Here is a 130,168-nt window from a genome sequence, read left to right as displayed (position 1 = left end):
ACACCACCTCAGACTGTGAGGATTAAGTGCTAAGATAACAATGAGGAAGCTCAGGAAGACAGGATCACTAAGTGCCGGGTCTGGACTCCTTAGCGTGGGCTAGCCCCCCCCCTTAGTATCACTAACTGCCGGGTTAGACTCATTAGGGTGGGCTAGCCTCCCCCACCCCCAGCATCACTAACTGTCGGGTCTGGACTTGTTAGGGTGGGCTAGCCCCCCCCCCCAACTAACTGTCGGGTCTGGACTTGTTAGGGTGGTCTAGGCCCCCTGGGCATCACTAACTGCTGTGTCTAGACTCGTTAGGGTGGGCTACCCCCCCCCCTATTCCCCCTTTAGCCCAGATGCTCTGACTCTGAGAACAGTGAAGACCAAGTAAGTGATCGTGGCAAGAGGGATGGGCATTGGGTCCTTGAGCTCTGTGTCTCTAGATGCCTCTCCTTCCAACCTCAGTGCCTCACCATGGAGTTTGGTTGCCAAGAAATGGAGGGGAGGATGGGTGTGAGGACCAGGAGGATGTCTTTGGTTAAGCCTAGGCTTTGCTTGCCTGGTCTCTTCAGGTTATTATTGGTCCGGGTGACAGCTGGGAATGGTAAGAGCATGCAGGAGTAGGGAGTGGAGTGGATTTGGGGCCATTCTAAGCTCCCAAGATCTTCCATGCCATCTGGTGGGGGCCAAGGAGGGCCATCATGCCAGGAATATCTGTCCACTCCCTCCCCACTCATGCCCTGGGCAAAACGGGGAGCAGCTCAAAAGAAACGTGATAGTGGGTCTCTGGACAGGGTTTCTCTCCTTCCCGTATGTCTGGGAAACATGTGTTGCCCAAATAGCTGGGTGAATTAAGAGAAGTCTGTCTTCTGTCTGAGCCAGCATCTGGCCTCGGGGGAGCAGGCTTTCCTCCCAGCCAGGAGCTGAAGGAGCAGGAAGACTGCCTCTTAGTGGCAAACACACCGGGTAGAAGCGGGGCTCTCAGGCGCCTTCAGACTCCTTCCACACTTAACGATGCCACACAAGCCGTTTAGAGACTGTGATGTCTAAAACATGGTGCCACCGTTCCCATTCCTCATCTCTGCTGGCAGTCGGTGCAGCTCTTTCCCCAGAGTCTTTTCTGGGTCCGCAAACTCAATGACAAGCCTTAGAGTCAACGCTCATGCATGCGGAGCCTTACAGTACAGGAAAATGACTCGAGTCTGTAACCTCACAGGGGTAAGGAGGGAGGAAAGCAGAGATGGTTTGCTCAGTCAGGCCCTTGAGATAGCCCTGGAAAACTATGCACCCCTCTAGTTTAGGGGTGAGGACGGTGCACCAGATGAGGAAGGTGGGCTCCTAGCTGGCTGTGGGACCCTGAGCAGTCTGGGTCCACTCTAGCAGGGAAACTACAGATTTGCAGCATCTGACTCAATTCTCCTGGGGGACCCTTGGGAGGGATAGATGGAGGAGAGAGCTAGCCAGCACCCTCCCTGACTATAGCTTCTTCAGGGCCACAGAGGCACTGAGTTCTGAGTTAAATAAGAATTCTGTTGCTATTTCCTGTCATTTTCAGGTCCCTCAGGACTGGAAAGAGAAGATTGTCAAACGGATAAAGTCCTGTAGCCTACTGGGGACAAATGTAAGGTCCTGTAGCCACTAAAAACGTTTAATTAAAAACTGAAATTAAAATAAGGTTTCACTCCAAGATGGCTTTACTGGTGGCTGCTACTGAGTCTTTTTGTCACAGTCCTCAGAGCAGGGAAAGAGAGTACCTCTTCCTCAGAGAAGGGAAAGAGGTAACCTCCTGGATCATTTTATGAGGCTATCAAAGCCTTAAAACTCACATTAGCTTATTATGGCCAGGAACAGTGGCTGGGGCAGAGGGGATCCCAGAGTGTAAGAAGTGTGCAATTCTCACTTTACCGAGTAATTTTCTTGTGCAAAAGAAAATGTTCATCTAATCTTGCAAGTGTACCTAAATGCCTGTATTAGATCATGACCAAGATAGAATAAGACTTTAAGAGGGTGAATTATTGATAAGAATTTAGTCGAGTAAAACAAGAAATCTTTAAATAAATGTTTGGCAAAATTCTTGTCCATGTACATGGGAATCCTTAGCAAAGCGGGAACAGAAGGAAACTTCCTTGGTCTGATAAAACCCATATTAAGCTAAACTCAGTGGTGTACATCTAGGGTCTCCACATTGGGGAAGTAGAATCATCAATCAGAGGATCACCAGTTCAAGGTCATCCAACCTGGGCTACATGAGACTCTCTCAAAAGTAAGAACAAACCAACAAATTCCACAAGGAATAGTGTGTTTAATGTTGAAACACTGAAAACATTCTTTTTTAGACCAGGAACAAGACAACAACACCTGTGTTGCTGCTAATATTCAGCACGTCCTGGAGAGTTTGCTATAATCAGTAGGCAGGAAAATGAACAAAATGCATGGCATAGGCTTTGGAATGCAAGAAAGAAAACACACTAGTGCAGCAGATATAGTTGTCTACGTAGAACACTAGGCAGAATCCCAGGATAATTAGCGAAATTAACAAAAGAAAGCTGGTGTGGTGGTGTCTGAGGTGGAGAGAGGGAGCGATGGTGTAAATTAGAGAGCTGGAAAAGTTGCTCGATACAATGTTAATATATGAAAGTCAACAAAATTACCACACCGTGGCTTCTGCAGTAGTTAAAGAGAAAGATGAACTTTTTTGTTGTTTTGTTTTGTTTTGTTTTTGAGACAGGGTTTCACTGTGCAGCCCTGGCTGTCCTAGAACTCCCTTTTTATACCAGGCTAGCCTAGTACTTAGAGTTCCACCCGCTTCTTCCACCCGCTTCTGCCTCCCAAATGCTGGGATTAAAGGCGTGCATCACCACAGCTGTCCTGAAAGTTGAGCTTTGTAAAAAGGTGAAAGGTAAAAGGATGAAATTTACAGTTAAGAATCAAAACTTAAACCTAGGAATAATGTGCGAGATGTTTAAGAGGAATATCAGAAAATTTCATTAAATATGTTTTGAAATGACAGCTAACCACAGGAACACATCATGGCTGTAGCTAGGGAGGTACAATGTCAGAAGGATATTCATTCCCTCATATATGCCTATGGGTTAATGCAGTTCTAATCAAGCGCGCAAAGACTTTCTAGTGGAATTTAGTAAGATGATTCTAATATCTATTTGGAGAAACAAGTGCTAAGGACAGCTGAGGCATTCCTAAAACTAAGCCCCATGGAAGAATTCCTGTTGTGGGCATTTCACAGATGAGTGAGTTCCTGGGGCAGAGAAGACTCTAGACTGGGAGAACAAAAAGATTCCCCCCACCTGTAGGATTGCTGCCCAGTACAGAACAGTAGGAAAGGGACTGATTAGGCTGGGAAAATAGAATAGGATTCTATCTCACAGTATCTACAAATGTCAATTTCAGAACGATTAAGCCTTAAAAGGGAAAAAAAACCCTTTTAAAATACAGAAATAATCTCTTAGACTTTATGAGGTGAGATTCCCCTTTGTATTCTGTGAATATGTTTTATTCCCATTTGTTAATAAAGAATCTGGGCCTATGGCAGCGTGGAATAGGGTAAGGTGGGAATTTCAAGCAGAGATAGAGGAGAAAAAGAAGGTGGAGTCAGGGAGATGCCATGTAGCTGCCGAAGGAGACAGATGCTCTGAAACCTTACAGGTAAATCATGAGCCTCATGGTAAAATATAAAATAATAGGAATGGGTTAATTTAGGATGTAAGAGTTAGTTAATAAGTCCAAGCTAATAGGCCAAGCAATGTTTTAATTAATATAGTTTCATTGTGATTATTTTGGGTCTGGGTGGCCAGGAAATGAACAAGCGGTCTCTGTCAACAACTTTAAAGAAAGATTTATTTATATTTTCTTTTTCTTTTTTTCAGCTGTTTTGGTCTTTGTGTCTTGCCCTGGTCTCTATATAGATCCATGATTTTCCCATCTCTGCCTCCCAAGGATTGACATCACAGGTGTGAGCCAACTTAAGATACAGAAAATCCAAGTCATAAAGGATAAGAATGATGAACACAGCTGCATTAAAAAGACTCCTAGGGAAGTGTGATGCTCACCTTGAATCCAGGGCTCAGAAGCCTCAAGGAGGAAGGTTATGAGTTCAAATTAGCTTGGACTATAAAATGAGGAGAGAGGGGTAGGGGTGGAAGGAAGGGAGAGAGAGAGCAAACCATAACTGTAAAGGAATTTAAGTTCAGAATATGTAAAGTGCTTCTGTGCTTCTATAAGATGTGATAGGTCACCCGATAAAATGATGGCAGGAGACACCAGGGACAAGAGGACAAACCCATACAGCTTGAGGCCCAGGAAACACACTGAAGCTAATCAGAAACCAGGAGGCACGGCTTGAGGCAGAATGAGATACTAGCTTTACATGCTTGTCGTGATGGCCACTCTAAGGTGTCGGTGATGGTGTGTGGTTTTGTGACAGTTAATGCACACACATATTTTGACCACTCGTATGTATGTATGATATAGTTTATCATGGAAAAAATAAAACCGGCAAAGAGTTTCAGCTCTGGGTAGGCTAGGACCCCCTTGAAAGTGGGGAGGGCATGGCAGGAGAGTCAGTTGCTCCTTTACCTGGGGATCTAGTGTGTGTGTGTCAGATGGGATGCATATCAACAGAGAGAAGGCTACAGGGGCTCTTTAGGACATGAGAGGGACAGCATGGTTAGAGAAAGTGCTAGGTGTTCACTGGGTAAGTTAGCAAGGTGAAAATAGCTCCACACTCTTTTCTTAAAAAAAAAAAAAAAAAAAAAAGCTCACACCTTTAATCCCAGCACTCTGGGGGCAGAGGCAGGTGAACCTCCATGAGAACAAGGCCAGCCTGATTACAGAGTGAGTTCCAGGACAGTCAGGGCTACGCGGAGAAACCTTCTCTTGAAAAACAAACGAACAGGAGATTATTTCCTTTCATGTGTGTGGGTATGTGCATATTTCACCTTGTATGTCTGTGTAGCACTCGTGTGCCTGGTGCCCACAGAGACTTCCTGGAACTGGAGTTACAGACAGTTCTGAGCCACCATGTGGGTGCTGGGAATGGAATCCAGGTCCTATCCTCTGGCATCTTTCAGGCCCTTAACCAGATATTCTTTTCAAACTCCACACTCCAAGTCCAGCACCAACAATTCAAGCCTAGGTACAGAGGCCACCCTGGGTTGTATTATCTACTTTATATATTAAAATGGATGTCGTGGTAACAGGCAGTCTGGCGGGTACAGAGAAGAAGACTCGTTTGAGAGTGACAGTTGCTAAACTTCAGAAAGAGAGGAAGGATGATGTCCTTAGGCCACGGGAGCAGGAAGTCACCCAGGGGAGATAAGAGGATGCCTTGTATGTAGAGAGCTAAATAATTAACAAGTAAGGCCGGACTTGGCCTGACCCATATCATCCCCATGAGCCTGCAGCTCTACACAGTGTCAGAGATGATGTTGTCCCCTCCGTAGGGACTGGCCTCCCCCGTTGGAGGCAACATCCCCCAAGCTGGCTAGTCTCCCACCAACTGCAAATACAGTTAGGCAGGACTCATTTCTACAACCCCTACCCCCATCCCCAGCTAGCTGCTTGCACCTGGTAAATGATCAAGAAATACTTATAATTTTCAGCTTTATTAATTTTAGATGCGCAGGCCAACTGTGTTATAGAGGAAAGAGCTGTGGTTTAAAGACCGGAGAGGGACGGGGAAATGGGTAGGTATGGGACAGGTCCTGACTCCCTCATTGTCTTAACTTGGATATGGCCCTGGAACCTGTGCCTGCGTGAGAGGTCCTGTAGGAATGACAGTGAGAACTTAAAGCACACGGTAACATAAGGATATGCTGGCATAGATGCATGGGTAGTAGATACGGTGTAGACACCCAGCACACATAGCCTGGGCCTGTCCATCACACAGGGTGGAGGAGGTGATTGCATTGTGTAGACTTTCGCCCAGGAAGGAAATGTCCACGGTGGTTTGAGCACAAACCTGGGCTGTGGGTCTTATCTAGACCAGCATCTAAACTCCAGCTCTGCCACGCATTGACCCTGTGACCAGAGCATACTTTATAGGGACACATGAGTATTAAAGGAATTGGGTTTTCTATGTGACTCATCCCCAGTCAGACAAGAAATGACAATTCCTAGCGGCTGGATGTTAACATTAAAAGGATAAATGATGCTTAATTGATAAACTTTGGAGGGCCGTGCCCTGCCGCGCGATGGTATTTCAGTAGGGGAATTCTCTAGGGTGCAGAATGGATTTTTGTACCTGAAGATAAAAATGGGAGGAAATCAGCTGGGAGTTTAGCTCAGCGGTGCTCAGTGGAGTGTTTGTCTAGCACGCACAAAGCACAGTGTTCCACCTCTCACTCTACATAAATCGGGCGTGGCGGTTCACACCTGGAACCCCAGCGTTTGGGAGGTAGCGATGGGGATCCGAAATTCAAGGTTTTCTTTCACTTCTAAATTCAAGGCCATCCTGAAATTCATGAACATTAAGTATTATTGGAATTTACATAATTAAATTAAAAATGAAATAAATGATGAAATATTTAAAAACAGAAAATAAATAATCTGCTTGTTACTGAGCCTCTGTGCTTTGAGGAGCTGGAAATCTGGGGGCAGAGGTCACTGTCCCCTGAGCACCGCAGCTGGAGATGTGAATGAGGTAGCCCAGGCTGCCGGGTGGCAGGAAGCATCCCTGATGTGCCAAGGCCCCTGGGAAGGTCCTGCCGGAGACGACCCAAGGCTGGCTCTGGGTGGGAGGCGAGGCTATCAAGGAAAGGAGATGTACAGGGTGGAGGGAGCCAGAACAAGACCTTGCCCTGTGGTGCAATCTCAAGTGGCAAAGGGGGGGGGGGGGGGTGATGAGCCACACTGCACAGGGCCCCGCATGCCTGGGCACTGACTGAGCTGGCTGGACTGAGGTAAGGACACAAAGCAGTGGCCCAAGAGCCGTGATCACTGTTATTACCCACAAGACCACTGATAGGGTAAGAATTGGGATGGTGGCAGGCCTAAGATCGGAAGAAACAGGCACTGTTCAGGGAGACTTGTGCACGAGGCTGTGGTCGCAGCCACTGACCTGGGTTTTGGATAAGGCATTGTGCTAGAAGGACCAGGGTCAGGACCAGGAAAATGGGAAGAGAGAACCAAGGCAGAGGCTCTGACTTATGAACTCAGTCAACAAAGCAGCCAGGGAAGAGGGGCCACCTGAATGATCCAGCATCTGAGGATAATATAGGCAAATCTTTGGAGATTTTATAGGAAGCTCCAATGTGACCTCTGCTGAGGGACCTTTCTGACCACACTGCCCAGTAGCCTCACCCACACCCACTTCCAGTCTCCAGCCACACAGACTTTCCCTTGTAGCCCTCGCTATCACCTGAAAGGGTCCCATTTGTTTCCTGTCTGCTGAATATTGATATTGGCCCTGGAAAGCCCAGCCCTGGACACGTTGCACCCCCAGCCCACCTCTACCCCACACTGCCCCACCCCGCTGTGTCCACTCAGCTCCAGGACTGAGATGTTACAGACGCTTGCTTTGTGCTGAGGAGCGCACGGAGCCGCGGAGGACACGGAGCCAGGGGCCCAGAGCCCGCAGTGGAGGTGGAGTGTCAGCATGAACACAAATGGCTTTCGGTGTGCTGAGTGCTCCAGGTTCAGAAAGAGCCATTCAGGAAAGGGGGTGCACCTGGGTAAGCTGGGGGGGCACCTGGAGGCGCCACACTGTGATCTGGATGCCTGCGGTTAACACTGGCAGCTGGGTACTAGGGAATGGAACTCGTGTGGCGAGAGAGGTTAGACTGGGAAGAGAGGCCAGGGCCTGACAAGCGGTCTCAAAGCTGTTGCTGCTGCTGCTACTAGGGAGCTAGGGACTTTATTCCTTGGGTTGAGAAAGCTGTTTCTAAGCAAGGGGGGTGATTGGATTAGATCCCTGATTTATAAAGATCAAACTGGTTGGGTGTGGAGGATGGACTAGAGACGGGAGAGTCAGGGAGCAGAGAGACCAGGGAAAAGCCATGTCTGAGCAAGAGGGGACCTGGCTGACTCAAACTGGCACCAGATACCCCCTCCCAGTCCCCCAGCACCGTGTCCTCCACGGCTCCGTGCGCTCCTCAGCACAAAGCAAGCGTCTGTAACATCTCAGTCCTGGAGCTGAGTGGACACAGCGGGGTGGGGCAGTGTGGGGTAGAGGTGGGCTGGAGGTGCAACGTGTCCAGGGCTGGGCTTTCCAGGGCCAATATCAAGGCAGTTTGGGGCAGCAGAGCACTGCAGAAGGCTGAAAGGCAGGTAGGGTGCAGGAATGGGCAAGGTCCTCTTAAGGCTTTGTGGTTGTGCTCAAACAAACAAGAGCCCAGTCACCAGCCTCTCTCCAGACCTAACTCATTCCTGACAGCCCATCTGAGTCACTTCCCCAACCAGGCTTCCAGTAAGTGCATGACAGGGTGGACCTTTAGGGAATGTGAAGATTTTTCTTTAAATGCAACAATCAAAGTACCTCCCAAAGCTGCAAGAGATGTGTATTATTCATTTGCTATTTTATTTCTGATTGTTTATTTGAGACGGTGTCTCACTCTGATGCCCAAAATCCTCCTGCCTCAGCCCCACGAGTGCTGAGACTGTAGGCACGTGACACCCCATTTAGCTAGACCACACTTTAATAGGTGGTCCCCAGGGCACGTGCTTGTCTTGGCCCAATTTAGGCCTTTGTTCTGGACTCAGAACTAGCTAGAATCAGCCTTCTACTGAGATGCCTGTAAAATGCAGATAATGGTCATTCTGTGTCATTGGGAGTGGTGGTTGAGGTGAGGCCTGTGAGAGGCCCCATAGGCTTCATTTCCGAGTGAACGCTTAGTGCCAAGACAGTCCTTATGGAAAACGCTGGAGCCCTGGCAGGTGCGTGGGTGACTCAGTCCACCGAAGACTGGTGGCTTTGCTAGTGGCAGCAGACAGAGCAGTAGACTGGGAAAAACTCTTCTCTGCTGCCATCGCGTGTCCACTGGGGAAATAACTGTCTAGCGGAGGTTAAGCATCTTCCCCCAAAGGCTCCTGAACCAAGGACCAGCGGACATGCAGGGCCTGCCCATGTCCTGCATGCTGTCACCTGTACCTGTATGCTGGCAGATGCTTGCTGGCAGGTGGACTCAGTGAGGTGAGACTTTCACGGAGCCTGGCACATCCTAAATGTACCTTCTGGCTCTGACTTTTGCCTGCTGTATGCCACCCCTGTCCTCTTGTTCCCCTAGGGAAGTTTCTGAGTCAACAGGGTGCTTTAGCCTCTGAGTTACAATCAGGGGTGAAAACTAAAAATTTATTTTGCAGGTAAAGGGGAAACCAGAAGAGACAAAGGAAGCCAAGAAGTGGAGCAGAGGGCTGGAGAGATGGCTCAGAGGTAAAGAGCACTGGCTGTTCTTCCAGAGGTCCTGATTCAATTCCCAGCAACCACATGGTGGCTCACAGCCATCTGCCCTCTTCTGGCCAGCAATCATACAGACAGACAGAACACTGTATACATAATAAATAAATAAATCTTAAAAAAAAAAGAAGTGGAGTAGAGGCCCAGTCATTGAACGAACAGAGAAGCCTGCAGCCCCTTGGGAACACAGAGGCAGGCTGTTGGGGGATCCCAGGCCTGGCCTCAGGCTGGGGTGGACAGGGTTCCAGAGACTCAGCTCCAAGTACAACACCTGCAAGAGTCACTAAACACCAGGTCTGGGGGACAGCTCTGCTTGAACAGCTGTCCCCATGCACAGCTATAGTAAGTGGGTTGTCTCCAGAGTTGGGGTAGAACCCATCAGCTCTGCCCTGGCAGAAGGTATCTAGCCCTGGGCTGGGTCCCTGCTCTGGTTCAGGAGGCTGGTGTGGCCCAGGAGCTTCCTGTTCAGGGCTTCTTGGAGGCATGTGTGGAAGACCAAGAAAGACAATGAAGATACCACCAATACCAGCCCAACAGATTCCACACACAAACACAGGGTAGCAGCCACAGGTGGCAGAAGCCCTGCTCCCCATACACCACATCCAGACCACAGCCATGACTGCTGGGCACTGCCTGGAAGACCACCTGAGCTACAAAGTAGTAGGGAGCCGGTGACTACATACCAGCTGTGACACCTAGCCATAAACTGGTGACGGGGGTCCCGCACAACAGGGTGAGGGGTGGCTTTCTTCTTGGTGAGAGCAAACAGCTGTCCTCAGGCTGAGATCTTGGAGGGAGTCCCTGTTTCTACACCCTGGCAGGTATTGCCAACATGAAACAGGAAGGGGGTGCAGAAGCACAGTTTCAACAGTTTCCTTAGCTCCTGGGGTGCGTGCAGTTTGAGAAATCACAATATTGGGGCACAGCTGTTTCCTCAGAAAGACATATGAGAGGGGAGGGTGTGTAACCCTCTCCCTGAGTTAACCTCTCTTCCCCCGACTCACTCAGCTCCTGCTGCAGGGTCCGGATGAGAGGGTACTGGCCCTGTTTGCAGAAGGAACCAGTGAAATCATCCAAGTCCAAGGCCCAGACCATGGCCCCTCCCAGCCCCTTCTGTTTCAGATAGCTGACCTGGGGAGGATGAGCATATGTGGGCCTTTAAAGTATTTCCTACTGGTTGTTATAGGTTCAGTCACCACAGGGAATCAGCTCTCAGTTTCCAGAAATTTCTGAAGCTAGCTTTGTCTTCATATCTTCATTTCTTTGCCACCCTCAGGATTCCTGAGGGAATCTACTGTGGCTGTGTGTTTCCTCAGAGATATTCAGAGCACCACGAGGTTTGTCCGTGGAGTGTCTGGGAGCTGACGGAGGGTGGTCTAGACCCCTTACCGGCCTCACTCTCCTTCATGGGTCCCACCCTGTTCTCAGGGTCCATTTCTTCCTTCTCCACCCTGTCTGCCTATAGTTTCCTCCCTGTATGAGTACATTCTGGGCTTTAGGACTTGCCTCAAGCACGCTTCCTCCCACACCTTCCCCCCATCTCCTTGAACAGCTTCTACTCTTTCTAATTCCCACAGGACACTTTATCAGCTTTTCTGAAAACTCCAAATCTGGCCAACAGACTGGATAAAATCCCATGTCCCACCACACGTATATCTGCCTCCCATGTGCCTACAGAATTTAGCATTTTGGTAAAATACAAATCTTATCAAGAGGATTACTCATGCAGAGAAATCTCTCTCTCTCTCTCTCAAACTCTCTCTCTCTCTCTCTCTCTCTCTCTCACACACACACACACACACACTATGAATGAGTGTGCATGCATGTTTCTCTGTACTAGGGATTGAACCCTGTACACGCCAGGCAAACACCCTAACGCTGATCCACATCCCCACCTTTATGGTGCCTCTTCTTCATCAACAGATGATAAGTGTTTAAATGTGGTCACATGAAGAGGGTGAAATGCTGGGGCACTTACAAGAACACCCATCCATGAAGAGAGTCTGGGGCTAGTGTTATTGACAGGCCTTAGATCTGTGGGGGCCACCCCCTCCCAGTAGGGCTGGGCCTCACCTTAGCTCCGAAGCTTTCCCTGTCATCAAATCCCACCCATTGACTGTCTTGGAAGATGTAGGGCACCTTCTGTTCCTTAATTCTGTGTTCTCCCTTCCAGGAGCAGACCTGTAGAACAGAGCTGTGTTAGGGAGGAAGAAGAACACTGATAGGTACTGATAAACAGGCTTGCCTCCATGTTAGGCTTAAAACCCATTTTAAAAGACAAATGGGGCTCATTCCTGTTTATGATTAAACTCTCTTTCTCAAGGATTGGGTTATGCCCCACCTGTAATCTTAACTACAAATGGTTCTGTATTGCCTATTCCAGGAAATGACAATCATGACTTTGTTTCAAAAAGGTTGTTATGATTACCTGTTGTTATGACCACCTTGCTATGGCTACCCTGTTATGACCACCTTGCAATCACATCTTGTTTCAGGAGGTCTTTATGACCAACCTGATATGCTTAAGTTCTGTTCTTGTAACCCCACCTATTTGCCTGACAAATTCCCAATATGGAAACAGCTATAAAAACCTTATCTTCGCCAGGTCTCTTGAACCCTGCCTTAGGGGGAGGCAGCCTATGTACACAAATAAAAAAAAAACTTTAATTAATTTGGTCATGATTATTTGGGCCAGTGGTCTTTCTTCTTGAATCTTTGGGATTAACACTACCTGTTCCCTCATGCCAAGAGGAGATCGGAGGTTGAAAACTACCCATCTGGGGAAGCCTAGAGAACACGAGAAGTTCTGTGCAGTAGCCTAGAACTGTGGATTTTGCCTTCAGTTACCTGAGCTCCAGGATAGAAACAAGATGACCAGGGTAGAAAGGGGTTCCCTTGGCCAGAATTCTCCATGCTTCTCTCCTTTTCTCAGCAACTGCAGGAGAAGCCCTCTCACCTTCCAGGAGCCCCTGGCCCTCCACCATACTCAGGATAGTAAAGGCCTTCTTACCTCAAAGTAAGCCAGTATCCCTCCGTCCCTAGAATAGGGGCCTGGAGTACCAGGCCCCATGGCTGGGGCCCCAACTCTGTTGTCTGATGAAGAGGCCAGGGTGAAGGAGCCTCCATAGGTGGGCATCCCAAGGATCAGTTTTCTGGCAGGTGTCCCCTTCTGCAGCCAGAGCTGCACAGCAGCATCCAGATAGAAAAGGAGGGCCTGATCAATCTGTCTTTACCTTAGTTCTGATTGCCCGAGAATGGGGTTCTAGCAGATGCTCGTATATGCATTAAGTCCTTGAATTCAAATGGCTATTTGTATTAGTTTTATTCTAAACACTTTACCTGGCATACAATGGACTATCGGTGACTATTTGTCTGGTCGACAGTTGCTGGTTCCAAAGCTCTGAATCTGGCTATTGGACCTTGCAGCTTCTCTCCCAGGATTCAGGAGTCTAAGGTGGGACTGAAAGAAGATGGGCAGGAGTGGGATGCTCATGGAGAGCCTTGGCTCCAGCAGAGGAGGTCCTTCCTCCCCCGTCTCTCTAGAAACTTGACTTGTAGGTATAGACCGGGCTTATGGAAAGTATCCAGACTTCTCAGGAGAAAGAGTCGGGCAGGAAAAGACAACTGTAGCCTAAGACCAGCCTGGCCTTTTCTGAGGCTGGGCAGTTCCTCTCTGAGTGACAGTCTCTCCTTGGCATCACCAACCTTGGACTAGGGATGAGCATGTGAAACACGTGGGAGTCATATTGGCTGGAGAGCCAAGTTCCAAGGAGGCTTCGCCATTGGTCCTGTGTGTCTGATGTCATTAAAGTGACTTTCTCTGTTATCTAAGATGCTGCCGAGAAGTGAGGCTTCACCCCCAAGAGTGCAGGATAGAATAAAGTGGCAAAGACATCTGGTTCCTTGGTGTCTCGCTTGGCTTTCCTGGTTTTCTTTTTCATTAGGGGGTTGGGGTTCAAATGAGGCCACTGAGCAGGTCCTGCCAGACAGAGGACCCCGTCTTGCCCACTGACTCCTTACCACACTGAACCCCAACGCTGCCTCGCTCTCTTCTTGCCTTTTGTAGAGGGGGCCGTTGTGTCCTGTGGTCTTTTCCCAGGAGCCATGGAAGTCATAAGCCATAAGGTTGATGAAATCCAGGCTCCCGCAGGAGGAGTAGGAAGAGGTGGGAACATGGGTGGGAGATGACGACCGGGGCCTCTCTTCCTGCTTCCCTTAGTGTGGTGGGGAGGTTCCCTTCTGGCTCTGTTCATGACATTCTCCACCACCACCTTTAGACCAGTCTCCTTAGCACTGTGGGGCTGCCCATTGTCTTTGGTGGCCTCCCCCTGCTTACTGTCTCTTCAGCACCCTCAAGTGCCTACTGTTCTGTGCTGGTTTGATTTTGCCACTTTGGAAGCAATTTAGTTCAGTGCTTCCCAAGTTTTATGATTATACAAGTCCCTTGAGAATCCCACTAAAATGTAGGCTCTTACTCAGCAGGCTGCATTTCTCACAAACTTTCTAATGCCCCCCCCACACACACATGCGCACGCACGCGCGCGCGCGCACACACACACACACACTCCACGTAGCTGGCCTGGCACTCACTGTGCAGAGCAGGATGGTTTCAGATTCACTGAGACTCTCCTATCTCTACCTCCTGAGTGCTGGAGGTAGAGCACACACACACACACACACACACGCATGCACACCAGCTCTCAGGTGTCATATGGGCTATAGCTCCACACACCACACTGTGGAGCTAACATGTGACCTCCCATATTCTTGGAGATGCTTAAGGGCTTTGCTCTCCCTCCCTGCTCCAAAGGTGTTCTTTCTTTAACTGTGAGCTCCCAAGGAAGAAAGGAACAAACACCCCAACCGCACCCCCCCCCCACACACACCTGCAAAAAAGATCTGGAATAACCGAACAGCAGATACAGAAAATGTACTTCCCAGACACCTGGGAGCATCTGAAGGCCACATCCTTTTGTTGTTGTTGTTTGTTTGTTTGTTTTTCAAGACAAGGTCTTTCTGTGTAGCTCTGGCTATCCTGGAACTGGCTCTGTAGACCAGACTGGCCTCGAACACCCAGAGATCTGCCTGCCTCTGCCTCTCGAGTGCTGGGATTAAAGCTGTGCACCACCACCGCCTGACTGAAAGTCACATTTTGAAGGCAGAGATTGGCTCCATTTCCGAGGAGCTCAAGCACCCTGGACCTCTCCAGCCTTGGAGGTCATGGGGTCTGCGTAGACTGCCTGAGACTCACAGAGCAGTCTTGTCCACCTCATAGCCAGCATCCACATGGTCTTGTCCAGTGGGCACTGCTGCAGTCAGAAGGAGTCGTTCCTTCCCTGAGCTCTGGGCTTCCTCCTGGAAAGCTGTGGCCAAGTCCTGCGGGAAGAATGCGGAGTGAAGGCAGAGGCAGGAGCAGCAGGACCCTCCACCCTGTCACACCCCCACCCTCACCCATGGGTGTTCATACTCTGGAGTCTGAAGCTGCTGGCCCTGGGGACACAGCAGCACTCAAGTACTGTAGGGCCACCCCCACCCCCGTCACTTGGCAGACTAGGTGACTCTAGTCACACCCAGCCATCCTTGCAGCAAGGCTGTGAATCTATCTTTGTCTACTGTGGGGCTCCTGCTTCCTGGGTACTCCCAGTCAAGGTCAAGTCCATCAAAACCTTATGGCTGAGGTGACAAAGGTCTGCCTGTTGCTGGCCGTGGCCACCATATCTGTGAACCTGTGAAGTGATGAAAGGGTGTGGCCTGGCTGGGGCTAGACCAGAGACTACTGTCTTGCTCACAGGCAAGTAGGAATGTACTCAGGATCCCAATCTTGTATTTACACCAGGAGGGCTGTATGCTGGCTGCCAGGGCTACTGGGGTGTTTGATGACAGGTTAGGGCCTGGTTACAGAAAGGAACAATGAAAGTGCTCTCTAACCCCCAAAGTCAGTGTCACCGGGGCTGCCCCAATCCCCTTGCAGTTCCTTGGACTGTATCACTGTCATTCAGAACTACCCCCACCCCCTACTCTCCATGAGACTGGAAGAAAAGGCACAGACTTCTAAGGAGCCATAAGGGGGACAAGCAGAGAGACCAGGAAGAAGCTGGGAAACTGGGGACCCCTTGGTTGGCTCCCTGGCAGGTTAAGTGGAGGGCATGTGCTGGCGCTAACCTTTGGGCTGCCCAGAGATCTTCTGAATTTCTACACTGGCCCCAGGGGACATCTTTCCCTCTCTTCCCTGCTTGGTAGAACCCCCCCAGAAGTCTTGGAATTTTTAAGGATTTTAACTTTTTTCCTTCAAACTGATTCTATTTTTATTAACTTCTAACATAATTAAATTAATGCTGTTAATTCTTAGGTCCATGTCTCTGGGAATACTGAGCTAACAACCTTAACGATGTTAATAAAAAATGTGTTATTTTGGGAAGTTGAGTCATAACATCCATCGAATTCTCAAAAGGTCTCTTAGCACCAAAATATTTTTTAACTATATAAAGTTTTGGGAACAATATAGTCTAGATCTTTAGGATATTTTTAGCTCCATTATTTTCATAAATAAAAAAAAAACCCATTACAGATGTGGACAATAATTTGGCAGGCAAGCTCCATCTCACTGACAAGATATCTTATTCAAGCACTCAGAAAATAGGCTGTGCGCTGTCTGGAGTCCCTGGTCCCCTCTTCAGCCACTTCATGGAGGAGGAAACTGAGGCTGGAGTGGTCAGAGCTCTCTGCTGCTTTAGATTCTGGCCTTCTGATAAGACTGGGTCTCTGCAACCTGAAGCCAAGCCTGCACCACTGCCATCCTAACCTGATAAGGGCCTAGAACCAGAGTGAAAAAAATCCCACGGTCCAGGACCCCACCCCTTGTCATGCTTTGGCCTGCCCGACCTTCCCTGAGGAGGGCTTGTCAGCCAGTGTGCCACATTCCCTTCCAAAGGTTCTGCTACCCTGTCGTCCAAGTCCACTCCCTTCTGGGTACCAAAGTCCCAGCCCTCGACAGCTAACAGAGTTTTCAGCTTGGGTTCCTGAAAAGACAAGAGATGTGCGAGGCTGCATCTCACCAGCGTGTAGGATGGGCAAGAGCTGAGGTGAGAGGAACAGTAGGGACAGGTCTGAGCATGCGCTGACTCCCGTGTACACAGCTGCGTTGAGTGCGTTTGGAGATGTAGCTTGGGACAGCAAAGACATGTGTGTGACAAAGAGGACCCTGTGTCTAACTGGGACAGCATTACACAGGAGCACATTCCCAAGGAACTCCGGAAGTAAGTGACCAGGGTCCCCAGAGGGGCTTTGTAAGGTAGCTCAGGATGGATACATTTTAGAGCATGCCCAAGAGGAGGGAAATTGCTCAGAGTAGAAAACAGTTCTGCAATTCTGATCTTGTTTAGATTTAAACCAGAAGGGGCCTTTACAATTTTCTTATCTACCCCTATCTCTTCTATATAAGCACAGGTAAGCAGAGAGAGAGACTGGGGGTGGGGTGGGACGGGGGTGCAGGTCGATGCAAGGATGGAGAGTTTCTGGATGGAAGAGGGGTAATCTGTCCACCCTTCACCCCTCCTCCCATTCGCCTCACATCTTCTTTAGGCTGTTTCAGCTCCTGGTAGAGAAGTTTGTTGTTCCACTCTACAGAGCTGAGCTGGTGACTGTCCATGCCAGCAAAGGCATAGATGAGATGGGTACACAGGCTGGGGTCTATGTCCCTGGGTAGGAATCGCGCTCCCCTCCACCCTCCACCCCCCCACTCCGTCCCGCCCCCAGTCGGTGTGTAGAAGCAGACCAGTTTTGCAGCAGAGCCTCATGGGTAAAGGGGTGGGGATTAAAGTCAGAGAGGCCCTGGGAACTGGCGGTCTCCGCCCCAGGTGGATAAAGCCCGTGAGTTCTTAGTTACCCAGCTGAGGGTTGAGAGCTGGACAGAAATACAGCTTGCTTTTGTTTGGGCACCTCCCAGTTAGGAAAGCGTTTGTATAGGTTAGTCATGGGCCCACAGGCCACCCGTCACTGGCAGGACCCTCATTACCAAGCTCACTCCACCCAGTGCAAACCGAGGTTCACGAGCCTGGGAGACTTCTCAGCCAGCATGACTCCTGAGAGGTTCAGAGTCCAGGTCCCTCGGGCCAAGGCCTGAATGACAGGCTTCCGTATCTGCTCCAGGGCCTGAAACACTCGGCAGCCCTAGGCGGCCCCATCACAAGGCCCAAAGGGAGTTAACATGACACGTTCTTTTGCCAAAGGAAGAGAGTGGAACCTTCAGAACACAGCTGGGAATACTTCACAATGCCAATTAAGATGCAAATATGTGAACGGCAGAGAGAGGCCATTCCAGTCACGGGCCCTGGCTCATGTTTCTTTAATCTTCCATTAGAGCACTTTGCATTTATTTGTTATTCCTTGTAGAGAGCCTACATTTGTCAATGTTGTTGCGAAGGTTCGGGTAAAGCGCCTATATTATGCGGGAAAGGTAGCTTCTGTCCTGCGTCCTTATAACTTGTGAGAGGCTGCAGGGGAGGCCCTGTGCCCAGTGGGCTAACGCTGATGGTCCCTTGAAAAGCAGCCCTGAGTGAGGACCAGGGCATCAAAAAGCAAGATTTGTGGTCTCCATCCCCATCAGTCAAAACAAACTCTGGGTCCATGTCCTGTTTGGTCTTACTCCATCTGGACTCTGGGGTCTCCTCCTGATCAACTCCGGGACACACAAGGTAATATTTCATGCCAGGGACTTGGTGGAGTGGTGAGCTTGGTGTCGAGGCCCTGGGACTTCCTTTCGTTACAACAGAATCTCTTTACAACCTCCTGACTGTACCCCCTCTGTGTGTCCAGTGTCAGGGAGAAGGTGGAGGAGGGGACAGGGTATAAGGTGACCGTGAGTGAAAACTCAGTTCATGGATACCCAACCCTGAGCATGTGGTCAGCTCTGAAAGAGGAATGCTTGGATAGTCGGTGGTTCTGATGGAAATAAACCAGGAATGGATCTTGTTAGAAGGAGTGAGTGTATAAGGATTGGGGAGCTCCTCATAGCTAAAGGAAGAGGAGACCCAGGCAGGAAAGACACCCCAGAGCACGAAGGAAAGAATCAGGAAGTCACGTGGAGTCATGTGTCACCACTGCCCATCAGATGCTCCAAGTGCATTTTACACAACAGCGTCAATATGGCGCTGAGGTAAAGCAGGCCCTCTTGCATGCCAGCCTACTGCTTATATAATCAGCGTCCTCCTCTTGAAGAGGGGTCATCCGCCCACACAGTGTCTCGTAGGACAGCTTGACGGCTGTGAGTTCACAGCTGAGTGCTGATGCAGGCTGAGTTCTGTTCAGGGTGCTTGCAGACATTAATTCCTGGTCCACAAGTCTTCTCCCTGTGCTGTGCTGATGTGGCCTATGAGCGGCCAGGGCTTCCATTAGCTCTTGGAGAAATCTCCCACCTCACTACCTCCCCATACACGTTACCTCTCTGGGCTCCTGCCTGACCCCTCCTGTGCAACCAAGAGAGGAGATGAGCACACAGTTCTAAACCTAGCATGCCTGGTATCTTCAGAAGAAGAGCCTGAGAGGCCAGCATCCCTGAACCACTGATGCCCAGCAAGCAGGTGGGATGGAAAGGGACCTGAGAGTCTGAGTTGTTGAGATGCCTGGGAGATCTGAGATCTTTTTGTTTGACGTGGGAGCCCCCTTCTGACTCTCTTCAGTTCCACACCCACCGGCACACGCAAGCACAAACGTCCTCACTGACATGAGATACAGTGTGGGTCCACAGGGCTGAACTTGGCTTCCCGTAGCCCTGGGCTCAGAGTCTGTGGGAGAAAAAGAGCTATAGAAACTGCAATACACACTAAAAAGTGTGCAGATGCTCCCAGAGCAGATACAGGAGCAAGGGATCTTGGGAGACACAGAGAGGAGGACACAGCTGGTCCTATGGCCTGGAAGGGGTCAGCTAGTGGGTGAGAAGGCAAAAATCTTCTTGGAAGAAGGAATGGTGGTAGATGCCCTTCAATGGAAGAATGGATGAAGAAAGTGTGGTATACATATTAGAGTATCACTCAGCGGTAAAAAACAATGACATCTTGAATTTTGCATGCAAATGGATGGAATTAGAAAACACTATCCTGAGTGAGATAACCCAGATCCAAAAAGATGAACATGGGATGTACTCACTCATAATTGGTTTCTAGCCATAATAAAGGACATTGAGCCTATAATTTGTGATCCTAGAGAAGCTAAATAAGAAGGTGAACCCAAAGAAAAACATATAGTTATCCTCCTGGATATTGGAAGTAGACAAGATTGCTGGGCAAAAATTGGGAACTTGGGGGTGGGGTGGGATGGGGGTAAGGGAAATGGGGAGAGAAAAGTGAGAAGGGGAGGAGGGGGAGAGCTTGGGGGAATGGGATGGTTGGGATAAAGGAAGGGTGGATATGGGAGCAAGGAAGTACATATCTTAATTAAGGGAGCCATCTTAGGGGTGGCAAGAGACTTGACTATAGAGGGGCTCCCAGGTGTCCAGGGAGATGTCCCCAGCTAGTTCCTTGGGCAGCTGAGGAGAGGGACCCTGAAATGGCCCTATCCTATAGCCATACTGATGAATATCTTGCATATCACCATAGAACCTTCATCTGGTGATGGATGGAGATAGAGACAGAGACCCACATTGGAGCACTGGACTGAGATCCCAAGGTTCAAATGAGGAGCAGAAGGAGGGAGAACATGAGCAAGGAAGTCAGGACCGCGAGGGGGCACCCACCCAATGAGACGGTGGGGCTGATCTATTGGGAGCTCACCAAGGCCAGCTGGACTGGGACTGAAAAAGCATGGGATAAAACTGGACTCTCTGAACATGACGGACAATGAGGGCTGATGAGAAGCCAAGGACAATGGCACTGGGTTTTGATTCTAATGCATGTACTGGCTTTGTGGGAGCCTAGCCTGTTTGGATGCTCACCTTCCTAGACCTGGATGGAGTGGGGAGGACCTTGGACTTCCCACAGGGCAGGGAACCCTGACTGCAATTCGGACTGGAGAGGGAGGGGGAGAGGAGTGGGGGGAGGGGTAGAGGAGTGGGGGGAGGCAGGGAGGAGGCAGAAATTTTTTCAATAAAAAATATATATATAAAGAATGGTGGGGCTTTTAGGGAATTGCAGAGGGCTGAGCTTGGAAGTTAGTTCTCTTGGTCCAGCAAGAGCTCTTGGGATATGTGTGTCCATCAGTGATTTTGTGTGCACATGTGCTGGAATGGAGGAATATAACAGAAACAGAGTGTTGGTGTGTCTGTTTGTGTACATATGTAGATGCATGTGTGAATGTATGTGTGTGTATGTGCACATGTGTGTGTAGTGGCTGGGATGGGGGAGTAGAGCAGAAACAGGGATGGACTGAGGGAGCAAGTACTGGCCTAAAAAGAGGTGTCATTTACCCCACTGGACCATCAATGGAGTCATCACACCTGATAAGCCAAGAAAAGAAGCCAAGGTCAGGATACCATTCTCATGGTCACAGGCCCAGGCCTCATGTGCAGGTGGCCTGTAAAATCAGAATCATACAAACCAAGCTTCCTCCTTCCAGAGGAGACTCACGTACAAGTAAACTGTTCACCTCTTCACCTAGACTTGACAGTCCGGGCCTGCTTCAGTCCAGGCCTGAATCTGGAAGCTGATGGAAGTTTTCACGGCTATGAGGATGCTCTAGAGTCCCAACAGAGAACGGGGTGGACTTGGGAAGATTATGGGAAAACAGCAAGCAAGTGAGGAAAAGCTCCTCTGTGGAATGGGAGGAGCCCCCACCCCAGGGCTAGGAAGAGCCCAGCTGAAAGGCTGGGAAGGAGACCCCATCTCCCGATGGGCTTGGCACCTGGTCCCTCTGGACCCAATGACTTATGAACCTGCCACTTGCCACAAGAGGCTAAGAATGTTCCAGCAGCCTTGGAGACCTAGTAGAATCCTTCAAAGAATTTGTTTTCACCTTTCTGGTGACCTTGTATTTTCTTTTTAATAAAAAAGAAAAATCTGCATGAAGTTTGCAGGAAAAGATTGGGAGACCGTGGTGATTAAGAGCGCTTGCTGCTCTTGCAGAGGCCTTGGGTTCAACTCCCAGTGCTCACACTGGGGACCTCATGACAGCTGTGATTCCATTCAAGGGATCTGGTGTCCTCTTCTGGCCACTGTGGGCACTGGGATGCATGTGGTGCACATAAACTCACACAGGCATGTATACATATACAAAAAATAAATTATAAATACACATGATATAAATATATAAAATAATATTTTATTTTATAAGAACACCCACGTTATTGGCCCTCAGGATGTTTTCTCAGAGAACAACCAATACAAGGTTAGGAAAGGTGACCCTTGGGTGCTGCTTCTTGAACCTGAATACTCAGGAGGGAAGAGACATCCAGCGCAGGGGCTCACCAGGTGCATTTCCAGGAAAGGGCTTGTGGAAGAACTTCCCCTTACAACACAAACACTCTTGGGCTGGAAAGGGTAGTCAGGCTAGGAGGCATGGACAAGTGGAATGAACCCAACATCTCCTGCGCCCTTTTGCTTCCATGCACAGTAAGTATGAGGGAGGGACAGGCCATGCACACCCTCACACACCATGGCTCTTATTCACTCTCCCTGTCCAAGACTACACACCTGCCCAGGCCATGACTGCACCATGATGCTGGCTCTGGCAGATGCCAGTCCTGTGCACACCCGCTCCACAGATCTCGCTCTGCTCTTAGCTAACTGGCCTGCTGTGCACAGCCCACCTGAGGGAGGAGGGATGAGGACTGTGGGTCGCAAATGGAGAACTGGGATGTCCAGTGGCCTGGCTTGAAAAAAAACATGACACATTGATCTTTCAAAATTCTTGCTTTTCTGGAACGATCAAAGGATGAAAAGTGGACATTTGCTATGGCCAAATCAGAAGGCAGAGAGAAGAAGGTGGAAGGGAGTGCAGCCTTCCTGTTGGCCAAGCGTGAACCTGCTCTTTGTGTGGGCTGGTGGACACCGTGTGCAGCGCCAAGCCTGCTGCCACCCAGGAGAAGACAAGGGACTCACCGGCCAGGGCAGCTGTGTCCCCCAGTCTTCCACAGCCTTCCCTGAACTTCAGTTCCTCCAGCTGTGAGTTAACTGGCTCACAAAGAAGCTATTTTTACGGTGTTATTTTTACTCTTTCCATGATACTAACTTGTTTCACCCATGATTGAGGAAATATCCACGGTGATAAACAGCGATTAAGAAACCAGCAGTAGTCAAGACCTGTGCAGTGCCAACTCCCTACAGTTTCTGTAACGAGCTGGGACCCTTAAAGCAGGAACTTCGTCTGCCCTGGCTCTGGAGGAAGCAGTCTGAAATGAGTGTGTGGCGGGGCTGTGACCGCTCTGGAGGCTCTAGAGGACTTCTCTTTCATCTTCTAGATCTGACAACTTGAGTCATCCAATGACCTGTGGCAGCATGCTCCTGCTCTGCCTGCCTGCGTCGTGCATGCCCTTTCCCTGCGTCCTCGTGTGTTTTTCCTTGCTGTCCATTGACTCAGGGGTGTAGTGTCTTTGCAGTGGGGCCTCACCGTCAAGGTCCAGAGGGAAACCAAGAGCATTGGCAGTAGCCTGGAATGTTTGGAGGTCTATGGGACCTCACTGCCCAACGTTGCTAAAAGAGATGACCAACTCCTGGCACTGGGCTTTTTATTTGTTTGCTGGTGGTGTCTAGTAAGGGCTTTGCTACCCTGTTACAGGGTGGCTCCATTTAAATTTCATATGGGAGCTTCTACAGTAATAATGGCTGTACTTTGGCAGTAATAAAGTCATTTTCGTATGGCGTCTTCAAGAGATATTCAGTGTTAGTTCTCTTTGCTCTCCCATTTCCTCCCCCAGTTAACCCTTCCCTCTCCACTAACCTCCTTTAAGGCTTTCTGCCACCGTGTTCTAGCTCTCTTTCCTTGAAACTCCCGCCATAGCCTTTTACTAATTTCCTGACCTCTATGGGGAGTCCAAATGAAACATACATATATGAGGATTTACTCACGGATGAGAGAAGACATGTACTGCCTGTCTCTCTGGGTCTGGGTCACCTCCCTCAGAATGGCTGCTTTTAGCTTCACCCATTTACCTGAGAATTTTACAATTTCATTTTTCTTAATACCTGAGTAATATTCCGTTGCATAAATGTATCACATTTTCATGATCCATTCATCAGTAATGGAAATCTAGGGTGTTTCCATTTCTTGGCTACTGTGAGTTAGCTGCAGTGAACTTGGATGAGCAGGTCTGTCTGTAAGAGGATATACAGTCCTTGGTGTATGTGCCCAACAGTGGTTTGGTGAATCATGTGCCAAATCGATTTCTAGCTTTTTGAATACTGTTTCCCATAGTGGCTGCACCAGTCTGTACTCCCACCAGCAGGGAATAGTGCTCCCTTTTCCCCATATCCATGAATTTGTCAACTTTTGTTTTGTTATTTTTTTTATAATCTTAGCCATTTTGACTGGAGTAAGAATTAATCTCAAAGAAGTTTTAATTTGCATATCCCTGATTGCAAAGGCTGTTGAGAATTTTAAAAAGCATTTCAGAGCCATTTGTAGTTCAACCTCTGAGAATTCATTTTTTTTTTTTTGAGACAGCCCTAGCTGTCTTGGAACTCACTATATAAACAAGGTTGTCCTCAAACTCTCAGAGATCCGCCCACCTCTGCCTTCCTAGTGCTGGGATTAAAGACAGGCACCACCATACTCGGCTTCTACTTAGGTTTATGCCTCATCTTCAATTGGGTTGTTTTCTTGATGTGTAGTTTTTTGAGTTCTTTGTGTTGTCTAGATAAAACCCTTGTATATATAGTTGGTAAAGATTTTTTTCATATTTTGTAGGCTGCCTCTTCACTCAAATGCTGGTGTCCTTTGCTGTACAAAAGGTTTTTATTTTCTAATGTCCCATTTATTAATTGTTGGCCATAATGGCTACACTACCAGGATCCTGTTTAAAAAGCACTTTCCTGTGTCAATGAGATGGTGAGGTATGTTTCTTGGCGGCAGCAAAACGATGGATTCTGTTTTCTAATCAAATCTGTTAGTGTCTTGTTGTGGAGGAATTGAGACCGTTGTTGAAAGATGTATATTAATTCCTGCAATTTTGTTTGCTTTCGTGTTTTCTCAGACATCTCAATCTGAAGAGAGAGGTTACAGGGAACAAATTAACAAGACCAAGACAAGTAATCAAAAGATACCCGAGCCCCTCATCTCTCACCCAGCCCCAACATCCCGCTTTCATACAAGTCCCTTCTCCCATCCAGACCTCTGTCTTCTTCTGTAACCCACTTAGTTTAACGAGGGCCATCTGTCTGACCACTGGAGCCTGGCAGGCTCAACCTGTGGATCTGCAGCTGAAAACGATGATAGCTCTTTGAAATGATTATGTAATAGGTGTAATGAAAACTCAGGAGTCAGAAATGGAGATAAAGACCTGGTAAATGCAAGGACAGAGGATAGTCATTTGGCTGACTCTCTCTCCACGTTTTTTTCTGATCCACCAGCCCTGGAATACTTTTTCCTCTCTCCCTGTCCTCTCTGGCAGACCTCCTAAGTCCTCCAAGAACTCTATGGCTAGTCCTGGTCAACCAATCGCTGACTTGGTGCTTTGATTTAAGGTGGTTTATTGGCACAGGAGGTTGGCTGCATGAACAATTCTCCCACAACATTTCTGTTTTTTTTTTTGTCTAAAAAGGAAAGGTTTTAACTCTAACCATGTGAAATTATATATACTAAGAATAATTATCAAGTAAGAAATATATCCACAATGTCTAGTTCATTAATATTTGCCAAATTCGGAGAAAATATTCTATTATCTATCTTAATCTTGGTGAGTCCAAAGTTTTGTACCTAATTTACTTTCTATCATAACTAAGGAAAATTGTAACTCTAACTATCTAATCTTTAACCCCATCAGAGATCCAAGAAGCATATAACATTACCTGAGTAAACAGGAAGTGCAGAGCCAACAACTTCCAAAACTAAGAAAGGACAGAGACATCCGGCTGCCTGGACAGTCACCCCAAGGTTCCTCTGCAATGTCGGGTGTAGGTGGGCTTTTCTGTCACCAGTTCACTCCCAAAATCATCACACATAGACTTATTATTAATTATAAATGCTTGGCTGATAACATAGGCCTGTTACTAACCAGCTCTTTCAACTTAAATTAGCCCATACTTTTAACCTACATTTTACCTTTTTTTTTCAGCACGGCATGTTCATCTCCTACTTCCTTGGCATCTGGCCGGGGAATCTGCCCTCCTCTGTGCCCTCTTTCTGTCCACAAGCTAATCTTTACCTGCCTAGCTCTTGGCCATTTAACCCCTTTCCAAACCAATCCAAGTGTCAAATCTTCACAGTGTACCAAGGGATTATCCCACAGCAGTTGGGGCATCCATCTTCAGCCTACAGGCCTAGAATACCTGACAGACTTTACTGTGAAGCAGGAATTTTGAGGGACTGACCTACTTTGTCTTGACAAAGTTTGGTAGTTGCCTTATTTTGTGTCCAGCTTGTCCATTTTGGACAGCATACTGTCAGCAGTTGAGGCAAGGACAGTTTCTTTGCCCAATGACTAACTTTGCCATAAATGAAGCAAACTCCTCATGGAGGTTCTTCAGTGCCCATCATCGTCTCTGAAGTAGATTGGTGCTGCCAGGAGTAGATGTGTCTCACTGCCATGAAAAGTCTTAGGTTATTAAAACATCTTAAGTGCCATATTCTGTAGGTATCTGAAGTGTTTGAAGATCCCCTATCTAAAATATATCTCTGTTTAATCTTGAAAACAAACCTAACATGGTCACAGATTTGATTATTAGAGATGACTAACTACTAACCTGTATTTCTGAATTATACATTACATTTTAAATGAGCTGCTTAGGTACAATACCTTAAATAAGAATAGAAACATATATACAGTATGACAAAAATAACCTTAAATTTGTATCCATATACAAAAATATTTTATTTTTTTTTTTTTTTTTTTTTTATCGGTAACAGTCTTTTATTTTTTTTTTTTTATTTTAATTTATTTATTTATTAAGAATTTCTGCCTCGTCCCCACAACCGCTTCCCGTTTCCCTCCCCCTCCCCCGATCAAGTCCCCCCCCCCCTCATCTGCTCGAAGAGCAATCAGGGTTCCCTGACCTGTGGGAAGCCCAAGGACTGTCCACCTCTATCCAGGTCTCCTAAGGTGAGCATTCAAACTGCCTAGGCTCCCACAAAGCCAGTACGTGCAGTAGGATCAAAAACCCACTGCAATTGTTCTTGAGTTCTCAGTATTCCTCATTGTCCGCTATATTCAGCTAGTCTGGATTTATCCCATGCTTTTTCAGACCTAGGCCAGCTGGCCTTGGTGAGATCCCAATAGAACATCCCCATTGTCTTAGTGTGTGGGTGCACCCCTCGTGGTCCTGAGTTCCTTGCTCGTGCTCCGTCTCCTTCTGCTCCTGATTTGGACCTTGAGATTTCTGTCCGGTGCTCCCGTGTGGGTCTCTGTCTCTGTCTCCTTTCATCGCCTGATGAAGGTTAATATTCCTGAGGATGCCTATGTGTTTGTCTTTGGATTCACCTTATTTAGCTTCTCTAGGAACATGAATTATAGGCTCAATGTCCTTTATTTATGGCTAGAAACCAAATATGAGTGAGTACATCCCATGTTCCTCTTTTTGGGTCTGGCTTACCTCACTCAGGATAGTGTTTTCTATTTCCATCCATTTGTATGCAAAATTCAAGAAGTCCTTGTTTTTTACTGCTGAGTAATACTCTAATATGTATATATTCCATACTTTCTTCATCCATTCTTCCGTTGAAGGGCATCTAGGTTGTTTCCAGGTTCTGGCTATTACAAACAATGCTGCCATGAACATAGTTGAGCATATACTTTTGTTGTATGATAGGGCCTCTCTTGGGTATATTCCCAAGAGTGGTATTGCTGGATCCAGGGGTAGGTTGATCCCGAATTTCCTGAGAAACCGAAACACTGCTTTCCAGAGTGGTTGCACAAGTTTGCATTCCCACCAGCAATGGGTGAGTGTACCCCTTTCTCCACAACCTCTCCAGCAAAGGCTATCATTGGTGTTTTTGATTTTAGCCATTCTGACAGGTGTAAGGTGGTATCTTAAAGTTGTCTTGATTTGCATTTCCCTGATCGCTAAGGAAGTTGAGCATGACCTTAAGTGTCTTTTGGCCATTTGAAGTTCTTCTGTTGAGAATTCTCTGTTCAGATCAGTGCCCCATTTTATAATTGGGTTGATTAGCCTTTTACGGTCTAGTTTCTTGAGTTCTTTATATATTTTGGAGATCAAACCTTTGTCAGTTGCAGGGTTGGTGAAGATCTTCTCCCAGTCAGTGGGTTGTCTTTTTGTCTTAGTGACAGTGTCCTTTGCTTTACAGAAGCTTCTCAGCCTCAGGAAGTCCCATTTATTCAATGATGCCCTTAGTGTCTGTGCTGCTGGTGTTATACATAGGAAGTGGTCTCCTGTGCCCATGTGCTGTAGAGTACTTCCCACTTTCTCTTCTATCAGGTTCAGTGTGTTCGGACTGATATTGAGGTCTTTAATCCATTTGGATTTGAGTTTTGTGCATGGTGATAGATATGGATCTATTTTCATTCTTCTACAGATTGACATCCAGTTTTGCCAGCACCATTTGTTGAAGATGCTCTCTTTTTTCCATTGTATACTTTTAGCTCCTTTATCGAAGATCAGGTGTTCATAGGTTTGTGGGTTAATGTCAGGGTCTTCTATTCGATTCCATTGGTCGACTTCTCTGTTTTTATGCCAATACCAAGCTGTTTTCAATACTGTAGCTCTGTAATAGAGTTTGAAGTCAGGGATGGTAATGCCTCCAGACAATCCTTTATTGTATAAGATTGTTTTGGCTATCCTGGGTTTTTTGTTTTTCCATATAAAGTTGATTATTGTCTTCTCCAGATCTGTGAAGAATTTTGATGGGATTTTGATGGGGATTGCATTGAATCTATAGATTGCTTTTGGTAGAATTGCCATTTTTACTATGTTGGTCCTCCCAATCCAAGAGCAAGGGAGGTCTTTCCATTTTCTGGTGTCTTCTTCAATTTCTTTCTTCAAAGACTTATAGTTCTTGTCAAGTAGATCTTTCACTTCCTTGGTCAGGGTTACCCCAAGGTATTTTATGCTATTTGTGGCTATCGTGAAAGGTGATGCTTCTCTGATTTCCCTCTCTGCTTCCTTATCCTTGGTGTATAGGAAGGCAACTGATTTTTTGGAGTTGATCTTGTATCCTGCCACGTTACTAAAGCTGTTTATCAGCTGTAGGAGTTCTTTGGTAGAATTTTTGGGGTCGCTTATGTACACTATCATATCATCTGCAAATAACGAAAGCTTAACTTCTTCCTTTCCAATACGAATCCCCTTGATTTCCTTATGTTGTCTTATTGCTATTGCTAGAATTTCAAGCACTATATTGAAGAGGTATGGCGAGAGTGGACATCCTTGTCGTGTTCCTGATTTTAGTGGGATGGCTTTGAGTTTTTCTCCGTTCAATTTAATGTTAGCTGTTGGCTTGCTGTAAATAGCTTTTATTATATTTAGGTAGGACCCTTGTATCCCTATTCTCTCCAAGACCTTTATCATAAAGGGGTGTTGAATTTTGTCGAATGCTTTTTCCGCATCTAGTGAAATGATCATATGGTTTTTTTCTTTCAGTTTATTTATATGGTGGATTACATTGATAGATTTGCGTATGTTGAACCAGCCCTGCATCTCTGGGATGAAGCCTACTTGATCATAATGGATAATTTTTCTTATGTGTTCTTGGATTCGGTTTGCCATTATTTTATTGAAGATTTTTGCGTCGATGTTCATGAGTGAGATCGGTCTGTAATTCTCTTTCTTGGTTGGGTCTTTTTGTGGTTTTGGTATCAGGGTAACTGTAGCTTCATAAAAGGAATTTGGCAATGACTCTTCTGATTCTATATTGTGAAATACCTTAAGGAGTATAGGTATTAATTCTTCTTGGAAGTTCTGGTAGAATTCTGCATTGAAACCATCTGGTCCTGGGCTTTTTTTCGAAGGGAGATTTTTGATAACCATTTCTAATTCTTCGCGAGAAACCGGTCTATTTAGATCATTCACCTGGTCTTGATTTAGCTTTGGTATATGATACTTATTTAAAAAAATGTCCATTTCTTTTGTATTTTCCAGTTTTGTGGCATACAGGCTTTTGTAGTAAGATCTAATGATTCTCTGAATTTCCTCTGTGTCTGTGGTTATGTCCCCCTTTTCATTTCTGATCTTATTTATTTGCGTGTTCTCTCTCTGTCGTTTAATTAGTTTGGATAGGGGTTTGTCGATCTTGTTGATTTTCTCCAAGAACCAGCTTTTTGTTTCATTGATTCTTTGGACTGTTTTCTGTGTTTCTATTTTGTTGATTTCAGCCCTCAGTTTTATTATTTCCAGTCTTCTACTTCTCCTGGGCGCGTCTGCTTCTTTTTTTTCTAGAGCTTTCAGGTGTGTTTTTAAGTCCCCAATGTATGCATTCTCCGTTTTCTTTAAGTGGGCACTTAGTGCTATGAACTTTCCTCTTAGCACTGCTTTCATTGTGTCCCATAGGTTTGAGTATGTTGTCCCTTTATTTTCATTAAATTCAAGGAAGACTTTAATTTCTTTCTTGATTTCTTCCTTGACCCAGGCGTGGTTCAGTAGTTGACTGTTCAGTTTCCATGAGTTTGTCGGTTTTTTGGGGGCAGCGTGGTTGTTGCCTTCTAACTTTAATCCGTGATGATCTGATAAGACACAGGTGGACACTGAGATTTTTTTGTATCTGTGGAGGTTTCCTTTGTTTCCGAGTATGTGGTCAATTTTTGAGAAGGTTCCATGAGCTGCAGAGAAGAAGGTATATTCTTTCCTATTTGGGTGGAATGTTCTATAGATGTCTGTTAAGTCCATTTGCTTCATTACCTCCAATAATTCTCTTAATTCTCTATTAGGTTTCTGTCTGATTGACCTGTCCCTTGGAGAGAGAGGTGTGTTGAAGTCTCCTACTACTAGTGTGTGTGGTTTGATGTCTGCCTTGAGTTCTAGTAATATTTCTTTTACATAAGTAGGTGCTTTTATATTGGGGGCGTATATATTCAGGATTGAGACGTCCTCCTGATGAATTGTTCCTGTTATGAGTATAAAGTGACCGTCTCGGTCTCTTCTGATTGATTTTAGTTTGAAGTCAGTTTTGTTAGAAATTAGTATGGCCACACCTGCTTTTTTCTTAGGACCATTTGCTTGAAACACCTTTTCCCAACCCTTTACTCTGAGTAGGTGCCTGTCTTTGTGGTTGAGATGTGTTTCTTGCAAACAGCAGAATGTTGGATCCTGTTTTCGTATCCAATCTTTTAGCCTGTGCCTTTTTATAGGTGAATTGAGCCCATTAATATTAAGTGATATTAATGACCAGTGGTTGTTTACTCCGGTTATTCTTATTGCTTTTGGTAGTAGAGATTGTGTGTCTCCTTTCTTTGAGATGTGCTCGTGAAGGGCCATTAGATGCCTGGGTTATTGTAGGCAGTGTTGGCAGTGGTGGATTCCTTGGGTTGCGATTTTCCTTCTATTACTTTCTGTAGGGCTGGATTTGTGGCTACGTATTGTTTAAATTTGTTCTTATCCTGGAATGTCTTGTTTTCTCCGTTGATAGTGAACGATAGCTTGGCTGGGTATAGTAGTTTGGGTTTGCATCCATGGTCTCTTAGCTTCTGCAGAACCTCTATCCAGGACCTTCTGGCTTTCATAGTTTCCATCGAGAAGTCAGGTGTAAGTCTGATCGGTTTACCTTTATAAGTTACTTGCCCTTTTTCTTTTGCAGCTCTTAATATTCTTTCTTTAACCTGTATATTTTGTGTTTTGATTATTATATGGCGAGGAGATGTTTTTCTTTGATCCAGTCTGTTTGGTGTTCTGTATGCTTCTTGAATATTTAAATGAATATCTTTCTTTAAGTTGGGAAAGTTTTCTTCCATAATTTTGTTGAAAATATTTTCTGAGCCTTTGAGCTGTGACTCTTCTCCTTCTTCTATTCCTATTATTCTTAGGTTTGGTTTTTTTATTGTGTCCCATAGTTCCTGAATGTTTTGTGTTGAGAATTTGTTGGCTTTGCTGTTTTCTTTGATCTGTTCGTTTATTTTCTCTATGGTGTCCTCAGCATCTGAGAGTCTTTCTTCTAGCTCTTGGATTCTATTGATTATGCTTGTTTCTGTAGACTCAGCTCGTTGGCCTAGATTTTCCATATCCAGCTGGTCCTCAGTTTGTATTTTCTTCTTTGCCTTCATTTCAGTTTTCAATTCTTGAACTGTTTCCATTACCTGTTTGATGGTTTTTTCTTGGTTTCCCAGGGTATCATGTACGTATTTACTCATTTCTTCAAACTTTTTGTTGTACTTCTCATCCATTTCTATAAGGGCATTTTTTACATGTTGTTTAAGGGACTCTATTATCTTCATAAAGTCGATTTTTTCCACTTCTTCTGTGTTAGGTTGTTCAAATACTTCTGTTGTAAGATCATTGGGTTCAGATGTTTTCATGTTGTTTTTCGGATTATTGGGTGAGTTCTTGCCTTGGCGCCTGCCCATCTCCTCCTATTGATCCTATCCAATGGATCCTTTAGAAACCGGATCAGGTTTCCCTCTTTGATTCAATTGTAGTAGGGCGATCTGCTCTCCTTATTGCAGCCTGTCCCAGCTGCTTGGGTCTGGCCACCGCTCAGCCGCGTCTGGCGCTGCCGCCGTGCTGCCGCCGCCGCTGCGCCGCGTCTGGCGCCGCCGCCGCTGCGCCTCCGTGCGTCTGGCGCCGCCGCCGCTGCGCCTCCGTGCGTCTGGCGCCGCCGCCGCTGCGCCTCCGTGCGTCTGGCGCCGCCGCCGCTGCGCCTCCGTGCGTCTGGCGCCGCCGCCGCTGCGCCTCCGTGCGTCTGGCGCCGCCGCCGCTGCGCCTCCGTGCGTCTGGCGCCGCCGCCGCTGCGCCTCCGTGCGTCTGGCGCCGCCGCCGCTGCGCCTCCGTGCGTCTGGCGCCGCCGCCGCTGCGCCTCCGTGCGTCTGGCGCCGCCGCCGCTGCGCCTCCGTGCGTCTGGCGCCGCCGCCGCTGCGCCTCCGTGCGTCTGGCGCCTCCGCCGCTGCCCAAAAATATTTTAAATAGGAGTAGAAGCATATATAGAGTATGTTAAAAAATAACCTTAAATTTGTATTAATATACAAAAAATATAAAATATTGAGGCTAGTGATTGTTCAAAAGTATACTCAATGATCCACCCTTTTATCCCATCATTTCTGTGCTATATTCCCCCCTTTCCCCTTCAGAAAGAGATCCCTGAATCTAATCTCCATTGTTCATCTTTTTTCCTGACCATGACCAATAGCAACTTGTAACCAAGTCCTTTAAATGATGACAAACATCCAATGAATGACCCAAAACCATTCACCCCACCTCTTGGGAATGTGGGCCTTGTGTTCTCAAAATGACTTCCTGTTGTCAGGGACTCTGAGAATATGGAGATAATGGTCAAGTCCTGGGAAAGTTAGCTGTATCTTTTGTTGTCCAGTCTCTGTATAATGGGAAAGTATAGGGCTTATCTGAATTCTTGACTAGTAGTAGTCTGTGAGGCTGGACCATCTCAGCTAGCAACTTTGAAGTTGTTTTAGATGCAGAATTTTGAGAAAACTGAAACAGGCATTCTGGGAGGCTGGAACACCTGGGCTACTTGTCTTTGTTGGTGTTTACTCCTTTTGTTCTGAAAACACATAAACTTTTAAAGGTAACATATTCATCTGCATTAACACATGCGTGGAATGTGTGGTGTGCACAAGTCAGCTAAAGATGATTTTTGGTTTTATGTTTGAGCAGATAAAAAGCATCCATCAGTTTTATGTGTCCGTTTGGACTGTATAACCAAACTGCTATGTAAATCTCCATCCATGCCATGTGACAGGTACATGTGGCATGTACTATTAGTCATGAGAACTCTGTAGCCAACAAGATTTGTCATATCCCATCCAGTCTCAGGACTATTCCCACAGTAGAGGGATCAGCATATATGTCACCTGTGTGTAGTCTTCCCTAGTTTCTTTTTTCATGTCGGTAGTCAAGATTTTCAGGAGGTCTCCCCCAATCAAATCTGATCTCTATTCACTTTGAAGGAACCCATAGCTTTTTGTCTCTTGTGGAAACAAAAGCATAACCTCTCCCCACACAACATGTTTTCTGACTTTCACTTTGAAGTTAAGACATTCTTAAACTACAGAGGTTGGTTTAATTTGGCAGTTTCTATAATGCAATGTCTCAGCAGCTATTGCTTTTTGTACATTAGCGTTTAAAAAATTCAAATTGAACGAAACACCATACAAGATCGAGACACCCTGTGTATTTCCCATCTTTATGTAACTTGTTTTTAAATACTACTTTACTCTTTCTTTAGAAACTTTATTATTTTAAATTATTTTTTTCTATGACTGTCTATGCCCATTTTCTTTTAGTTCTTCAGTATCTAAGCACGTTTTTAAATTTACTGCACATTTTTAGAGGTTTTCTGTATCTGGACCTGGGGCTACTAAGCACTTGCAGTGTTCTCTTACTGCATTAGACAAATCTTAAACTACCATGTAGACCTTCGAACGGCTCAGCTTAGCATATGGTGCTGGCTCATGGCGCTGGCTGGCGGCTGGCTCCAGCCTGCAGGCAATGGCTGGTAGCCTTGTATCTGTACACTGAAGTCTACCCAAGATACTGCAGTCACCCGGAATCCTTGCCAGGAAGCCGTATTGGATTCCATGTTCAGGACCTTTTTAAAAACATTTTCAGGCCGTATGTGCATATACATGGCCTGACATTGGGCGCCAAGTGAAATGGTTACTTAAATTGTTTCAGTATAATAAAAACTCAGGAGTCAGAAATTGAGATAAAGACCTGATAAATCCAAGGAAAGTGGAGAGTCGTTTGACTGACCCTCTCTCCATATTTTCCCAACTCACCAACCCTGGAAATCCTCTCTCCTTCCTCTCTCTCCATGTCCTCTCTCACAGGCCTCCTAAATCCTCTAAGGACTCTAAGGCTAATCCTGATCAGTCAATCCCTGGTTCCGCCCTTTAATTTAAAAGTGGCTTTATCGGCACAGGGATTTGCTGCACAAATAATTCTCCTACAACAGCTCTTCCCTGAGAATTCACTGGCAGCCATTAATTCAGCAGTTGTGGGAGCCTCTCCCCTTCCTTGTCTGACTGGTGACAAGCCCAGTTTACTTTCTTTATTCTTTTCTTTTCTCCTTTTTTCTTTTTCTTTTGGTTCTGTTCGTGACAGGGTTTCTCCATAGCTTTGGTGTCTGTCCTGGAACTAGCTTCTTGTAGACCAGGCTGGCCTCGAACTCACAGAGATCCGCCTGCCTCTGCCTCCTGAGTGCTGGAATTAAAGGCCTGCGCCACCACCATCAGCAATAAGCCCAGTTTTCTGCAGGCCCAGTGGAGGCATCTGCAGCTGCTGTGATAACCATGATGCAAGGCTGTGTCCTGACCAGAAGGCAGCATCCCATGTCCTTCTCCCCATTTTCCAGCAACCGTCCCCCACCCCAGGCAACCCTTTTGTAATGTCCCCTGAGCCCAGTATCCCATGGCCTTCTCCCCATCTTCCAGCAACCCTCCTCCACCCCAGACAACGCTTTTGTATTGTCCCCTGAGCCCAGTATCCCATGGCCTTCTCCCCATCTTCCAGCAACCCTCACCCACCCCTTTTGTAATGTCCCCTGAGCCTTAGAGGAGTCGGAATGAATGCTCTGGTGAGGGATGGGCATCCAATCCTCATTTACTCTTGGCGTCTGGAGCAGCCATGAGTCTCTGTATTGACTGATGTTCACTAGCAAGGAAAGCTTCCCTGAGGAAGTCTGGAATTAACTTTTTCACTTTGTTTTGTTTATTTCAAGACAGGATTTCTCTGTGTAGCCCTGACTGTCCTGGAACTCTATTTACAGGTGGCCTTGAACTCAGCAATCCACCTGCCTCTGCCTTCTGAGTGCTGGGATTAAAGGTGTGTTCCACCACCATTTGATGATGAGATTAGTTTTATCAATGGGCATAAAGATAAATATTTAGAAAGCAATTTGGAGCTGTATCAACTCAGCTACACAATGACACTAAGTTGTCCCCTGGGGTCCACGACTTTCTCAATCATGGGTTTTTAACTGGATTTATAGATTAGTAGTTCAGATCCAAACAAAGATGGCTTAGGGAGTTCACAATTTAGCTCACTACAAGACCTTGATATGTGCAGATTACCAGTGCTGTGTGAAATGTCTGGTATTTGCACAGACTCCAGGATCCCCAGGGATGCTAAAACAGCTACAGGATTTAGTGTTTGGTTTAATATGAGGAGTCTGATGGCCAAGAGGTGAGGTTTGGGTGTAAAGGCCATGGCCACCTGTACTGGCCAGTTTTTATGTCAACAGGACACAAGACAGAGTCATTTCAGAAGACTCCTTTGGAAAAATGTCTCCATCAGACTGGCCTGTGGGAAAGCCTGATCTACATTTTCTTGGTTGATGATTGATGTGGGAGGGCCCAGCCCACTGTGTGCCATATCTAATCAGGATGCTATAGGGAAAGCAGGTTGAGCAAGCCACAAAGGAGCAAGCCAGTAAGCAACACCCCTCTATGGTCTCTGCATCAGCTTCTGCCGCCAGGTTCCTGGCCTGTTTGAGTTTCTGTCCTGACTTCCTTTGGGGATGGGTTGTGATGTGGAAGAGTGAGCTGAGATAAACCCTTTCCTCCTCCAGTTGCTTTTGGTCACGCGTTTCATCCCAGCAATAGAAACACTAACTAAGCCCCTCTAGTGAGGCGGAGCCCCTGAGCTCTGTTTCCTTTGCTCGTCAAGAGAACTCTTCAGAGGAGTGCCGTGAAGTCATGGCATGGGAGCTGGTACTCTTGTTGTTTTGGTTTTTGGAGACAGGGTCTCGCTTTGTAGCCAAGGCTAGCTAGCCTGGAACTCACTATCCTCCTGTCCCAGTCTCTTGAGGCCTAGGCTTGCAAGAGTATACTATATGGTGGCTACTTCTGCCTGCTCTCTGAGGTCACCAGAGATCTGTCACCTCTGAGATAAGCTCTCTCTAAGGTCCCTCATAAGTTGACCTTGGTACCCATGTGGTGCTCTGTGTCCCCTCTTTCCTGCAGAGAACCAGCCTTTGTTTCCGTGTTTCTGCCCCCACTTGGGATCCTGGGGCTGACAGAAGTGCCTGGAATCTGCTGCTGGGGGTGGGAGGGGTGGCCTCACCTCCATGGCAGACTGTCTGGCAGCTTCATGTCCCCAAGAGTACCTGGTGATGGTGTCCGGCTGCGGAGCTGTTTGAGTGTCCCAGTGTGCCAGGGATTCTGCACGCACCACAGCCACCATTAGCATCCCAGGGTTGGTGCAGCTGCTCTTCTCTGTTTTAATTGCTGTTGTTTTCTTCTCCTTCCTGTCCTACATCACTGCTTCATGGGAAAGTATGTAAAACCTAGTGTAGACAGCAAACAGGCTCCTCTAAGTGGCTCCGTGAGAATCTGCTGCAGTTCAGGGGCTCAAATCATGTCTCCTCAATATTAAGATAGTGTCTCCTTCTTGGGACTCCTAAGGCACCTGCTAGCAACCCACTAGAGAAGGCCTGGTCTCCACACAAGTGCCTCAAAAAATGCAAACATATCCCCTGATTCCTCACACTGGCCACTCAAAGTGGCTCATATCTGTAATCCCAGCACTCTGAAGACTGGGGCAGGAAGTTCACACAAGGTTAAGGCCAGCCTCAGCTACATAATGAGTTCAAGGTTAGCTTGGACTACACGTGGTGAGACCCTATCTTAGATAAAACAAGCAACAAACCCACATGGAACTTTATTTACATTAAAACAAGGAATAAAACCAGGTCAAAGGATATCACCAGTACTGCTCAGAACTTGAATTTTGGTTGTTACACAAGTAATACATATGCATGTTTACACACACACACACACACACACACACACACACTGCACACACACACCAGGAAGAAGCCCATCTTCCCAGCAGGGACAGAAACTTCGTGAACAATTCTGCATTGCACTGACTGAAAGTAGGCAGCCTGTGGTACTTCTGGGGGAACTCTGGGTAGAAGAGCACCGGTTAGGAGGCAGGAGAGTGATACAGCTACTCAGCAGACTGTACAGTTGTATCTCTGTGTGTGTGTCTAGGCATGACTCTAGAATGATCGATCTGATGGTCAGACATGATTCTGCCAGACATCAAGGAGGATGTCCATCAGTCCCTGGTGAAGGCTGAGTGCAGGAGGCAGGAGGCAGGACCACAGCAGGTAAAGCGGTGGAGGAAGGCTCCCTGGGGATAAACCAGACCACCACCTAAGTGAAAGGGTCTTGGTCCCCAAACCAGGTCACCTGCAGAAGAGAGATCCCTGGCCCCTCTGACATACCCTTCACAGCTCCAGCTCCCATGCCTTTGTCTCCCTGTTCCTTTTGAGGGAAGCCCTCCTTAGCCCTTAAATCTCACAGAGAACCCCCACCTTGTTCCTTGGCAGTCAGTTACCTCATACAACCTTCCCCAGTTCCTACTTAACTCCTTTGGTTTAGAACAGCAAAGAAAGCTCCAGTGTTTAGACAGGCAGAACCGGGCATCCCAATGGACTCCCCAGGAAATGACTTTGGGGGCTTTAAACCCTCTGGGTCTCACATTCCCCTCCCAGGAGCTCTTCCCCAAACAAATGCAAACACATCTAGTGTGGAACAAAAGGAACCTTCAAGACCAGTCTCTGGTCCCCAGTGCGGAGCCGCCCTCTCCATCCCAGCTGAAGCAGCTGGCCAGTCGCAATCTCTTACTGTTTCTGCTGTGTAAAATGGAGGCAATCCTGTCTTCTTGGTCATGCTGTAGGCCAGATGGACCGGGTGTGGAAAGGCTTTGATGTTGACAAGGTCCCAGCCAGGTTTCTTGGAGAGGCTGCTGCTGTGACAGCTGGTGCCACACTGTCCCCCAGCTTCTCATCTCTGGGGTTGGGTTGGCCATCCCCAGGCCTGGGCTTGTTCTTGTACTCTGTATGCAGTCCTGAGAAGCAGCACGAGGGGAGCTCTCAATGCATAGCCATTGAGTTTGCTTCCCCACAGCAGTAAAAGACATCACCAGACACCCAGTCCCCAGTCACCTACAAATGTCCTCTCTTCTCTACCCTCACTGGCCAGGTGTTGCCAGCTGTCTTCCCTCTGTCTGTCTCCTCCATCTCCACACTGGGGTCAGTGAGCACTTTGCACATCAGCAGAACTCTTAGCCATGCTCCCTTCTTCCTTTCTGCCCTCTGAGCAGCTGGGTGTTCTCTGGGAGATTTTAATCAGACCCTGCCTGGTCAGCTTCTTGTCTAGTTCCCTTGGTGGTATCCTATGAGACTTAGAATGAGACCAACTCATTGACCTCATCTCTGGAAAGTTCTGAACATGCTCTTCAAGGAGGCCTTCACATCTGCCCTTGCCACCGCCTGAGTGTGATGCCTTCTCTGCCATCTCCACACATTTGTCCCCGTTCAGACTTTCCTCGGCCACCCACTCATTCATTCATGCATGCATTCATTCACTGTTTCCTACCACCAGAATGTAAGTTTTCTCTTATTCACTCAATCTCTAGTGCATAGAGTATTTCTCAATGGGTGTTTAATTCATATTTGTTGAATGAATGAATGAACAAATGTGGTCCACTGAGATACAGTGATATAACAAGAATGTGTGTTTGCACCCTGCCCCCAGTTCCCAGCACAGAGCTCCTTACACTTTGATGTTCTCTGAGACACAAGCTAAGGTGCAGTTTTGGTTCTGATATTTGGCCTTTGTCCTTGATACCTGACACAGAGTTCCTAGTCACAGGAATGTTGCTTGCTTTAATTGAACATTCCTTAGTAGGCTCGTGTATGCGGACTGGTCACCAGAAAAACAAAAAACAAAACAAAACAACAACAACAACAAAAACCAAACAAACCATAACTGGAAGCTTGGAAGCTTGCAATATTCAAGTACATTCTTCATTTCTGCACAGGAAATTCTAATTTCCATTAAGAAGATGCAATGAGGGATGGCTCAGCAGGTTAGGTGCTTGCTGCCAAGCCTGGTGACCTGATCTCAATCTCTGAAACTCACATGGTGGAAGGAGAGAGAGCCAAGTCCTGCAGATTGTCCTCAGACCTCCACAGGAGCATCGTGGCATGCATGCCCTCCCCCCACCCAAGTATAATAAGTAAGCAGAAATTGTTATAGGGGAAAAGGCGTTCCCACTGGGCATGCGGACTGAACAGGTCTCCTCTACCTGCCCTGAGTCCCTAAGGTATATAATGCCATATAAATCTACCAGGACAGAGCAAATATAGGATGGGGCGTGAGAGATCTCAGCAAGTGCTTGGAAGACGGAAGTGGAAAGAACAGGTGTGTGTGGCTTAGCAGATCTAAAAAGGCTGGGTCCTCAGGTTACAAGGAGAGGTCACAGGCAGCGTGAAAACTGATGCCAAAGCACCTGGAAAATACAGGAGTCAGCAGAACTGGGAAGTAGGTGAAAGGTCATGTGAGTAACCTGTCAGACCCCAAGATCTTCTCTATCCACATTAAATATGAGCACAGAGTAGTTCTGAAGACTTGAGAGCACCTGGCCTAGTACAGGGTGGAGGCTAGAGGGTCCCGTGACAGATGCTGGACCAAAAGGTAGAGTTGGGGACAAAGAAACTAAACAAACATCTGCACACCAGCCCATATGTTCAGACCCAACATGCTGCCCCGACTGTGCCCCCAGAAACCTGGGGAGAAGGTTGAAAACATTTATTTCAGCCCAAGAGAAGAGTTACCAAACGGCAGGCTACTGACATTCAAATGACATTTGTGAAACCCTAATGGAATAACCCTCTCCCGCCACCCCAGTGGGGGACCTCACTCAAGCCTCCAGATTCCAGTGCCTTTGGTTGTCTATGGAAGAAAAGTCGGATCACCAGATGTGTGAGCAAAGAGCCCCAGAGAGAGAACAGACACACAGGGAGAAACACTTGGAGAAGCTGGAGTGACAGCTATGTGAGATTCTGACCTTCTAATCTAAGGTGGTTATGCTCTGCAGGGGTGTGTGTGTGTGTGTGTGTGTGTGTGTGTGTGCTGGGTGTGTGTAGTGTCCCTGCAAGCATCAGTGAAATGATCTGCAAAGAAGCAAGAGGGAAAACTCAGTTCAGCTGGACTTAGCCAGGCTGGATCAAACTTTTGGAGATTGATGCCAGGTCATTTGTTATAAGCTTATTTAAACACAGTACTATTTGGGAGAAGTTTCCTGGTGTAATAGAATCCCTGGTACATAACGAGGAATGATTGCATTGAAACTCAACTCAAAGTACATGTCATTTCTTCCAAGAAGATGGGTTCTAGAGATAGGCTACATGTATTAGTTTAAGAGGCTAGGGAAAGATCTGGCATGGCCTCGGGCATACAGATAACACAGAGGTCATTTAAGCCACTAGCCTAGCATTCCTGTTTCCTCTGGTCCTCTGTGGGCACAAGGGCCTTTGTGCCCCCAACACTGCTCATCAACAAGCATGTGTTGCTTCATGATTTAAATTACTTTATACTGTCAGGTGTGGCGGTGCATGCTCTTAATCCCAGCCTCCCGCACTCAGAAGCATGGACAGGAAGATCTATCTCTGTGAGTTCAAGGTCAGTCTGGTCTACACAGTAAGTTCTAGGCCATCCAGGGCTACAGAGTAAGACCCTGTCTCAAAACAAACTAACAAAAAATACCAAAACTGAAAATACCTTCATTCTAATCAGTTGACCTAAAAATTGGGTCAAGCAAGATAAATTTTAGAAATCTGCTACATAATTATGTAATTATAGTTAGTTATTGTGTATTGTACATCTGCTAAGAAGATCTATCTCATATTAAGTGTTTTATTGCAAAAATAAAAACAATATTGCACCTATTTGTCAAATGTCTTCTAGTGCGGCAGTTTGAACGAGAACGGCCCCTATAGGCCCCTATAGGCTGATGTGTTTGAATATTTGACTCCCATTTGGGGGCACTCTCTGCCTTCTGCTTTCGGTTTGAGATGTGAGTTCTTCATCTCACCTTATGGACTCTAATCCCTAGAATAATAAGCCTAATTAAGTGCTTTCTTTCATAAGTTGCCTTGGTCATGGTGTTTTATTATAGCAATAAAAGAGTAACTAAAACGAATGAAGAGTTTGGTACCAGGGAGTGTAATATTGCTGTGGCAGACCCAACAGTGCTATTTTTTTAATATGGAAGACTTAGGACTAAAAACAAAAAAGTAGTTGAACACTGTAAGCATTGCTTCAGGGGCCATCCTAGTAGGATCCCGGAAGACGGCATTGCTGAGAGCAGTGTGTACTACTGGCCCAGTTCAAGAGGTTTCATAGAGGACAGTATTAGCAACTGGGCTAGCAGATGTTTTGTGATATTTTGGCAAAGAATGTGGCTATCTTCTAAAGTTTATTTAAAAGTAATGGGCTGATTTCTTTGGCAGAGGATATTTCAAGACAGCCTAATGCTACGTGGTCCTTAGAATTGAGGGCATGTTCCTCAGAAATGTACCTCCCAGTCCCATTCCATTGACATGGCTCTCAAATTGAGATGCCTGGGTGGAACGGGGGCCTATAACTGAACCCAAGCTGTCAATCCTAAAGAAAGTAGTTGCAGAACAGCTAAAGATGGGACACATAGAGCTGACTACAAGTAAACCTAATGCTCCATATTTGTTATTTCCAAGAGAACAGGACACTACCACCTCCTGCAGGATCTATGTCCAAAAAGTTAATGGCTCACTCACGAGGCTAGAGATCTACTACAGAAGGTGGTGGCCATTCTAGCTACCTCCAGCCTGCAACGCCACGATCCTCAGAAGCCCTTGTTGGCAATGATCCTCTGGACGCCCAGTGGTTTTTTGGGAGCATTATGGCTATCTGGGTCCCTATTATGGATACATCAAGCACATTTTGATCTGTGCAAAGTCACCTAAGTTTGATTAATCCTTTCCACTTGGCCTTATAATAGATACCTGCTCCTCCTTTGTTTGTGCTCTTGCCCTTTCTGGATAGAAAGCCATCAATGCTATCAAGGCCCTTAAGTCAATCATGGTAGTTATGTGGGTACTTTGGGCACTAATGACTGACGATGTCCCTGCCTATGCCTCTCAACAATTCAATGACTTTCTGGGGTCCTGGAAGATTTCCCATACCATTGGCATCCCCTACAATCCAGAGGGACAAACCATTGTGGAGAGGACAAACAGGGCTCTTAAGGAACTTTTGGCCAGGACTATCTCTCCAGAGGCTGGGAGAGATCCTCATCTGGCCTTAACAAAGGTCCTTTTCCATGTGAACTTTCTCAGTTTTGATGACAAGGGGCTCAGCCCAGCCTGCAAGCACTGGGTGTCTCTACTAAGGTGCATACCCCTGCTCCTGGTAAAATGGAGAGATCTTACTCACTCCAATGGCAGCTGCCAACTCCCCTGCTAACTTGTGGGTTAAGGGTATGTTTGTGGTTTTCCTCAGACTGCCATGATACCGATATGGGTCCTGGTAAGAGATGCACACCCAGCCATGGATCAGTTTGCTTCCACCAAGGAGGGAATAATTCAGAATGGGTGTAATGCATAGACTTCCCTTTCTTGCTCTCATTGCCCCCTCCAAACAAATTAATTTATTATTAGAGGGAGAAATTGACATTTTAAATACCTTGATGAGCCTCAATTGTGACCCTTGCTTTTCCTCATTTTGTATGATGCCTTTTGACATGAGGACTGTTAGTTCAGCATGCCAGGAGCTGGCTAAATATATTAAGGGCCCATGGTCAACTAAGTTTCTATTTTATTCATTATAGCTAACAAAATTTTCTTTTCAATTATATCAGATAAGGGCAGAGGTTATGGCCTTTGACTCTTCATTTTTTGAAAAAGTTATGCATAATATAAAAAGACAATTTGATCCCTCCTGGATGCCCACATGTGCCTTAATTGGCAGGGTGGTGTTGTTAATTCTTATTTTTTTAACATCTCTTGTAGCATATTCAACAGTAGTAGGCAGCGACTGGGCAGCTCTTTAGGTGTTACTGGCCCTCAGCATCCCTTTAGCAGTCCTTCGCAGGAGGTTATGCATGCCTGGATATCTGAAGTTCACAAGGCTACCACCCAGTCTCCCCACCCTGGCAACTCTCCAGGAATGAACGCTCTTCAAGGGACAGTAATCAATGATGGGTTAGAGCTTGTTCAGCTGGCCAACGTAAGATAGGCACAGTCCAGTCACTGAGCCATCCCGAGGTGGGGTCAACAAGAACTATGGCTCTCACTGAGCACTTACGTAATAAATAAAAAGGGCCTGGCGGTGGTGCCTTTAATCCTAGAACTTGGGAGGCAGAGACAGGAGGATCCATGTGAACTCAGGGGGACAGCCATGCCTGGCACAGCATCCACGTGATTCTGGCTGTAGGATCATGAAGGTTACAAGGGTAAATGGTTGTAGAATCTTCCTCTGAGGGTAAGAAATACCACTGAGGCTAGGCAACTTGTGACAGGGCAAGCACTACATGAAGGCCCTGGAAGGATGAGAGGCCAAGAGGCCATTGTGTGAAGTTGTAAAGTCTGCATTGTGTTGGAGACCCCCAAGATGTTAGAGGTACCAGAGTCATGAGACCTGTACACGTTGAGTGAGACCAGCACACAAGAGAGATAAATCTTTCAGGCAACAAACCTGGAAGGGTAGAACCATCAAAGCTTTTGACATGGGACATGGAGTTAGGGATTTGGCATTTGCTGAGCTGGATTTCAGTCTTGCTTTGGTCCAGTATTTCCTCCCCAAGCCCTGACTCCTCCCTTTTGTGATGGGAATGCATATTCTGTGCCACTGTGTTTAGTTTGCTTTTAATTTTGTAGTGGGTTGTAGTTAAGAGATTGCCTGAGTTCAGACAAGACTTTAAGACTTTGGACTTTGAAATGGTGTTGGGACTGGAAGACTAGGGGACCTTTGAAGCTGGACTAACTGCATTTTGCATTATGATATGACCATGAACCTATGGGGGTCAGGGAGTGGAATGTGACAGTCTGGATGACTATAGTCCCCAGAGGCTGATATATGTAAATACTTGGTCTCCACTTGGCAGAACTGTTTGAGAAGGGTTAGGAGCTGTGGTCTTATTGGAAGAATGCTACTGAGAGCAGGAGTTGAGGGTTCAAAAGACTGGGGGCATCCCTGGTATAGCCTCTGCATGGGGTTTGAGATGTGAGCTCTCAGCTATTCCTGCCACCAAGCCTTCGCTATACCTTCATAGCCATCCTGAACCAGAAACCCTATTAAACGCTTCCTTCTCTAAGTTGCTTTGGTCAGTGTTTTACCATAGCAACAGAAAAGTAACTAGTGCACAGGTACTTGCCTGCATTTGCTTCTTGAGTGCTAGGATCACAACTGTGCAGTACCATGCCTGGATCGGTTCTGCAATTTTTAAAATTGTTTTTATTGAGCTATATAATTTTCTCCCATCCTCTTTCTTCCTCTCCCCTCCTCTTCTACCCTTTCCCGTGGTCCCCATGCTCCCAATTTACTAAGAAGATCTTGTCCTTTTGTATTTCCCATGTAGATTAGATCCATGTCTCTTTCTCTTAGGGTCCTCAGTGTTGTCTAGGTTCTCTGGGATTGTGAATTGCAGGCTGATTTTTCTTTGCTTTATGTCTAAAATCCACTTATGTGTGAGTACATATTATATTTGTCTTTCTGAGTCTGCCACCTCACTCAATATGATGTTTTCTAGATCCATCAATTTGCCTGCTATTGGCATAAAAACAGACAGGAGGACCAATGGAACTGAATCAAAGATCTACAAGCACCTGATTTTTGACAAAGAAGCTAAAAATATAAAATGGAAAAAAAGCATATTGGTGCTGGCATAACTGGATATCAACATGTAGAAGAATGAAAATAGATCCATATCTATCGCCATGCACAAAACTCAAGTCCAAATGGATTAAAAAACTCAACATAAAACCAACCACACTGAACCTCATAAAAGAGAAAGTGGGAAGTACACTTGAATGCATTGGCACAGGAGACCACTTCCTAAATAGAACCCCAGCAGCACAGACACTGAGAGCAATAATTAATAAATGGGACCTCCTGAAACTGAGAAGCTTCTGTAAAGCAAAAGACATGGTCAACCAGACAAAATGGCAGCCTACAGAATGGGAAAAGATGATTACCAATTCTGCAGTTTTTCATAAACTGACAGAAATACTTGAATGGTCTAGTGACAAACTGCTGGAGGTTGAGTGTAGACTCCCTTGACAGTCAAAACTGCTGGGATGGACACATTTCCCTGATAAGTCCCAACAACTCTCACACTGAAAGCTGGAAAAAGGTTCATCCCACTGTCTGCTTGCTATACACAGGAGTGGAGATGTGTTGGGGTGGAGGTGGGTGGGAGAGGGGGAGGTGGTAATTGTTTTAACATCTGTGAAGACCACCATCAGTACAAATGTGTGTCCTGAGAGGGAAATTGCTTTAGGAGCCTTATGTGTCTTGGGAAGCAACTGACCGACTCCACCTTCTTATCCCATGAAAGAAAATGCAAAAACTAAGAGGTTCTGTAGGTAGTCACAGCTCAGAGACTCAGGCCCATGGAAAACCGAGGTTTCTCTTCCCCATAAACTTACTAGTCAAAAATGGCTCTCCCTTGTAACAGTGAGTTCCAACTATAAGAATTAGGCCTAGTTAAGATAGAGTCCATGCCAGGTGAGGCTGCTTGGTGCCAGCAGGTGGTAGGCGAGGCAGGAAGATCAGGAGATCACACTTAGCTGTATGAAACCCGATCTCAAAACAAAACTAAAGAAAGAATCACAGGAAACTGAAAGACAGTTATGGATGCAGGAAATATTAGATGGTGCCCAGATCCTTGTCAAGTTAATACAAAATCTCACGGTAAAAATTGTTTTCAGTTTCTTTTATTCAAAGGCAGAATATCTGGCTCTCAACGACAATGAGTTACAAGGCAAACAAAAAGATAAGAAAAACAACACAGTTTAGAAGGGCAGCCATGGATTGTAGTTTAGAAGTTATATTCTTTCATAATTCTTTGAAATTATAATATGAATACAACTAATTGGTGCTTGTATAATTTTCCTAGTACTTTCTAGGTCACACTTTAACTTCACTTAACCTTCCTCCAAACCTATGTATTAAATTTTCCTCTACATTTTATATCTTAAAATGGCTTTTGTTGCATCTAGACAATATTAATTTAGACTTACCTATAATTTAAAATTTTTTTCTTTTATTATTTTTATGTATATGAGTGCTTTGCCTGTATGTACCACTTGTGTGAGGTGCCCTCAGAGGCCAGAAGAGAGCGTGGGATCCCCTGGGACTGGATACCATATGGGTGCTGGGACCTGAACCCAGGTCCCCTGGGAGAGCAACCAGTGCTCTTAACTGCTGAGCCATCTCTCCAGCCTCTGGTTTATTAGTTTTAATTTTGGTTGCTTTCAAATCTTTCTCTCTAGCTTTTCATCTAGAATTCCTTCTGTCTGATGACTATCTGTTAATACTTTCTTTAGTGTAAGTAGGCTGGTAAAATCATTTCACTTTCTTTTTGCATGAAAATGTTCCACTCCATGTTCTTCTTAAAGCGGCTTTCTGCTGGGAACAGAATTACTTTCTCTTGGAACACTAATTACATCAGCTCGCTGTTACAGTGCTTGTGCTCCTGACAAGGCGTTAACTGTCGGCCTATATCTTGTTCCGTTCAATGATTTCAAGATTCTATATTTTTTATATCAATTTTACTCTGCTATACATATCGGAGCGTTTTGTGTACTTTTGTTTCGCTGTGGAGAACCTGAACCCAGAGCCTGCTACCTGCTAGGCAAGTGCTCGGCCACTGACCTGCACCTAGCCTTCATTCACCCTTTTAGAAATACTTCATGAATCTCTGAATTCACGTCTTTCAACCACTTTTAGAGGTTTTGCTGTGGACAATGGTCTTGTACCCTGTTACTTACATTGTATTGTTTTAATAAAACGCTGATTGGCCAATAGCCAGGCAGGAAGTAGAGGCAGGGTGACCAGGCAGGAAGTAGAGGCGGGGCAATGAGAACAGGAGAATTCTGGGAAGAGGAAAGATGCAGTCTGTAGTTGTTAACCAGACACAGAGGAAGCCAGATGAGAATGCCTCACTGATAAAAGTTACCAAGCCATGTGGCTAACACAGGCAAGAATAATGGGCTAATTTAAGATGTAAGAATTAGTTAATAAGAAGCCTGAGCTAATAGGCCAACCAGTTTATAATTAATGTAGATCTCTGTGTATTTCTTTGGGACTGAACAACTGTGAGAACTGGGTGGGACAGAAACCTCTGTCAATAAAATGGCACCAATGTGGACAACTAAATCCACTTAAAACCTGAGAGAGTTTGGGAAGGAATTCTAGACACAAAAAAGAACAAATTTAAGCATGGCTTCTTGGTAGCAGCATTTTCTCAGGTGAACTCTGTTTGCTAGAGGCAAGTGCATCTCATTTAAGAGAGGCTTCCTGACTGAGCTTTAGCTGTAAAAACCTTGCAGCTCTTTTAAGAGGCTGCACCACCAAACACTTAAATGGTGTTTATGAATAGCCGACTACATGTTTCTTGATGGTGGCAGGAACCTTGAAACTCCATAGAGTTGTGGCAATAAGCATGGCTCTGGTTAGTACCTCTGCCATGAGGCTAGACTCTTAGAAAGTTAAGGAATGGGCTGGATTCAGCCATCAAAGCCACAGCTTTAATCCTATCCACATTGCTTAACAAATTAAAGACCATTGTGGTCAGAAAATGAGAGATACAATAAAGATAGTTTCAGATGACAAATCCTCTAAACAGTTTGCAGTGTGTTTAAAAATATATGTAGGCTTTGGAGAGAAAAGAATGAGGATAAAGTCCTTAAAATAAAAAAGAGAGAGAAAGTGAAGGTGTGGTGGCACATACCTTCAATCCCAACACTTGGGAGACAGAGGCAGGTGGATCTCTGTGAGTTCAAGAATAACCTGATCTACAGAGTGAGTGCCAGGACATCCAAAGATACACAGAGAAACCTAGTTCCCCCCCCCCAAAAAAAAACCCTAAAAATAAAAATAAAAGAAATAGAGTTTAAATTAAGGCACATAAAGATGGAAAATACACAAAATCTGGATACTGTATGTTATTGTGTTGTCTTTGAATTGTTTGATCATAATTCAAAATTTTCTTTAGGTCCCCATAAGGTTATCAGTGCACCCAATCAGCAGGAAGTAGCCTGGAAAACTATGCCTGCATTCCCAAAAGAGTAGATTATGGGTGTTTTTCTTTGTTTAGAGTGTTGGTTGCAAGTTGTTATGGATAATGGTCAGGAAGAAAACTAAACAAAGGAGATTAGATTCAGAGTTCTTGTTTTGAAGAAAAAATGGGGGGCAGTGCTGTGGGACAATGGTCACTTATATTGCATTGTTTTAATAAAATGCTGATTAGCCAATAGCCAGGCAGGAAGTAGAGATGGGGCTAACACAGACAAGAATAATGGGCTAATCTAAGATGTAAGAATTAGTTAATAAGAAGCCTGAGCTAATAGGCCAACCAGTTTATAATTAACATAGACCTCTGTGTGTTTCTTTGGGACTGAACGGCTTCGGGACCAGGGGAGACAGAAGCCTCTGTCAACAGGTTCTCTCATTCATCCTCTCCTCATATCTTCTTCTTTGAGACAATATCTTACTGTGTATCCCACGGTGAATTTGAACTCACAGCAATCCTCTTGCCTCAGCCTCCCAAGTACTGTGAGCCACTCCACCTGCTAGTCATGCATTTTGACCTTCACGTTCCTTCTCTCTTCCCTTAGACTCTAACTAGATACATGCTAGAACTGCTCGCTTCTCACTGCTGTATTCCTTATGCTTCTTGCTCCCCGCTTGTTCTTTTCCAGCTTTTTCCTCTCTGTCCTTCATTCTGATCACTCTTTTCTGATCCATCTTCCAGTTGACTAATTCTCTCCTCAACTTCATCTAATCTGCAAAGTTCTCCCTCTGGGTTCTTAAGCTCGCTTATATTTTTCCTTTTAGTTTCATATTTGCACCTCTTTTCACGTCAGCTTTGTTTTCTTGCATAGTTTCTGGCTGTGAACTGAAATAAGCCCTTTCTCCCTTAAGTGGCTTTTGTCGGGGTGTTTTAATCAGGCAAGAGGAAAAGCAGCTAAAACGATACTCCACATTGTTGGAATCATACGGTGTGTTTATCAGTGCCTAGCTGACATTATGTGTCCTCCAGGCTCCTGTTGTAGCTTGTGACATGGTTTTATTCCTCTTTGGGGTTCATAAAAACGCCACTCCATTTAGATGTCACATTTTCTTTATCTGTTCACTGTTGCTTTCCTGTCTGGCTGTAGCGAAGGTGATGATACGGTGAACGGGAAATTTGACACCTGCATGCTGTCACCAGAAGTGTGACTGGTGGGTCACAGGGGATCTGCTGGAGAAATCTCTGTGTGTTTGCAGAACTGTATCGTTTTGATCTCTACAAACACCACAGAAGGGTTTTGACTTTTCCACGCACTCATTATTTCCTGTTCTTTTACAGTGGCTGCCCTAAGGACACCTAACAATGGCCTTACCTCGTGGCTTTGATGTGCATCTCTCTGCTTATCACCAACACTCTAGGTCATGGAGAGCATCTCTTCCTCCTACAGAAACATCTGTCCAAATAACGCTTTGGTGGGGTGGGGTGGGCGGGCAGGGGAACTGAATCAAAACTACAATGAATGATTATCTCATTTAGGCAGCAATAGCTGTTAACAGAAAGGCATAAGGAGCCCTGGTGAAGGAAACTCTGCACCCTGTTGGCGAAAATGCAAACTGCAGCAGCCATTATGGAAAGGATGGAGCCCCTAAAATTAAAATAGTTACCATGTGATCCGAATGAAGCCCACACTTATAAAGAAATCTACTCCCATGCTATGACTCTATCCACAGCAGTCAGCCCGACCTGGCTTTGTAGCAGAACATGATCCTGGGGTTATAATCCTCCTGTCTCCCACGAACTGGGGTTGAAGGTGTGTCCATCACTCCCGGCTTTCCTTTGCCCGTTTTAAATTTAGTTATTTTTTTGTTGCTGTTGATTTGCAGAAACTTCTTTACATTCGCAACTTTGACCTTTATCACATATAACTTATGAACGTTTTCCTCCCGCTTGCTCTACCCAATCCAGCTACGGAATGTTGGGATTTCTCAAGCCTTTTTTAGAGGTATATCTCTCTGGGCTTGGACATTTAATCTAATAATTGAGAATGTTGGCAGGTTTCTGCTCTGGAATTACCTAGCTCTGTAATACTGCAGAGTCTCTGGTACAGTCAGCTGATGACGGAGCGCCTCCTTGTGGACACCTCTGGTAATCCGCACTGCCGCATTGGATAACCAGGATGGGACCAAGGTTGGTCCTTTGGCAGTCCTTCTCTGGGTCAGGATGTTGGCCACTTGCTCTCTTTGCCCTTAGCCTGGAGGAAGTGGGAATTTGATTTTCCTCCTCATAATGACTAGGGGGCACAGAAAGTTCTTAATTGGTTTCTAGATTTTTCTAGGGCCAGTTAATTATAAAATTTGTCTCCGTAAGGAGGGAAGATCCAAGGCTTGCTCCTCTACCATTTTGTTGACACCGGTTCCCTCTCCCAGGCAGGGCTTCATATGAGCAACAGCCTTTGGCATCAGTTAAGAGATGCTTAGTCTAGATAACCATTTAGAAGAACATCCTTTCAATAATTCCATTAGTCAGTTAAAGATGAAATAGAAGAGGAAGAGGGTCTTCTGCAGTTGGTGTGGCAGTTTGAATGAGAATGGCCCCCACAGGCTCACAGGTTTGAATATGTGGTCCCCAGTTGGTGAAACTGTTTGGGAAGGATTGAGAGGTTGCCACTGGGGACAGTTTTGAGGCTTCAAAAGAGCCATTCCCAGTGTCTCTCTCTCTCTCTCTCTCTCTGCCTGGAGCTTATGTCTTGATACGTAAGCACTTGGTTGTTGTACCTGCCTGCCTGCCTGCTCCCCGCCATGATGGCTGTGGCGTCCAACCCTCAGAGACAGTAAGCCTCAATAAACTCCTTCTTCTATAGTTGTCTTGGCTACGATGTCTTTTCACAGTGATAGAAGAATAATGAAGACATTTTGCGTTTCCTGTCCTATCCAGGAAAAAGTTTAATCATGTGAGCATGGGATTCTCTGGTTATCCATTTTCCAATCCTCCTTCTGATGCCACACTTTTGGTTTTTGAGGTCCAGTCTCACTAGGCTGCCCAGGCAGGCCTGAATTAGACCCTTCTTCCTCAACACCTGAGTGCCTGGGTCACACACTCACACAGCCAGGCTCGGCCACATGTTGCCCTGACTGTTGTGAGGTACTATGAGCCTCCTGACACTGTTCTTTTACTTTCAGCAGGTATTTCTGGCTATCCTAACCCCTTTCCACTTCCATGCAGGGTTTGGAATCGGGTGGACAGTGTGGAAAGTGCTGAGATTGTGATCATGACTGCAGTTAAATACCCACGTCATTGAGGGGACAGTCATCTGGCCAAGACATACAGCATGTAACTCTGCTCCTTTAAGCCCTTTAGCAAAGGTTTACCATTTCTCAGTGTAAAGGGATTGCAAACATTTTGTTTATCAGTGTTTCATGTTGTTTTGCTATAAATGACAACAAAGGATTTATTTTTTTAGTGTTTACATCAGCATAAAAATAGAGTGGTTGCAGGGTTGGGGAGGGACAGTTCAATACAAGGCCCAAGTTCCCAAGCTCAGGACTCAGAATTGTTAAGCACGGATAAATGAATAAAATAAAATACTGCCATTTGTACAACTGCTCCTGAATCTTGAAACCTTTTTAAATTCACTTATTAATTCAAGTAGTTCTTCTGGAAGACCCTACAGATGCAATCATGACATCTTCAAGTAAATAGCTGCCCATCTATTTCCCAATCTATTTAACTTTGATTTCGTTTACTTCCTATTATATTGACTACAAATTACATGCAATATTGAATGATAGTCAATATATATAGTCAAGCAAGCATCCTTGCTCTCATCCCATGGGGTGTATGTGTGTGTGCACATGCATGTCTGTGTGTGTATCTGTACGTGTCTCTGTATGTAATACCTGTGTGTGTGTATCTGTATGTGTCTGTGTATCTGTGTGTATGTATATCTCTCTGTGTGTATGTCAGTGTACCTGTGTATCCGTTAGTGTGTCTCTGTGTTTTTATGTGCCTGTATGTGTGTATCTGTGTCTGTATTAGTGTGTCTCTGTGTGTCTATGTGCTTGTGTATATCTGTGTGTGTGTGTCTGTGTGTGTCTATGTGCCTGTGTTTATGTGTGTTTCTATGTTCCTTTGTGTGTGTGTGTGTCTGTGTTAATATGTCTCTGTGTGTCTATTTGCCTGTGTATATCTGTGTGTTTGTGCCTGTGTTAGTGTGTGTGTGTGTCCATGTACTTGTGTATGTCTATGTGCCTATGTTAGTGTCTCTCTCTGTGTGTGCATTAAAAGCATTTCAGGTTGAAACATTTCTTTCAATTTAGTGAGCTAAGAGTAATAATTGAAGACTAAATATCATATTCTGCCTTTATTTATGTAATTTTCTACTTTCTGTAACCCCACAGAGGCAGATCAAGAGTTCAAGAGTGTGCACCTCCACACCTGTCTTCTATGGAGTTACAGATGTGCACCATCACACCTGTCTTCTATGGGGTTACAGATGTGCACCGCCACACCTGTCTTCTATGGGGTTACAGATGTGCACCGCCACACCTGTCTTCTATGGAGTTACAGATGTGCACCACCACACCTGTCTTCTATGGAGTTACAGATGTGCACCATCACACCTGTCTTCTATGGGGTTACAGATGTGCACCGCCACACCTGTCTTCTATGGGGTTACAGATGTGCACCGCCACACCTGTCTTCTATGGAGTTACAGATGTGCACCACCACACCTGCCTTATGTGGGGTTACAGATGTGCACCACCACACCTGTCTTATATGGAGTACAGATGTGCACCACCACACCTGTCTTCTATGGAGTTACAGATGTGCAGCACCACACCTGTCTTATGTGGGGTTACAGATGTGCACCACCACACCTGCCTTATGTGGGGTTACAGATGTGCACCACCACACCTGTCTTATATGGAGTACAGATGTGCACCACCACACCTGTCTTCTATGGAGTTACAGATGTGCAGCACCACACCTGCCTTATGTGGGGTTACAGATGTGCTCCGCCACACCTGTTTTATTTTGGGTTACAGCCTTAAAGTTTAACACATAGTGAGTTACAGTCACCCTGCTGCAAAGTAACTATAACGCTGTTCTGACTTTTCCCGAATATTGTTATTTTTCAAGGCCATTTTAAGTTTTAGGTGAAACAGTAGAGACTTAGGACATGAGACACACACCTTGGGAAGGGCATATCCCTTTGGTCTCCGTCAGGCTGTTGGAGTGCACGACCAAGTCGTTTCCAGCCTGAGCGGATACTGGATTTGCTGCAGCCTTAGTTCCGTCCAGATCATGGCTCATTTCAAATAATTTGAGGACAGGATGCCAGTCCTTCCTTCAGCAAGTGTTAGTAGACTCCCGCAATGTCTTTGTGCTCTGCAGTCTAGCCGGTAGCTTTCTGAGCTGAGAGTGTGTGTCTCTTGCTTGCATTGCCACTTCTGCTTCCTGAAGGAATTTTCAAACTAAGATTTTTATCAGTGTTCCAGGCAGCACACGACATTGTAGTGGGAGCAATGTTCTCTTAGGAGTCTCTGCCTCCTGAGTAGGCGCAGACACCCCCAGCTGTTTTCCCATTATGTTCAAGGCTTGCATTTGTGGATGCATTTGTAAGAATAATTGATGCTGGGATGATGTCATTTTCTTCGGAAGAAAACAGTTATTTGCTTATTTGGAGCCCAGCAAATCTAAGAGCTGGCAGTCTGGAATGACTCGAATCTGCTTGCAGAAGTTGAGTTTTGACGGCTTGAACTGGGCCCACGGTGTACAAGGAGAAGAAAACTCGGTCTTGGGTACAGCGTGTCTGTACCTGTGAGGGGAGTGGCCATCTTGTCCACTGCAGATCCTGTCTTTTATACACTGGTCCTGGGTCCATCCACATACATGTCCTGCCTCTCGGCTTCCTTTGCACTGGCACCCATGGCCAGGGCTGAAGCCGCCCAGGTCCCAGCTCACCCGTCACCATGTCTGGTTTCTTCCAGATGTTGGCCCGTTGTCTTACCTGACATGGTTAGGAACCCTCTGCTTCCAGGCAGGTGCCAGTCTTTTGTCTGGTTCATCCTGTTGTCCCTAGTGGAGAGGGGGCCTAGATTCCCCAAATTTGGCACCTTTTATTTATTCTTTGGGGATACAATCTTTTTTATTTGTTTGTTTGGTTTTTGAGACAGGGTTTCTCTGTGTAGTCCTCGCTCTCCTGGAACTCACTCAGTAAACCAGGCCAGTCTCAAACTCAGAGATCTGACTGCTTCTGCCTCCCAAGAGCGAGGACTAAAGATGCGGCCCACAGTGGAAGGGATTTTTATGCCGTCCATTTTGTAGTTGCTGCTTTCTGCTTTGAATGCTGATTTCTCTGCTTTTGCCTATATTTTCTTTGCTCTTTCAAGTTATTGTCTATTTCCTTACCTTTTAATCATACAGAGACATTTTTCTGGAGTAGCACAATAGTTTTTGTTTATAGTCCCAGCTAACCAGGGATGGGAAGATCTCTTGAGCCTGGGAGTTCACAGCTGTTGACATATTCTAAGATACATGAGATTTGTGTGCACCCATCCCTTTGGTATGTCCCAATTTTTACTAAAGTGAGTTTCAGGGCCACAAAAATAGCAATTTTAGATTTTTCGTGTTTTGGATGGTGAATAAGTACATAAAAATATATTTGATAGTGAAAGTATAAAATCCAGAGTGAAGCTTCATAACTTGAAAAATGGCTGTTCTAATATAGAAATTCATTGAGATGTATAGACTTTGGGTCTAGTTAATTTTAGTGTGTGATGTATTTTTATTTGCAAGGTTTTCTAATAAAGTTTACAAGAATATAAAAATCACAGTTATTTTATTTGCACAATTTTGATTTAATTATGACTTGCTCTTGTGGACTGGAAATGACTGAGACAAGTCCGTATAACCCATGTTCCTCTCATACTCACTCCACAGCCAAGTCTGGCCTTGGAATCCCTAGCCTCTCCTCCTCGCCACCTAAGCTCTGTGATCTCATTCAGGGTCGTGCACCACCACACCCAAGTCTTTGTTTTTTTTTTATGCCTTTTTTTTTCTCTTGAGTCCCTTATTTTGATTAATTTCTCAGCTGGCAGAAATATTCCCTCTGTAAAACTGTTCAAATGTTTTTTTTGTTTGTTTGTTTGTTGGTTGGTTTTTTTTTGTTTTTGTTTTTGTTTTTTTTTAGTTTTTTGAGACAGGGTTTCTCTGTAGCTTTGGAGCCTGTCCTGGAACTAACTCTTGTAGACCAGGATGGCCTCGAACTCACAGAGATCCGCCTGTCTCTGCCTCCCGAGTGCTGGGATTAAAGGCATGCGCCACCACCGCCCGACTCTTCAAATGGTTTTTAAGGAAGTGCTCTCTGGTCTCCTAGTAGGATTTAATAACATCTGACATTAGTTTTTAAGCCTGTCGGTGGTGGCGCATGCCTTTAATCCCAGTGCTTGGGAGGCAGAGGCAGAGGCAGGTGGCTATCTGTGAATTCAAGACCATCCTGGTCTACAGAGAGAGTTCCAGGACAGGCTCCAAAACTACACAGAGAAACCCTGTCAAAAACAAACAAACAAACAAACAAACCAAATAAATAAAACAAAACAACAAAACCCCACCCTCTACAGCTCTTCCTGAACAGCAGGCCCAATGTCAAACCTTGTCAGCAGAGGGCGCTAGAGTGACGAGTACGAAAAGGCTTTCCTTCCTGTTGGCTCCAGAGTACCCCAGGGAGAGTTTGGTCTCAACGCGCTTTGAGGGCACTTCCCCAGGCATCTTTCATAGCTGTTATGTGCGTCTCCCAAGCGGTTTCTCAATGGCAAGTCCTACTACGCACGCGTGGGCAGCTTCCTGGCAAAGGCCAAGGGTGACGCCGCCTGTTTCCGGGGAGGTGTGCGGGGGAGGAGACAGTTTCTTAGAGCGAGGCCCAGGTAGCACGGCCTCAGGTTCAGCAACATCTTCCAGAAGCAGTTTCCTGGGGAACTGTAGACAACCCAGCAGAGGCTGTGGCCCGCTAGCCCCAATGGGTGACTCTGCCTCCCTTCTCTGAGACCCTTCAACATTCCCATCTTGTCCCCTTGCTAATTCCAACCCTGGCTGATCCACAGCCCCTAGTTTATAGGAAGGGCTGAGTTGGGGGGCTTTTCTAGACCTTTCTCCTCCACTTTTCATTAGAAAGATATAGTGGCACCTCTCAGCTACTAACACCTCTGGGCCCTGCCCTGCGTCCTGAAGTCCTCACAGAGCGGGGATCCAGCAGAATTACAGTTTGTTTGAAGAGAACTATGAAACACGAGGTTGCTGCGGACGGGCATAACACGGGAGAAAATGCCCTCAGAATTCAGGAAATCTGTCTCACTCTTGTTCTCTCCCTCATGCACCGGCCCATTGTTCTGCATTCTTACAAGTCCTGCGGTCACGTTTTCCTCTGCGGTGTCCATTATGGACCCTTTTGGCCAATGTGTGGCTGCTGCCTTGCCTGGACCGGGCCCTGACCCCTACATGAGGATAATAGCTTCCCTCAGAAAGTCACCTACCTATATTGTTCCTGCCTCACTCCTGGAAGCTTCCCTGTCCAGTGCAACCCCGCATCCCCTCTGCTCTGCTTGCTTCTGTTATCTGTGCACACATTAAATTGTTTTCCTCTGCTCAACTCAGGCAGCTTTGATAGAACCTGATTGGAGCCGCAGGGAAAACGCATTTGCATGTAGGTGGAGCCCCCTGCTGGTACAGGAGGGGTAGCCAATGAAACTGCTGCAGAACTGAAGGAGCCTTCCGGTTCACCCAGACATCCTGTCCCTCTGACAACCTGTCGGACTCCCTCCTCTTACTGTTGCAGACTAAAGGTGCCTGGGACCCCAGTCTTACGAATAACCATTATCTGCGATGTTGCTGAGTTCTTGCCACAAACCAGGCACGGGGTGAATCTCTTCATCCATAGCTCATCTCGTAGGTGGGGAGAGCAGCCCAGGGACAGACCATGAGCTCGGTGGGTACAAAGCCTGGGTGATGTGCTCCTTGTGTTTAAATTCACATACACAGGCATGCACAACTATTTATTCCTTACACCCCTAAACCGTGACAGATCTGAGCGTATGAGAAAAATCCTTAGAAACAGATTCAACGTAATGCCCATCAAAATCCCAGCAAAAATTCTTCAAAGACCTGGAAAGAATGGTATTCAACTTCATATGGAAAAGCAAAAAACCAGGATAGCCCAAACAATACTATACAATAAAGGAACTTCTGGAGGCACCACAATCCCTGACTTCAAACTCTACTACAGAGCAACAGTACTGAAAACAGCCTGGTATTGGCATAAGAACAGATAGGAGGACCAATGGAACCGAATAGAAGACACGGATATCAATCCACACATCTTTGAACACCTGATTTTTGACAAGGAAGCAAAAAATACCAAATGGAAAGAAGAAAGCATATTTAACAAGTGGTGCTGGCATAACTGGATATCAACATGTATAAGAATGAAAATAGACCCAGATCTATCACCATGCACAAAATTCAAGTCCAAATGGATCAAAGACCTCAACACAAAGCCAACCACGCTGAACCTTATAGAAGAGAAAGTGGGAAGTACACTTGAACGCATTGGCACAGGGAACTACTTCCTAAATATAACCCTAGCAGCACAGACACTGAGAGAAACAATTAATAAATGGGACCTCCTGAAAAGCTTCTGTAAAGCAAAGGACACAGTCAACAAGACAAAACAACAGCCTACAGAATGGGAAAAGATCTTCACCAACCCCACATCAGACAAAGGTCGATCTCCAAAATATACAAAGAACTCAAGAAATTGGTCACCAAAAGAACACATAATCTAACAACAACAAAAAAAGGAGTAAAGACCTAAACATAGAACTCTCAACAGAGGAATCTAAAATGGTTGAAAGACACTTAAGGAAATGTTTTTTAGTCATCAGAAAAAGGCAAATCAAAACAACTCTGAGATTCCATTTTACACCTGAAAGAATGACCAAGGTCAAAAACACTGATGACAACTTATGCTGGAGAGGATGTGGGGGTAAAGGGAACACTCCTGCATTGCTCGTGGAAATGCAAGCTGGTACAGACCCTTTGGATGTCAGTGTGGTAATTTCTCAGAAAATTGGGAAACAACCTTCCTCAAGACCCAGCAATACCACTTTTGGGTATATATCCAAAGGATGCTCAATCGTGCCACAAGGACACGTGCTCAACTATGTTCATAGCAGCACTGTTTGTCATAGCCAGAACCTGGAAACAACCTAAATTCCCCTTGTCCGAAGAATGGATAAGGAAAATGTGGTACATTTACACAATGGAGTACTACACAGCAGAAAAAAATAATGACATCTTGAATTTTGCAGGAAAATGGATGGAACTAGAAAACACTATTTTGAGTGAGGTAACCCAGGCACAGAAAGACGATTATCACATGTACTCACTCATAGGTGGTTTTTAAACATAAAGCAAAGAAAGCCAGCCTACAAACCACAGTCCTAGAACTTAGACAACAGTGAGCACCCTCAGAGAGACTTACATAGATCTAATCTACATGGGAAGTAGAAAGTATAAAAAGACAAGATCTCCTGAGTAAATTGGGAGCATGGGGACCTTGGGGGAGGGGAGAGGCAGGGAGGGGAGCAGAGAAAAATGTAGAGCTCAATAAATATCAATTAACAAAAGAAAAACCCTTAGAAAAGACCAAGGAATTGGGCTGGGGGGTGGTGGTTCAGCACATGAAGTGTTTGCTTCCAGATCCCCAGGTCCACGTAAAGGCGAAGAGCGTGCGGTGATCCACATGCAATTTCAGTGCACAGGAGACAGAGACAAGGAACTCCCAGAACAAGCTGCTAGTCTGGAGGGTCAGAAAGAGACCCTGCCTCAGAGTGAACAGTGTAGCACAATCAAGAAAGACACCCAGGAGTTGGGAGGAGGTTCACACACCTCTAATCCCAGCACTCAGGAAGCAGAGGCAGGTAGATCTCTGAGCTCAAGGTCAGCCTGGTCTACAGAGAGAGTCCCAGGACAGCCACAGCTGTTACTTGGAGAAACCCTGTCTTGAAAAACCAAGAGAAGAAGAAGAAGGAGGAGGAGAGAAGGAAAGGAGGACACCGACAACATCCTTGAGCCTCCACCCTCATCAAATGTGCCCACACATGCTCACACACACACACACACACACACACACACACACACACACACACACACTACATACACATGTACGTGAAAGGAAGGAGGAAAGGAAAGGGGCAAAGGAGCAGAATGGGGCTTCGGACGGAGCCAAGCAAGAAGAGGGGTTTTGCTTTGCCAGAGTCCGCCCATTCCAAGGAAACTTTGGAGCCGCCTGCGGCAGTCGCGGCTCGTCTTGAGGCAGAAAGTACCAGCCCTACGTGAGATAGTCACCAGCTGCAGGCTCCCAAGCAAGATAACACCTGGGGCAGGGTGTGGGCGGGGGTGCGGCTCCTTGGGGACCAGAAGTAACTGAACTGTGAGCAGTGGACCCTGGCAGTATGACGAAAAATGAGCTCTGTGGCCAAGAAGGGGGTCTGGTGTGCAAATCCTACCACAGTCAAAGCGTTTTCAACAGCAGCAACGGCAGTGCCTGGGACCGGGCTGCACAAATGCGGGCTCATTTCTTCCACACACAGAGATGCTCCACAGACTCCCGGTGTTTTGTGCCCATCAAGGTCATATAACCTAGTCAGGTAGAGATCGCGACTCTATCTTATGAACAGGGAGGGTGAGCATGTACAGGACATGACCTTACTATGGACCCCAGGCTGGACTTGAACCCAGAGGTCTCCTGAATCAGCTCTCCAATTGCTAGGATACCAGGCCTAGATTACTGCTCTATGAGCTTCAGATCCATTATCAATATTCAGGCCCATGTCCTTAGGTTTCTCAGGACACTGCCCCTGGAGCCACACCCCCTTCCATTTCAACCTCTCTGCCACCAGGGGGCGCAGTCATACCCGAGCAGGCTGCTCCTGTAGCTGGGTGTGATCTGGCCATTTGTTGCCCAGCCTGGAATGAGCTTTCTCTGCCCTCTCTCCATGTTCCCTCACAGACATTACCAAACTCAGCATTCTTTGTCCCAGGCATTCACAGACACATCATCATCATCATCATCTATGCCCTGCCAATGTATAAGCACACATGGGCAACCCATTTATGGCAGTTCTCCAGTTGTTCCTATCCTGGGCAGTCCTAGGTACTCATGTTATCATCATACCAAGCTTCCACAGTCTTCCTTTATGCTTTCTGTCCAGCGTTTTTTGGGTCTTCCTCTTCATCTTATCCCATGCACTTCTTCAAGCAGTGCTTTCTTCGGGTATGTGCTGTCATTCGTTCTCATAACACGGCTGAAGTAACGTAAGTGCCACTGCCGTATCCTGTAGTCTACTTCCTTCTGTAGATGAAGATGTTTCTCAATGTCACTGTTGCACAGCCTATCCCTTCGTGTGATGCCTAGAATTTAGACAAGTGTCTCATAGACTTGTAATCTTATTGTCATTATGTCTTTTGCTGATCAAGCCTTTCCTAGTGTCTGGAATGCAGTTCTCACTGTCCCTATCTGCCTCTCACATGCAGACACAGTGGCCAAGCACTGTGGAGTTCCAGTGAAGTCACAGTGGCCAAGCACTGTGGAGTTCCAGTGAAGTCACTCTGTCCTTTTGCGTGTCTTTGTTTCATACTTTCTTTTTTAAGCTTTATTTTTCTGTTTGTGTGTATGTGTATATGTGTGTACATGCACATGTGTGTAGGTGCCTGTAGAGACCAGAAGAGGGCGCTAGAATCCCTGGAGCTAGAGTTACATGCAGCTGTGGGCAGCCTGTTGTGGGAACTGTGAACTGAACTCTGATCTTCTACATGACCAGCAAACACAACACTCTTAACTGTTGAGCCATCTCCAGCCCCAGGATTTTAAAAATAGATAAACCCCTTGCTGAGCACCCCAGCCTCTTTTCCATGGTGTGTTTCTCTGGCTCATCCAGCACAGCAGAGGTCTCAATTACCGCATTCTGACCCTCAGGGGCTAGCAAGGTAAGAAAGCTCCACACATCACACTAGGAACCTAGAGAACAGAAGATACCCTTCACCCTTTCAGGGGCCTGCAACTAAGATTACATGACAGGTCCTGCTGCAGCTGCCCTGTTTAACCCAGAATGCTGAGACTCGCTCAGAAGGGTCTCAGCTTTCCGAAAGTCAGGGACAGAAGCCAAGAACCAAGTGCTGTGTGCGTCTGGTTCTACATGCTTCCATGTACGACTGCCAGAAGCTGACAGTGACTTTTAGTCAGACAATCCTTGCCCACAGTTTAGAGTGCAGCCCAAAGCAAGTATATAAGTCAAAACTCTTCCTTAGATTGTATCTTCTTTAACATTTATTTGAAGTTTACATGTTTCTGATTTACTTCAAAAGATATTTTACTCCTTTTTGTCTGATAAAATTAAGACTCCAGCAAAATACGCTGTGTTTATCCTTTATCATTCCTGATCTTTGACACAGTACCCCACATTCCTCCTGACCTGTTCCTTCACATCCCTGCTACGTTCATTTTTCCTACACCTCCAGGTCACAAGGACAATCATCCCGACTGACATGTTGGGAAACAGAGGTTCAGAGTGTGAAGAGGCTGCCCGAGGTAACACTGGCTTGCTGAGCTGGGATCTAGGTCCCCATGGATATGGCTCCAAACCCTGGCCCTATAAACATTGTATTGTACCTCAGGCAGTTCCTTGGATGTCTGGTTGACCGCTGGTTGACTGTAAAAGAGAACCAAGGAGGAAGAATGACACAGGGTAACCCTTCCTTCCCCAGGTGAGGATTGCATGCCACTGCCTCCAGCAGTCACATAAGCCACAAACGTGCCTGGAAGCTGAAGAGATTATATGACTCCCAACTTGGGACCCATGGTACAGGTATCCAGGACCAGATAGGAGTGGGAAGAGCTAGCCCCTAGCTCTTTTGTAGGCTGCAGTCTGTTCTGAAGCTTAATGTCAAAGCACTTACTGTTGGTGAATGTCCAGAGACCAGGGATCAAATGGCCACAGAAATCAGGACACTGGCTCTGTCTTGAGTGTGTGGGAAGCAAGTGGCCTTGTGGCCTTAGGGGTGCTGAACTCAGAGGGAAGATGGCCGGGAGTGGCCTGATGAGGAACAGGCCTGGTCCAAGCTCTTTGTAGTGTCTCCACCTGGCTTCTGGCCATCTCCTGGAGTATATAACACCCACTTCAACACTCCCAGCTCATCTGGCTTGCCCCCCTCCCAGTGTGGGGGGGCTCCCTCCTGGGAGAGCTGTTATGGCCTCTTGTCCTGGATTTAAGCTCCTCCCGCAGGCTCCTGGTCTGCCAGGCGCTTTTTCTGTGGATACCTACCTGTCTTGGGAAACAGATCTCACAAGTAATCAGCAATGATAAATGTCTGCTCAGCCCAGCGATTCCCCTACGAAGCATGCTCCCTCTAAGAGTGGGATTGGAATAGACAAATGGTTCGGGGTTGGCCAGGATGGTGGGTGGAGGTGAGGTTAGGAAAGGAGTTGGGTCAGGTGAGGTGGCTTAGTCGATAAAGATGCCTGAGGTCAATACTTGGGACCCACAAGGCAGAAGAAGAGAACCAAATTGTTCTCTGCCCCTCCCCCTCCCAGCGTGTTATGTATGTGTGTGTGCACGCTCACGTGAACACATCCACCATAAGTAAACTAACATGGAGGGTGCTGGGCAGTGTGATGGTGCAGGGGGTGACCTGAAGGCACCTGTGTCAGGCACAAGCCTGGCTACTTGAGATGGATTCCCAGGACCTGCAGTAGAGAGAATTGACTCTAAGCGTTTTCCTCTGATTCCCACACGTGTCTGCGCACACACAAGTGAGGAAATAGTTTTTCAAAGGTGAAAAGAGAAGTGGATCTGTCAGGAGGTCAATCCCTGAACTGCCTTCAATTCACAGTGAGTCCAACGATTCACTAGGAGCGCAGGATTTCATCGTCCCTTTCACACAACAGAGATAAAGCTCGCCTCTGGAAGGATGGGCAGGAGTCACTGTGTTCTCCTGGGATAAAAAGGGAAGAGGAGATCTTTAACTGTCCACGTCCTTCATCCTCTCCATATGTTCATCATTCCCCAACTTTTAGCCGCCCGTCCTGGTGTATGCTCTCAGAATTTCCAGCAGGGGGAGCTAGGCCTCCATTTTGATCCCAAACTGCAGTTGGTAGGAAGGGACCTATCAGGACAGGTGTGCTTCGGGCCAGGTGTGACTCAGCCCAGAAAAGGAATCAGTAGTTCCCTGTAACTGGGCCTGAGTGTTTATTTATAAAGTCAATCACCATTTCCCACTCTGACTTCCTCTGGGTGTGTTTGCGGTTGGGAGTGTGTGTGTGTGTGTGTGTGTGTGTGTGTGTGTGTGTGTGAAAGAGAGAAAGAGAGAGAGAGAGAGAGAGAGAGAGAGAGAGAGAGGAGAGAGAGAGAGAGAGAGAGGGAGGGAGGGAGGGAGGGAGCCCTCTTAGTATGCAGGGGAGTCAGCCCATGTCCTGGACAGTGGGCTGTGGCCAGGAAGAATGATCCCGAATCTTGGACAAGGTGCTTGCTGCTGGTGCTGAGGCAGGGTCAGGACCCTCCTGCTGAGACGGGTAGAGATGATGCACACAGACAGTCCTGCCAGAGAGGGGTTAATGGATGATTTCCATGGGGGACAGTCACCTGACTTGGGTGCAATCTGAGAGGCAGGCAAGGCTGATAAGCCCTTTCCAGCTGCTCATTTTGTCCCTATGTGCCCAAACCCTGACCGAAGGGCATGGTCTTCCTTCTCAAAGAACAATGGCCATGGAGGGGCAGCCCTGGAGAAGGACCAGGGGCAGGTGCTGGAGAGGCTCTGCTGCAATGACCTCCAGAGCCTGGAGGATATGATGTAACCAGAGGATGTGTCCAGGCAGGTGACAGGAGGCAGCTACACCGTGACTCCTGCCCTCCAGGCACTGGGGGGTCACACGGTGGCGTTGATAATTCAGGGCTTTACATTTTGCCTTTTTTTTTTTTTTTTTTAACATACCCTGGTTCTGCAAGGAAGACCAGCAAGGTAAGCTCAGAGAAGCTAAGAACGTAACCATAGTTTGCACAGCCAGCAGGTCTAAATCCTCAGGTCAAGTCTGAACTGGTTCCTTGGGTGGCCTCTGCCCCTCTTCCTGCCCCAGCTTCCTGAGGCAGAATCCTGGTGAAAGAACAGGGCAGGTCTTGGTTTGATAACTCTGCAGCCTGTTTTGTTTTTAAACTCAGATTACCCAGCCTGAATACCATCTAGAGACTTGGTTCTGGGCCACCGCACAGGGAGAAGGTGGGTGTGCAAGCGGGCTGCTACTGGAATCCTGTGTGGTGAGCGTACAAGGATGTCTAGAAGGCTGGTGTTGGGAGAGTGTGTGAGTGTGTGCACACAGGTTGGGTGCCAGGGGTGGAAACCAGAGTCTCTGCCTCTATCCTGCACCCCAGCCTAAGGTGCTGTGCATTTACCTGCCTGGGAACCCAGCAAGGCAGAGGGAATGGCTTCCAGGAGGGTTGCGTCACAAGTGAGAGGCGTGATGTGTGGGGAAGGCTGGGGAAAGCTGAGCCTTAGCCTGCCATGGTATCTTAACCCCTAGCTCTGCACCCCCAGCAACTGCTCAGCCCCACCTTCTTTTCCTGATTGATGGAGATATCACTTAACACTCCAGGGAGCTGCTGGAAGGAACAAAAGAGAGGATGTGTGTCTGTGTGTCGAGCTGCCTCAACAGAGCGGTCTCCCTCCAAATAAGCACAGCTCTCCCTGTTGACAGGTGCTGGGTGACAGCCACCTCTGCAGATGGCAGATTTGTAGTCACCTTCTCCAAGCAGACACTGGACAGCACTGGGCCTCACCGCACACCACTTCTATTGTCCTGAGCCCTCCTCTTACGGCACCATAGGTGCCCAGAGAAGCCACTGGGCACGATGTCATTAGCTCTTCATCCTGAAGATGTCTAGGGCATGGTGGAGTGACGGACTGCTGCCCGGGAAGACGGCACACGGCTACGTGTGATCTTGGTGCACTCTGAGCTCCAACTCTGCCGACTGCCGCTCTCTGCCCAAGTGGCTACGAAGAAGGTTGCAGCTGAAATGGCAGCCTCCCTGTGTTGTTCAGGCTAGCCTCAAACCCCAGGGCTCAAGCCATTCTCCTGCCTTAGCCCAGCAAGTAGCTGGGACTGTAAGCCCTTGCCACAGCCATAGCAAGAGAAGATTGCAGCCATGACAGATCCCTTGTGCCTGCGACAGCACCATAGAGACCTCATCATCTTTGCCTCCTGAGGTGACGCTGTCTTTTTAAGCCTCAGACTCTGAGACTTTTATTTACACGCCATGGCACGTTGGCGACCGGGTTTTACAAATAGAGCTCCTGAAGGGGAAGACAGACTTCCTGAGCAGAGCGGTGGGGGAAAATCCTGTGACATTTCGGTCAGCTGTGTGTCAGGGTGGCGCCTACCCGATTGGGGCAGCCAGTGTGCCTGAGCATACCCACAGAGCCAGCATGTATGCACATGTACACAGACACGTATATGTAATTAAATGAAGATGATTGTGATGGTATGTGCGTGTGTTGTGCATGCATGCATGCATGTGTGTGCCTCCAGGTCTTCAGGTGTCAGAGTACACGGATGGAGGTCAGAGAACCCCTCTCAGAAGCCAGATTTGGGATTGAACGCAGATCATCAGACTTGTGCCATGGGACTTTAACTGTGGAGCGGGCTCACCACTTGGCCTCTCTCTTCCCTGTGTTAAAAACAATTCAGTTTCTTTGTTTCTGTCTCTCTCCTTCCACAGCTAGGCTTATGCAATCAGGTGGGGAGGGAAAAAACTCACCTGTCCTCTTTCTCTGCCTCTAACCAGAGTGGTCCTGGACCCGCTGGCTGGGGGCCCCTCCCAACTCACTGTGGAGTCAAGTCAACTTGGCCCTCAGTTTGGCCTTCACAGGCTCTTGAAGCTAAACATTTGCTTGGGTGTCCTAAGTGGGCTCAGGATGTGACAGCTACATTCCTGGACCCCACCCCCAGTCTGTTGGGTGATAAAACTGTTGCTGCTGGGACAAAGGCAGCTCAGGAGCGGATCCAGATGCCCTCAGGGTATGGAGGCTCCAGCCAAAGCCTGTCTGGATGTATTTATAGACCAGTGCTCACAAGCTGGGGGCGAGCGCTGCATGCTTCCTGGACCGAGCTCACTCTCTCTGCTACAGAAGACTTTCTGAGAAGGGGCCTTGCTGCCCTACTGTGTGCCCTCAGTGGAAACAGGGTTCTTTGGGAAACTCAGGCTTGACCCCCTTTCCATTCCACTTCCATCCCTTTGTCCCCTGAGAACCTGTGGTGGCCCCTGGCCTCAGGATGCTCTCTGCTGCCTCCTTGCCCTGCCAGGCTGGCCCACATTCCTCCCAACCCAAATGCAGGGCTCACCTCCTCCGAGTGGCGCACCTCTCTGTTTTTGCCTGCCATACAGGGAGTTTGTACAGGCTCGGTCTTCTCTGAAACCTTCCTCCTTCCCTGAGAAGCACCATACTTGGTATGTCCTTCAGAATATCTTTTCTTGCTTCCCCACTATGGGATATGTGACCTGTTTCCTTTTCATCCCTAAGATCTCATCTGTTTATCTCACTGTTATTTTTAATTACCTGTATCTCTTTCTCCAAACCATGCTCTTCGGGGTCAATAACTGGGCCTTACACTATGTTGTATTCTTACCTGGATGTAGCCCAATGATGATTACGATGGTGAGGGGCAGGGGATGGGGACTCCACGTTGTAGCTACTGATCGTTCTTGGCTTCCTTCAGTGGGAGACTTGGCTAAGCCCACTGATTATGGAATTGGCTAGCAATGTGATTCTCTAAGTTTCTCAGCTCTCTAAATGTGAATTTCCTAATCTGCAAAGTGGGACATCAAAGTGGACCCTGACGCTATGAAGGGGAAGCTGTCAAGGGTCTCACAGAGCACCTGACACATACACACATTGTCAGCATATCCTGTGGGGTCCTCTTTTAAAATAGCAGTAGACCCTCGCTTTCTGACTCCGGACAGTCAAACCCGAGCCACTGTCTTTCCCACCGCCGTCTCCACACTGCCTGGCTGACCTCTGTCTGCCTGTACCCTTGCCCTGCTTCATCAGTTTTCATCACAGATGTCAGACAGGATCCCTTAAAATATGTCATGTGTTGTGACTCCTTCACGCACCTCTTCCTCACTGAGAGTGAAAGCCTGTGTCTTCACTATGGTCCTATACGAGCTGCCCCTGGCTGCACGGCTCTTACCCATCTTTCCAGCTTGCTCTCCCATCTCCAGCCACACTGCCCCGGCCTAATGCCTTTCCTCTGAACTCTTCTCATTAGATCCCTGTGCCTCCCTACTTCTTAAGAGTCCCTGACAGTCTGAACTTACCTCTGAGACAGGCACGGTGGAGCACACCTTGGAGCCCAGCACTTGGAAGAGAGAGGCAGGTGGATCTTTGTGAGTTCAAGGCTAGCCTGGTCTACAGAGTGAGTTCCAAGCCAGCCAAAGCTACATAGTGAGACCCTATCTCAAAAAAAAAAAAAAAAGAAAGAAAGAAAGAAACAACGAAAAGCTCACCCCTGGTATCTTCTATCCCTTTTCTCTGCTTTATTCTTTCACAGGCTTGACACTAGAGTTTTTTGGGAAGAGGAACTTCAGCTGAGAAAAATGCTCCTATCAGATCACCTGTAGGCAAGCTTGTAGGGTATTTTCTTGATTAATCATTGACATGAGAGGCCAAGCCCACTGTGGGTGGTGCCACCCCTAGAAAAATGGTCGGAGCAGTACAAGAAAGCAGGCTGAGCAGGGCTTGAGAACAAGCCAGGAAGCAGCTCTTCTCCCTGGTTTCTGCTTCTTTAGCGCCTACCCTGACTTCCCTCAGTGACAGATGGTGGCCTGGGAAGTTTCAGATGAAACAAACCCTTTCCTTCCCAAATTGTTTTTGGTCATGATCTTTATCATAGCAATAGGACAGAAACTAAGACAGTTGCTAATAAACACTTTTATTTTGTGTTATCTACTTGTTCATGGCCTCCCCCAGTGGAACACAAGCATCTGAAGATAGGGATTTTGTCTCTAGTGTTTGTGGTCCTCAGCCTCTGCAATAGCTGATATAATCAATAAGTGTTCCGTGAATGCCTTATTAGAGAGAGAGATTGGATCTTGGGAGTTTTTACTGGAGTTCAGTTCCCCCTCTGGACACGAGTGGGGAACCCCAAGACCATGGGGATAGCAGCCCAGACTACGGTGTACACCTGGCCCAGCAGTCTCCCAAAGTCTGGGCTTGGCCTGGTCCCGCCTCACTGGCCTTGGGCATCAGACCTGACTCAGAAGGCAGCACCAAGCCCGGATTCTGCCCCAGACTGGACTTTCCCTCTTCCCAGCCTAGCCCAGCCCAGCCACCCCCAGTGGAGGGTTTGGCTGGGAACACTAAACTGATCCTTTTCTCTGGGCTGCATGAGTGCTGGGCCTCCACCCAGGAAGAGAGAATTGGTGTTAGTCAGCTTTGGAGCCCAGTGACAAACATGCCTGAGAAAACTAACTTCAGGTCTCGTGGTTTCCGAAGTTTTAGCACAGGATCCTTGAATCCATTAGCATGGGATCCTTGAATCTATCCCCTGGACCCTGAGGTGAAGTAGAAGACAAAGATGATGGGATAGTGGGGGAGGAGGCTTCTCATCTCGTGGCAGCCAAGAAGCAAAGAGAGGAGAGGAGACCAAAGGACACAGGACAAAATATAGCATTCAAAGACGCTAATACGCTTCTTCTAACTCGGCCCCTGGCGTTATTACTGTCTCCTAAGAGCACCCTTGGCTGAAGCACAGACCTTCCTACATGAGCCTTAAGGTCCAAACTGTATTTACAGCAGGTGACAGTCCCTGAGCTAGAACTCACAACATTGCCCATGCTTGATTTTGTGCAGCTTTATTTGGGGTTCTCAAAGGGCCGTCCTAGAGGCAAAGTTAGGGCCACTACGCTGGGATTCAGTTCCAAGAATAGCAGCGTCCCTCTCAATAAGCCACATCCTCGCCTTCTGGCTCAAGCCAGGCCGGTTCCCCCTAACTTTTGTCTAGAGATTCTTGGTTCTCCTTGAAGAAGAGCTGCCCAGAGGACGGGAAGCTGCTTGGGTCAAAAGCGGGAGCTTCTCCTGTTGTTGCTGCAGGTGTGACCTCCCCCTCTCCCCATTGTTTGGTTCCCCTTTAGGACTTAACCTCCCCCCCCCCCCCCACCGCCTAGGCCTATTTCTCTTCTCCACTCTTAGGGACTGCTTGATGAAAGTCACGAATCTCTGTCCCCAAACCTTCTGGAGGAGAGCTCACTAGTGTGTGGGCAGGTACCATTTAAGGAGGGCGGTGACAATCTCCCCCAGTGATCTTGTCCCTGTCCCATAGGGACTCACAGAGGCCCCAAGATAGGGTGAGACATGAGAATTCCACCTGAATTACAGTGTGCTCTCTCCCACTTCCATTCAAGAGGCGGGTGCCATGCCACACCCTCCGCCATGGGCTTGAGTGCTGAATGTGGAGCCCAAGGGATGCTTCCCTTTCACACAGTCCCTGCCCCCCATTTTTAACGTGGACATCATCCTGCAATCCTGCAGCCTTCTCTCGCCAGGAGGCCCCGCCCACCCTCCCCTGCTCTAGACCCCAAGGGTCCTGTGGTCAGTACCACCATCAGAGCACCTCCCGGCCGGCCAGACCACTGTGTAACTGGTGAGCCCTTCGCAGGTGTCCTTTCGTTCTCAGGAAGCCTGGGTGTTTGTTGATAGAGTGAACTTTGTCTTTACTTAGTTTCTTGTGCCAGTATCTAAGCCTGGAAATTGCTTGGGTGAATCTTTGCAGCCTTTAGGAAAAATCCAAGGGACAGAGTTGACTGTGTTCAGGTCTTGGAAGATACTAGGGCCTGGCAGGAGAGGGGGACTTGTGTGGGGATGGAGGAGGTTCTTTAATGTGAAGCTTGGCTTTTTCATACTGGATGGAAGATGAGAAACCACATGGCAACAGGCATCCGTGGCGGTTAATATTTATCGAGGGCTTACTCTATGCTAGGTGCTTGCCCCAGCATTCCACATAACTTAACTCACTTAGTATTCATGGCTCACTGGGGCAAAGACTACTATTAGACATATTACATGCAACCCGCAGGCCTGGGCTGCGTGGGAGAGAAGGCTGTGGAGCAGGTGGTGTGTGAACAATCATGAGAAGAGATGAGGAAAGGGGACACGGTGACCTAGAGACCCAGGGATACTCAAGAGTATACACAATCCTGACACCTCAGAGTCAGGCTTCCCAGATTTAGGAATGCCTGTTGGGATTTTCCAGGGTCTAGCTTAACTTTACTAACCAAAACAGTCAAGAGCCAGGGTTAGGAATGTTTGTCTGGTGCATTGCTATTTGTTCCACTTAGCCAGACTTCTTCACATTTGAACGAGAGTAAAATAAGATAAAAATCACTTGGCCTATCGTGGGCCTCCAACAGCACAACTCGGCCCGGGACATGATGGGGCTCTCTTTCGTTTTAACCCCCATCAGAAAAGAGCTACTGGGACAGGGTGATGTCAGTCCCAGTCTGTGGAACCTCCTTTCTTTCTTGCTCCCCTCTCCCTTCCACAACTCAGTCCCTCAGGTAAGAAGCACCCCTGCTGGTCTCCCTGTGCTAGTCTCAGCTGTGAGTGACAAGGTGAGCATGGTTTTCCTGGGCTGATGTTGATGGGGGTGAGGGGTGATAGGGCAGGGGAAAGTCAGGAGAAAGCCAGCTAGAAAAACCAGAGAGGGCAGCCAATGAGCTGCCAGCATGGAGGCTGGGTCATTATTCATGCTTTGTAAATAACATCCGGGCTGCATTAGTACCATGATGTTCCATTCCCTAAATAGATGCTGACTCTCTGCTCAAGGCATTCCTCAAGCCCTGGGGGACCAGCACCAGCGAGTCCTCCCCCTCTTCGCTCTGGAGTCAGGACCCTGAGCACAGAGAGTCTGGCAGGATGGCGTGTGCTGCTTCTCCCGGTACAGGCAGATTTGGCTGTTGCGGGACACCGGCTGTCTCTTACATCCATTCATTTCCTTCCGTCTCAGATGTCCCACGAGGACCCTGACAGTGTGTGCCATGGGCACCTGGATGCAGCTCCAGGGCGGAGCTGACAAAGTGTGGCCAGAGCCTTGCCGAAGTGAAGCAGGGCCTTCTGTCTTGTTGGTGGTGTTTTCCAGGCCACCCGTCACCCTCTCTACTCTGATTGTCCCTCTCCGTTCCACAGAGCGGAGGGGCCACCCCGAGTCTTCCATCTGCTGCCATGCCATCCACACCATAGGTCCTTGTGCTGGAGTAATCTAAACGGCTTGGGAGTCCAGATAAGACCCGTACTTCCATTAAACATTGACAGGCACAAGCCTGTTGACCGAGAGTGCTTAGGTGCAGAGGAACTTCTGGGAGACCACAGCAGCTGGACTATTAAAAATGAATGAACTCCACTCCTCCCAGGGGCTGCCTCTCTTACAGTGGCAATTCTCCAGGGCTGGGAGGAGGGGCCTGGAGGGTTTGGAAGGAGCCAGCAGATCCCAGGGAACACAAGGTCTCAGTTCTCTCTGCCCTTTACTCTGGGTGGAAAGTACACAGACTCTCAAGTCAGAAACTAATTCTTGACTTTGAGCTCAGCCCTGTAGTATGGCTTTAAGCACTCTGAGCCCTGGTTTATTCATCTCTAAAATGGGCTTCTTCCTGACTCAAAAGCTTCTTGTAACCTGGTGTGGTAGCAGTACCTGAGAGCTGAGGCAGGAGGATTGAGAGGGCAGTGTCAGCCTAGGTCAGGCCTTCTCCCTGCCTGGAGAAACAGAGAACAATAGTAGTTCTAGGTGTTTGGAGCCTGCAGCCTCAGCATTTAGGACGCTGAGGCAGGAGTACTGCAGGAGAATCAGACGCATGATGGGTTAGGTGTTCCTGACCAGCCTAGGCTAGACTGAATGAGTCACAATAAACAAACACAAGCTCCAAACCCTGCCTCCACCCCAGCTTCCAAAGATCTTGATCTTATTATGCCCTGTTCGCCTGCCCATCCTGTCTACCCCTCCCCCACCTTGCATGCAGGTGGCTTGGGCACTGTAGATTTTTCCAGCATCTGCCATTAGTCCGTGTGTACTAGTCGCTTGGGCATTGGGGGGAAATAACCTTAAAAGAATGGCCACAAAATAAATGCAAGTGACAAAAGATAGATGGACAGAGTTAGGGTCACTTGGTACAGAGAAAATTATCAAGCCATCTGGCTTCATAGGAACCTTAGCTCGTGGTCAGCCAACAGTCTCTTGTTACAGTGAAGGAGACTGTGGCCCAGCAAGGTGGTGGCACAGCCAGGGAGTTCCTGAGGCTCCTGACTTCTGGCTTCCTGCTGGGGAGCTGGGGTGGGTAGGACTGACCAGGTCTGTTTCCAACGGCAGGATAGGACAGTATCATCCAGGAGGTGCCAATTTCCTACAGAATGCACTTGGACCCCGGTATTTTATGAATTCCAGGCCCTTGAGCACCTGAATTTTTCTTTTGTAGCAGGCTGGGAGTGTACTGAGCCCTACCAGCTTTCATCCTAGCAATCTTGTAGTGCACTTCCTCCATCCCAGGCAGGCAAGGGTAAGGTGTCTTTGGAGAGGGAAAAGGTGAGCCGACTGTGACATGACCAGCCCTCTCTCTAAACCATGTCTGTCCCCAAACCCCCATGATAGCCCCTTTCCTGAGGGATCTGGAACTCCAGCCGCCAACTCCTAGTGGCTTCCCCAGAGGAATGGCCCAGGGTCCAGAGAGTCGGGAACTGTGAGAAGCAAGGCCCTGTTGGCCTCTCTAATCACACAGCCTGTCTATGAGGTCACTGTGAAGACTGGGGGACAGGATGAATGCAGAAGCTAAGGGACATAATCAACAGGATCTAAAGGGTAGCAGGGCCAATGTAACAATAAGGGACACTATAGTCAGCCAGATTTCTTACATTAAAGGGCTCCCGGGAAAGATAAGCAGAAACGTTTCTTAGATTGTTCATCTCCCAGGCCCCTCACATACACATGAAGGAAAGAGCATTCTGCTCTTGCTGAACCGAGTTCAGCAGTTTCTGGGCCCTTAGAAGCACAGGGGCGTGGACACTGATAAGCAGTGTGCCAGCTGCTTTTAGAGCAGAAGGGGTGCCGGGCACGCTGGCCCCCAGCACACCCTAAGTGGAGAGCTTGGGCTAGGTCCACTGCCTGGTGAGAACGGACAGCTGGGATCATTATGGCCGGCTCCCTTCCTCCCTACTCCCAATGGTTCTCTGAAAAGCCCCCTGGGGCTTGGTGCTCCAGAGCCTTCTGGACTCCTGTGGGCAGCTGCCTTCCCGTGCTTGTCACTGGCTCCCGGTGAATCCGAAATTACCCTGACTCCATCACAAGAGGCAAAACACACACCCTCCTTGGCTGGAGAGCAATTTGTCTTTGTGGTTCTGCCTAGTAGAAACAAGATTTTTTTTTTTTTTTTTTTTTTTTGCCCCAAGAAGCCACTTGGCTGTGTGCCCTTTTCTAAACACACACCCATTCAGTGCCGTAGGCTTTTCTGAGCTGTGGGAGAACAAAGAGGTGCTGCCCGCCCTCCCACAGTCCTGGAGGGACAGGCTTATACACCCTTACCATGCTGGGCAGGAGGCCCAAAGCACGAGAGAAGTACACAGACCTGGCAGAGCCTGGGGGAGGGGCGCTGAGAATGAGACACTTGAGGATGCTTCCCATGTCCCCTGCCCCCCAGCAACAGGTGCAAACTGAATAAGTCAGCCCCAAGGAATCAGGGTGGGGTGGGCTCAGCTGCTAAGGAGTCTGGCCTTTGCTGGGTATTCAGAGAGTTGGGGACACTTGCAGCGATGGCAGCTGGTGGTGATCCAGGGCTAGGAGAGGGGACAGAGGAGGAAGTATGCCCATGGTGGCACTGCTTAGACCGTGTGCCTCTTAATCACCTCACATTTGGTCCCCACGGCTTCTCCACAGTCACCCAGAAAGCCGTTTTCCCCATCATTTTCTGGGTGAAGAATATGGAGCTCCCAGCATTTCCTGGGGGTCAGGAATTCAGGGCTTCTGGCGCGCCCTCCTCATGTCCTTTCCCAGTTGGCTATTTGCCTGAGGAAGTCATGTCCAGACCCTTGGGAGAATCAGCCTTCCTCATGTACATCTGATTTTCAAGTCCCCTAAGAGACAAGTTTTGGAGGTAAGAAGAACCAATGCCCAGGGCTTGGCCAGTAAGAGCTACAGGCCAGAGGACTTGTGGTACAGGAGGAGCTGAAGCCACTCAGGGGTGAATGGAGGCAGGTCGGCCCACTAACAATGAGAGAAAGGTTGTGGGTTCCAGGCTTGCCCCATGTGCCAGGAGAGCAGGGTGTAGACCTAGGGCTACCTGACTGCTAAAGTCCTTAGCTACCAGAGGTAAGAGGGAGGTGAGAAGGCTCATGGGTAAGCCAATCAGTGAGCATAGCTGCCATCTCTGTGAACTCTGCTGAATTGTGGGAGGTTTGGAGTGAGCTTGGGAGCTTTGGTGAGTGCCCTAGCTGGGAGGAAGTAGGCTTCTTGCCCAAGAACTTCCCTTCTACACAGAAAGTTCACCTTCCTCTCAGAAAGAAAACAGGTGGGGCTCTCTAGAGTGATTTCTCAGAGCGCTGTGAAGCCAGGCAGGAAGCACCCCCTCTACCTTCTGTTCCCCCCAATGAATGACAGAGCTTGCTTCCCCAAATTCTTTGAGGTCACTTCCTTCTGCCTTTGTCAGTCAGGTTTGCTGATAGACAGAAGGAAATCTACTTTGATAGGGGCTCCTATTAGGTGCCCTGCCCTGGGCTTGACAAGCCCTGTCCAAAGCATTCTGCCTGGGGAATTGCTCACGGTGGAGTCAGGGTTACCTTCCAGGGTGTGGGGGGAAAGGGAAAGCAACCATCAGAGAGGTGAACAAAGTCTAAAAAGCTGAGAAAGCCTCAGGAGTGGCTGGGAGCTGTGGATGAGAAGGGGTTTGGAACTAGGAGGTCAGGGATGTCTGCGAGGAACCTTCAGCAGCTGCAATCTCTTCCCACAGGGACTGCAACCTGAAGTGTCCTTCCCATTCCAGGGAGAGGGGATCCCGAGGCTCAGAATGGTTCCATGTCACCGGGCCTGATGGAGTTGGGGTATAAATCTGTCTTGTCTTCATACATGGTTGTTCTTCCCTTGAAGCCAGACTAGTGTCGGGATGAAGGGGATGACAGGGTGATGGGGGGACCCCGAGGGTCCTGGAAGACAGCTAAGAGAAAGGACTCCCAAAGGCAAACAGGGGAGCACCTGACTATTATTCTACCGAACTCCACGTGCTGTTCCCAGAGGGCCTCCATTGCGGCCATTGCTACTAATAGAGCAACAGTTACTGTGAAGTGTTCCCTCCTCGACAGGAGCTACATTGTATTGTAGAAAGGATGAGCAAAGTGCTTAATAAGCATGTCCCTGTCAGCTCTCAAAGGAACAAAACGAGCCCTTCCACGGCTATTTCTCAAACGAGGAAACTGAGTTTTAGAGAAGCGAGGAGCTGGCCAACTGAGCGGCAGAGCTAAAGCCACACGCAGGAGCGCTAACTCTGTGCTGTTGGTTTTTATTCTCAGACACCTTTGGTATCACCTAGTCCCCAGCGCATGGCTCTGGAGAAAGGCACCTTGTCTCTTAAATCTCCGGTATAACGGCGCTTAGATCAGCCAGGCTGAGACTGTGTTCATAACCAAGACAAACCAGCCACATCCTCGGTCCCACATCCTGGCCCAAAGCAGCCGCTTTCTTCCTATAAACCTATTTCCCCTCTGTCACAGTGCCCAGAGGGTGGGGTGAGGTTTCTGCACAGCTGATGCACAAGGAAGTGGACAGAGGAAGTGGGTCTTAGAGGAGGAGGGTGTGTGTGGGTAAGCAGCGCTGTGGGTGTAAAGATGGTTTGGAAGGCCCTGGGACTTTCCCTGCCCCATGGCCCTCCCCTAGACAAGGACAACGAAGTTCTCCAAGCCATCACAGGCTGAACGTTCTGTCTAGGCCTCATTCTCCCCACTTGCCTTCTAAGTATCTCTCATCCTATCAGCAATGCACCCTTTCACTCCGCCTCTTGGAATCCTTTTACTAATCACGCCCCCCCCCTTGCCTTCCCACCCTGTTCCAGCGGGTGCATGGCAAAATCGGACAGAGTTTGAGATCGGTGCTGCCAGAGCTTTCTCTGATACTTGGACTGGGCAGCAAGTTACCCGTGCCCTAGGAAGGCCCCGACACCCCAGCTGTCATTCTGTTCCACCCCTCCTTGAAGGCAGCTGCCAGATAGCCCTGTCTCTGGCTTCTTTTCCTTTTGCCCCCAGGTCAGGTCTTTCCACCCAACCGGGTTGGAGTGGGTGGGGAGGGAAACCTGTCTCTTTATTCAAAGGAGGTGGACCCGTGTTAGTTGTTTTTGTTTGAAGACCCGGCTTCCACTCGTCCGTGGTTTTAAACACCCCAATACCCCGGGGCAAACTCCCTCGGTTCTCCCGGCTGCAGTTAACTGCCTTGCCATCTGGAGGTAACACAGCTAGCCCCAAGACGCTGTCCCACGGGTCCCAGATGGGTGCCAAGCTGTCCCGGGAGAGTGTCCCGCTAGGGAAGGTGACCTGCTGGGGAGGGTGCCGGGCTCACAGAGGTGGGGGGGGGGGCTCCCTGCCTCCTCCAGCCTCGTCACCGAGGTCCCCGCGCCTCCCCCGCCCGCGCCGCTGACGTGGCCACCGCGCGTCACGCAGGCCGCCGGGAAGCGCTATCCTTATTTGGGCGCAGACCTGGTGCGGCGGGCGGGGACACTACGTTGCCGGGCTGCCCTGTACATCCCCGCCCTGCTGTCCCAGCCTGGCCGGGACGGGCGCGAAGCTAGTCACATCCTGAGAAGGGACGCTGGCTCTCGGTCACCTCACGAGAGCCAGGAGAAGGGCAGACAGCCTTCCCAGGCGTTATCTCCCATCTCCAGGGTTTCTCACGAAATGTCAGAGCTAGGTGGAAACACAGATGGCCGGTCGTAGATGCCTTAGTCCCTGAGGCCGGAAGGCTGGGACGCCGGGGCCATTGTGAGCTAGTGCAAAGGGCAGGCTTGCATTGCGCATAGTCTCATCCTAATGCCAGCAGCCCTAGGTTTCCTCTGAAAATGAGAGCGGATATCAGCGTCTGCGCTCGTGAGGATATGGATGCCCCACCCGCTTGGTGCAAAAACAGTTTTCTAAGCTGTGCCACGTTTTCTAGTCTCCCACTGGGCACTGGGGAGGAACCTAGCCTCGTGCCCCTTCTAAGGAAGAGGCCACAGACACTTACCAACCTCTGTGTCTGGGCCTCATCCAGCTGCTCTGAGAAGGCCCTTTGACTTCATTGAAAGCGTATGCTTTGTCAACAATGTCATCTGGTGTTGGCCTCCTTTCTTCTCAGGGCTGTTTGTTTGGTGCCCATGTTAGGGAGCAAGCTTGTGACTACTCTTCCAGTTTAGGCAGGAAGTAGACGGAGTTGCCAAAGTCTACCGGCAGTCACGGTGAGCAATAGGCACTGTGCACCACACACCTGTCTTTTAAATGCTAGCAAGACCCCTCCCTACTTCCAAATACAACCCAGACTCATAAACTAAGCCCTAACAAGCCTTTTCCTGCAGGACACCAGCTGCTGCTGGCGCCCTCATTTCAACACCCTTGCTAGTTGTGAGCTGTATCTGCTCTAGGCTTCACTGCCCACATTCTCTGTCTGCCCGTAGCCCAGCGGCTGTGCTCTCTGTGTGAATCTTCCTCCTTGGGGGTTTGGAGTGCCCAGAGGGCAGGAGGCATTTTCAAAATTAGAACTCTCCACCTCTGTATGTGTTTTGAGGGGGATTATAGCCCCTTGTTTTCACCTCTCTAGAGCAAGGAGGACAAAAGTTCTCAGATCACATAGACGAATGATTGATTTGTGACCCAAGTGCAGTGGCAGTGAGTTACAGGGCCAGAGAGACCAGGCAAATCTCGCTCTTCTTCCCACACAGTCCCCTGGCACAGAGGACCTGTTGGGTGGCCAACACAAAGACGGTACAGTGGACAGACGGGCACCTCCCGTCAGAGGTGGCTGTCCTCATTTAAAGCAAGGCCCTTGAGGATGACACTTAATCACATGTCACAGAGGGTGAACTATGTGTCAGGTCAGCTGTTCCCTAAGTACTGGGTGAGGCTGGCTTAGTAGCTCTCTGAACTGGACAGGAGAGTCCAATACACCTCAGGATAGTTCAAGATCCCTCTGAGAGTAGGACAGAGGGCAGGACCTAGTGCCTCTGGCTGGCACTCCTGTTTACCTCGTCAGCTCAGTGTAGGACGCCTTGCTGCTGTTCTGGGAGAGTCCAGGCTTGGTGAGGCGCAGAACTCAGTCCTGTTCTTTCTTTCTACATATGAACATATAAGCACTTGCCTCCTTTTGAGACTGGGTCTCACCAGCCTCCCGTCAAACTCTTGATCTTTCTACCTCAACTTTCTGCCTGCTGTGAACCCAAGAGTGCGCCCCCATACCTGGATACCTGGATACCTGGCTATCCCACGTCAGAACATAGCTACTTTGCTGAAGGCATAGATGCGCACAGGGGCTGATTCAGAAAACAGCTAGGAAACCATGTGCTGCTGGTTGCTTACATTCCCGAAACTTCCCTCTCCCTCCTTGATGCACAAGCGGAGTAAAGCACAGATGCCTCTCGTTTTCATCTGCCCGGTGATTCAGTGCACGACCCTGACACATGGCTCCAAGCCTCATTCACTGCAATGGTCCCATGTTGCAAGGGGTCAGGTCATAGGCAAAGAAAGAGCTCTTCTCCTACACAGAGCTGCCAGGCTGCGGTGTGCGCTAGGAATGGATGTGGTCTTTAGGTTGCAGCTGCTTGCTGTCTTAGTTAGGGTTTCTATTATTAAAGCATAATAACCAAAGCAATTTGGGGAGGAAAAGTTTATTTGACTTATACTTCTAGATAGTAGTCCATCATTGAAGGAGGTCAGGACCGAAACTCAAGCAGGCCATGGAGAAGGTGCTGCTCACTGGTTTGCTCATCATGGCTCCTTCAGCCTGCTTTCTTCCTTTCATTCTTTCTTTCTTCCTTTCTTTCTTCATTACTTCTTTTCTTTTCAAGACAGTTTCTTTGTGTAGCCCTGGCTGTCCTGGAACTCGCTCTGTAGACCAGGCTGGCCTCGAACTCACAGAGATCCACCTGCCTATGCCTCCCTAGTGCTGGGATTAAAGGTGTGCACCACCACTGCCTGGCTCAGTTTGCTTTGTTATAGAATTCAGGACCACCAGCCCAGGGATGGCACCATCCACAGTGGGCTGGGCCCTCCCACATCAACCACTAATTAAGGAAATGCCCTACAATCAGATCTTATAGAGACATTTCTCAATTGAGGTCCCCTCCTTTTGGATGACTAGCTTGTGTCAGGTTGACATAGAACTAGGCAGTGCACTTGTTGATGGTCGACTTCCTTTTGGAGTCAGAAGCTGGGTAGGAAATTATTCTCTTTCTAGGAGCTTCCTCGCTCCCACTAGGATCATCACGCCACTTGTGATCTGGAAGCTCAGTGGAAACACGCTACGTGTCAATCAAATGCCCCCTCTGTCCATTCAACTTGGCTATGGGTTTCCTCTTGCTCTGCCGGGTTCTCTTGCTAGAAGAAAGCGGTGAACACCTCACTAGGCTGTTTCTGCCTCAACAGGGCCCATCCCTGACTCTGAGGAGTTCCTGAGCCAGGAATGAGGGAAGGAAACTCTGGGCTAGAAAAACCCTCTGAGCTGATGTTTGTTTATTATCCCAGCCATTATCCTGATTCCAGCTCTTCCTGACATCATTATGGACCCTCATTAGTGGTTAGAGCCTAATTGAGGATGATGTTAAAGCCAGCTGAGGGTAGCTTTAGATTCCTTGGCTCTGATATTCCAATGAGGTAGAGGGTTGCACATACATTTCTTTCTTTATTTCTTTTTTTTAAAGTTACATTTATTTTTAATTTATTGTGTGTGCAGTGGGGGGTACGTGCAAGTCGTGGCACATGTGTGACGGCCTGAGGAAAACCTGCAAGAGTGAGTTATAGCCTTCTCCCATGTGGGTCCCAGGTATAGAACTCAGTGTATCATGTGTGGTGGCAAACACCTTTACCTCACTGAACCCTATCACTGACCTGAGTGTTTTCAAAATGTTGTTATCAGTTTTAGGGTGTGTGTGTGTGTGTGTGTGTGTGTGTGTAGATGCTCAATGAGGCATCCCCTGGAGCTGAAGTTATAGACTGTAAACCACCCAACATGGGTACTGGGAAGTGAACTCGGGTCCTCCAGAAAAACAACCAGCATTTTCGATAGCTGGGGCAGAGCTTCAGCCTTGTTCTGGGTGTTTTAGCAGACTAATTTGAGTGTTTTCTTATGTTTTGCAATAAAGCTATAGAATGGATTGATTTCTCCTTTGTCTTGGTTTCCTGGATGCTGAGAGATATAGATTTAGGGATTTAACACATATTATCTTCTCTACCTTCATCATTATTAATTTCTAATATTTAACATAATATAAACACACACAGACATTATCCCTTGCTTCCATGTGATTCAGTATTTTAAGCTGCTCCAGAGTCTCAGAGGCAGCAAAGGGCAAACCACAGCTGGAGTGTTGGCTCCCACGTCTACCTCAGCACCTGAGAACAGAAGTTTCTAGAAAGAAATGCACTGCTGGTGGAGTGTCAGTAAGTAGCACTATGGAAGATCAACATTCCATCCCTAGCCCATCCCCTAGCCTGGCAGCCAAGTTTAGGAGGAGAGTTTCTTTGTCTGGAGTTCAAGATCAGACTAGAACACAGGTGGGACCCTTTCTCCACAAGCAGGGGGCTGAAGGTAAGCGTGTGGAAGAGTGCTTGCCTCGTCTTCAGAAGCTGAGGGTTTGATCCCCAGTACTGCACAAGCTGGTCATAGAGACAAAAGTCTGTAATTGCGGTGCTTAAAAGGCAAGGTAGGAGGAGCTCATCCTCAGTTGCGTGGAAAGTTTGAAGCCCGCTTAGACGACATGAGCCTTGTCTAAGTGAATTAAATAAGTAGATAAATAAATAATAAAAGTATTAATGGATAGCATGTCCTGACCCTTCCTCAACAACCAAATTACAAAAAGTGCTAATAGTGGCACAGGCACACAGCACTCTTACAGATAAATAAATAATTAAATAAAATTCCTTAAGCTATTTTAAAGGTGTCAGTGGCATGCCCTGATTATTATGGGGAAGGCAGTATTCTAGGCGCTGTAAGCTCACTCATCCTCTGACAAGGCTGAAGTAAGAGCAGCTGTTACTAGCCCCATTTAGCAGATAAGCACACTAGAAGCCTTGATAGCACGGAGCTAGGACTGGGACTCAGCAGTGTGGCTCCAAGGCATGCGCACTAGTCTAGTCTCCACGACGGAGCCAGTGAATCACAAGTCTGTTCACAAACCACATTATGGCCCATCAGGGTCAATGATCATCAAAACAAGAGGGACAGAGCAAACAGCACCAGCTGTCTGTCTGTCTGTCTATCTATCTATCTATCTATCTATCTATCTATCTACTTATTTTGGGTTTTCGAGACAGGGTTTCTCAGTAGCTTTGGAGCCTGTTCTGGAACTCGCTCTGTAGACCAGATCGGCCTCGAACTCATAGAGATCTGCTTGCCTCTGCCTCCCAAGTGCTGGGATTAGAGGTGTGCGCCATTTCTACCTGGCTCCAACTGTCTATTCTAATCTAAAGACACACTGGTAGCCTGATTCTCAGTGGAGGGGCCGGGAAGGTGGTAGATGAATCCCCTCTGCCTCTGACTGCCCTTCCAGACGGGATGGAGGGCGTGAATGAGAGAACAGCGCTATCAAGGTGCAAAGGGTATATTTGAAAACATACCCCGGGCCAGCCTAGAAAGGCCTTAAAGGCAAAACTAAGAACTAAACATTAGAGGAGACCGTGAAGGGATTCAAACAGAAAAGAGACAGGCTAGACTGGTCGTTTAGGAACTCTGACAGAGAAGTGTAGACAGGGGAGTGCTTCCCACAGGAATCCCTCAGAATCTCCTGCAGAGATCAACCTTTAACTGGATATGAGAGATGGGCCCAGGAAGGGGCCTGCAGAGTATCTGTCCTAATGGGGAGATTTCTGTCTCTATAACAGGGATCTCATATTCTCCTGGGGCCCAGGCGTGGTCAGTGTGGACCACAGATGGCGGATTAAAGCTGAGCCAGGGCAGATCTCCTGGCCCAATACTCTCTCCTTACAGATAAGCAGACTAAGGTGCAGGGCGGAGACTGGCAGTCCAGCTATCTCTCCCTGTGTCTGGGCTCCTTCCTCTGACCCACATGGATCAGGTGCTTGGCCTTCCCTGGCCCTGAGCCTGGGGTGCAGTAAAGAAACACCTTGGCCCAGAGTCAGGAGGCTGAAGGGGAGAAGCTGCCACAGCAGGTCCTGTCTTCAGTTCCTCCTGGTATAGCCCTTTCAGGAACCATTTCCTGCACCCTTTGCCCCTACCGCCACAGCTGTCTGTCCCAGACACTTGGGCCCCAGGAGGCCAAGCCAAGCAACATCTGGGGTCACTTCCCCAGCCTTAGGGCCTCTCCTCTTGTTTTCTCTCTGGAGTTAAAGCAGGTCTGTCCTGGGCCCCCAGGAAGGAGGAGAGCGGCTTTATAAGGGGTCTGTCCTCTAGGTTTGCAAAGGGGCAATAAATTCAGCTTCAGATCCACTGCTGTCCCCAAGTCCATGTGTCCCCTACTGAGTTTCCAGTGCCTGTAGTCACACCTTCTGCAGACCACTGCAGAAGGCCCATGAGCAGGAGGTGTGGGACATCACATTCCTTGAGCTTCCTAGGATAACAGGCTTTTAGCAGACAGTTTCCCCCTTTTGTTCCTAGATACACCTAGAAAGCCACAGGAGGAAAAGCATACCACTAGGACTTTTCCAGCCGGTACTAGTCTGGCCATCTGTCCGTGTCTCTCCCTGGGTCCTGCTCATGTCTTGTTCACTACCCCCACCCCAAGCCTGCCTTCCTTTCCCCTGCCTACTACAGGACCAGAATGCCCCTTCTCCCTAGACACTAGTGAGTCAGTAGGACATAACAGTTGAGGAGTAGTCCCCAGGGCAGCAGATGCTCCTGGAGTGGGGGGGGGGGGGATGATACAGTCAGTCTGTGGGGGTCTAGCACTTAGTGACAATGCGGATGAATTCGTGACACCCCCCCCCCCCCCGCAAGACAGGGTTTCTCTGTAGCTTTGGAGCCTGTCCTGGAATTAATTAGCTCTTGTAGACCAGGCTGGCCTCGAACTCACAGAGATCCGCCTGCCTCTGCCTATTGAGTGCTGGGATTAAAGGCATGAGCCGCCACTGCCCAGCTTTGGTGACTAGTGTGGAGCTAGGGTCATAAGAGTCAATACCACACAGTACTGGGGATGGGAACCAGTTGGAAGGTCACAAATAGGCTGTGGGAGGAGTTTGAATACATCAAGGCTGTGGCTGCCCCCCACCCAGTAAAAGTGGCTATTCCTGGAGAGTTTTCTTTTTGTTTTTGCTTTGATACAGACTTTCATGTATCCCGGGTTGGCCTTGAACCTGCTTTGTAAGCGGAACATGACCCCAAATGTCTGATCCTCTTATGTCTCTGCCTTCCAAGATTATAGATACACATCACCGCACCTGGTTATTACCACAGCCCTGCAGTGCTAGGGATGGACCTGGGGCTTCCTGCCTGCCAGGCAAGCCCTCTACAGCCGTGCTCCACCCCAGGACTAGAGAGCTCTTTATTTGCTGCCCTGTCTGACACTCTGGGTTTTACCTAGCAATCTGGTTTTTCTACCTTCAGGGTCTGGTTGAGACTCAACCCGTCTGTTCTTGTGGTTTGCTGGACCCTGTCTAAAGGGCAGGTGCTCTCGTCCTGGCCACTGTGTACACGTATTCCACCCCTCCCCCACCCCTCCATTGTCTTGAAGGAGAAACTTTTCCTAAACCCCCAGTTCCTCCAAATACACTCTCCTCCTGGCATTAGCCAGACTGGCTGTCATCTGAGCGTCGTCTCTACAGGAGACTGACTTTCTGTCACGTCCCATACACCACAGATTCTGCTGGCAGAATTGTTTTTGTCACTAAAGGCCTTGCCCATTGTTCTCCGGGGTTCACTTTGGCTTGCTGTCTCACAGGGCTGGCCCTCGCGTCCTCTCCTTGCTCTGGAATGAAGATCTGACCCCCATGAGGCTCACAGTCTTTCACCATCAAACTCCTGGAAGAGCCCAAGGAAACCCACAGACATTCCCCAAAGGCACTGAACCCATTCTGCTCTCGGTTACCCAGTTCCCCCAACCCCATACTGTCAAGAGATCATCTCTTGCACTCAGCTTCCAACACCCACCTCAGGGGATACCCTGAATTCTGAGAATAACCTCTCAGACCCCACACTGGATTTCCAGAGTCTGAAACCCTAGGATCCCCAATAAATATACCTCAAGTCATGTAGTGATGAGGCGAGCAGGCTTGCTTTTCATCCCACCCGGCTCCTGCACAGCTAGCTTTACACCCGAAATAACAACACACAAATTGTATTCTTTTAAACACTGCTTGGCCCATTAGCTCTAGCCTCTTACTGGCTAATTCTCACATCTTAATTAACCCATTTCTAATAATCTGTGTAGCACCACGAGGTGGTGGCTTACCAGGAAGGATCTTAACCTGCGTCCATCTTGGAGAGGAGAGCTATAGCGTCTGTCTCACTGCCTTCTTCCTCCCAGCATTCTGTTCCGTCTTCCCCCACCTACCTATGTTCTGACCTATCAGGCCAAGCAGTTTTCTTTATTAATTAACCAGTGAAACAACAGATAGACAGATGACCCTCCTACATCAAAGTCAATGAATGAATAAATGGGGCCAGTGCCACAAGGTGGGCATCGGGCCTAATGAAGAGCCCTGACTAGGACTAGAGGAAGCCTGAGTACCAACCCTGACAACGAGCAGCTGTATGACATTGACCATTCCCCCACATTTTAAGACCTCCCTTTAACCCGAGAAAGGAAAAATAGTTGCGTAATTTCTAGAAGTATTTTATGAGAGTCCATACCAATGAGAACTTCAGTTTATTGAGCACCCATGATACTGAAGTCCTGTGCTAGGTGCTCTCTGTACACTCTGTATACTATCCCATGTCACAGAAACAGTGGGCACTGGCTGAGGGTTAGTGCTCAGGTTGGCTTCTTGTCGTCTATGCATGTGAACTCATGGATGGCTTCAGTAGACAGGCTGGGCCGCTTGGGACCACACTGTAAAGAGTCATGGCTTCTGTGGACACACATTTTTGCCCACATCTCAGCAAGGTTCCAGGCTGGGACAGTAACAGAGTCTGCATCTGCCATGCCTCTTTCTGCTCAGGGTCTGAAAACCTTCTGGGCAGCAGCTGAGACCAACACTTTCCAGCTTTTGGGTCACTTTGAGGATGAACCTGTCACCTTCAGCTGGCCGTTTCCTGTGGCTGGGTTTCATCCCTTTTGTACAGGTGCGCTGTGGTGGGAAAGTCTGAGTCCTGGCGGGAGCAGGCATCTTCTTCCACACACCCCGGACACTGGCTTTCCTTTCTTGAAGATGCCAGGTTTAAGCATTCTTGTATAGGCGCGTCCTTCTCAGCCCATCTTCAGAACAAATGAGGGAACCGGTTACTTCCTAGCTTCCAGGCTCTCCTCTAGCCCTCGACAAACTTGCCAAAATCGCTTCTTTGGGGTTTAAAATGTGTTATGCCCACGAGAGAGAAGGCCCTTTCCTTGTTTGCACCTTCCCTGGCCTTCCTTTGGTCCTTCCATGTTCCTCTTGTTCTCACCCCTCACCCTCCACGAACTGTCTGTCTGTCCCCACTCTCAGTTCGCTTTTAGGTCAGGGGAGAGGTTGAAAAGTTGATGTTTCAAGTAGAGCTCACATCCTCAGTTCTGTATCTTCACGAGCAGATTTTGGTGACAAGGCTATTTTCTTCTGTTCTTAATTCCTGTTTCTGAATGTCAAGAATAATTCCCAGCCTGGTGACCTTGGGCACAGCTTTGTGAGAAGCCGGAGGGAAATCTTAGAGGAGCCCCCTGGCAGAGAGGCGTGAAAGGATTCAGCAGTATTTCTGTTCTGCTTAGGGAGGGGTGAAGAGGGGCTGGCCCAGCCTGAGGATGGGTCTTATCAGCTCTGGGCAGCACACTGAGGTGCTAGTGATGTCAATGTCGGGAAGAGAGCAAAGATCACATTAGCATCCGCAGCAGCTACACACAGGCAAACAGCATCCCGACCCCAAGGCCTGTCCCTCTCAGAAAGCAGGCTTCACAAGACACCAGGACGCAGTAATTGCGTACTCCCTCACGCATACACTTCAGTACATACACTCACTCAAAAATACACACCACCCTCCTACCCACACTGATACACATAGAGACTAACAGAATCACACACAGTACCGTGTGGGAGGGAGCTGAAGTCATTCTCTCAGAATAGTTCAGCCTGGCCTCTGCCAGCAGAGCCACCAAGCTTGCCTCAGGTTTCCACATGTGGTCAGAACTGAGAGGTAACCTTGGCAACCAAGCCAAGTACTCAAGGTCCCCACAGAAGTACATACCACTATCTAGTGGCTCCTAACTGGAGAGAGAGGCCTGTGTAATATCCCCATAGACAAGGTCAGGACAGAAGGACCCAGTCCTTGGGTTGGTCTAAGAAGGGCAGTTTGGAAAGCCACATCATTCTCCACAGGGCCACAGAGGTAGGCCAGACTAAGGCATGGAATGGCCAACTAAGACCAGAGGAAAAGCAGTCTGGGATCACGTGGCACTGAAGTTTCTGGGGGCAGATAAAGCATAGCCGGAAGCCATCCTCGCCTCTGTTATCACCACGGCACCGGTGAGCGTGTCTCCACGTGGAGTCACGGTCACACGACACGTCAGCACTTCTATTCACCATCCAACCCAGGGATGGGGGTAGAAGAAGAAATGAAAAGGATGAGGAAGAAGAAAAGGAGCAAGAGTGTCAGAAGGGAGAGGGGCCATTCTCCTTTTCCTGATGTCCCAAGCATTCCAAGGAGATGAGGCAATGCGTGGCAGGAAAAGGAAGCTTCTAAAGGCTCCCATCAACTTAGGTGACTTTTCCCTTTGTTTTGTTAACATTGATGTTGTTTGAGATCAAGCCTCACTATGTAGCCCTAGGTGGTCTAGAACTCTCTATGTGTAACAGGCTGACTTTGAACTCACAGAGATCTGCCTCTGTTTCCCCAGTGCTCAGAATGAAGGTGTGTACCACCAAGCCTGGTGCTATCAACAACTTAAGGGCAGTTTAAATGATTTTTTTCTTTTCTTTTTGGTTTTTCAAGACAGGGTTTCTCTGTAGCTTTGGAGCCTGTCCTGGAACTAGGTCTTGTAGACCAGGCTGGCCTCAAACTCACAGAGATCCTCCTGCCTCTGCCTCCCAGGTGCTGGGATTAAAGTTGTGTGCCACTACTGCTCAGCTTTTAAATGAATTTAAAACAAAATCAGGATTGATGTAACATGTTCAATGTTATCAGAAATCAATCCTAAGGCTGGCTATGATAGCAAACACCTTTAATTCCAGTACTCAGAGAGGCAGAGGCCAGCCTACGTACAGAGTTTTAGGCCAGCCAGAGTTACACTGTGAGACCCTGTTTCAAAAAAAACAGCACATAATTCTAGAACCTAAATCCTTATTAGAGATGATGCTGCTACAAAGTGACCTAGAAAGATTGACTGTGAGATAAATTAGCTCCTTTATAGACTTAGGAGTAGAAAGAAAAGACAGGGAAGGAGGGGTCTGCCTGTTGGTTCTTACAGAGCCGCTATACACTACAGCCAGGATAGAATCCAAAATGCTGTGGCATCTCCATAGAAACACCTAGATAGCACTATGCAGCAGCATCATCCTCAAGTCAGGATTTAGTTTCTAGAATTGTTTACTTTGCAGCAGGGTCTCACTGTGTATCTCTGACTGACCTGGAACTCCGTAGGTAGACCAGGCTGGCCTCTGCCTCTCTGAGTACCGTGATTAAAGGTGTTTGCTACCATACCTAGCCTTAGAACTCATGTCAGGGTTGGAGCTGCCTTTCCTTCCCACCTCCCATTCTCACATCTGGGCTCTTAATCTATAATCATGACATCACTGTCAAGACTGATTGCTCTGTGGGCCCTGTGGGCCCTGTAGCCAGAGCAGCAGCAGCCCAGGGACTGGGGGGTCTAATGAAAAGAGTGCCACGTTTGCAGCCTGCGAGTTCTACCTTGTCCTGCTCTACCGCAAGGTCGCTGCATAGCCTGCAGGGAGATGTGAACATTTACAGAAGGGCCAGTTTGGTTTCCTAAAGAAAAACAAAGCTGATGCTTCGGTTTGCAGGGAGCTTTTTCCACCAGTTTGCTTATAGGATGTCAGAACATCAGACCCAAGCCAAAGGCACTGACAGGCGCTGGTAAGAATGTCAGATGCAGGCACTGGGCAAGTCAGGACAGGCATGTGTGCTTTTGACCTATTCTGCTGACTTCCTTGCTAGCTAGCCTTGGTCAGTGACACCTGGACTCTTTGGTTCGGTGCATCTAGGTTATCTTTTCCCAAGGTCAGCCCGGTTCCTAGTTAAAAACTAAGAATTCCCCTCATCTACTTCATGCACACCCAGACCCGGAGGAGGAGCACTGAAGCAGCTCTCCACAGGATACGTTTAATGCCAAAGTACTAGAGTCCCAGGCACTCGATTCATCTGATGAAACAGAAGGGAAGGGCATATGAAATGTGAGCTATCCCGTTAACGGGAAGCATTCCAACACAGTAGCCTGCTTCCAAGGAACTAGGACACTGGTGGTGGGCCAGAGGAGGGGATCTTGCTTGTGAGGCTGAGGCAGGAGGCTTCCCAGTTTGAGACGAGATGTTAAGGGACCGTATGAGCAACATCAGTTTAGCATTGGGAGGATGGTCAGCCTGTGTTTTCAAGGTGACATTTCAGGAATCTGGGGAGTATGAACTGGTGGCCAAGCAGTAGTGAGGTTAAAGACATGCACGAGCTGTGGTGCACCCGGGCTAGGGATGTGTGAGGTGAGGACCATGTGTTGGAGCTATGAATAATGGGAACACTGTTGTAGGACCATGATCGCAGACTGTCGTGTTATTTAGGGGACAGTGAGAAAAGGGACCCTATAGCACAAAGTGGTAGAAACCTGCAAAAGCAGGTTGTCCAAAATGATGGAATGTCCAATCTAGCAAGTGGAGGAGGGGGTCTCATGCTCTGAACAAGGGAAGAACAAGCAGCTCAGATTACCTTAGGAAAAGGACCAGGAAGGTCATTTGGGTGGAACTGGAAAAAACCCACGGTGATTATCAGGGTAAGAAGCCATCAGTCTTGGGACTAGGTCGGAGGAAGCTAATCTCTGTGTTTTAGGGGCAGTGATCAGTAGCTTTAAGGGACGGAGGGGACAATGGAGGGAGGTGACTTTAGAGGAGCCTAAACATCTAGACATCCACAGGGAAGTACATGAAGAGGACGGAAGTACTGATGTGGAAATCACTAAAGAAAAATAAATAGCAAAAGAGACAGCTGCGGATAGAGTGGACATAAAAGGGAAGTGGGACTCGGGAGGGAATGGGCACAGAGGGCCCAGGCAGGGAAGCTAGTGTCTCTGGCAGGGGGCAGGTAGAGAAGAATGCCGGACGCTGCTTCTGGAAGGTGGCTTAGAACTCAAAAACGAAAAACAAACCCAGATTTTACACAAGCCATGGTTCATTCAACAAACACGGGCTTGTTGCAGGCCAGACCCTGCGCTGAGCTTGGAGGTGTGGGTGACAAGTTGCGCATTCAGTAGTCTGCCTAGCTTCCTGGAACCAGTCCTTCGGGCCCTGAGTGTAGACAAGCCAACTCCGAAGCCTTTCTCCTGGGGAGCTAGTGTTTACAAAAGTCTCAGTCCACAAAGAGGAAGGAAGACGAACCAGTGAAGAGGGAGGAGCAGGGAGTTTAAGGAAAACAGTTCACACCAGACTGTTTTTTTGAAAAAGGCATTTAAAGGAAAGTGAGAACTTGGGACAGAAAAGTCTCTCCTCAACATTCTTCCCACCGCGATACTGAACAGTGAGAGCTGATTGCTTTTAGGCAATTGCTGAAGAGGAAGAGCAGAACTGTTGGGGGAGGTGGGATTATTATGGAAGCAAACAGAATACAATCCCCATTGCCTTAAACATGAGGAGTCGGTTCCGACCAGCTGGGAGAAAAGTGGCAGAGATGACCAGGCGCCAGGGTGTCTGTATCGGGAAGCGTGGGAGAAGTAGCATCGGCGAGGGCACCCCGGAGGAGGTGGCAGGCAACCGCTGCCTTGGCACTACGCAGAGGCGACGTCCGGGCATGCCCGATGTAGTGCGCTTCCTCTGCCCAGTCCTAGGCGCTCTCCCGCCCGCCTCCCACCGCTCGGGAGTCCTGCGCTGGTTCCCAATACTGACGTCAGTGAGCGATGACCTCAGCGCCCGGGACTCGCAGGCTAGCAGGCCAGCGGGAGGGCGGGGGCGAGCGAGGGCGGAGGAGAGGGAGGCGGGGCAGCGCGAGAACACGCCCCCATCCGCCAGCCTCGGCCAATGGGCTCCTCCTGCGGCTCCCCGCCTCCGCGAGCGGTATGAAAGGCGCAGTCCGGGGAAAGTCCGGGCAGAGCCCGAGCGGCAGCCGGACCACCCTTGTCTTAATAATACAGCTACTTCCTCAGCTGCGCGACATGAGCCACGGGAAGAGGACCGACATGCTCCCCGAGATCGCCGCCGCCGTCGGCTTCCTCTCCAGTCTCCTGAGGACGCGGGGCTGTGTGAGCGAGCAGAGACTCAAAGTGTTCAGCAGGGCGCTCCAGGATGCTTTGACCGGTGAGTACTCGTCGGGGTCCCAAAGCCACCAGGGCGCGGCTCCTCCTCGCCTGGGATGTCTTTCCCCACTGTTTCTGGGACGGAGACCCCCTATGCGAGCAGCTCCGAGCCTCAGAAACCTTGCTCTAATATCCGAGGACGTCTGTGGTCCCTCTGTCCCTTGGTTTAGGTCTCCGCCTCTCCGCCCTCCAGTCCCCGCCTCGCTCCCAGGGTACTGACTCTCTTCCTTGAGTACATTCCGAGGCCCTAAGAACACCATGGGAAAAGCCAGTCAGTGTCTGCGCTCAGAGTCGAACTCGCTTCCTTCTCTGAATCTTGGAGACCCACCCCCCCGACCCTCGAGGGATGCTGTGGGCCACGAACCCGGCCAAGCTATGCGACTTTATGCGCAACTGAACTTTCAACAACTCGAGTCCCAGTCACTGTTGTTGTAGCCCTGTGCCTACTATTGTGCGGGGACCATTCTGCCGCTTGTTTACCCGCTGGAAGTTGTAATCTGGGCCCCCTTTGTATTTTTTTCTTTTGGTCCCTCTTCGCCATCTGCCACCTATTGTAGTACAGAAAAGAGCCCAGTAGCCTAGCCTGCTGGGTGGGGGGTGGGGGGTGTTATGAAGGCAGGGCGTGAGGCAAGGAGGTAGAGGAGTGATAAGCAACCCTTTCGCCTCTGTCCCCAGCTGTTACAGCTGGTTGGTTGCCTTGGGCAGCGATAGCCGTCTCTCAACATGTTGGCACAGATCTGAGAACCAACAGCTGTTTCATCAAAACAAAACCGTTTTTCTTCCCTTACCTTTGCCAAAGGTCTCATAAGTCTTCTGCTGGGGGAAGGATGGGAGGCCTGGTGGCTTGCTGGACACCCACAAATGTTGGCCGCATACTGAACTTTGAAATTTGAGTGTTTGGGTCTTAAGAGGCCCTGCCCGTTCATACTAGTCCTTCCTTCCTTAAGCTGGATTGTGCCAGAAATATCCCTGATCACCGGGAGAGCATCTACCTGAAAGCTCTGGCTGCCTTTCAGTGCGCACGCACTTGGGAAGAACCCAGGGGTCTTTCTAAGTGGCAGGGGGAGTTTAAGGAGAGGCTCTGAAATACTGTCGCTGAGCCCCTCCCCCTCTCCCGGCGCTCTACCCTCATCCTCCGCTTGTGGTAAACATCAGAGACAATGTTTTCTAACCAGGCATCTCCCTCTCATTCTTCCTCTACAGATCATTACAAACACCACTGGTTTCCAGAGAAACCCTCCAAAGGCTCTGGCTACCGCTGCATCCGCATCAACCACAAGATGGACCCCATCATTAGCAAGGTGGCCAGCCAGATTGGACTCAGCCAGCCCCAGCTACACCGGCTGTTGCCCAGTGAGCTGACCCTGTGGGTTGATCCCTATGAAGTGTCCTACCGCATCGGGGAGGATGGTTCCATCTGTGTCCTGTATGAGGAGGCCCCGGTGGCTGCCTCCTACGGGCTCCTCACTTGCAAGAACCAAATGATGCTGGGCCGGAGCAGCCCCTCGAAGAACTATGTGATGGCTGTGTCGAGCTAAGGAGGAGCCCCCCTCTCCGGGCACTCTACTGTACTCATTCATGCTGCCGTGACAACAGGCCACCGAATACCTCAACCTGGGGAACTGTATTTTTAAATGAAGAGCTATTTATACATGTTATTTTTTTTTTTAAGAAAAGCGGAGAAAAAAAAACCAAAAGATTTTTTTTAAAAGAAAAAATCCTTAAAGGGAGCTGCTTGGAAGTGGCCTCCCCAGGTGCCTTTGGAAAGAACTGTTATTGAATCTGTGAGCCAGTGTTTGCTTAGGGGAGTGGTTTGGGGATTGGCCTAGCCAAGGTAAAGGGGGATTCTTGGCTGATCCCCCAGGAGGTGGTAAAAGGGAGCAAGCAAGGTTAGCAACTGTGAATGAGAGGGGTCAGGCTCTGCCCTGGGTTACCGTCCCAGCTGGGATGCCTGTCTACCTGGTTCCTCTCTTACTCAGGGGCATTCAAGCCTGGTCTTAAATAATACTACATTGCCTAATCTTTTGTTTTTCTGCTGAGACCCCGGGTGGAGTGAAAGACCTCTCCTTGTTCCTTCTGTTCTAAGCAGGTTTTCTTGAAGTCTTGTCTTGTTTCTGATTCTATCCTCAGGGGCCTGGAAAGGTTGTTTTCCAGCCAGGAATCTGTGACCACTTTTGGAGGGTGGGATGTCAGGCAGGTGTGCAGAGACTTTGGGTATAGATGGAGGGGAACAGCACAAAACCTTCGCTCTGTACTCTGCTGCTTCATAAGCATGCATGGCGAATAATTTAGGGGTGATTTGCAATGGAATTTGGGACCCAAAGAGGGTTTTTCCCCCCTCATTTTTTTTTTCCTAAACCTTCCTTTTGGGAACCAAGTGAAAGTCTGAATGCTGCTACCATTATTCCTTTGAGAGGTGGTTCAAAGCTCCAGGGAACTGCAGGTCCTTTCTCACTGCCTTCCCTTCAAGACTCGCTTGCTTGCGCCCCCCATTTCCCCTCTTTAATGTGGTTGGGTCCCGGAGGGCACTATTTCCTAGGACAGGAGTTCGCAATCACTGTGCAATAGTCCCAGGAAACGCTGAGACTGGGCCTCCCAGCCCCTCCTGGTGCCCTGGTGGGTGTTAGGGGCCTGCTTTTCCCATTCTCCTAGGGGTTCTGGCTGGTGGTGGGCCTTGCCGAGAGCCATCTTCCTGGGCTGCAGAGAGTGCCTGTACCCTACAGGACTACCTGGTATTCTTGGAGGGCTGCCACTAAGCCACAATTTGGGCACTGCTTTATCTCCTTGGTGCTCAGAGCACCTGTGGGGGAGGTTGTCTGTAAAATCCAAATTTGTCTGTAGATTGTGCAATATTTACTGTTCTGGGTTGGGGAAAATTTTGGAAAACACTGGGAAGAAATGGCTTTCCTTCAGGTTCAGTGACAGTGCTGAGAGGGCCTCAGAAGGCCTCCAGTCTCTCAAACTGAAGGACAGAGTTAGAGCCAGCTGGTCACCTTCTTAATGAGGCCTCCCCTGCCCCATTTCTCTCCACTGCCATGGCATCCCGTTTCCTGGGTTTCTTAACTCCTCAGTTTCTACTCAAAGGTGCTATTTACCAAACACTCTGCCCAGCCTGCTCTGGCACTCCCAGCTTTGCACAGCCTTCCCAGGCGGCTTCATCTCTTGCTTTAAAGTTAACTCTGGGCCCACAGTCTCGAAAGCTGTGGGTTTAAACAAAGCTGTGAATTGCTGCAGATGGTTCTCATGTCTTGTCCACAAACAGGTCCCTGCCTTCTTAGAAGCAGCCACCTGGTCTCATGCTGAGATCTGTTCTTTCTTGTCAATGTTCACTTTAAAAATGACAAAACCCCCAGAGCTGGACTGTTGAGCAGGCCTGTCTCTCTTATTAAGTAAAAAATAAGTAATAGTGGCATGTTTGTAAGCTATTCTGACAGAGAAGACAAAGGTTACTTAATTGTATAATAGCGTTTTTATATGGAAGACTGTACAGCTTTATGGACATATGTACACTTTCGTTTTTAATAAAAATGTAGCAGATTATGTGTGGTGTAGAGAAGGTAACATTCCATACTGCCAACGGGCATTTACCTCTCAAATGCAAACCCTTTCTTTGTGTTTTGTGGTATTTATCAGTTGCCCTGGGTCCGTCTGTAGTGTGCAGATGTTACAGAAGATAACCTAGGTGTGTGGTGATGTCATTCCCGTGCAATCCCCCTACTCCAGGAGGAGCTCTCTACTTTTCTGACTATCCTCACGGGTCTCTAAAAATATGCTGTCTGCACATTCGATAGCCTAGTCCATCTTCCATCCGTAGCCATTCAGCTCGTCTGTGGAGCTGGCCTTCTGTGTCCACGGCTGTGGAAGCAGCCAGCCTTGGCTGGAAATTATACAGGAAAACAATTCAGGAAGTTCCAAAAAACAAAATGTTGATATGTCCCACACTAAACACACCAGCCCATGTGATGTGACTGCAGTCACACGTGAGCACACTGATGTTCCTCCTGGCACCCACAGGTTGTCTGTGGGGTCCAATTTGAGCACATCAGGCCCACAGAGTTAGCATCTGTACCTGGAAGGTACAGAATTTCCCTGGCCATTCCAGAAACAGTATAGTTGAACATTTCCAATGTATTAGGCATTGCAGACAATCTTCTAATTTAAGCTGTGTGGGAGGATACTCAGATAAAATTGCTAAGTTATTTTATAGAGGAGACTTGAGTATCTACAATGGTCTTGGAACCAATCCCCTAGCAGATGCCTGGTGACCTGACTATATCATCAATGACTATGAAAAATAATTAAAACACACTGTTTCTCACAGAACTCCAGTGGCGAGCAGAGGTTGACCCTTGTCACAGGTTATGGCAAGACTGTCTGTCATTTCCTACTAAAGCCTGTCACCTTGGCTGTCATTTATTGAACTCCCATTCTTGCCTTGTTAGACAGGAACAGCTGGATCCCAGGATCTGTGTACTGGGAAGCACACATAGCTTAATGCCACTGGTATAAGTTAGCTGGAAAGCAGTTCTGAGAGCCCACGGTGAGAGAACCCATGACTTGTTACTCTTGTAAACTACTTTTGACCACATGGAGAGGATCTATGCAAGAATAATAAGTTGTCATGCTTGGTTTGGGGGGGGTCTTTCCTAGAATTTTGATAAAGACTCAGCTCCCCACTAAGGCTACAAGCACATTTTTGACCCACGTTGGATGTTTTTCTTGGCCCAAAGTGAGCTGTTCTTAATTTTAAAGCATACTCATCTCATTTCCTACTCCACAATTTTGTACACAAACATGCAGCTTGTCCTGAGTGTTCTTGGTCAGAGTTTGGCAGGAAAACTTGGTGCTTATATCCTATGTATGAGGAGAGAAAGGGAGTCAGGGACTGGGCAGGGGCAGTCAGTGAGTCCGTGTTAAGGATGGAATATTGGAGCCCGCTAATGTCAGGGGTGCCACAGGAATGTCCTTCATATTTGTTCTTCTCTATTCAGATGCAAGGACAGGGTTAGGGTCCAGGAATGTCTGCTCATCTTTGGCGTTCTATTCTTTTGCACTATTTAACTCAAAGTCTGCGTCTATCTTCTTGTTTCCTAAGAGGCCCCTACCCTAAGGGACATTTCAGCATTTAGTGGAAGACTTAATGACATCCAGGGAAGGTTGTCTGGAGACCAACAGGACAGGCCAACCCCACCTTTGTCAGGGAAAACACAGGATAGCGGATTGATCTTGGGCTTGCTTTTGGTTCTTGGTAGGCTACTAATGGCCACTTCATTTATATAAGAGGGCTCTGTGATCCAGGAAGGTGGTACTTCTTTTGGACCTGACCAGTATCAGTAGGAGCAGAGAACACCTACTAGCTGCTGTGTGTCTCAGGGCTCTGAATGGAGTAACAGGTAGTTGCTTTTCCTGGGATCTAAAACTAGGCTTTCAGCTCCCCTGCAACTCGGTAAACCAAGGCAGCCTAGAGCACTGTGAGTGGTCAGCTGTTTGGGGATGATAATGTCCCTCCCCAGAGAGTCTGGGCAAGGCGCTGGCAGCTGTAGATTAAGCGTCCATCCTGGCTTCTGATAAGGTTTGGGTGGAGGAGGCCTTGATGCTGCCAAAAACAAGCCCCAGGAGGAAGAAACCACATCTGTGGTTCTGGCACTGGTTCCTGTAGCTTTTGGTGAGAAAGGATACTGAGGACTCAAGAGCCCTGGTTCCCAGCTCAGCACCAGCATTCCTGACCTCATGAAATTTTTGCAATAGAAGTTTGTGGTTGAGAGGGAAAAAATACGGTTTGTGATTCTTTACTGCAAGTAACTTGCTAAGTTTGGAAAAGTCATTCAGTTTTTCTTGTCTTAGAAACTAGCAGGGTGATCTGAGCATGGTGAATGATGTTATAATCCTAGCTCTTGGAAGGCCGAGGCGGAAGGATAACCATGAGGCTAGCCTAGACTACAGAGTAAGCTTCTGTCTCAGAAAGAAAGAGATGGAGAGGGGAGAGGAGAGGGAGGAGGGGAGAGAGATGGGGGAGGAAAGTATATATATATATATATATATATATATATATATATATATATATATGATTAAATTTCCCTAAATGCCCCTATTATTTTCCTCAGTCTAAAGCATCCTTTCCTGCCACCTTGGCAGACATTGGAGTCCAAATGAGAACCATTACCATCATTCTTTTCAACTAGGTGAACCGAAAGGTAACTAAGGTGGGAATGGAGTCAGGGGTTCATCTCTAGCTTGCATCACACTGCTGCCTGCTAAGGTTCCCATCCCCAAAGACAATGAGGGGGACATGCATGGAATTGAGAATGAAGACAGAAGAGCCAGGGGAGTCTATTTCAGGTCTACTCCCTGGCCACTGACTGGGCAGCATGGGGCAAGTGGCCAGCATGGCTTAGTTTCCCCAGGTTTGGAGTGGGGTTTTAAATGCAGCCCATTTCAACAAGTCACAAAGATGGCATTCAACCTACCAGTTGCTTAGACTAGTTCTACTCCTCAGTGAATAAGAATTCCCATTGCGAATGGAAGTTAACCTCATCTCTCAAGGGCCCTGAATTGATCTTGAGGTCAGTGTCAAATAAAGTAATACAGTCTGCTAGTTTCTTCAGGTGTGATTGCAGTTAACACAATCCTGCGGCCTCTCCCTCAGCCTTTGTGTGAAAGTCCACCTACTTCTAGAACCCTGGCAAGGGTAACTTGAAAGTAGGCACACTGATTGGATGACCTCTGCCATTTTCCTGGAAAAAGCACGGTGCTCTTGCTACTCACTGGGCCCCTGACCAGGTTGGCTGGCTCTGTGGGCCTACTTGTGGATTAACTTCAAACCAGCTACGTGCTAATTCCCACACAGAGTGGGTGGGGAAGGGGTTCTCCAATAGCAGCTTTCCCTGTCTGTGCACTCACCCCCACATGCTCTCCCTTCCCAGAAAGGAAATAAATGGGGAAGGTGAGTCCGACAAGCCTGAGCTCTCTGGCTTTGTTTCCTTACGATGTCTTTGCAGAGTTGGCAGAGAAACCATTTCTGTTCAGTCTGAGAGGCTGCCAAGCCTTGAGATAATGATCTCTAGCAAGACTGCCCTGGATGCGTGGCCTTTCCCCTGCTTTGATAGCCTGGCTATCAAAAGTTCCAAGTTTTTTTTGTTTTGTTTTGTTTTGTTTTTTCCCAGCAGAAACCCGGCCCTACCTTACTACTCTCATTCCCACAAACAAGGGCGGGCCTTAGCTCAACCCTTGTCCCCTGAGCCGGACAGCCTGTCTGGAGTACATCAGATAAGACACAGTGACAGCTGGGTGGGTTGAATAAGTGCAGCTTTATTTACCAGCACTCGGGGAGAGGGCGTTTAAACTCTGATGGGCATCAGGCAGTATATGAGTAAGGACAGCTGGGTAGAGGCTGGAGCAAGCCTGCAGAGTGAGCCCCAGCCTTGTTAGAAAAGGGCCTCCAGGCCTTGGCTCTAGTCCACTGTCATGATGCAAAAGAGACCATGACACAAGATACTGTGGCTTTATTTGTTGTTTGTTTGTTTGTTTGAGACAGACTCGCAGGGATCCCTGGCTGGCCTGGAATCGGCTATATACCCAAGGGTGAACGTGAACTCCAGACGCTCCCATCTGTGTCTCTTAAGTACTGGGATTATAAACACAGGCTGGGGATTAGACCCAGGGCTTTGTTCATGCTAACCAAGCACTTTCCCATCTAAGTTACATCCCATCCAGTCCATGGTTTTTTTTTGTTTGTTTGTTTTGCTTTTTTGACAATATATATGCATAGGACCCTGGAGTATGACTTCTGAAGCATTCAGAAATGAAGAGGTGGGGGTTCCTTCTCCAGCCCTCACAGGAGGACGAAGGTTCTGTGTTGAGGACATTACCCGTAGACTGACAGGTCCTGATCTCCAGAGAGGCACCTCTGACTCCTTCCTAATGGAGCTAAAGATACACAGGGGCCTACCTCTGCTTCCCCCAGGACGTGCGAAGCAGCTTCCTCCATCTTTACCCAGTGCCCATTCACCTGTGAAAGGGACTGCAGCCTCTGGATCTTTGCCCAAGGAATGCGCCATCTTCTTCTGTCCACACACTGATTCCTGGTGAACTCACACCTCAGACAACTTCTCTGTGACATCTCCTTGGTAGGATACACGGCTTTCTTCTGGGTTCTCACCACTGGCCCTTGTAACTTGGAATCTGTGGGAAGCTAGAACACATCCAGGTCCTTGCCTGACCGCTGTCTGGTCCTTTGCAGGTGCCGGTGAATACTGATCCGGGGAGAGAAAGTTGTGGGTGACCAGAGTGGAGGAAGGCAGATGAAAATAATTTAGATCAGAGATGATCTTTAAAAAAAGAAAATGAAGCCCATTCAGGATTGGTCATTATTAGTATGTTTCGGCTCAAAATATCTGGGACTCACTGGGAGCCTGTGAGCACATCTTATTAAGAAAATTTAGGGCTTTGAATCTCGCTGTCTCTCAGGACTTAAGAGTCTATTACTGACATATCATAATAACCCTTAGTTATCCATTAACTCCCTAAGTACATCCACACAGTAATCACCAGGAGAGAAGGCTAGGCAGCTCCAGGGAAGAACTCTGACTTTGGCTGTTGAAGCCTGAATAGCTGCAGCGCGCTATTCAGTCCCCAACAGTCTCCTCTCCACAGCTGATCTGGACTAGCTGCTAGGTCGTGGGAACAGCCCCGGAGAAATGGGAGGCCTCCCTGCCGGGCTGGTAGGAAATAGCAGTGATGGTGAGGTCTTTGGCACCCGCATCTCGTGTCTTCCCTGCTGTGGGTCTCGGCTTTCTCAATTTTAAGGCAACTCACTGTGTAAGCCACTCTCACAAACTCCGGTTCTGTTTCCAGATGGAATGGGGGATCTCTGGAACCTGTCGCATTTCCTGATAGCACAGAGTCCAGATCTTGCCCCTGTTGCCCCCAAGCACCCTGGCAGCCTCTGCTGGGGCTCCTGTGCCCCACTTCCTGCCCGGCCAGCATCTTGGGACAAGCCCAGATTCTATCTCACTGTGTCATTTTTCCCTGTTACCTTTCTTTGCCATTCTAAACCTGTGAGATGGCAGTAAACCCAAGGCCAGGACCCTTCCCCTTGTCACATCTTCTCCCGTTTATGTTTTTCCAGAGCAGGGGTCCTCAACCTTCCTAATGCTGCAACCCTTTAATTCAGTCCCTCATGTTGTGCTGACACCTAGCCATAAAATTATTTTTGTTGCTACTTCATAACTAGTTTTGCCACTCTTTTGAATTGTAAATATTTCTGGAGATAGAGGTTTGCCAAATGGGTGGCAGCCCATAGGTTGAGAACCTCTGCACTAAAGCCCTGCATGCGAGTCCTTTTTTCCTTTGTCAGTGTTTGTGTGGCACGGGAGTTCTTTCTTTTTGAGTCTGGGCACCTGCCCTGTATACCCAGGCACTTGGAATGATACCTTGCAATGCCATGGTCCCCAGCTCTCTGAGATACAGTGACCTTGACCACAGAGGAAGAAAGCAAAGCCCTTGTGACCAGAAGGGGAGGGTCGGCATGGTGTTAAAGCAGTGTATGCTTGTTCCTCCCTCTACTGCCTCTTCTGTTACCTGCCCTGAAGAACTCCACCGTCTGCTGTATATGTGTCCTTAGCTCAGGGCTCAGGAAAAATGTCCATACTTTCAGAACACCGTGTTGCAGTCCTTTATGATGCATCCACATCCTGTTGTTGTTTGAACTTAAAATAAATGCAGTTAGTCCGCACTTTTTTTTTTTTTGAGACAGTCTCATGTTGCCCTGCCTAGCCTTGAACTCAATATGTAGCTAGCAATGACTTGGAACTTCTTTTCTTGCCTCTACTTTCTGAGGGTGAGATTCCATGTGTGCACCACCATTCCTAGCTTATGTGCTGGGGATTAAACCAAGGGCTTCGTTCATGCTGCCAATTGAGCATCGACCAGTTGAGTCCTCTACCACCTGAGCTACACTCCCAGCTTCTGATAACACTTCTTATTGTTTTGTGCCGATGTATGGCGGATCTACAAGTTTGGGGCCTTTCTCCAACTGTCACCACAGGCTTCTCCACGACAGGAGCCATAGTCTTTCATTTTCTATTCTCCCTGTGTGCTGGTCTACCAGTTTGTACAGAGCAGGCCTCAGCACACTGGCAGTGGAGTGAAAAGATCAAAATAACCACTCATGCCCACAGGCAGTTGCAGGGCCTGCTTCTGTTCTCCTGTCCTCCCATTCTGGGGCTAAAAGAGACTTTCCCTTTGGGAAATTTTCCTAAGAAAGGCAAGGAGCTCCACAAGCTGAGTCCGCCTACCTGTGCACGCAGGGTGCACAGTCTCACTTGAGCCAACATCTGGACATTGGTGGACAGTGGTGGACATTGTGGACAATGGTGGCAGAGCTCCCTTTGATTGTTTCAGTTCAGATTGCTCAGTCCCGAACCACAGCTTGAGATAGCAGGCAGTGAATGAGCAAATAGCGGTGGGAATCTGGACGGATGAGCTCACGAATACGTGTACACGCACTCCTGAAGGAGCTTTCATACATAGAACGTGGGCTCATTCCTTCCTCAGGGGCTCTGATTTCATGCTTGGACCTCTAGCTTAAAGAGGCTCAAACAGAGGCTGGGGTGAAGATATGAAAAGCCCTCCTAGGAGTCTTTCTTGTCCTGGTACTATGAAAGCTGGTGCCCGTGTGTGTGTGTGTGTGTGTGTGTGTGTGTGTGTGTGTGTGGTGTGTGTGTGTGTGTGTGTGTGTGTAAGGGTGGGGGTGGGGTGCTGTTCAGCTGTCTGTTCTCAGCAGCTGGTGGATGCCAAGAGCAGCGCAATTAAGCACTGGGCCCCTCCCCCAGCCCTACATCCCCAAACCCTTTTTTCTCTTGGGCGGTACTCCCTTGCCAGCTGCCCTCTCCTCCAGGTGTTTCCTGTACCCTCTCTATTTGCTGGCTGGAGTGGGGAGGGAGTCTGGTCTGGTTTCTTGTTAGCCAATGGCAGCCCAGCATAGGAGGCCCGTGTTGCTGTATCTGGGGAGAACAGACCACAAACAGCAGCTGCCTCTTGGCACCTGACTTTTAGAGAGCATGTAAACAGTGATGGGTAAGAAGGAAGACCAGGGCAGGGCTGCTGGTGAGTCACTCGGGAGGGAGGGAGCATTTTGTAAGAATCGTGTTCACAGCTCTGATCCCCAATTTTCCTCTCTAGAGGAAAAGGAGGGATCAGGGCCTAAAGTGGGGGTTACCCCCAAGGACCGAAACATTTATTAAGTCAAATCCTGGTGTAAGAAACCCAGGGATTTGACTTATTAAACACCAGGTAACCCTCCTCATCCTTCTGCCGTGAAATGGATGGAGGTGCCTGCAGGAGATCCTGGCAAAGTCTCAATATCCTTAGTCCATGCCTTGAAATACCTAAATGCTTGCCTACCTCAATTCCAAACCTCATATCCCAGCCACAGCTGGGTTTCTACCCAGCCACTCACTCAGGCAGGCAGGGAGCGATGTGAGCTGAAATGATACACATAACCTCATGATGGTTTCACTTCTGCCTCTGATCCGGCTGGGCTGTTAAATCTGAGAGACCAGGGCTGAGGGTTTGGATGCCCTGTTTTGTTTGTAGGGCTTGCAAAGGGCCTGGCACTTAGTAGGTCCTCAGCAATAGTACCATGGTTGAAAACATAACCCCAGAAACCAGAGCAGCACACGACACAAGTGAGATACACATCTCATTAGATCCTTGGAGCAACCCTGTGGGGCTGGCACCGTATGTGACAACCAGAAAACAGAGGCTCAGCTCGAGCAAACTGTCCATAGGCGCAACACTAGGAAATACAGGACTACCTAAATAAACAGAAGCAGCAAACAAGGGAGAGGAGGGGGAGGAAAGACAAGAGGCAGAGAGCAGGAGGATAAGGAGATTAAAATGAAGCCTCTAATCATCATTAGTGAAGCCACACTGAGTCCAGGCTTTCTCCCATTTCTCCCTGCCGCTCTCTCTTAGCCTTCAGGTCTGAATGGCAGGTACCTTTATCCCACAGCGGAGTGTACTCTCTGCAGGTAGTACACACAAGGGAAGCAGTCTGGAATCCAAATCACACATATCAATTATGCCCAGGCTCAGACTACTTCTTCTTGTAAAATTGCTACCATTTCTTTAGTGATGTTTATCTTGCTGCTTGGGATTGAACCCGGGGCCTCCTGGATGCTAGCAAGCTCTACCGCCTTCCTATATCCTGGGCTCTTTAGACATTTTGTTAGTTTATTTGTTGTTTGCTTGGGGTGGGGGATCTTTTGAGACAGGGTTTCCCTGTGTAGCCCTGGCTGTCCTGGGATTCGCTGGCATCGAACTCACAGAGATCCCTGTCTCTGCCTCCTGAGTGCTGGGGTCACAGGCGTGTGCCACCGTGCTGGGGTTTTACAGGAGTGTGCCACCATGCTGGGATCACAGGCGTGTGCCACCGTGCTGGGGTTTTACAAGAGTGTGCCACCGTGCTGGGGTCACAGGCGTGTGCCACCGTGCTGGGGTCACAGGCGTGTGCCACCGTGCTGGGGTCACAGGAGTGTGCCATCGTGCTGGGGTCACAGGAGTGTGCCATCATGCTGGGGTCACAGGAGTGTGCCATCGTGCTGGGGTTTTACAGGAGTGTGCCATCGTGCTGGGGTTTTACAGGTGTGTGCCACCGTGCTGGGGTTTTACAGGAGTGTGCCACCGTGCTGGGGTCACAGGGGTGTGCCACCGTGCTGGGGTCACAGGAGTGTGCCACCGTGCTAGGGTCACAAGCATGTGCCACCATGCCTGGCCATGTCAGGTTCTTACAGTCAGAAGCCATTGTTTCCTCCCTTGGCCATGCCTTTGGAAGTGGTAGTGTGTGCTTGTGTGTGTGGTGTGCAGATGTAGACATGTTCTCCATAAAGTTGTCTTTGTTTATCTGTCCTAATTCAGCCCGAACAGAAGGTTCATGAGATCAGCCCCGACATTGCTCAATACCTTCCACAGTGTCTGTGTGGAACACAGGCAGAGCATGGTGCTGAAGCAGGGACTGTGCCCAGCAGGGTGTCTGTCCTAGGCTTGTCAGAGAGTCTCTCCTTTGCCCTTTGACTCATTCTGGTTGGAAAAATCCTCGTTTAACACAGACCAGCCAGCTGGACAGATTGATTGCTTCACCGCAATCAGGAATTTCAGCTCCTGACTTCCCGGTCCTAATGCAAAACACAGAAGCTCCTGTGTTCATTGTGACCCACTTCCTTTCTTACCCGTCTGCTCAGGGTGGAGGCTTAGGGCCCAGTGGCTTCTCTTGTTTTTACAAAAGGCAAATGCCTCCCTGTCATAGCCACGGCTTGGCTAATAGGCTTTCCTGTTGGTACCTCTCAGGGGGGAAAGAGAGCACTGCCTCTGTCCTAAGACAAGATGTAGAGATAGCCAGAAGGGTTCGGCAGGATGTCAATGTGCTTATTAAGGTCACGGTGTTCTGTGAATTTGAAGGTTGAGGAGGGTTACTGCCAGAGCCCAGGGTCCACACAGGGCTGAGTGCGCATGACAACTTGAAGGACCATATGTATGGTTTAGAGTTTCAGTCCTTTAGCAGACAAAGAGTGTCACTGGATAAGAGCCTCTTAAGGGCAGAGATGGATCTTTGCACAATTTGGGGTTGGCAGGGAGAGAGAACCCAAGAACTGGTTGGTCCTCAGGTTGTTGCCAGTCGGAAGGAGGTGGCAGGATACTTACACATAAAAGTACCGGACCCAAGACACTGACTCTTCCGGCTTCAGTACAGCACGATGACTCTAAATGCTGCCTTCATTGCTGGACCAGGGGATGATCAGGGTCGGGCGAGGTTAGCTTGAGGGTTGGGAAAGAGATGTTGTGAGAAGTCCCTTTGCAGGAAACACATCTTCACCGTCTGAATGCCAAGACTAGAAACCCAAACCCGCTTAGACACCTCCACTGTGGTCAAAGCGAACGATGGGTGGTCAGTGTGGGCAGAAGAGAGGGACCGAGTGCTAGCCCAGAGGAGAATGACCATGGCAGCTCACATTCTCCCCTGGTGTCCCCTCAGCAGCCCCCCCCCCCCAGTTCAGTCAGTCTGCAGCTGGGTATTCAGACCCGAGCTCATGGGTATCGAGATGATAACTCGCACCCCTTTGATTTGGAACAGTTTTGTCTCATTGTGGTCGTTACTGATTTTTGGTTTGGGGATGGAACCTAGGGTCTTGCCTGTGTTAGGCAAGCTCTTGGCACCACTGACCATGCTAGACTAACGTCTGAAGGCAGACAAAAGCAGAATTCAGGAGCCTGGTGTGTGGCGCTGGCTCTACCTGTGCTCTCTCAAAGGTGTTTCCATCACCTTTCCTCTCTGCCATCTCGGTCACTTCGCAAAATGACCAGGGAAGGATTCTGAAAACTATTGAAAGTGCCGCACCTGTGCCCGGATAGCATGAGTGTGTGGACAATGAGAGCAAAGACCCGTATTCCCATAGCTTGAGGTATCAGAGTGGGTGTTGATACCCCGGGGTACAGAGGAAACTGCAACTCAGGCAGCCTCATGATGACTGGTCTAGAATTACGCCGCAAGCAGAGGGTGAGCTGAGAAGGAAGCCTTCCACTCTTGGCCTTCTAGACCATTCCCAACACCACACTGTTAGTTAACTCCATCTGCCCCTCAGGGCTTGGGTTTTCCATTTAACCTATTTCTGAAGCGGCAAAACAATGCAGGTCAAGGGATTTTCTCGCAGTGACAGCCTGAGAACACAAAGCCCAACGATTGAGGCTTAGTGAGCTGCCCCAGACCGTGGCCTCTCTTCCCAGAGGCCCTGACTCTCCTTAAGGCTGGCCAGAAGCCGAGGAGGAGCGTGGGGGCAGAGCTCCCCAGAGGCGCACAGATGGGCAAGCTGGGCCCATCATCGGCCATTCAGCAATCTTTTTGTTTGGCAGCCAAACAGCCAGCTTGCCTCTCACCTTCCAGGCCTTGCCCTCCCCCCCCCCCCCCCAAATCAGGGTGGAGAAAAAGAAGAGTTCCTGAGCCACCCGGCCTTCCTCCTTTATGTGAGGTGGGGAGGAGGATGAAAGACGGCCTGCAACAGGGTAACTGTTGCCATCTGTCTAGTGGGACGTCACCAGGGAGGGGCTTGCCCCTTCACTCTTCACGCACCGCTGGGTCCCGGCCTTTTGTTGTTGGGCGGGCGGGGAGGAGGAGGGTGGGGAGGGGCTGCGGGAGGGAGGCGCACAGTTCTTTTGTGTATAGACTAAACTTTAAGCGACTCGCCAGGGTTATTTGCATGAATGAGGAGGCTGACCAAGCCCCTCATTGCTCAGGTGATTGACAACTCCTAGTCTCACTCTGGCGGCAGTGGTCCTAGTTCCTCCAGGGAGGATGGTAATGCTGGTCTAACCCTCCCCAGGTCTGCGGTCCTGTCCTTTTCCCGACCAAGTATGAGCGTGTAGTGGACTTGATGGCCTTCTCCCTCCCTACCCCTCATCCCCCCACCCCCAGACTGTGCTTGGCAGACGAGGGGGGCAGAAGCAGGAGAAAGGCCCTATTAGCCATAGGCTGGCAGCTGAGCTGGGGGTGGGGGGAGCTGAATAGCGGTGGTGGGGTTGGCAGCTCTCCAGTCCAGCTTCTGGCCTTTGAATAACACCCCGGGCCTGGGGCTGGGATCAATGCAGGGGAAGCTTTGGGGCATTTAATTATTTAAAGGTCTCAATAAAGGACCTAAGTCCCGAGGAAGGGGGGCGACAGACAGATGGTGTGCCCCGTGAGCTGGGAAAGGGTGCAGGCTGGAGGGAGTAGGGAGGGGCATGCGCGAGAAGGGAAGGGGGAGAAAGAGAAGGCTTGTAAAATGGGACTGCCTGCCAAGTTCTCAGGCGCTCCTGGTACCTTTGCCTATCACGCCTCAACTTCCAAGTTGGCATCTGCCCTATTTTGCAATGAGACAACAAAGTTGCACAGTTTAGGGGAGCATTTCTGACCCTTGGGATGTTCTAAACTGGCTCAGTTGACCAGGATAGGGCATATGGGTGAGAAGACTATCTTAAGGCTTCTTCTTCTTTCTTTTTTAATAGTGGTAAAATTCACTAACATGAAAAATCCCATTTTCTCTAGTCCTCTCCCCATCTCCTTCCCACTGCTCTGAGTGGGGCTGGATCTTGTTCCTAGGGACCTCTACAGAGATAAGGAATGAGCCCCCCACCCACCCACTTTCTGAGACAGTGTTTCTCTGTGTAGTCCTGGCCTGGGTCTTCCTATGTAGACCAAACTGGCTTTAACCTCACCGAGCTCTGCCTGCCTCTGCCTCCAGAGTGCTAGGATTAAAGGCTTGAGTTTTTGCATCTGGCTGAGTCACACCTTTCTTGGCAATACTGGAGGAAAGGCTACTTTGCAGGGAAGGGGGACAAGGTCTCACTAAGTAGCTCAAACTGACCTCAAATTCATGGCCCTCCTGCCTCAGCCAAACCAGGAGCTGGTATTACGGACAAGGTCTCACTAAGTAGCTCAAGCTGACCTCAAATTCATGGCCCTCCTGCCTCAGCCAAACCAGGAGCTGGTATTACAAGAAGGCATCGCCACACCTGGCAGGAAGTTTACAAAGTGATGATCAAGATCAAGATTGAAAGGGTCCCCCCCCCCAAAAGACATACTTTCACCTCCTACTGTGCCACTTACAGCCATGACAGGAGACAAGTTATACAGCTTCTCACTGGTTTTGACGTGAAGATAAAAGGTTTCTCTACTGGTGGGGGATAGGCTGATAGCTATGAAGCACCCAGAATAGTGTTGGCTCACACTAAACTTAATAACTGCTATTAAATATTGATATTGTTACCATCACCTGGTCAACGTGCATGTATATTAGATGAGTCTAGAGACTGAGACAGGGATTTAGGAATTGGGTGTGAGGCCAAAGGAGTATTTTGCAGCGGCGTAGGTTAGTCTCAGTCATCCCGCCTGTTAGGGATGGCAGTCTGGTTGGAAGCTTGCTCTTAGACTATCCTGTCCCTTACTTAGCCCTCTTGTCATGCACACTCTTCCTCACCTCACTAGCTCAACCAAAAGTCTGTCCTGGGACTTGAGGCACTTTGGGCCAGACTCTTGCTTTGTAGCGTCCTGGGCATTGCTAGTCAGATTTTTAGATGGGATAGTCGGCTTAACTGGTTAGGCGTCTTGCCATTTAAGCCTCCTATTTCCTGAGGCCTAAAGGTCCAGTCCTGCCCATAGGAGTCACTTGGTCTTCATTTTATAGTCGGGTGGTGGGGGACCTAAACTTGTGAGTTGGTGGAGTCGGCACCTCCCCACGGAGACAGTTCTGTTTTGCTCAGAGGTGAGGCAGCGATGACGATGTTTTTCAGCTGGGACAGCTGGACACCTGGCGATCCCTCCACCGGTTGCTTTGAATCAGATCTGCCCAGCCAGGGCGAGCAGAGGGGAGGAGGGCAAGAGCAGGCTGGGGCAGGAGAGCAGGCAGGTGTAAGTTCCCTGCCTCCAGGCTCTGTAACTAGGGTGGAGCCCACGGCCACCCACTCTCCTCCGTCAGTCCCCACGGCAGCATCTGGCTAGGATTTAAAGTACTGAACAGGCTTGCAAAGCTGCTTTCCTTGCTCAGCAACAACGCTAAGGCTGCAGCCTCCGCCTGGTCTGGGGAAGCTCCGCCTTGGTAACAAGCTTTTGACTGGCTCGTCAAGGGACGAAGCGGGCCAATCAAAGCTTGCGGGGGAGGTGGGTGGGGACCCTAGGTTTGAGAGCGTGGGTCGCTCTCCACCGGGCAGCGCAAAACACGACCTTCCAGGAAGGGCGGCGGCGACGGCGGTGCCTCCGGTGCGCTCCCCCTCCCCCCTCCCCTCCACCTGCTGCCTGAGTTGCTAAGTCCCTGAAGCTTTGAACATTTCCACACTTTCTGACTCTCCTCGAAGTTCATGGACGGCCGGACCCGCCCTTTGTGAGCTACCCGGAAGCACTGGGATCTAGAACCTCAAACATTTCCAATCCCCAGTTCAGAGTGCGCCTGCTCTTGGCATTGCTTTCCCAGGTTCCCTTCCTGAGCCCTCTTCGTTGTCTTGTACGTCGGTGGTGTTGGTGGTCACCCGAGTACCCCTCTTGTTACTGTTAGTCACCCACTAAATCCACATAACAAACTCTGCAGCTGTGGACACCAGCTGGAATCCTGTAATAGTGAATTGGTTTCTGAGAACATTGGTGGGTAACTTTGTAAAATAAAGTATCTCTCCCTCTTCTCTCTTTTACCGGGACTTATCACCACGTGCTGCCTTTGCTCGGAAAGCAGAAGGAAGGTGGCCTAGGCCACCAGAGGAACACCAGGCAGCCTGGACTTCCGCACCAGGACATCACTCTCACTCACAGCGTTTGCAGCAGAGTGTGCTACCTCTGTGCTGCGTCTGATGCAGCTGGCTCTGAGACTTGCGAACCATGGATCCATCAGACTGCCGGAAGGGAGAAAGGAAGGGGAGGTGGTGATGTTCCTGAGATCTAGTCTTGAGTCAGGCCGTCACTGAGGCAGATCCTGACACCAAAAAGACACCTGGAGCTTTGGGGTTTGGGCACATTGTTCTACCTGGTGGTCACTCAGCTGGGATGAATGTCAAAACACTACATGGAGTCATTTGAATCTTTTCAGGTGTGCTGTAGTATTTTCAGTAAACCCGGGATAATGACAACAAAAATAGCTTGTGTGTTCCCTAACCCCTCCATACATAAATACATAACATCCACACGACTCGGGATTTAGCACCATAGCTTCCAGATAAAGATTTGAGAAACAGGTGACCAGGATTTGCTTCCATCCTCTGCCACTTACTGCCTATGTTATTACCCTAAACAATATGTAACCTTTCTGAGCTTTGGCGTCCCCTGTGTAAAATACTAATAATGGCACCTAGCTTCTAATAGTATTGTTACAGAAGGCCCATTACGCAATGGACACATGCATAAAGATCTTACCTGAGCTGTAATAATAAAAGAGGCGTTTTCCTTTCTCATGTGTGGTCAGCTTTCCTTTGAGGTTTAGGTGCTAGGAAGGAGACTAGATTCTAGGGACATTAAAATTTTCTATTAATAAAGTAATAGAAGATCCAGGACAAAATACAGTAAAAATCTTTACATGTTGACATTCTAAGATAGATCCGGCTTTGATATCTCTCGGCAAGAAAGAGTTCCTTTTCCTCAAAGCCTTTTTCCCCCTCTAATTTTTCGCTCTCAAAACTTTTAGAGCAGCAAGTGTCTAACAACTTAACAGGTCTCCTCCTCCAGCTGGCCAGCTTCCAGTACACTGCGTGGGCTGTCCTTGAACTTGAGATTCTCTGCTTCAGCCTTCCCAAGTCTGACATTATCAGTGCATCACATGCCTTATTTATTTACTATTGTTTATATTATTTACATTATTTTAATAAAATTTAACATTGCCTTTTTATCGCGGACCCCTGGAGTGGCTCTTGTGTATGTGTGTGTGTGTGTGTGTGTGTGTGTGTGTGTGTTTACACTGGCACCAGCATATGCTGAGCACCTGTTTAGAATCCCTTCTCACCTAGAGACTTATCCACTGCGTTCTTTTGTCTGTTCTGAAACAGTACACAGAGATGGGCTAGTCACAGCTCACAAACTCCTGGCTGTTTTCCAATTCTGTTACCTGCCGGCTCTGCTGAAGTCAGAAGTGGACCTCTGTTGACGGTTTGTATTATCAGAACAAAAGCCATGATGTGTCTGGGGTACCTGTTAAGGCTAGGTGACTGGGGACCGGAAGGAGAACAAGGAGCACACGGCTGTGGGACAGAGTTCCCGGGGAGTCAGATGACCTGTGTTTCAGGGTTCAGTCTGTCTTTAGGAGCAAGTCAATTAAACACACTAGGTGTCAATTACCATTTCTGTAAAGTACAGTAAATGTATCTGTTTCCTTACTACACTGACATTTTAGGAAAGACATGGGCCACAGAATTAAAAGCACTTTTTATATACTTGGGGAAAAAGTATAAATATATATTTTTTCAAAATATATAAAATATCTATATTTTTCAAAAACAAGTATTGTGAGGGAGGCTCATGGGCCAGTAAATCCATTTACTATTCATTGTTCTTTTTCTGGGACCCAAAAGAATATGATCCCATGGGTGTTATTAAAAACTCATGAGCGCAGCTCAGTGCTAACTGCTGGGGGAGCATTTGGAGGACTCTCATATGACACGATTCCTGCCTTTAAAGAATTTACAGTCCCAGTTGCTCAACTAACACATGAAACATTGATGTGTGGTATTGGCTGTGGCTTTAAACAATGGCTCTCCGACATAGCCAGTTCTGTCCTCCCATGAAAGGGTCATCCAGTGATGTGCCAATGGAGCCGTCAGGTGGACGTCCCCACTCTAACCACCACTGTCCTGACCCTTTGTCCCTTTTCTGTTGTTGGCTGAGCGTGGACTTTCACGGAACGTCTCAGGTTTGGACTTGAGCGGTCTCCATGTACTGGCCTCATCTCTGCCTCACCTGCGGGGCTGCCTTCCTTCTGGGATAATGTTGATACCCCTTTCCCTTGTTTGCTCACCTGCACCTGCCTGCCACCGGTGTTCATGAATGCCACTGTAGTCATTGCAGCTGTAGCAGCTGCCCTCAGGAGGGCCCTGGGTTGGACACTAGGGTGCTACTGTCTCTCCGTCACCGGGACAGAGGGTGATCACACACACACACACACACACACACACACACACACGCTTCTACAAGAGCACTCTTCCCAGCCACATTGCCCTTCTAATCCATGCATCCCCCAAGAGCAGGTCACTAGAAAAGGTGCAAGCCATTCAGCTTTCCCCACAGCACCGAGAAGGGGAATGGGTCTTCTTGGTGGAGGGATCTAGTCTAGGCTGGGGCAGAGGGGCTGTTTTGTTGCTCAGTGCTCTGCTGGGCACCCACTTGGCAACCCCAGAGAGGGGAGAATCTAACAAAGACTTAGCATCAGCAACAAGAAGGAATAGACCAGGGTAGTTGCTTTGTTCTTGTTTGCTTTTTGAAACAGAAGAGGAAATATTCCAGCTAAAAGAAGCATCGATACCAACTCACACCCCTCACAGTGACAATGTCTGAAACAGTATTTGGTGTTGGTAAGGAGTCCGGACATGGGGCTCCCAGGACCAACTGGTGTGAGGGCATATGGTGTGATAAAGATATGAATAATTTGCATTGGTATGGATTTGGCTTTATTGATATAAATTTAAGATTTTGACATTTATTGATATAAATCTTGTTATATGTATATGTATTTCGGCTCTTGATTAAGGTATTGTGATTGTGTCATTTATTTAAAAATGTAATGTATAATTAGGAAATATAGGTTGTTAATGGATAATCATCAATAATGGTCAGGCTTGTGGTCATGTTGGTTGGATTTTCTAGATGTATAAAGATATATTTCAGTTGGATAGGCATTCTTCATATCTTTCAAGGACTACAGAATATGGCATTTAAAATTGTTTTAATAACTTAGGGCTTTCCATGACAATGAGACACGTCTGCTCCTGGCAGCACCAGCTACTTCAGGAGGAGGATGGGAATCGAAGACGCTCCTTATCGAGTTTGATAGCCATTTGGGCAAGAAACTGCTCTTGCCTGGATTGTTGCATAAACTGGACAGGAAGAACCCACAGAGAGAGGACTGCTGAACTTGCCTAAAGGTGAGATGGTTCTTCAGGGTTCCTGATTCATGAAAGAGTCTGTGAGACATTCTGCTGGACACAGAAGAAAGTGACTGAACTGTCTTTGAAATTTTCTGCTTCATGGGGGAGTCTGCTGGATACTGTGGGCCTGAGGGCCAAGGATAGATGCCCCAATGGTACAGAAAAACTTTGGGTGACTGTCCAGGCAGCGAGATGTCTCTGTCATTTTTAGAGTTTTGGAAGTTGCTTACTTCTTGTTTACTTAGGTAATATTATATCATTCTGGAGTCTTTGATGGAGTTGAAGAATAGATAGATAGTTATAGTTATAGTTTTCCTTTGTTATGATAAAAGATAAAATAGGTCTAAATATTGTAATTATCATTTTTGCTTGATAACTGTTTTATTATATGTAATTTTACTATGTTAAAGTGGAAGCCTTTCTTTTTGTTTAAACAGAAAAAGGGGAAATGGTGTAGGAGGTTCTTCTGTTTGTGTGTTGCTTTCATTGGTTGAATAAAGAGACTGCCTTGGTCTTTTAATAGGGCAGCCCTTAAGTGGGTGGAGTAGATAGAATAGAATGCTGGGAAGAAGGGAAGTGTGGCAGACGCCATGAATCTCCAGCCTGAGATGGACATAGGTTAGACTCTCTCTCAGTAAGCCACAACCTTGTGGTGACATACAGATTATTAGATATGGGTTAAATTAATATGTGAGAGTTAGCCAATAAGAGGCTAGAGCTAATGGCCAGGCAGTGTTGAAATGAATACAGTTTCTGTGTAATTATTTCAGGGGTTAAGCTAGCCAGGTGGCAGGACACAGCCCGCTCCCCCTTCTACTACATATTAGTAGTGACTGTGAAGAATCACTGTAAGGCAGCTAGTGAAAGCAGTATCCCTCCACCTCCCATCCATCCTCCTACCCCTTCCACCCCCACTGTAGATGCCAGAGAATCTCAACCACTGGTGCTTTTGCCCTCCAGGGAACATTTGGTAACTCAAGACACTTTGATGGTGATCACTGGGGTTGGGGTGGGGATGATGGTTGCAGGAGGGGGGTTAGGAGGGAGGGTGGGGTGGGTGGGCACTGCTGATACCTAGTGGATAAGGCTTCTTTCAAAAACCCTGGTGAGACCCAAATGCAGGGATAAAGAGATGCCGCTGCTCCAGCTGGACTAGCAGTAACATACTGAAAACAGCTGCCTTTCAAGGAGAAAGTAGAGAAAGCATTAAGGAACAGGAGCTGCAAGAATCGATATGGATAAACCTTGAACAGACGTTCTGTGGGGCAAAGCTAGTGGCGGACATTGTGTGAAGTCACACCCCGGGTAGCTGGTTAGGTCAGCCGATTAGACTATGGTGCCAATTGGAACAAACAACTCTAGCTAGTCTGCGAATCTATAAATATGTAATAAAAGTCCAGGTGCTCCTCGGCTGATGATGGCAAGCCAGCTGAATAAGCCAACCCCAGGTTGAAAGCATGTTCAGTAGACCTGAGGCCTCCTAGCTCAGCAGCACAGCACCCTGTAGAGTCGTGGTTGCTGACCTCGATGGTCACATGGCTGCCCAGCCGCCTGAGAGTGTAGTGTACCACATGTCGACAGCCTGGGAAAGATCAAAAGATCACAGCTGAAGGATGCTCTTTACCACATTCTTAGGATCCTGGAGCCACACTGGAAGGCCATGGCGGAAGAGAGGGAACTCACCTCTGGAGAGGGCCAGGGGGGACTAGGAAGAGATAGCAGGAGGCTTCGGGTGCGGTTCCATTCAAAGGATGTGGATTTGAAAGTATGTTGGCCTGGATTGAATCTGAATGGTCACTGCATCGGTCTCCGTGTTTCACCGTGTGTTTGTGATAGTTCATGATAAGTGAGAAGAAAAAGATGTAGAGTCAGGGACATCTGTGCATCATCCCTGTGCGCACCAGCACCGAAGGGGAGCTTCATGTCATATAATACCCATTTGGGAGTGTCGTTTTTGCTCGTCATCCAGCAGACGATCACTTGAGCGTGTGGTGTTTGGATTGCAGGAACATCTGTGTAGAATCCCCCATAGAGATCTTTCAGTCTGCCTCGGATTCCTGCTGGATGGTGTCGGGGTTGAATGGTACCAGACTTGTCGCCAGTGGCCACCCAGAGCCTTAGACTGTGAGCTCATCTGGAGACAGTATCCTTGCAAATGCGATTATTAAAAGTCAAGGATACACGCATACTGAGTTAGGGAGGTCCTTCAGTCTGTGCCTTGTGTCTCAGAAGAGGGACAAAGAGAAGATACCAGAGGAAGAAGGGGACAGTGGAAATGGAAGTCATGCTGCTGCCAACCAAGGGATGCCAGAGCCCATGAGGAAGCAAGGTAGACTCCAGGACCTCCATAAGAAACAGCTCTGAAAGCACACGGTGCACTTCTGGCCTCCAGAATAAACGAGAGCATGCGTTGATTTTGAAAACTGCTAGGCTACCTTATGTGTTGGGACTTCGTCAGGCCAGCCCTGGGAGACTGATGAGTGTAGGTTTGAGATCAGCCTCAAGCAGTGTCAGCTCTCACCAGAAGGAAGTGCCTGTGCCCTCTAAGAGGGAGGCCCTTGTAGGTGGCGGTCCCCATTCTCGTAAGAATTCTCTGTACCCTGGTGGTGTCTCCTCCTCAGCTCCACAGCCACTGGGGTGGCATCTCACAATCCCCACACCACAGACTTCCTGGGGGAAAAAAAATCTGCTGCTTGTTTGGCTGCTTAACATCTGAGCATTTATTTATTTATTTATTTATTTATTATTTAATATGGTGATTCCCTACTACATCCTACAGAGCCAGTTCCTACTGTTTGACCTGAGGCTTCCAGTTGCTCACTGTGCAATCTCAGTTGCTTCTAGAGCACTGGTATGGGAGTTGGCCTTGCCAGGCTGATCTAGAGTTAGTGGCGTGGGAAAGCCAGAGCCCCGTGGACCCTGTGCTGATGAGGTGAAGAAGTAAAGGCAGCAAGGGCCAGACTCCACTCAGAAGCAGGGCACAGGTCTCAGCACTGCCAGTTCAGTGTCTGTGCCCGGGCAGTTTTGGGGTTACCATGGTCTTCATGGATGTGACCTTGGAGCTGCTTCTGGGTTTCACAGGGTCTACTTCCATGCTGTTGAAAGGACAGCCTCCTCTGCCCCTGACTTAGCTTTACTACTGTACTGGGCATCGAGCTGTGAGTTCTGAATCCTTGATGTGTATGGTTTTGTTTGGCCACTTGGGCTTTCTGGCTCTTTCTATGCAACAACTTTAGCCACACCTTTGGTAACCCTGCAATTGTTTGCTCTTATCGGACTCCCATCTTCCCCTAAAACTGCTGGCTAAGCCTAAGCCAATGGCACCCTTCTGTTGTCTCAGACTGTCTCCAGAGCCCAATCTCAAGACCCGAGGCTCAGCATGGCACCCAGGGAGGAGAGGTGGGGTTTGTTGGGGGTGGACTCCAAATGCTATTGCTGATCCTTGTGGATTTATGAAGATGTCAAGACTTGCCGTCGATTTTCCTACAAGCTCTGCCAGGGACTCTGACCCATTTCCTAGGTCCGGTGTAATTGTGCTCTTTGTCCCTGCATCCCAGACGAAGGTGGAAACGGCTCATTTGTCTTCAGTCTTTGCAATTCCTGCTGGGGCCCAGTGTGGCTGGGTGTGGTTGCCGGGCCCTTTGTCCTGCCTGGCAGTTTGATTGTAGATTTTTCCCTTCCTCTGCTCCCAGAGCTGGCGCCGCAGCAGTGGCTTGGCTCAGTCTGCCGCACAATCCTTCTTGCTCCACATGTGGGCTTTGTCCTCAGGGCATGGACTGGTTTTCAGGGGTGAGCAACGTGTTTGCTCCGCATGAGCACACCGTGCGCTACCCAGGGGCTCAGCTGCTAGCTGGAGTCACATCTATCTGTACAATGGAACCTTCTGAAAAAGTGTGCGGTCCACCCAGGAGCGTTAGTCTCCTGAGGACAGTTTAGGGTCAGCACAGCGGGGTCAGCAGATAAAGGAGAGTGCTCAGGCCATTCTGTGGCTTGCATGGTCACCCCAGAAGATGAGGAGGGGGAGGAATAAGAAGGTATCCGTATACTTTGTTAGGTACTTTTATCAAACTGCCTTGTGAGTTTCTGAAGGAACCGTATCTTTTAAATTGTTAAGACAAAATGACTCTTAGCCCCCTCCAAGCTCCATAGCACGTGCCCTGAGAACTCTAGGATGATGCCTCCTTAGACTAAAGGGCTGCAGACGCCTTATCTGACTCAGGGGCCTCACACAGCACCGGTTTGTCAAGGAGTCGAGTTGTGCCCATAGGAAGGAGAAGTTCATGCTTGATGCTGTCGTCCTGCATTCCTTGTGTGATCCGAATCTCTCTCTGCCTTTGCCTGACTTCCTTTGATAAGGCCTGTGCACTTGAATTGGAAACAGATCTCAATTTGGCACCCAGCTAATCAAACTTCAGCATTTGTGATGGTAAAGGCAGCAGCACCCGAGGCTACTTTCAACTCACACTGAAATCCTAGATTTGATTTGAGACATGGCTTCTTGTAGCCCAGGCTGGACTCTGAAGCTAGCCTTGATCATTGTACCTCTATTTCTTGAGGGCTTGAATTACGGGCGTGTGTCGCCATACCTGGCTCGAAATCACAGATATGCCTTGTGCACTCAACAATACCTTTGCTACAGTAACTGCAGCCAATAGACCTCTGAATGAATTTTGTTAATTGTATTAATAAAGAAACACACATTCTATCAAAATTTTATGTTTTGCATCTTGGAAGCTGGACATCATAGTAAACTGTTTAACTAGTGAACTAACCTGGACTTTAGTGTGATGCTGTTATAAAGGAGCCAGGCAGTCAAGAAAACACTTTATAATGCTGGGAATAGTGACCCCTCTATGCCCATCCACTCAGGGCTGTGAGACAAGAGGATCTTTTAAGCCAGGAGTTCAAGGTTGGTCTGCTTAGCATAGCAAGATTGTTTCAAACCATAGAAAAGCACAAAGAGAACAAGATTCTGGGAAGAGGCCCACAGGCCTCACTTGCCCCCAGCAGCACAGAAAGGCCCTGGTTGACAATGAGAACAAAGGTGTGGGAAATCTGCAGTCGTCCAGCTTGGAGAGGCTCTGGAGTCTCTGGCCATGTGAGAGGAGGTACTGCCCCCTAGTGGCCAAAGGCAAAACAGCGGGACTCTACACAGCTGCCCTTGGTATAGGGGTAAAGACTTGAGTCTGAAAAGAGAATTAAGGTAGTGGGTGATTTGACCCCTACCTAGCACCCTGCCTCATTGCTTTAAATGCTCCCCTTTGCTCTCTGTGGTCCGGCCATTTCTTGTTGCCTAGCAACTTTGAAGCTTCCTTCCATGTTTTGGTGTTATCCATGTCCGGGTCACTCCTCCCTCTCATCTAGGCTTCTGTGCCCCACTTCCTACCTCTTGGCATCTCAGGCAGGCCCTTGGTACCCTCTCACAGGCCTGTGATCACCGTCCCAGCTCTTTCTCAGTTTGTAATGTCTGATCCTCAGGCTGTGGTTTCTGTTGTTTACCAATGAATGCTAATGTAGGAACCCCAACCCCCACTGATGAAGAGGGAGTTTTAACTGAAAGCCCACAAAGGCTGGCAGAATGGGTTCAGATCCATCCTCTGAAGAGTAAGTAAGTCTCTCTCCACTTGCATCAGCCCTTCTCTGTCTTTAACCCCCAGGATACTCTGCTCAGCAGAGAGCGTGGCAGAAACAAGGGCACATCACTGTCAGGCTGAAGAGACTGTGGTTGACACCGTGATCTGGCTGACATGTTTCCCTTCTGGGTGGCCCAAGGTCCGTGTGTCTCGGTTTCCTTGTGTGTAAAAACAATATATAGTATATAGTTTATATACAATAACGGCTGTGGCGTAGCTGACAAGAAGGAGCAGACGAGATAATATATTACACCTTGTGGTGGTTTGGATGAGAATGGCTCCCAGAAGCTCGTATATCTAAAGGCTTGGTTCCCAGTTGGAGGAACTATTTGGGAAGGATAGGGGATATGGCCTTGTTGGAAGAGGTGTGTCACTAGAGGTGGGCTGTGGAGTCTCAAAAAACTTGTGTCATTCTTGTTAGCTCTCTCTGCCACCTGCTTATGAATCAGGATATGCAGTCCCAATTGTCCCTTGCTCCATCAGCATGCACTCTACTTTCTGGAGCTTTGACCCCAATCAGGTGCCCCCGTTTATAAGTTTCCCTGGACATGGTGTCTTGTCACAGCAATAGAAAAGGAACTAAGACTGATCTCTAGTACAGAGTAAGCCCTGGCCACCTGGTAGCATGAAGGAAAATGGCTGAGCTGAGGGGCAGCCCCTTTGTGTGTCTCCCCTGTGAAGCAACAGATTAAAAATGAGGGGAGTCTGGCTGCAGGGCTGTGTAGGTTTCATTTTTCTCCTTGCTTGTCTTGCTCGGTGCTATGGTTTAAATCTGAAATGGCCCCTGTGGACTTTAAATACTTGGTTCCCCATCTGGTGGTGCTATTCTGGGAGGCATGTGGAACCTTTAGGAGGCACCATCTAGCTGGTGGAAGCAGGGCATTCAGGGCTGACCTTGAAGGTTCCTACCCTGGTCCGCCGGGCTGTGCACAGCTCCTGCCATGCACTCCCCCTGCCATGAAGGGATGGACTGAAACCACGAGCCCAAATTCATCCTTTGTTTCTTGACTTGTCTCTGTCAAGTACTGATGTACAAGGGGAAGTAACTTATCCTGAAAATCAGTGTCAGGGAAGTAGGGACACTCTTATGATTAGCTCAGCCCACGTGGTTCTGAGGCCTTTCAAACTGGTTTGCAAGAGGAGTTTGGAGGTTTGGGGGATGCAGACCACAGAAGCCCTAGACTGCTGTGAGAACAGCTTGTGGGTGATTCTGATGGGCGTTCAGAAGACCCGAATCCAATAGAATCGCAAACAACAAAGGCCTGGCTTGTGAGGGTTTTTCTATGCTTGTTTGTTTGTTTTGTTTTTTGAGACAAGGTCTCTTTACAAAGTTCTGACTGTCCTGGAACTCACTCTGTACACCAGGTTGGCCTCAAACTCACAGAGATCTACCTGTCTCTTCTTCCTGAGTGCCAGGATCAAAGGCTGCACCACCATGTTCAGCTCTCGTGAGGTTTTAAATGTGAACAAGGACTCAAGGAGCTATTTGTGTTGGATTACAGCAAAGAATTTATGTACGTATTTCCCACGCTCTGAAATTTTAAGTGTTGTAAAATGGAAATGTAATAGACAGATAATCTGGTGGAGGAAATATCAAGATAGCATTTGGGCTGGGGCGTGGCCATTGCTGGCTGCTTTGGGGCAGGTTTACAATGAGGTTGGAAAAAAATGATCAGAAGGATGCAAGAAACACACAGTTTGGCCAGGAAAGGGAGCTGTTTAAGGTTACAGATAAAGAAATGACCATAGAAAAAGCTGAGTGCTTCGTATTAAGACAAGTGGAAGGTTCCTCGGGACACTGCAGAAATTACTGAGATTTCATTCATGTAGGTTTCAGGGTGTAAAGCTGCAAGCTCATTTGAAAGACTTCTCTAAAGAGCATGCCAATGGGGTGCTGTACTCCCAAGGGGTTTTCCTGGGTCCAGCTGCCGAGGCACCCAGAGGCCTCTGTAGCACAGTCCAAGGAAGCCCCCCCCTCCACCCCCTGCCGCTCAAGCTGGCAGCAGAACTTGGCATTGTTTACACAGGGCTACTTTTGCAGGTATGGAGAAAGTAAGGGTTATGGGGGTCATGGGGATTTCCCGCAAGATTCCAGAGATATGTCTGTGAGGCCAGGTGATAGTCTGGATTTCCTGTCGAGGAGCTGTGAGAAGCAATGAATTCATGAAGCAATAAAGGTAACACCTAAGCTGTGATGGATACCCTATGATGTAGTCGGTGCCAGGAACACAGGATGTCTAAGGAGCATGGCCCAAACAAAAAGACCACGTGTATCGCAAATGTTATAAGGGCTCATGGCCAGGGCCTCCAGTGTCCACTGGAATCACATCATGCTGCCTTAAATGCTGGACATGGAGCTGCAGGAGTTGACCTTTGCCCTGCTGGGTTTTGGTTTAGTTCCAACTCTTCTCTCTCCCCATCTTCCTGTAGGAATAGGAAAGCTCACCCCTCTGCCATAGTCTATGAACAGGTAGCGTTCTTTTGACTTTTTGAGCCTCCTGACTAAAAGGTCGCCTTGAGTCCCAGCAAAGTCTTTGAACATCCGTATTCTGAAAGGTGTTGGGATTGTTAAGACTATTGGAGTCAGATGGTGGTGTTGGTGCACGCCTTTAATCCCAGCACCGAGGAGGCTGAGGCAGGTGGATCTCTGAGTTCAAGGTCAGTCTGGTCTACAAAGCAAGGGCCAGAGCAACCAGGGCTACACAAAGAAAAATGCTGTCTCAAAAAACAAAAAACAAACAAAAAAACAAACAAAAACAAAACAAAAACCTCAGAACTTTTGAAGTTTGGTTAAAGTATATTTTACCATATGAGATGCCCATAATCCTTTGTAGGCTAGGATGGGATGCCATGGCTTGGAGCTGGAATGTCCCCCATGGTCTCCTGTTTTCATGTTTGTTCTGCAGCTGGTGGGTCTACTTTGGGAGCTACGGAATGATGTGGAATATCCTTCTGTATGCTACGAATATGTCTTATTACCATTGGATAATAAAGAAGCTAATTTGGCCAATAGCCAGGTAGAATATAGCTAGTTAGGAAATTCAAGCAAAGAGACAAGGGGAAAGAAGGCAGAGTCAGAGAGACCTCAGCAGTCACTGAAGAAGCAAGATTGAGTTAATAAGCCATGAGCCTCATGGTAAAATACAGAATTATAGAAATGGGTTCATTTAAGTTTTAAGAGCTAGTTAGTAATAAGCCTGAGCTAATGGGCCAGTTTGTAATTAATATTAAGCCCCAGAGTGAACTGGTGGGTGGGAGAGAAGCCTCCAGTTACAATGGAAATTTAGGAGGTAGATTCTAGAGAGCAGAAGGTCACTAGAAGCAAATCTTTGAGTGTTATATTCAGATCTTAGCTGCTGCTTTGTTCTCTGCTTTCTGCTCTGCTGTGATGTGAATGGTCCTTTGCCACATACTCGCTGCCGTTTTTACTCCTGTGGTAGAACAAGCAAGACCCTGTGAAACTAAGAGTTGCAATAAACCCTACCCCCTTAAGGTGCTGATGTCAGGTGTCTGCCATAGTAATCAGAAAGAGTTAATACAGTTGGGGTAGCTGAGCTGCTAAGAACCTGCAGCTGTTTGGCTAGACCCCTTCATAAGTGTCCCATCTCCTCACCCTTCCCTGGCACCCATACCGAATCTCCAAGGCACTCACATCTTTCACACTCTTTCCTAAAACACTCCCCAGTTCACTTTCACAAAAAAGGAGTTGGGGTGGTCAGAATTTGGCATGTGTTTATCCTCAGCCACTTCGGTTTTCCTCTGCACCAAAGGTGCAGAGGCAAACACCCTTCGTACTTCAAGACAATGTTAAGTTCTTAGCCTGGCATCTGGCACCTGAAGGGTTTCAAGAAACATTGACCAAGAGGAGTGGAAAGTAGGTAGGTGGGTGCAGACTTAGTTCTTCCAGGACCAAGTGAGCTTTGCTAGGTCAGACAGCTCTCAGTTCTGGACAGGAGCCACTAGAGGGCAGAAGCCATTAACATAACAGTACCGGGGCGCTGCTAGGTCCAGAATTACAGAGTTGGCATGGGAGGAGGGAGAAAAGCATTTAGTGTGTGTGTGTGTGGGGGGGGGGGCAACAACAACAACAGAAACAAAACCAACAAAAAAAAAGCAACCCTCAAAACCAGTTTGTCTTTCTCCTGGAAGACAAGTGGGTGTGTAAGTAGTGAGATTTAAGTTTATAACACACTTGCTAACTTGAGTTTTTTGTATTGGCTACTCTTTAAAAGCTCTTAGCTATACTTACTCGAGAAGAATAAAAAAGAAAGAAGGAATACAGCTCGAGGCCTGTGTGACTAGGTGTCCTGAGGCAAATCTGAGGGCTGCCTCCAATGACTCCATCCTTGCAGGTGCATGGATAAAATAACTTTATTAGTCAGGTTAACCACCACTCATGCTCGCCCCATGCTGAGGACCCTTTATAGAGGCATGACGGGTTCACATGCAGGTGCGTCCCAAGAGCCCTGGGCAGGGCAGCCTTGCCCCCCACGCGGCACTCCCTTGTTGAAACAAGCTGGTCTGGCTTTTGTGGATTGGAGATTCTGGAGCCCAGGACACAGTCTAAGCACCCTCCTCCACCCCTTCCCTTTTCAGAGACACTTGCTCCCAAGTGCACGCAGAATCAGGGCTGTAAGGTGTCTGGACAGAGACCTGACTCCGGCTAACATCCCTCAACTGGTCCTTGCTGCTGGCTGCCCAGACGGCTCCATCCCAGTGGGATCTAGAAGAGCCTGTGGGTTGTGCCCAGGCAACATCACCTTTAGAAAGAAGACAGGATTGCTGTCAGCCACACTACAAATCCCAGGGACCTTTGGGCAAGAGGCGTGGCTTCACCTAGTAAAGCAGGAATCCATGCCCAGGGTAGCAAGACTTGGCCTGGTTTGGGCTTCTTGCACCCAAGCGAGCATCTCTGGCAAAGCTGGTACCTTAGGCTCCAGCCTTAGGGACAAAGCAGTTACTGAGATCACTCCCTAGGCTGGGCTAGCAGGTGGGCCCAAGGCTGGTGGAGTCTGCTTCTGCCATCTGGGCACCAAACTTCCCTACTTGGATCGAAGGATGGGTCTTTCTCATGTTTTGAAAACCACGCTGCTGCCCCCTCAAGACTAAAGCCCAAGAAGGGGCACAGATCGTGTTGGGGCAGATGAAACTGGGGACAGGGCCTGCCCCTTCAGTTCTGCCTGTTTGAGGTGTGACTGTTCCCTACCCACATTATGGATGTGATGGTACCAGGTAACCCTTCCCTCCTTTGAATCTGATCCTCCATTACAGAACTGGTTGTCTCCTCTGGTTGTCAAGCCATGACATCATCAGTATGCTGATGACCTTCGATTTGGTGGCTTTAAACAGAGGAGGTTAGGGAGGCATAGTGGTGATCTTAGGCACCCTTTTAGCCTCAGACAATAGTGTGGCCTCTCTCCACAGGTTGCTGAACAGCTACCATGGGGGCCTGAGGGGGAGTGTGTCTCCTGACTGCCTAGGGCATTGAAGAGGCCTTAGTGAGAGAGGGCAGAGTGGCTGGGTTGGGTCTAGGAGGGGGTGGCTGTGCAAGAGGTATGTTTTGAGGAGCAATGAATAGGAGCCCAGAGTAACTGCAGAAGTAGCAGTTGGACCATGCTGTTGAGCACAGCCCCCAAAGTCAGATTGTCTGAAAATGGTTATATGCTATTGTTTATGCAAGGTTACACTCTGCCAGATCAGGTCATGGGGAAGGTTGAGTGATAGGAAGATTTGGGGGGCTGGACTCTAAGGCTATTCCTCCGCTACTTTTGTCCTTTGCAGAATCTGACAGGGTCTCTGATCCACCTAACCTTGCCTATTGAAAGGAGACTTGTGTCACCTGCTTGCCTCAGACCATCCAGCAAAAGCCAAACCAGACCATCCAAGCCGAATGCAGCGGGTGACTGTGGGCCGCGTGCCCCGAGCCCGAGCCGGGAGCGAGGCCCCTCAGATCTCGATGACGCTGGCGAGGCGCAGGCAGAGGGGCGCATCCGCAGGCACGGCACTGCGCTTGATCTCGTTCCCATCCAGGCGGAGCACCTGCAGCTTGGAGAAGTTCATGACGTCCACCACCGTGCAGAAGCTGCTGATGGAGAACTCTGGCGGGACAAAAAGGATGGGCGGGTGGAAGAAGTCCAGCTTAGAAGTCAGATAAAAAACCGGCTTAGAGGGAGGGCCCTTTTGCATCCCTGAAATAAAGACTGGGGCAGGGGTGGGGAGGAAGAGTGGAGTATCAGGGCTAGAGCTGGAGTCAGACGGATTGGCATTGTTTGGGACAGTGCTGGGAACAGACCCGGCCCTGTTTCAGCTTCTGCAGCTCAGCCTCTGGTTCCCCTACCCCCACCTGTACTTTGCTCCGCTGCCCGCCCCCCATGTCCTTGGGCGTTCCTCTCACTAAGCCTTGTGTTTTTCCTATCTGTGGGCAGCAGGGGGAAGCAGAGTGTAGGTATAGACGACAGCGGCTGCGAAAGCTCGGCTGCCTCTGGAGGAGGGCTTTGCTAATGACACACCACCAAGAGGACGCTCCGGAAGTGGAGGGACACCGTTCTTGAATATTTCCTGTCATTTCACAGGTCTAGAAAGTGGTAGGAAGTGAAGGAGAGAAATCCTGGCTTTAGAGACGAGTGTCTGTGTGCCGAGCCTCCAGGAGCCTGGAAGGGGAAGGCAGGCTGGAAACCCAGCATTGTCACAGTGCTCCAAAGTCAAATGAACGGCCAAGCGTGGTGTTGCAGGCCTTTTAGTCTAAGGCCAGGGAGGCAGAGGCAAGCAGATCTCTGTGAGCTCAAGGTCAAACTGAACTCCACAGTGAGTTCCAGGACAGCCAGGGCTGCATAGAGATACCCTGTCTCAAAAAACATACTAAGCAAAACAAAATCAAATAAGTGATTCCCCTGCCTCCTGCATATGATTACATGGGTCACTTTTACTTTTGGGGATGGGATCTCATATAGTCCAGACCGGCCTCAAACTGACTATGTAGCTAAGCATAGCCTTGAATGCCAGACGCTCTTGTCTCCACGTGCTGAGTGGGGGATTTCGGGTGTGTACCACCACACCTTGTAGTCTGCCCCTGTTATTCATTATTTTTTCCCCTTTTCCATTTTCATGCATATGTGTATCATGTTTACATGTATGTGAAACACCTGTATGTGTGTGCACATCTGTGCATATGCATATGGAGACCAAGAGCAACTGTTAGGAATCCTCGTCAATTGCCTTCTTTCCCTGAGGTAAGGTCACTCAGTCACACCCAGAGCTTGCTGGTACGTCTGCTCTTGCTAGCTAGCCAGTTATCATGCCTTAGGGATCCTCTGTCTTTTGAGGCTAGAATTATAGGCGGGCTGTCACCATCACTGGGGTGCGGTTCCAGCTTCTGAAGCACAGGCCCCAAATTCCCACTTCCACCTGTGCTTTGTCCCCGAATGTCCTTGGGTGTCCTTTCCTCCGGACCTTGCGAGTTCCAGGGCTCTGAACTTTGGTCTGCAGGTGAAGGCAGAGCCATCCCCTCAGGACCTTGCTTCTTTTGACTCTCAGAAGTCACCAAGGACTCTTTTGGAGAGGAGTTCCCCTAAGCCATGGAACAGATATCATAACTTTCTTGCAACACAAAGCCTCCCACAGTTATCCCTGCTGTCCTCTTGGGTGAGTCAACCAGAGTCAACTACCGGTCTCTGGTCTGCTGCCAGTCATTTGAAAGGAAAACAAAAAATCAAGATCCCAGTCAAAACTCCAAGGGAGATAGCAACGTCGGCACCAGACATGGTGAAGCCTGTTGGGGCTGCCTTCCACTTGGCCGCTCTTGTCAGAGGTGCCAATGGGGCCTGGAGCTATGATCCACACAACACTGGCAGCTGCAGCCCGGGTGTAGAGCAGGGCTGCCTTTGTCACACCAGAGATTCCCCTCTTCTTGCAGAGGTGCCTGGAACTACGATCAGAACAGGGCTGGTAGGAGCTAACCCACTTTTCAGAGACAATGGGGAGGGGGTTCCTCCAGGGAGGCAGTGAGTGTGAAAATGAAGGTTGCCAAGGAAGATGGCACAGAAGGCTGAGGAGGAATGTGGTTTTGAATTAACACCATCAGTTTTTAATCTCCATTAAGAACTGACCAAGATGGGCTGGAGAATAATCAGGCCCCTGGAAGAGTGGGGTGCTGGGAAATACCCTTTGGGGGGGAGAAGATCTGGATTTTTTTTTCGTTTCCCCTTTGATCTTTGGAAACAGATTTAGTGGGTAATGTTCAGATGGAGGCTGGGTCTGTTATCTGTGTATAGGGACCTTGGGGAGACATGAGGTGGCCAACATCTTTGTCACTTCCTATTATTCTATTTGGGACTGAGATAGACGTCCCAACAGGGAGCCTGCAGACTGTGCTAAAAATCCAAGACTCAGTTATGGGTACATAAATGTGGGCCACATCTGTGAGCAACTAGACACAGCATCTAGATCCGATGTCTGTGGGACTCTGAGAGCCCCCCCACTACCTTCCTCAGACCCACAGAGTAGGTCAGGGCTTCTGCGAGGAGGCCCTGGCAGACGTTTTCCAGCCCAGATTAAATACTGACATAAGTCTTTCCAAATTCCAATCCTGCCCCGCACCACTGGATCCCACAGCCTCGGAATAACATTCCATGACTCTGCCTCCGCATTCTCGGCCAGGTTGGAAAAAGTGAGGAAGGCTTTGAAGGGAAGGGGGGCTGTGCCTAGTTGCACGCAGGTCTGGAGCTCCTGTTCTGTTGTCCACATCCCATAAGTGCTCTTTTTACACCTTCACCCCAACATGGTCCCCGGCTGCCAGCGCAGGAAGAGCTCCTTCCTGCTTTCCTCAGTGTATGTGGTGAGCAGGCTAGGGAGCTGGGTGGGCTTCCCCTTGTTCTCAGTCAAAGATGCCGCCTTTACGAGCTCTGACCAAGGGCAGGGGTTGAGGGTTCTTTCTTCCCTAGGCTGGGTGACCTGGAGAGATGGTTTTTCTTTCTTTATACCTTACTTGCCCATCCTGGAAATTCAGAAAACAAGCACCCAAACTGGACTTGTCCACTCTGAAATGGCCACAAGAAGGCAAGCTGACCGCGTGTTACCATGGGTTGACTGTGAAACTGGATCGTACACTGTGCACACGCGATTTACTAACACAAGAATGGTATGGCGCGGTGTTACTCTGCTTATTAAAAAGAAGCCATGAGAGAGAATAAATGATAACCAGGAGAGGGAAGGACGAATTAGGTCCAAACTGATTACACAGGGATCCGGGGTAGATGCGGCCATTTTCTAGTGATTTGAACAGAGAGCTTCCTTGCAGGGTCTTGGAGCAACTCACTGAATGATTTACTTTTGGATCTGCCTTCAGGAGAGGGATCGCCCTGTGTCTGACCAGATATTTCTGCATAAAGACAGAAAGGGGATGAGAGACGCGGTGGCACAGCCTCTTCTTGTCTCATCGCTCTGATTGAATGGCTAGACGTTAGCTTCTGTGCTCTTTCCCAGAGAGCCTTCCTGCCACATGCTCAGGGCTGCACTTGGACGAGTGTCATGTGACATTTCTCATATGACAGCTCTTCTGGATTCAGAGTAAGTGGGAGGTGACTGCAGGGTGGGACATAAATCGTGAGAAAATGCCAAACTCTGGGCGTATGTGATATCTTTAAGATAGAGTAAATGATTCCCGACATCACCTTGGGACTAACAAGACTCCTCCCCGAAAAGAGAGACTTTAAGTAAAAAACCAACCTAGGGTGTACGTAATGGGCCTTGCAGTTCAAAAGAAAGGACCAGACAGACACCTTTTCCCTTCACAGCCCCACTGCAACCTCCCCTATTCCCTCTGAGAAAGGCTGGCTGGCTGTTAACATCTTGCCAAATGACTGATCTGTCCCCCTGAGAGGAGAGGGGGAGAGGGAGAGGACAGGACTGGGTCTCTCCTGTGCTTTAATGGCTCACTCCTTCTCTGCAGGTCAAAGGAACTTCAAAGCCCTCTGCGTGGTCACTCACAGGCCTCCTTTCCCCAGAGCACACTGGGCCACAACGGAGGGAAGCTAAATGCTGGCTCAGTGCCTCCCTGCTGAGATCAGAAGCCACTGGGATAAGGCAAGCATGTTCTGAGTGTGAGATCCTAACAGAAAGAGGCTGAAAGGCCACTGTCAGTCAGACATTCATCTTTTAGCTCTTAGCCTCAGAGAGGTGGGCCTGTCTGTGCAGAGAAATTCTTATAAAACTCCCAGTCCGTGCTCCCGCTCGAAGCCTGCACAGCCAGGCTCACGTTGCCTCAGGGAGGACCTTTGCCACCACAGGCTCCTTGGACTCCAGGGAGAACTGGCAAGAAAGAGTCCCACACTCAGCTCTGAGAGGCTGCCCACTCTTGTCCATCAACTGGTAAGTTTGAAAAATAAACACCCACACCAGGAGACTAGGCTGCACCCGCAGGAGTCATGGAGCCGACAGAGAGGCTGTATCTGCTGGTGATCATAAGGATCTTCAGAGACCTCAGCTCTTTGGCCCAACCTCCTCCTGAGGCAGACCCCAGAAGATAACAAAATCTCTTCTTGAATATCCTTCCAGAGCAGTGGTTCTCAACCTTCCTAATGCTGCGACCCTTCAATACAATTCCTCACGTTGTGGTGGTGACCCCAACCACAAAATTATTTTTGTTGCTACTTCATAACTGTAATTTTGCTACCGTTATGGATGCATGAAATGTAATGTAAATCTTGGATAGTCAGTATATCTGATATATGGCCCCTGTGAAAGGGTCGTTCGACCCCCAGGTTGAGAACCATTACTCTAGAGCCTCTCTAGACTCATCTCTCACTGCTCCTAACACGAGATTCCCTTCCTTTCACGCATGCTCCCTGGATGTTCCCCACAGATGACTTGTTAAGTGACCAGTTCTTCCTGGCAATACCTCCTGCTAACTGTTTTCATCCTGCCTCTCCACAGCCGCTGTGCTCACCTTGAAACTTGCTTCTCCTAGGAAGTGGCCTTTGGAGCCAACCAGCTCTATAGTGGCTCTCTTACTTCTGCTGAAGGGCCAGTGCAAGCTTTGGTGGTGAGGGTTTTGATTGATCGTTTGGTTCCCTGTGCTCATTTCTTTTGTATTCCCATTAGCACTGTAGGGGCCCCTTCCCTCCCCCAGATCTCACCATTGATCCTGTTGCCCTGGAGGTAGAGATTCTCCAGGTTGGTGTTGACAGGAGGGATCTTCTGCAGCTGGTTGTAAGACAAGTCGAGCTCAAGAAGGCTGCTGGAATTGAAGGTGTTGGTAGCAAGGCCGTTGTTGGTGAGGCTGTTGTGAGACAGCCGCACGTACAACAGCTTGGGGGAGCCCCGGAAGTAGTTGTCAGGGACGGTGTAGAC

At 48.3% G+C, this 130,168-nt stretch overlaps 3 protein-coding genes across 4 annotated transcripts in view; 1 reads left to right on the top strand and 2 right to left on the bottom strand.

Moving 5' to 3' along the window:
• Positions 1 to 9,646: 9,646 nt before the first annotated feature.
• On the bottom strand, positions 9,647 to 57,092 carry Chit1 (chitinase 1). Its single transcript, XM_041648679.1, is given in 14 exon segments — positions 9,647 to 9,744; positions 9,747 to 9,890; positions 10,399 to 10,525; positions 11,468 to 11,575; positions 12,405 to 12,608; positions 13,433 to 13,535; positions 14,034 to 14,036; positions 14,646 to 14,770; positions 14,963 to 15,062; positions 15,064 to 15,120; positions 16,358 to 16,413; positions 16,965 to 17,185; positions 20,793 to 20,822; positions 57,011 to 57,092. Coding segments are annotated over 14 exon segments (1,458 nt in total).
• A 34,124-nt stretch (positions 57,093 to 91,216) lies between these two features.
• Positions 91,217 to 95,087, top strand: Btg2 (BTG anti-proliferation factor 2). Its single transcript, XM_041649058.1, has 2 exons — positions 91,217 to 91,548; positions 92,751 to 95,087. The coding sequence occupies exons 1-2, from the start codon at positions 91,311 to 91,313 to the stop codon at positions 93,083 to 93,085; spliced, it is 573 nt and encodes a 190-aa protein (XP_041504992.1). The 5' UTR covers positions 91,217 to 91,310; the 3' UTR covers positions 93,086 to 95,087.
• Positions 95,088 to 123,186: 28,099 nt separating this feature from the next.
• Positions 123,187 to 130,168, bottom strand: part of Fmod (fibromodulin) — a 10,867-nt gene continuing 3,885 nt past the window's right edge. For both annotated transcript variants that reach the window (XM_041648494.1, XM_041648493.1), the window contains 2 exons: positions 129,955 to 130,168; positions 123,187 to 124,920 (listed from right to left, as the gene is read on the bottom strand). The exon at positions 129,955 to 130,168 is cut by the window's right edge and continues 775 nt beyond it. In XM_041648494.1, the coding sequence (XP_041504428.1) occupies positions 124,769 to 124,920; positions 129,955 to 130,168 (366 nt within the window). In that variant the 3' untranslated portion in view covers positions 123,187 to 124,768. The remainder of the gene's footprint in view (positions 124,921 to 129,954) is intronic.

This window comes from Microtus oregoni, unplaced genomic scaffold (assembly GCF_018167655.1).
Source record: "Microtus oregoni isolate MIOR12 unplaced genomic scaffold, Mior012 000003F_ref0000135, whole genome shotgun sequence".
NCBI lineage: Eukaryota > Metazoa > Chordata > Mammalia > Rodentia > Cricetidae > Microtus > Microtus oregoni.
The sequence above is the reverse complement of the archived record's forward strand: the minus strand, read 5'-3'. Positions and strand labels throughout refer to the sequence as shown.

What these genes read in the sequence shown, in the direction of transcription:
- Btg2 (XM_041649058.1), top strand. Translation starts at nt 91,311, where the DNA reads ATGAAAGGCGCAGTCCGGGGAAAGTCCGGGCAGAGCCCGAGCGGCAGC. An exon ending in GCTCCAGGATGCTTTGACCG is followed by an intron (nt 91,549 to 92,750) that starts GTGAGTACTCGT and finishes CTTCCTCTACAG; the next exon opens with ATCATTACAAACACCACTGG.